This window comes from Pipistrellus hanaki (genome assembly GCF_964339955.1).
Source record: "Pipistrellus hanaki genome assembly, chromosome: 3".
In the NCBI taxonomy this organism is placed as follows: domain Eukaryota; kingdom Metazoa; phylum Chordata; class Mammalia; order Chiroptera; family Vespertilionidae; genus Pipistrellus; species Pipistrellus hanaki.
The window spans coordinates 179824803-179968981 of record NC_140505.1 but is presented as its reverse complement, the minus strand read 5'-3'; the positions used below and the strand labels follow the sequence as shown (position 1 = coordinate 179968981).

General features: G+C 41.4%; 3 protein-coding genes across 9 annotated transcripts; 2 read left to right on the top strand and 1 right to left on the bottom strand.

Moving 5' to 3' along the window:
• The first annotated feature begins 47991 nt into the window (after positions 1-47991).
• On the top strand, positions 47992-92737 carry CRY1 (cryptochrome circadian regulator 1). 3 transcript variants are annotated; one of them, XM_084880123.1, is made up of 13 exons: positions 47992-49069; positions 77677-77785; positions 80286-80428; positions 81163-81347; positions 81978-82066; positions 86881-87021; positions 87121-87432; positions 88851-89002; positions 89231-89433; positions 89525-89620; positions 90585-90656; positions 90970-91073; positions 92108-92737. In XM_084880123.1, exons 1-12 carry the CDS (start codon positions 48912-48914, stop codon positions 91071-91073), a joined length of 1764 nt encoding a protein of 587 aa, XP_084736249.1. In that variant the 5' UTR covers positions 47992-48911; the 3' UTR covers positions 92108-92737. The 3 variants fall into 3 exon arrangements, with proteins under 3 accessions (XP_084736249.1, XP_084736250.1, XP_084736251.1); XM_084880124.1 differs by lacking the exon at positions 90585-90656; XM_084880125.1 differs by lacking the exons at positions 47992-49069; positions 77677-77785 and having other exon boundaries at positions 80324-80428; positions 81141-81347.
• A 5288-nt stretch (positions 92738-98025) lies between these two features.
• MTERF2 (mitochondrial transcription termination factor 2) lies at positions 98026-143845 on the top strand. Of its 5 annotated transcripts, none has more exons than XR_014794718.1 (4): positions 125283-125610; positions 131107-131222; positions 135581-135676; positions 142067-143845. XR_014794718.1 is itself a non-coding variant. In XM_084880140.1 (2 exons), the coding sequence occupies exon 2, from the start codon at positions 104677-104679 to the stop codon at positions 105832-105834; it is 1158 nt and encodes a 385-aa protein (XP_084736266.1). In that variant the 5' UTR covers positions 98026-98211; positions 104620-104676; the 3' UTR covers positions 105835-111003. The 5 variants fall into 5 exon arrangements, 1 of the variants encoding a protein (XP_084736266.1); XR_014794719.1 differs by having other exon boundaries at positions 125283-126810; XR_014794720.1 differs by having other exon boundaries at positions 125283-126810; positions 134921-135676.
• On the bottom strand, positions 109708-125218 carry TMEM263 (transmembrane protein 263). Its single transcript, XM_084880158.1, has 3 exons — positions 124971-125218; positions 115433-115499; positions 109708-112872 (listed from the first exon to the last, which is right to left on the bottom strand). The coding sequence occupies exons 2-3, from the start codon at positions 115494-115496 to the stop codon at positions 112586-112588; spliced, it is 351 nt and encodes a 116-aa protein (XP_084736284.1). The 5' UTR covers positions 115497-115499; positions 124971-125218; the 3' UTR covers positions 109708-112585.
• Positions 143846-144179: the final 334 nt, after the last annotated feature.

The window sequence follows — 144179 nt, the reverse complement described above, 5'->3', positions numbered from 1 at the left end:
TTTCATATTTGAGGAGGCAATTATGAAAATGAACCAATGAGCCTAACACTATTCCTAACACATTGTAGGAAGGCACCAAATGTTTGCTAAATGAATGAATGAACCTCATAAGTTCGGACATGACAAGTTCACCACCCTATAAAGTCTGGGTCTTGGAATACAGACAGAAATTATCCTTGACCTTGGCCCCTCACCAACTTGCATTTCTTCCCCAGAACTTTCATGGCTAAAAGATTACCTTGGAGAGCATAGAGTGTAGAAATTAATTCTAGAACATAAAACCAAGGGTTTGGTCTTGGCTTTGACATTTTCTAGGTATGTGGTGTTTAGTAAAGCTCTTTACCTCACTGGACCTCAAATTCCTCATCTACAAATGGTGGTGGGAGGAGAAATATGGAGGCGATTGGGTGCCTATTCAGCAGTCCTTTCACCTTCCTCTTGGTTAACAGAACCACAATTGTTTGACGTTGTCAATGTGCCCACCCTCAGGAGATTAATTATGATTGGGTAATTGTGATTGATTCAAGCCAACAATGGTAATTCTCTTTTTGTTTTTCAACATTAACTAAAAATAAGTTGGTGGACAGGTTGTGGCCCATGAGATTAGGGGGAATGTGCTGGAGGCCTTTGGAAAACGTTTGTCTTCTTTGATACGAGAGAAAGTGGTGGAAGGAGGACCTTTTAGCCCTGTCCATTTCCTTCTTCTTGGGATGCTGAAATATGAGACTGGGATACTCGAAGCTGCTGCCACTTGCCTAGACCTTGAGAGAAGACATTGCAAACAAACTGAAGATCCAGCACAGAAATATTGGAAGACCTAGGGTCTCCAATGATATTGTTTACCCTTTGAAACATCCCGGGGGCATCCTATTTCCAGTCTTAGTATTGTATGAAAAATGTGCACCCATATGGTTTGAACCACTTTGTTGCACATGCTGTTACCCTAACTGACAAAGTAGATAATTTTTAGAGGTCTTTCCCAGTCCCAAATTGTCTCAATGTTAAAAAGAATCTCAAAAGGAAAAAAAAAAGAAGAAGAAGAAGACAACTATGCTGGAATAAATGAAGGAATAAGAAAAGTTTAAAACAGAGAAGAAACCTTTGAAGATGGCTAACCTTAGATATATCAGGCAGCTGACAAACTTGGGGTGAAGAGCTAAAATGTGAACTGAAATGCCCATAAAACAGGAAATTGGGCCAGGTCCCTATGGTACAAATCTATAGGAACAGAATTAGAGAGTAAATATAACCCAAATAAATGCCTAGCTTTATTAAGAATCAAATGACCTTTAAAATGCCTTTTGAAATTATATTAATTCAAAGTAAGTGTTGTCTTTTTGATAAGTAAAAGAGTATTTAAAACAAATGACTCCAAAATGATCCCTTCCCATCTCAACTTTATGTGTCTATGGTTGCTTTTTATAGTTGCTATCTTTCCATAAAAGAATGCCTATGGTCAGATGATTAAAACAGGTGAAAGTCAACCAAATAAAGAATTAAAGAGTTGAACATGTCTACAGATCCTATACAAAACAGTTATTCATTGCCTATGTCTAATTCTACAGCAACATTAACTTTTTTTGGTAGAAAATCTAGGAGCACAATATACAATTTTAATGTGGTGACTCTGTCAATATTGGCTGAATCTGATTTTGTACAACATGACTCTTCTCTACTTTCAGCAATAACCAGAACTAATTGATGGGCATCCATTGGCAATGTTGACAATGAACAAATAGGAATATTTGTGGGGTCTCCTGGAAGGGACATAAAGACCTTGGGTCTCACTTTGAACAAGAGGTCAAATTTCCACCTCTGTATTTGGGTGATGTACAGAGGTTTATAATAAAAATGACCAATGTTTATTGAGTGCTCACTGCATGCCCCACACATTGTACATTCATTTTCTCTTTTAATACTCGTAATAGTTCCTTAAACCAGGAACCTTTACTTTTTTCCATTTTCAAATGAAGAAACTGAAAATTAGGTTGAGTAACTTGAAATTCACTCAGTCTACAAAGCAACAGAAACAGGACTCAAGCTCAGCTCTGATTATAATAAAGATGGAATATGCTAATTGACCATCACTCCTTCACAAAGATGGCTGCATCCACAGCTGAGGCCTAGTTCCTTTAAGGAGCTTTAACAAGGGACCTAAGGCTACGCCCTCCCCTGCCCCTGTGGGGCTTGACAGGGGCCCCCCACACCAGCACCAGGCCCAATTTCCCCACCACCAGACTGTGCCCCCCTGCATGGCTGGGCTTGACAGGGAACCTCAGGCCGTGCCTCCCACCCAGAGGGGCTTGATGGGGGACCTCAAAGTGCTGGATTGGGAGAACTCAGGCCATGTCCCCGTCCAGTGAGTCTTGACGGGGGAACTTAGGCTGTGTCCTCCACCTGGCTGGGCTTGACAGAGGACCTCAAGGCACAACCTCCCCACCCTCCCCACACCCTCCATCTGGTCTGGGGACCTCAGGCCACACACCCCCATCCTGGCACCAGGCCAGGGGAACTGAGGCTACACCCCCTGCCCAGCTTTGACAAAGGTGTGACTGGTTGGGTCTGGATCTAGCCCAATGGGGTGGAAGGGGGAGGGGAGGGGTGGGGAGCGGGCCAGGTCTGGGTCTCATGCAATTTTGAAGTGCATGTGGGTGGGTGGGGACTTGACTCTGGGTCCCATGGTGAACCCCAGACTCTGACAGGAGGAAGCTTTTCATATACATTTTACTAATTTTCATCTCTGACACTTCTATTATAGAGAAAGGGCAAATAGCAATATTAAATTATTTTCTCTAATTAATCCCCTTTAATATGCATGAAATTCGTGTGCGGGGTCACTATTCTGATTATAAAATCTTATTGTTTACCACTATTCTACACTGATTTCTTTGTTAGGAAAACAAAAAGAAGAGGAAAATGAAAAGCAAGAGTGGATTCTATAATAGTTAAAAGCCTAGGAGAAAGTTCCTTTTCAGACAGGCAGGATCAAAAATGTGTAGGCTAAGAGCAGGAACAGAAAAATCAAACAAAATCTTCCTGAGAGGTTTGAGAGAATTGGGAGAGGGAGATGACTCAGCGTGGAGCTGGGATAGAAGCAGGTAAAACTAAAAAGAATAAAGTAAAATACAGACTTTTAAAACAACCAGAAAGGAAGAGAACTGGACAAAGAATGCTAGGATTCGGATATCCAGTACATCTGGAATTCTCTGGTAACGCAGGAAATCCCAAAATATTATGAGATCTGATGGAACTTTCAATCTGCAAAATAAAAACATTTGATGAATCTTCCACTTGCCTTGTTAGCAATTTCTTCTTTTGGAAGATTCAGGAAACAGTGATGAGGGACATGTGATTGGGTGGAGAGTATGCTGATGAGCTCAGATTTTTCAAGGATGTGTACAAGAGGAGAGATGCAGAGGCACATCATCAAGACTGAATGCACTAAGACTAGCAAAGCCACGTGAGGATAATGTCGGGGGGGGGTGGGGGGAGGGGGGGGGACCAAAGCCCCAAATCTTGAAGGCTTATTTAAAAATGGTAAGAACAATAAAAAATGGATTCTTGTAGTTTGTACAAAGAATAGGCCTACTGCTTAGGGCTGAAAACACATGTTTGTATTTAAAACAAAGAAATAGCAACAGATGGAAACAAATGACAAAATCAAATTAGGATAATTTGTTTACAAAGGAACTAAATGTGAATGTGAGTGGACACTAGGGAGACCTCGAGAGGTGGTCCTGGGCTAGTAACAGAGGAGCTGTTACCACCCCTGGGATTGAAGCAATTTGAGAAAAGCAGGATTACCAGAGCCTGGAAGGAGAGAGTGTCGTGTCCAGCAGGAAGCCTGAGAGGAGCAGTGGCCTTCAATAGAGGAACATAGCACACCCAAAGCTACCTATTAGGAATAAAGCTGGGAACAGCCCTAACTGGTTTGGCTCAGGGATAGAGCTTTGGCCTACGGACTGAAGGGTCCCAGCTCGATTCTGGCCAAGGGCATGTACCTTGGTTGCAGGCACATCCCCAGTGAGGGTGTGTGTGTGTGTGTGTGTGTGTGCAGGAGGCAACTGATTGATGTTTATAACTCTCTATCCATCTTCCTTCCTCTCAGTAAAAAATCAATTTTATATATATATATATATATATATATATATATATATATATATAGAGAGAGAGAGAGAGAGAGAGAGAGAGAGAGAGAGAGAGCGAGAGCGCAAGCTGGGAACCAACATCATTGCGCTTCTGTCCACCCCGTCTTTGGTCTCCTGCAGCAACTCCCATTGGCTAACCCCAGGTAGCACCCAGAGGGCAAAGGCGGTCTTTAGTATAGGACAGACCAGGATGCTCTAAGGCAGAGAGTGGAGCAGAAAAGGATAAGAGTGAATCCAGGGGATCCCCAGAAGTTAGCTGGCCCCTGCCTCAGGGACTCTGTGCTTCTAAAGCTACCACATCGAGTAGGCCTCAAATAACAACCTGCAAAACACCTCGAAGGCACAGAATCTTCCCCATACTTCCCTGGATCTCTCTATGTCTGTTTCCTTTGCCGAATGTTCATATCTGAGCAGAAGCTGACAGTGCCACCCTCCTCCAATTCTACAAATGTTCTTGGGAACAAATGCTTTCGTTCCAGACTGCTGCAAAGGAGCAATGCTTTTAGCTCTCTTGAGGTTTTAGTAGGGTGAGAAGAACTGATCACTTTGAAGATCACTTTGAAGCCTATAGCAGAGACAGCTGATGCCAAAGACCCAGGGTTCTCTTTCATTACGTGGTCTTGGTACTGGGAAGCAGCCACCCAGCCTCATGATGGTCAGGTGACTAGTTCTGGCCAATGGGATGAAAGCAAAGGAGATGTGTGTCTGTAGACACAAGGGTTTTATGTGGTGTGAGCTCATGCTAACTTCCCTCCCATAGTGACCTTGGAGGTCATTTGTGAAGATTGTGGCATCCCAACATGGAAAGACCCTAATCCCTTAGATCCCCCTTACATGGAAACCACTCAGAAGAGTCACCTGACCAGGAATATCCACATTTTGAAAGTGACAAGTAAATTTTTATTTTAAGAGTGGTTTGGTTCAGCCCTAGCTGGTTTGGCTCAGTGGGTAGTGTCTGCCTTCAGACCAAAAGCTCCCGGGTTCGATTCAGATCAAGGGCATGTACCTTGGTTGTAGGCTCTTCCCTGGGCCTGGACCCTCGTTAAGACTCCTGCAGGAGGCAAACATTCGATGTGTTTCTCTTATATCGATGTTTCTCTCTGTCTTTCCCTCTCTCTTCTACTCTCCCTAAAAATCAGTGGGAAAATAGCCTTGGGTGAGGATTAATAACAAAAAAATAAATAAAATAAAAATAACCTCAAATGCACACACACCTTTGAATAAACAGAATTTTTAAAAAATAGTGGTTGGTTCTTTGTTACAGCAGTTTGCTTGTCCTAACTAACAGTAGGCCCTTTACTCTGGGATTACTGCTTACACTCCCACTGTCAAGTTTCCCACCCATGGCTTCAAATGATGGTGGACGGAATAAAAGACTGAAATAGAAAATTGTCCACTAGCTGCCTCTACAAGATTTTGCTGTTTGACCATTTTTGTATAGGAAACACCTGCCCTCATGTATTTTGTTGTTAAAGGATATCTAAGTTATTTGTTTGTTTGTTTGTTTGTTTGTTAAGTTGCAGTTTGATACAATTCTGGAAACATATAAAGAATGGCATTTGAGCCGAAACAGGTTTGGCTCAATGGATAGAGCGTCCGCCTGCGGACTGAAAGGTCCCGGGTTCGATTCCGGTCAAGGGCATGTACCTAGGGGGGGTGCAAGAGGCAGCTTATCGATGATTCTCTCTCATCGATGTTTCTAACTCTCTATCCCTCTCCCTTCCTCTCTATAAAAAAAAAATCAATGAAATATATTTAAACAAACGAAAAGAAAAAAAAAAAAAGAATGGCATTTGGAGTGTCTGAGCCCAAGTTCTACTATTACTTATGCAGCCTGACCTTAGGCAGATCCCATCAGCTCTCTGCTCTTTCAAACGAGGATATTAATAATGCCTCTCAGTCAGGTTGTTGTGAAGATCAAATAAGATAAGGGGTATGTGAACATTTTGTTCACAATAAAGCGTTAAACAAAATTAGTTCTTATCTCCAGGAACAGAGAGTCAAGTTTCAGCTGCCTTTTAAGTTCCTTCTCTCTGGTCATGGTGTTGTCAAGTTAATTTCCCCTTCCTTTGCTCTCAGATGGCCAGGTTCCCATCCTCCTACTCTTTCTCACCTCTATTAAGACAAGTTGTTCTTTTTCTAGTTTAAAATTTTTGCAATTTGAGTTTTGCCCAAGGAAGAATGATTTAAAAAAAAAAAAAAAAATTGGGTCCAAAAACAAATTAATAGAAATAACTTCCAAACATTTTAAGGCCATAGGTTTACAATAAAGCTTATTCTTTGCCATGGGCTGTAGTTTCAAAATGACATTGAATTTCCCATTATATATATATATTTACACACACACACACACACACAAATGACGTTTATTATTCCAAAAAGAATGTGGCTTTTTAAAATCTCTCTCTCTCTCTCTCACACACACACACACACACATATTTTTTATTATTTTTTTTCTTCTTTTTACTGATTTAGGGAGAGGGACAGAGAGACAGAAACATTGATGAATCAATGACAGAGAAACCCAGGCATGTGCCCTGACTGGACATGGAACCATGGCCTCCTGGTTCATCTGCCAATGCTCAACCACTGAGCCACACTGGCCTGGCAAATGTAGATTTTGGTTGTTTTAAATTTCCTCTGTATATAAGTAATATTTTAAAAATCACTGTGTGTGCTTTTAACTCAAGGCAAGTAGTGGATCTAGTTCAATCCTCTTGTTTTATAAATGATGAAACAGAAGCCTAGAGATATTTCATGACCCAGTTTAAGTATCTCCTCCTCCAATAAGCTTTCCTAGTTTTCTCTTCTCCCTCGAAGGCTCACCAAGGTACCCTCCTCTGTCATAGAACTTATTGATAACAAAATCGGATTCTGAAATCCTTATAAGAAAGAACCAAGTCTTCTCTGCATCCCAGGAACCTCTGACCACCCATATAGCATCTTCCACTTCTATTTCATTGGCCAAAACTGTGTCACATGATTTCCTCTAGCTGCAAAGGAAGCTGGGAAAGAGAGTTCTTCATAAGCATGCTACCTACCCCACAGAAAAAAATCAGAGTTCTGTGAATACAGAAGAAAAGAAGATGGATATTGAGTGGGCTACTCATAACGTCTACTGCAGCCTGTGACACAGTCAGAGCTCAGTAAATATTTGCAGATTGAATGTCAGCACTAGGCATGCAAGATTAAATGAGTAAACTGTCCAAGTTCATCCTAGAAATAGAACAGGGGCTTAGGACATAGTTATGCTAAGTTCCAGCCCAAAACCCTTTCTACTACCTAGTACCTCCTCAGTATCTTAAATCCAGAAATTTGAGTATTTGGTTTTGCATTCTTTTCAAGAGTCATTGTTTTCTCTACAGCATCTGATTCCTCTAAAAGATATGTAACCAATCTTATTACTGGGGGGTTTGCTCTCCAAATCCTCTGTAGTATTTTCCCAAAAACCTTAATAATAGGAATGTGACATTGATGAGAATCTAATAAATGTAAGATCTTGGTGGGTTTTGTGGGGTTTTCCCAGTTTTTGACTTGACTTACTCCCAGCCTCAAATTTATTATGACAGGGAACTCTCTCTCACTCAACACTACAGAGTTATTAATAACTTGCCCTGCTGAATAAATCAGAGACCCTGAAAAAATGTGGAGTAAGCACTTGTTATGCACATATGGGATTTACCAAGTTTCCGCATTTGAAGGTCTAATATTAGGATTCACACGTTATGCAAGGGTTTGCAGAGGAAAAGGCATTTCAAATCTTTTCGACTTTGAAAATAGGGTATACTTTGCATGCAAACAAGTCTGTGTGGGTATAGCAATTGTGAATAAATCACCCAGAAACAAGGATTCAGTAAACTATAAGAAACACATTTCAGGATCATTTTTTAAAAGCAGAAAATAAAACTAGATGGAAGGAAAAGGAGTTCGATGGAAGGACTGACACGGACCATGGATCAGGAGTCTGTTGGCTGCACTTTAGGTTGAGCTCTGCTTGTAATTAGTGGTGTGACCTTATGGAATCCTTTCTCATTTAGGGGCTTCTGTTCTGTCATCTGGAAGCGGAGAGGGTTGTACCAGGTGAACTTCAAGGCCCTGTGTATGTCTAAGTTCTGTGATCCCGTTTCTTATACACCAAGATCAAGAGAGCTATCTTGTGAAGTTACATGATGGCCAACTCTGAAAAGGGCATGCTAACCTTTTGCTGGTGTTAACTTCGAATTTCAGGCTGATCAGTTTTTACATTTTATTTATCATGGAATTATTATTTTGGCATATTACCATTTGTTGGCAATTTACAGACTTGTAATCATTAGAAACACACTGTCTTGAATTCTACTGTTTTCACTTAACATTTTATCATAAATATTGGTCTATATTTCAACAGTCTTCATAAAGATGGTGCCATATTGTTCAATTTGGCTGATATGCCAGAAATTTGGAGTCATCCCTCCCTTCTACCCATATCCCATATCAGTTCCTCAGCAATCCTGGCAGCTCTGTCCTGATATTATGCCCAGACTCTGACCACTTCTCAGCATCTCCATTGCAACCATCCTGTCCAAGCTACCATTATGTACCCACTGAGTTTAGCCTATGTGCACCTACTCAGCCCTGAAAAACAAAACTAAATAATATAAACTAAATAATATAAACACTAGTTATTTTAAAGAAGAGTAACTCAGCAGGGTGAAGCCTCCCTTTGACCCTGCCCTTCCTCTTCTTACTTTCTGGAAAGATATGATGGCTGGACCTCCAGTCCTCATATTGAGCCCATGGAGCCACTTGAGGATGAAAGTAACATGCTGAGCATGGCAGAACAAAAAATACACTCAAGTCCCTAATGCTATCAGAGAAACCCTATCTTCCCTCAAGTGTTTGCTAGCTGGCTTCTTGGTTGTGAGAGAATAACTCCTACTTGGTTTTAGTCGGATCTCTGCTACTAGCAGCTGGACACAATTCCCAAATGATATGCCACCTTATGAACATGACTTGGAATTACTATTCTGTTCAGGTCTGGCCTTCTCCAAGAGCTGCCACAAAACTACTGCAATATTAAGAGCACTGAAAGAATCAGCTGCTTGAGAAATATACTCACCTGGTTGCTGGTGCCTAAAAGTCCTAGGATAGTGGCCAGAGCCTGTTTTTCCACTTACAATAAGGCTTATGTGGCAAATACAATAAAATTTATTTTCTGAGCTTGTCCTGAGTTTTTATCAGAGTGGGGAAGGAACAACCCATGGATGAATACCTGTGGGAGAAGGGTACCAAAAGGAGAGGAACTGATGGCAGAGCCAGGTAGGCAAGCACAAGTCCCAGATGATGTATTTTACCAGCTCCATAAATTTACCTTAGGGTGAGCTTACGTGAGAGACCAATAATAAAATAACTAGTGTTTATATTAGTTACTTATGCTATTTCATTTCATCCTTACAACATTCCTGTAGATTAGATTGTATTGTTATTATACCCATTTCGCAGATGAAAAAAACTGAGGCACAGAGCTAAAATAAACAGGAGACTTGACATTTGAACCAAAGTCTCTCTTCATGCCAGAGCCTTAGCTCTAAATATAATTTTTAAAATAGTAAAAATAAGAACCTATTTCAAGCATTTATTATGTGCCAAGCATCCTATATCTCAACTTTAACAACCTCAAGAAGCAAAACTCACATCCCATGTTGCAGACAAAAAACCTGAGGCAAAGAGAGGTTAAGGAATTTTCCCACGGTCAATGTTGCTAGAAAGTGAATGAACCCAAGTTTGTTTCACTCCTGAACTAATAAATATTGAGACACATTTGTTTCTTCTAAACCTTTTTGAGGGCCCTCAATTTTCAACACCCTAAAAAGCTAGGAAATAAACACATTGTGCAGTACAACTTCGTTTTCCAAAGCTCTATTCACCGTGAGAAGCAAACACTATAGAAATCCACTCAGGCCAGCATTAAAGACACCCAAGAGACAGCGTGATACCCATCATGTCCCTTATGTTACAAATTTGGAAGCGCAGAGGTCACACAACTTACCAAATACAATAGGGGAACCCAAATACATTCTGGTGGGGTGCCATGGGACCCCAGTCCTGGCAATTTAGTGGAGAGATAAAGGATGCTATTCTGCATATCCAGGGCCCAGAGACCTCAGGATTGAAGAAGCAATGTTAAAGATGAAACTAATTTCCCCTGCTCTTCTCCCTCTTTTGGAATGAAGGTTCATTTTTTGCTCCTGAGGGTTTCAGTCACTGCAGCCAATAGTCTGGGAACAATGTTCCACCCACTGGGAGCTCAGGGGCTGTGGGGAGAGGTGCTTGGAAATGAAAGAGGCGCCATGGATCATGCTGACATCCAAACAAGCGCCTCAGAAAAGGAAGAAGGGGCGGGGCTGGGACAAGGAGCTGGCTGCTACCTTCCTGCTGCTTTCTGTGGCCTCGGGCATATTCTCTTGCAGCCGACAGGAAAAGTCGTGGAGGTGACTGGAGGAAACAGGAGAAATCCTAAACTGGGGCTAGAACTCATTTTCTGGGATGGGACAGACTCCAGTGTCTCCTTGGCCTCTCCTCTTTGCCGAGACCTTGATGTGGATGGATTGAGTCTCCCAAGAATTCAAGCTGGAAGGTTCTGAAAGGCAGACATGTCTCTGAGGCTGTGTTTAGAAACACCTCCTCGCAGGGCTGCTGTGAGGGTCAGCACCTTGCAGTTTCACCTGCCATGATGAAAGGGACCATTAAGGAACATATTGGTTAATGCTTACCAGTATTTTTGCTTGGATTCAAGCTCCCTGATCAATTTTTTTTTAACAAAATCAAAATAATAAGGAGAAACTATTTTCCACTTGAAAATTTTTTAATAGCAGTCAATGCTAAGATGGGAAAGGGGTGTGTAATGATTTCTAAAACTCAGCAGGGATAAATGAAGACTGGCAAACAGCTTGGCAAATAGCTTGGCAACAGCCTTGCAAAGGTTCATATCCTTTGGTCCATTCATTTCACTAGGGATTTTAACCTAAGGAAATACTTAGAAATCCAAACAATTATTGGTATATCAATAGAAGGATCTTACCCAATAATAGACAAACATGTAAAATTGACTGTACCTCTGCTACACAACCAGCCAATCAGGAGTGATATGCAAATTAACACCCCCAAAAATGGTGGTTAATTTGCATACTTAGGCACTGAGTGATGGGGGCAGGTGGGATGCAGGCATTCTGCCCTACCCCTGGTCTCTCAGGGCCTCTGAGCAGCATGGGAAGGCGGGGCTGGAAGGGAAAGAGGCAGCTCCATGGCCTGAGTGGAAAAGGGCCTGGGCCAGAGTGAAAAGATGGTGCTGGCAGCCAGGGAAAGGAAAGCCCATTCTAGCACAAATCGTGCATCAGGCTTCTAGTATTGTTATAAACATCTTTTTTGTTGTTATTATTAATGTTCACTTGAGGATAATTTTTCCATTGATTTTTAGAGAGAGTAGAAGGGAGAGACACATCAAGCGGTTGCCTCCTGCATTCACACCAACCATGGCTTTACATTTTATCTACATCCTAATGACTTATAAGTTCTAGCTCCAATTTGGGTTTCTCTCCTGAACTCCAGACTCCTATCTCAAACTGCTTACTTCACTTCTGCACTTGGAGATCTATTAGGCATTTAAAACTTGTCCAAAATAGAATTCTTAATTTCCCCTGCACTCTGATATCCATCTCTGAAATTTGTTCTTCCCCCAACCTTCCAATCTCGGTAAATGAGCACTGCCATCTACCTTGCTGCCCTGGCCCATTTATTAATAGGAGCCCCCTGTATAGTAGACTTATAGGTTATTTTTCTGCTTTTCTTTGCACTGTTGAATGAACATCCTGATCAGAGTAAGAATCAATCATATTAGAGAAGGAAACAGATTTAGGAATAAAATGTAGATATGGACTCTATGAATTTAAGGTAATAGGTACAAGACACAAAGACTTGGTAAATAAATAGATGAAATATGGATATGGAAATTGGAAACTGAGAAATGTTTACGTCTTTGTGACCAAGGGGGCAAAGTGGCCAAGAGCAGCCAGTGTATGAGACCGACATGTGTGGCACTTGGCATGACCCCATGTGCTGGGCCAGACCATGACATTGGGTTTGGGTTCTAGACGAGGGAAGAATGACCCCTGAGATTCAGTTCAAAAGTCCTTCTCCTTGGGTTTACTCCTGAAATAGCAAAAGACTATGAACAGAACAAGGGTGAAAATGAATGGACTTGGCCCTCATTCTCTCTATCCCAGAGAGATGCACCCAGACTTAGCTGAGTGAAGTATTTTCCAGGTCAGAGGAGCACAGAATCACAGATTTGATGCTTTCTATACCCTCAGCCATGACCAACAACTTGCTTAAGACCAGCATCTCAATGAGATGAGCCTAGGCTCTAGCACACCCGTTTTCCAATGTCTCCTCCCCTGCATCAGGGGAGAACAAGCCAGCTGTATTATGAGGAAGAAGCAGGAGCCCCTTCTGCAGGCAGAGGCACGTGACTCCTTCCACATACTCCACATTACTCTGGGAATTAATAGCTCAATTTGGTATTACACAAAATGGCTCATGTGGCTGGTGTGGCCCAAGGATCTGCAAAGTAGAGACCTGAGCATCTCTGGCTGATAATCTGGAGCAGTCCCTGAAGGGGTAAGACAAACGCATTAAGCTTTTCTGCAAAGCCAATTTTGGGCAATGGTCTGATTGCTGGATAAATCACACCAGGAAATTGAAATGAGTGGAGAGGATGGCACAAGCAGGGTACATTATAGAGTAGCAAACAGTTCTCTATACCTTAGAGAAATCACTCTACCAGAAGTGGAAAGGAAACGTGCAGGATGTCCAGGGAAATAAGGAGAGACAAAGAAGAAGAAAATAGCACATATGAGATACATAAATCAGAAGGATAAATTGATGTCCAAGAGAGCCTGGAATTAAAATGTAGTTAGAAAATGATAGCTGAAGACAGGGCTGAAAAGGGACAGAAAAATTGCAAAGGAAACAAAAACCCCAAAAGTACACTTCCCTCTCAACAGTTCATGGACTTGATGATTTATTCACAGTATATTTTTGAATGTCAGGTTAGACTGACATGACCGTGGAGTAGAGACCTCCTGTTCTCCCCCTTTGCTCACCTACACATGGAGAATGCAAATTAGTGTGATGCCAAATGAAGCATGAACAGGAGATAGAATTTATTGCAGCCTTAAATCATTTATTAACTTATTCAGCTACTTAAACATATTTATTGAGCATCTGATATATACCAGGCACTGTACTAAGGTTTCTGCCCTCATTGAGCTAACACTGAAAAAGGAGGATATACTACAAAGGTACATGAATGTGACTTGGGGTTTTGCTACCCTACAGTCTGCATATCAGGTCTGCTACACATGACAGAAAACCTGAATAATGTCTTAAACAAATAGAGGTTTATTCTTCACATGTAATAAGAAATATAAGCAAATAAAAATTTATTTTCCACTAGAGGCCCAGTGCATGAAAATTCATGTACTGGAAGGGGTCCCTCAGCCCAGCCTGCCCCCTCTCACAGTCCAGAAGCCCTCAGGGGCGAGAGGTGACCCATCCATCAGGGGAAGGCAATGCCCATCACACCTCTGCTGCTGCCACTGCCAGCAGCGCAAGGCTCAGGCGGCCCTGGGCAGCTGGGCAGCCACCATTTGAGGCTTGCCTGCGCCTCAGGCCAACCCTGAGTGACTGGGGAGATAAAAGGACTAGGGGACTCTGGTGGCAGGCCACTCGTCAAGGCTGGATCTGCCTTTAGTCTTGCCTCACCTGCTGCCCTGGAGGGGCTAAGGGGACTGGGTGCCGCCATCTTATGGCTTTGCGACAGCATGATGTCAATTAGCATATCCCTTCTTTATTAAATAGGATACCCAGAAATAAAAATATAGGTAGTGCAGAAAGGCACAACTCCTCAAAAATGACACAGGGACCCAGAGTGGGTCTATTTATCTAAACAAGTAGTTTTGCATAGTGGTGAAGGGTAGGGATATTGGCATCAGGCTGCTTCTTGTTGGCTCTTATTAACTCCTATTATTAAATCTTGACTCTGCTACTTAATAGCTGTATGACAATGAAAATGTTACTTAACCTTTCACCAGTTGTTCAGTGTTTTTGTCTATAAGGCAGGATGAAAATAATAGTTCCTCCTCCTTCTCCTCCCCGCCCCCGACACACACACATAGAGTCAACTGATCTCTGACAAATGAGCAAAGGCAACACAATGGAGCAAAACTGACACTTTCAACAAATGGTGCCAGACAATTGACATCACAGACAAACATGAATCTAGATGCAGACATTACCACCTTCACAAAAGCTAACTCGGAAGGAGTCACAGACTTAAATGTAAAATGTAAAACTAAAATACTCCTAGATGATAACATGAGAAAAAACCTAGATGACTTTGGGTATGGTGCTGATGCCTTTTCAGATACAACACCAAAGGTATGATCCCAGAGAGAAATAACTGGTAGCCTGGGCTTCATTAAAATAAAAAACTCTGCATTGAAAAAAACAAAAACAGGGGCAATATCAGGAGAATATGCAGGTTGAGGGAGAACTTTCCATTCCAACTGGCGCGGTTTTTCAGCAGTGATTCTTGCAGTATGCGGTCGTGCGTTATTGTGGTGAAGAATTACGCCCTTCCGATTAATCAGCGCGGGTTCTTTTTCTCTTAAAGCTTGGGCTAACCTTTCCAATTGGGCACTATACACTGCACTTGTAATGGTTTGGTTAGATGGTAAAAGTTCATAATGAAGAATTCCTTTAAAATTCCACCAAACACACAACATCACTTTTTTCGCATGCAAGTCAGGTTTTGGCATGGGCTGTGGAGCCTCATTTTTGTCCAACCATTGAGGCCGCCTTTTCAAATTAACATACAGCACCCATTCTTCATCTCTGGTAACAATTTGCTCTAAAAATGGCAAATGGTTTTGACGAGAGAGGAGCGAACTGCAAATTGTGACTCTTTGATTACGGTTGCTGTCGGTCAACTCATGAGGAACCCATTTTCCAAACTTTTGGACTTTGCCAAGTGCATGCAATTGATTGGAAATTGTTTTTTGTGAACAATTTAAAGTTGTCGCAAGCTCTTGTTGGGTAATTTGAGGATTTTGCACCAAAAGAGCTTGAAGAGCTTCTTGATCAAAATTGGACACACAGCCTCGACCACTCTTGTCATCTAACGAAAAATTTCCCTTGCGAAATTTCTCAAACCAACGCTGGCATTTTCTGGCGCTAACTGCATCTTGACCAAGAGCACTACAGATGTTTTTTGCAGCCTCACTTGCTTTTCTTCCTAATTGGAACTCGTAAAACATGCAGTGCCGAATATGCTCTTCATCCGCCATCTTCTTAGCCGTAGTTTTGCAACAAAAACCAAACCAAACACAAACTTTTTCAAGCAAAACTTGTTAATTGCACTTCACACGTTCTGTAGATACCACGTGTTTGAAGGTTATGTCAATACAAGTCAACGCCAAGCAAGATTTTAAACGAATGTTTAAAAACGACATTAATTATTACTAGACCCAATATGTGAGCTAACAAACAAACTTCCATAATAAATTGTATAGAATAAATACTAATGCAATCTTGGAAGTAATTTCTGGACCAATATTTTAGTCTAGTAAATAATTAACTTAGAAAAAGGACAGAAAAAGGGACTGAGAGAACTTTTAGTAGTCTCCCCATCCCATTCTCTCCCGGGTACACTGCTTAAAGACACACTTAAATTGTTTGTTTTTTTGTTAATAAGATTAATAAAGGACAGATTAATAAAGATTAAAAAAAAAAAAAAAAAAAGTCCAGGGAATGAGAAGACAAGCGGTGGACTCGGAGACATTTTTGTAAAAGACACGTCTGATAAAGAACCATTATCCAAAATATACCAAGAACTCATAAAACTCAAGAATTAGAGCACATACAACTCACTTTAAAAATGGCCCAAAGACTTCAACAGATACCTATCAAAGAAGACATGCAGGTGGTAAATACGCATAGAAAGAGATGGTCCACATTATATGTCATCAGGAAAACCCAAACAAAAAGGTATTAAATCTACCCAAGACATCACCAACGGGGCTCTACCTGGGCTGAAAGGAGGAATGGCACAGTTGTGAGCAATGACTGCAAAAATAAAACTGCTTCGTGATTATTACACCCACATGGTTGGGACCTTTTGCAGAACTGATTGCACGTACATGAATATCAGTTTGGGCCTTTAAAATTAGTCTGTGAGATGAGTTATTATTAACCCATTTTCCAGATGAGAAAAGTGAGACCCAAGAACCCCGTTAGATGACTTGTCCCTGGTCACAAAGCTAATATATAGCAGAGCTAGAAGTCCAAAGGTCTTTCCAGTAACAACAAAATCACTATTACCTTTTATTAACTGGTGACAATGGAGTCAGACCCTAACAAAGGACTGTAGTTACAGTATCTCACGTCATCCTTACAACTCTCCCAGGAGGCAGATTTTCCGATGGCCATTTGGCAGATGAGGAAACTGTCTGTCTCACTGCGGCCCCCTGCACCGCCTCCCTGTGCCCGCGGTGGTGGGAGGACTCTGGCTGTCCCGAGTCCCAGGACATCTGCAGAGCACTGTGTGTGGTGGGTAAGAAAGGCACAGCTCCTGCTTTCTGTGGCACACAACAGTGTTGTGGCAGCACACAGCCAAGTCAAAGATAAGGAACAAATCAAAGTACAACATGATTAAAAAGCAAATGAGTCTGGCTGGCATGGCTCAGTGGTTGAGTATTGACCATAAACCAGGAGATCACAGTTCAATTCCCAGTCAGGGCACATGCCCATGTTGTGGGTTCGATCTCCAGTGTGGGGCATGCAGGAGGCAGCTGATCAGTGATTCTCTCTCAACATTGACATTTCTATCTCTCTCTCCCTCTCCCTTCCTCTCTGAAATCAATAAAAATATATCTTTTTTTTTACAAAAAGGCAAATGAAATACATCCTATATAATAAAAAGGCTAATATGCAAATCTACCAAATGGTGGAATGACCACCAGGGGGCAGACAATCAATGCAGGAGCTGTCCCCTTGTGGTCAGTGCGCTCTCACAGGGGGAGCGCCACTCAGCCAGAAGCCAGGCTCACAGCTGGCGAGTGCAGCAGCAGTGGCCGTAGTCTCTCCTGCCTCTGGAGCAGCGCTAAGGATGTCTGACTGCCATAGGGAGAGGGCCTAAGCTGTCAGTCAGACATCCCCCAAAGGCTCCCGGACTGTAAGAGGGTCCAGAGTGGGATGAGGAGACCCCCCTCCTCCCACGACCACCCTCCTCCTCTGTCCCTAAGTGCATGAATTTCATGCACTGGGCCTCTAGTAGTCAATAATGTTATAAGACTTAAAGTCAGGAATGATCACATGAAAATGGGTTTACTGCCCGAGACTTCAAGAAAGAAATGGCATTTTTCCTGGGCCTTAAAAGATTGTCCAGGTTTGGAAGGCTGAGCCTGAAAGTGTGGGATGGGACCCCAACAGGTAGAGTAGGGAAATAATCAGCAAGGCCACAAAAGCGAAGTGAACAAAGACAGAACATCCTCTAGTTTGGCTCAAGAGGAGTCTTTGGGAAGAGTAGACTTTGACTGCATGTGGAAACTTCCTCCTTATCCCTTCTTTCTCTGCCCTGCTCAACTCCTTGCCCCTGGCTTACTCCTGCTCATCTGTGCCATTTCAACTTGGACATCACTTCGGCCAGAATGCCTTTCCTGCGTGCTGTCATGGAATCCCATGGGGCTTTGTACTGTCTCTCCATTTTAGTGCCCACCCCCTTGTCACCCATTGCTTTTTACTTGCCAGAGCCCCCCACCAGTTGATAAGCCACCTGAGTGAGACTGTCAATCTTGTTCACCACTCAGTGTTTAGCAGTGTCTGGGATGCTGTAGGTGATGCAAAAAAGTATTTGTTGAATCAATGTGTGACTTCTATAGGTCTTTTTACCTTTGAGGGTAAGGGTTTTGGACTTAATCCTAATAGCACTAGGTCGTGATTCAAATTCTAGAACAGAGAACCAACATATCAAAAATAGAATTATTTTGGAATAAATTTACATTTACAGGAGAGTTGCAAAGCTGGTACATAGAGTCCTCATATACCCCTCACAGGGTGTTTTCTGTTGCTGACATCCTGCATTTATCACAACCAAGAAGCAACACTGCTACATTACCGTTAACTAAATGCCAGGTATGATTTGGATTTCAATAGCTCTTTCATTAATGTCCGATATCTTTTCCAGGAACTAATTCATGGGGCCACATTGCATTTAGTTGTCACGTCTCAAACACAGCACTTAGTTAAAGATCTGGCAGCCTGGGGAAGAGATTCAGGGTGAAGAGACTAGTTAGATGAGAATTGTAAGAATCCAGGTTTAGGGAGCTGGTTAGTCTTTAAAAATGAAAACAGAAATGAATGAGGCAGTAGAAAAACACTAATGAAGAAAAATGCCTGCACTTGGTAAGAATTTAGAAATAATGTATTGGCCTTTTAGAGGTTCCTAAGACTCCAAGCCTACTCCTGCTGTTCCCTTTGCCTCGAATGTTCTTCCTCTCCATAGCTTTGCAACTAGCTCCTTTCCTTTCTTCAGTCTTAGGTTAAAAGTGACTTTCTCTCTGAGGCTTTCCCTGACCCAATTTCCAGTCCCTCCCTAACACTTGATAATCTCTCTTTTAGGCTTTTTTTTCTTTTTCTTCTTCCTTCCTGTTTCCCTCACGAGCAGGAGTTTTGTCTGTTTTGTTCACCTCTCTATCCTGGATCCCAGAACATTTCCAAGTTGAATCCATGCTAGAGGGACTAGCCAATAAGAACTCTACGGATTTGCCCTGGCCAGTGTGGCTCAGTTGGTTGGAGTGTCATGCCATACACAAAAAAGTTACAGGTTCAATTCTGGTCAGGGCAGATACCTAGATTGCAGTTTCCATAGGGTACAACCACTCAATGTATTTCTCTCTCTCACTTCAATGTTTCTCTCTTTGTCTCCCTTCCTCGCTCTCTAAAATAAAAAATAAAATAAACCTCTAGCATGTTGAATCTGGGTGATGGTGAAATGGTGGTTAGGTTGGTATAAATTAGACACCTGAGGAAATTAGCTTGGACAGAAAGACTCAGCACTTGACATTTGTAATCAGTCCTGCTGGAGTGGCAGTCATGAGCATACGGAGTCAAAAAGGAAATTTCTAGATGTTTAACGACCCCACCCATGGTCAGTGAGCTCTGCCTGCACGGTGTCTGCCACCAGCCAGGCCACTGCCTCCGTACACTCAGCTGGTATTTCTTCACTCTCCACCATGCCCCCATAATGATCACAAATAGGCTGGGAAGCACTGGTCACGGAGCAGTCCTACTGGGGCTCTTGTCTTAGCGGAGCTAAGAACTAGCTGGGTGACCTTGGGGACCAGTTCTTCGTTTCAGATCTCAACTTTATTTCAGTCCTTCATTTCAGATCCTCAGAGCTTTAGAGATCCTGTGATTGCAGGAGCCAGAGGCTGCGAGCTAAGCCATTACATAAGAGGTCCTTTCTAGCCTTCACAGTGGTGATTCTAAGGGTAGGAAGTGAGCTCAAACGGCAGAGCGGAGCTGGGCGGCTAGGGAAGACCAGCCCTGTAAGGGGGCGGGGTGAAGCTGTTTGCTTAGGAAGATGCCCAAGGAAGGGTGGGGATGTTGCTTTCTGGCTGGAATTCCTTGTCACCACAAGGCGGTAATCCCATTCTTAGAGCGCCACCTACTGATAAAGGGCTTTTCCACAGCAGATAAATGTGCTCTCAAAAGGGTTGATGATCTCTTCTTAATCTGGGGTTTTAATAGGTAAGTTTCAGGAAAGAATGTCAGAAAATATGTTTTTTAAATTCTCCCATAAAGGGGATCCTATAACAGTTTTAACATTTATGAAGGAAAAGGAAATAGAGTTTTGCAGGCCTTCTTCAGTATTGATAAGAGAGGGCCAAACTTTTTAAAAATATATATTTTACTGATTTTTTAGAGAGGAAGGGTGAGGGATAGAGAGTTAGAAGCATCGATCAGCTGCCTCCTGCACACCTCCTACTGGGGATGTGCCTGCAACCCAGGTACATGCCCTTGACTGGAATCGAACCTGGGACCTGATTTCAGTCTGCCGGCTGATGCTCTACCCACTGAGCCAAACCGGTTAGGGCAGAAAAAGCCAAACTTTTAATTTGCTCTTCTCCTGTGCAAGGGATCCATTGCTTAATTAGAAAGAGGAGGAGGAGGAGGAGGAGGAGGAGGAGGAGGAGGAGGAGGAGGAGGAGGAGGAGGAGAAAAAGGAGGAGGAGGAGGAGGAGGAGGAGGAGGAGGAGGAGAAGAAAGAGGAGGAAGAGAAGGAGGAGGAGGAGGAGGAGGAGGAGGAGGAGGAGGAGGAGGAGAAAGAGGAGGAAGAGGAGGAGGAGGAGGAAAAGAGGAGGAGGAGGGGGAGGAGGAGGAGGAGGAGGAGGAGGAGGAGGATGGGAAGGAGGAGGAGGAGGAGTTGGAGGAGGATGAGGAGGAGGAAGAGGAAGGCGGCATTTTCCTGGAAAGTCATGAGTGTTAAACAAATGTGAGTAGAGAAATTTACATTTTAATTGCAGTTAGTGGGTGGGGGTGGGGGGAATCCCTGCTTTAAAATGCCCCCAGGATCACCCTGTTCTCAAACAAAATAATCACTCCACAGTGTTTGCTCTGGGGATAGGCCTCTCCTTTACACTGTTTTCAATCTCGGCCCACCTGCTCTTGTGACTGGGTTCTGGGCAATTTTAAATGACAGCCTTTAGCTCACACTCTCTTTAAAAACAAACTAAATACACTCCAAACCCACTCTGAGCCGGCAGTGAGGCATGTGTAAGAGGGGATTTACGACGTGCTATGCCGCCTGGATCCCGAGGGCGGGTCCGTGTATGTTCCACATTCTTGTCTTTCCCAGACACGAGGCCTTAGCCGGCACCCCGGGCTTGTTAAACGTTGTCTTTAACAACTATCACTCCAGACTTAGAAAAAAAGCCTCCTTTATGTCTTTGGCCAAGAAAAAAAGAAGGTTCTGAGAAGTCCAACCACCAAACTAAATAGTTAAACGCTTGGGTTCTGAGGTCAGAAAGAACTTGAGTTAGATCCCAGTTCTGCCTTGTACTCACTGTCATTTAAAATGCTAGGTCAGTTACTTATTCACTGTAGGACTCAATTTTATCAGCTATAAAATGGGATAATAAAGAACTTAATTCACCAGGTTGTTGTCAAGATTGAGTGTGATACACAGCATCAGGCACTGGATAGAGAGCCAAATTTTTTAAACTTAAACTTCTTCTAATGCCACTTCTTCAAAATAGACTCACCCAGGCCGTGGTATTTTGTGGAAGAGCCACACTCAAGGGGCCAAAGAGCCACATGTGGCTCATGAACCACAGTTTGCCGACCACAGAACTATACTAATAAAAGGGTAATATGCTAATTAGACTGGATAGACCAGACATCTTCCAGATGTCATTCCGGACATCCTTCCTGACAAAGCCAGGGGCATGGCCGGCCTGCAATCTGCCTACAGTCCCTCACCAAGCTAACCCCATCCCCCAATGGTCCCCCCCCCCCCATCATGGGCATAGCTGGCCTGCAAACCCCTGGCAACCCTCGCCCAGGCTGGTCCCACCACCCAGCAGGCACCCCTACCCGGATTGGAGGTGGGGCCAGCCTGCAAACTCCACAGTCCCTAGCCCCGACCAGCCCTGCCCCCCAACAGGGACCCCCCTTCCCAATCCAGGGCCCCCTTCAGGGAAGGCCAGCCAGCCCCCACCTATAACACCAGGCCTCTATCCTATATAATAAAAGGGTAATAAAATTGACCCTAACGGCAGAAAGACCAGAACGACTGCTGGACCAGTCACTATGAGGCGCACTGACCACCTCTTGGTCTCTTTCCCAGGCCGGCAGGTTCCGATCTCCTGATGGCCACTCCTGGTGGGGGTGGGGCCAGCAAGTGGGTGGGAACAGCCAACCTCTTGGTCCCTTCCCCCAGCCATAGGCACCAATCACCGCCTGGCGAATGGAGAAGGGGGTGGGGACGGGGACCAGCTGTGGACAGCTGGGGAAGATGGCCCTGATCACAGGCCAGACCTAGAAACCCTACCCACACAGGAATTTCTGCACGGGTTCTCTAGTTATTAATAACAGGGAATGCAAAAGTCCCTCAGCCAGCATTGATAAGGGGATTAAAATGACAGAATGAGGCAGTGAAAAGGCTTGGCTAACAGAAGACCTAAGGTTTTTATCCCAGTTCTGTTAGGAGTTACCCATGTGAACTGGGGCTAATCCAATTGATTTTCTTTGGGCCTCCATCTCTTCTTTATTTTCTAGATAAAATCCCTAGTGTACCTGGTCCTTTTTCAACTCTGGAATTAAACTCAATGAGATCTGTTGCTTTTAAAAGTGGTTTTACAGTTCTGAGTAATGGAAATAATGCTATTATTATGAAAATGACTATTGAAAACATATTTCAATCATTTCTTTAGGTTGAGTGTTCCCCCCACCCCCCAACATGAGAGCTCATTTTAGAGCACAAAGACTTCCTTGTAGATTGTTATTAAAGGTTTGAGTGGCAATGAGGTCGTGAGGAGCTGAGCCCCAGGACCAATAGCAGGGCTCCAAGCAGGCTGTCAGGCTCCAGACAACAGGGTGGGACAGCTCTGACGGTTAGGACGTTGGGTTCCCACTGGATTGAATTATGTCAAATTGAGGAGCTGCTTGTAAAATGAGCAAATTTACCCCAAGGATCAGATTTTAACCAACACACTGTATCTTTCAAACTGCTGAGTACAACATATGGAGAAAGGACCTTGTAATCAAACCAGACCGCCAATGTGAGGTCAGCCCAGAATGGAAGTGATTTTGGAAATAGAAGTCAAATTTATGACTTGTCTTATTCCACTATCTTTTATTGACTCTTTGGCTGGGTTGGGGATAGGTAGTTAATGTAGCCAGTCTGAAGCTAGCCTGCTGAGAAGTGGAACTCTCTTTTACCAGAGAAAGTTCAACTGGGTCTCACTAATGAATCCACCCAGGAGTAAGATCTTTAAGAAGCAAATAAAGGCAAGTAGTAGATATGATAAGTTCACCCTTGTCAAGCAAAGCATATTGGAACTGCGGAATTTTCCAATAAAAACTAGTATTTCTTTTACCAACTAACCTTTTGATTGGCTTTGTTTTGAATTATATTCAAACTAGCCGAAACTTGTTTGGCTCAGTGGATAGAGTGTCAGCCTGTGGACTGAAAGGTCCTGCGTTCGATTCCGGTCAAGAGCATGTACCTTGGTTGCGGGTACATCCCCAGTAGGGGGTGTGCAAGAGGCAGCTGAGCGATGATTCTCTCTCATTGGTGTTTCTAACTCTCTATCCCTCTCTCTTCCTCTCTGTAAAAAATCAATAAAATATATTTTTTAAAAATAAAAAATAAAAAATGAATTATATTCAAACTAGAGTCCCGATTCATGTAATCTGTGCAAGAGCAGGCCTTCCTTCCCCCAGTGGCGACCATCAGCTTCCCTCTAGCACTCAGAACCTGGGCTTCCCTTCAGCCCCGACTTCCTCAAGAAGGATGTCCAGTCTAATTATAGCAAATTACCTTTTTATTATTATAGATGAGATTGCTTAGGACTAAGAACTATTTTATCAATCCACTTAGAAAACCAACACCACAGATTTTTATTACAAACCTAAAATTGTACCTGGGAAAACTATAACAACAAAAACAAAGGCTTCACTTAATCTCAGAACCCCACGAGAACCATGAGTAATGTGGTAGAGTATTTTTTCTATATGTATGTATATAGATGTAAATAAAACTGGTATCAAACCTATGATATGTGTGTGTGTGTGTGTGTGTGTGTGTGTGTGTGTGTGTTCAATAGCTATAAAGAAAATAAAGAAAATTCTGGAATACTTTGAAAATCAAAAAGATTGACAAAGAGATAATGGGCAGTTAGAAAACTAAAACTATTTGGCTGACATTCTGGAGTATAGTACAATTTACAAAAGCAAAAATAACTTAAAAGGTGTGTTCTTTTCAGAGTTTTCTGTCAGGTCTATTTGTACATTATGCAGTTTTTTGCTTCTACTTTCTACAGCAACTTGAGACCATTTAATTATGTCCTCTACATCTTTTTCAGCTTCTTTTATGGAAAGAAAAAAAACAAAAACAAAACTTCAAAGCCCTCCCCAAAATCTAATCACAAAGATCCTCATTAAACAGTGAAGGAAAGTTCTATGACTTAAGATGCTGCACGGCCCTGAGACTGAAGGGATTATGTTGTCAAGTGAGAGGGAAAAGGTGCAATTAAAATGAATTAAATATAAGACACTACAAAGATCTGTGTGTCAGCCTTGAAGTGAGTCTGTGATTCGCTTCCTTAAGATTCAAGGTATCTATCTATTCCTATCAATGTGGTCATGTTATCTATGGGGTCTCTTATGGGATTAAGGAAAAAAAACATTATGATAGTCCCCCATGTCCCCAGGAGGATATATTCCAAGACCCCAAGTGGATGCCTGAAACCGTGGATAGCACCAAACCCTATATACACTAAGTTTTTCTCTATACATACATACCTATAACACAGTTCAATTTATAAATTAGGCATAGTGAAGAAATTAACAACAATAACAGTAAAATAGAACAATTATAACAGTAAAATAAGGGTTACTTGAACATAAGCACTGAGATACCACAACAATCAAACCAAGGTGGCTACTAAGGGACTAAGGTGAGGGACCCTATCCAGTGTGGAGACACTGGACGAAGGAATGATTCCATCCCAGGTGGGAAGGAGCTGAGTGGCACGGCATTTTTCATGCTACTCAAAGCAGCATACAATTTAAAACTTATGAATTGTTGACTTCTGGAACTTTCCATTTAATATTTTCGAACCACGGTTGCCTGAGGGTAACTGAAACCACAGAAAGCAAAACCACAGATTAGGGGGACTGCTGCACATTATACAACTCAAACTGTGTTACGTGGCTTAGAGCAGTACATCTCCCATTGTCATGTGAAACTTGGCCAAATTCTCATGTGCCATCTGCACAGGACCAGGCACAACAATCAAAGTCAAAGGTGGCCATGCTTCAGCAAAAAGCTTAGCAGCTTAAAGCCCATGGAGTTGACATGGTGTTAATTCACAGAGAATATTTGAATCTGAAAATTAACTGAGGTGAAATGGATATTGCTGAATATTCCAGTTAATAACAATAAGGGCTAACTTTATACCAGATACTTACACAAATTAATTCATTTAATCCTGACAATAACCCATAAAGTAAGTATGTACTGTTACTTTTCTGATTCTACAGATGAGAAAACTAGACCATAGCTAATAAATGGCAGTGAGAATGCTACCCCAGGAAGCATAGCTCATAGTCATGTGTTTAACAAGAGAGTTTCTGGCCTCTCTCTTGATTAAAAGAACCAAGATTCACTTAAGGTGAATTACAGACTCTCTCTGTGGTTCTTGGTCTACTTAACACAATCATGTTTCAAAACCAGTAGAAACCTTGCCTCCTTAGGCTACATTTGGTCCATTTTCTTTCACTGGCCCTCCTAGTACCACGAACTTGGACCAGCATAACCTAAATCCTAAAGTGAGGAGGCTATTCACTGAATTAACAGTCCCCCCCCACAACAGAATTCTCCCAGAGGGCAGGGACTGTGTTTGTTTTGCTCACCACTGGTGTCTCAGTATGAGGCACAGAGTAAGCACATGACAAACCTTTATTGGAGGAATAACTAACTAAGCACATCATAGCTGTCCTGGATCATGGGAGATTACAGAGAAAATGAGCCCTGCAGGGTACAAGGCCTGGCATGTGGGAAAACCATTGTGTAATGAAAGCAGCTAACAGAAAGTGGAGAGCAGGCTCATCACAGAGACCAGGCAGGACATCTGCTGGTGGTTCTGGGTATACAGGGAGGCTGGTTGCCAACAGAAGACTCCAGCCATGATGCACTCTCTTGCAGCCAGCACCATTCATTCATCCAATTCTCTACCTTTAGGAGGCTCTCACATGATGCTGCTCTGGGGGGGGGGGGGCAGGGGGGATGCTGACATACAATAGAAACCATCATTACCAGCCTGAAGGGCACTAGCTGTGGACCCTTGAACAAAAAAGGGAAAAAAAAAAAAATTCACTCCCACCAACTTGAAAGCTAGCTTCCATTTATTTATCCAGGTTCCTTGTTGTACATTAGACTTTACACAAAACAGGTAGACAGTCCCCAAAGACTTTGTTGGTTTAGTATAAATAGTATCTCCATTTTGTCACCAGCTTCTAAAGGCCATAGCTTATCTTTTACTAACTTGATCTTATTCATCCTATTAGGAACCCTAGCCTTGTATTCTCATTTCAGTTTAGTTGGTTTATTCATTTCACACATTTTTTAAATATATTTTATTGATTTTTCACAGAGAGGAAGAGAGAGGGATAGAGAGTTAGAAACATCGATGAGAGAGAATCATCGATCAGCTGCCTCTTGCACACCCCCTACTGGGGATATGTCCGCAACCAAGGTACATATTATGCCCTTGACCGGAATCGAACCTGGAACCTTTCAGTCCGCAGGCCGACGCTCTATCCACTGAGCCAAACCGGTCCCGGCCATTTCACACATTTTTTTATCAAAGGATTATTGTGCTAGTGACTGGGACACAATAGCGAACAAAATAGATGCAACCCAGCCGGACCTAAGAGTGCAGACTAGTGTAGACAGATGTGTTAATAGGCAACTGCAAAATTAGCAGGGACCTCTGGTTCATGCATGATATTTGGAGAGTAGTTTTGTTTTTTTTTTAATCCCTTCAACAGTAAGCAAAACAAGATATGTATTTATGTGTCTTTTTCATTGTCTTCCACAGACCCTTAATCATCTTCAGTCTAACAGCTGAGATAAGACAAAACTACATGCAAAATGTACAAGAACATATATAACCAAAGCATGAACTTTGCCCAGCTCAGCTATTTTGAACTGGATGAATCAAATAATTGGGACCAGGCAGGGGCAGCTCTGAATTAGTTACCAAAAGATCTTGTTTAAAAATTCTATGTCAAGATATTCAAAGAGAACAAAAAGGCAGATGTTGTAGATTATGTTATTGTTCCCTAGCATTCTGTGCTCCCTCTCCTGTGATGTGATTATACTCCCCACCCCACTGACCTCAGGCTTGGTCAAACGGTTTGCTTTGCCCAACACAGGTGCGTGGAAGAATTGTGTGTCTTATCCAAGCAGAAGCTCTGAATGCTTTCAGGTAGTTAGGCAAGCACGGCTCTTTTGCCTCTGACACTAAACAGCCCGTCCCAGGTATGGGCTCCTCCTCCACCTAGGTCCCAAAATGAAGATGTAGAGCAGAGCCAACCACTAAATAACATGTAAGATGAAGAAGTAAACCTTTGTGGTTGTAAGCCATGGAGTAATGGGGTCTTTTGTTATTTCACATAACCTAGCAAGAGTAGACTAGATCACCAAGTTTCAGAGTCACCCAATGGGATGCAAACAGAGGCTTAAAAGGAGGTAAGATACAAAATAATAATAATAATAATAATAAAAAGTCTTACAGAACACATGAAATGCTATATAATAAAAGCCTAATAAGCAAATTGACTGAACAGCAGAATGACTGGTGGAAAGACTGGTCGCTAGGACACACACTAACCACCAGGGGAGAGACACTCAATACAGGAGTTGCCCAAAGCCTGCAGGGCCCAGACCAGCAAAGGCGGGAGCAAGTGGAGGCCCCCGCCCCCCCAGGTTGCCCCGCAGAGGGAGGCAACCAGCGGCAGTGGAAGGGAGGTCAGGGGGCGGACCAGGCAGTGAGCAGGGACACCGCTCCCCTGATTGCCCCACCAGTCTTCTCCTGCAGAGAGAGGCAACTGGCAGCAGCCAGCAAGTGGACAGAGCCAGGTCAGCCAAGGCAGGTGCCAGTGGTAGCCCCCCAATTGCTCTGCTGGTCACCCCACAGATCAGCCCTGATTGCTGGCCAGGTGTAGGGACCCTACCAGGGCACAAATTTTGTGCACCAGACTTCTAGTCTTATATAATAAACGGCTAATATGCAAATAGACTGAATGGTGGAATGACCAGTTGCTATGACGTGCACTGACCACCAGGGGCCAGGAGCTCAATGCAGGAGATGCCCCAGTGGTCAGTGTGCTCCCATAGGGGGAGCACCACTCAGCTAGAAGCCAGGCTCATGGCTGGCGAGAGCAGTGGCAGTGGCAGGAGCCTCCCTTGCCTCCGTGGCAATGCTAAGGTTGTCCAACTGACAGCTAAGGCCTGCTCCCCGGGGAAGCGAGCCTAAGCTGTCAGTCGGACATCCCCTGAGGGCTCCTGGACTGTGAGAGGGTGCAGGCCGAGCTGAGGGACTGCCCCCCACCCGGAGCCCAAATTTTATGCACCAGGCCTCTAGTATAACAATAAAGGCCCAATAGCAGAAATAATAAAACTAGTATTTTAAAACAAAGAGATTTGATCCCATTTTTTTTTGTTTGTTTCCCACAAACACCAAACAAAAGCGTAATTTGGTTCATTATTTCAACCTTTTAGTTTTCACCTCTATTTTCCTCCCTACCTTCATCAGGAACCCGAAGGCAATGAGAAACAAGTTGTGTGGAAGTACAAGGGAAATATTATAAATGAGGCTGTTAAGCAGGGGACTGAGCTGATGTATATTTCAAGAGAAGGGACATCTCTGGCAGCAGGGAGGAGATTGACTGGATAGGCAAGAAGACCACTCTAGGCAAATAATAATGAGGTAGGTAGGAGTGAAATAGAGAAAAGCCTTCCACACAACTGGAAGAAGCTTCTGGAACCAAAGGTACATTGGAGAGGGGAAAACAAATTGACCTTCTCCTAGAAAAGCGATTTGCAACCTCTGTCATCTCATGGCACACATAAACTAATTACTAAATTCTGTGGCACACCAAAGAGTATATTTATTTTTGCTGATCTGATTTAAAAAATAAACTTTTGATTCCTTCACATCAGATGGCTCTTGTGTTGGCATCTGTCATGTTTTTATTTGACAATCTAAGGGAAAAGAGGTTAGTGCCCTGACTCAATAGTCACATATTGCATGCTTTAAAAATTCTTGTAGAACACTGGTTGGAAATTGCTATCCCAGAATATCAAACGTTGATCAGACCCACCAAGAATTGACTCACATCCTGTCAGAGTATGACATGCATTCCACCTCCCACCACCGCCTCTCCCCAAGATCTCAGCTTACTTTTATCCTAGTCCTATAAAGATCATAGGATACTTACAAAGCCCTCATCCATTAAGTGGGCATAGTAGGCTCCATGTCTAATCACTACTTCCTAATCCCCAAAACACCCTCTCTGGCTCTGAAAGGCTGTATTTGGTGAGAGACAGGAGTCCCATATTCCCATTACTTTTAAAAATGTGCTCCCTTTTCTCTATTTCACTCCTACCTACCTCATTATTATTTGCCTAGAGTGGTCTTCTTGCCTATCCAGTCAATCTCCTCCCTGCTGCCAGAGATGTCCCTTCTCTTGAAATATACATCAGCTCAGTCCCCTGCTTAACAGCCTCATTTATTTCCCTTGTACTCCAGGAAGTGTTCATAGTCCTGACTTTAACATACAGAATGCTTTCCAAACTGCCCTTAACTAACCTCCCCCCTCTTTCTCTCATACTCTGTCTTCCAAGCTCAGTGCGGTTGCCTCTGCCTGGACTGTTCTCCCCACATCCATGCTGGATTGTGGGCCTTCTCCAAGCCGCTGCATAGACAGTGTCCCCAAGCATACATCAATTGACAGAAGGAAGATGTGAATGACATATTTGGGTGCCTTCTGGAAATGACTAAGGTCACCGAGAGGGGTAGGGGCAGGCTGGGCCTATAAAGCTAGCAGATAACTGGGCTGCACATGGAAAATGTTTAGCAGTGGTGTGATATTTAGCAGGCTTTTCATAAAGGAACAGTCTAATTTAAGATTACCTTTCATTGACAGCAATGACCTATAGCCAAATGCTATTCCTGGCCTACCTCTACATTCCGAGTTAATTTGGACAATAAGTTGTTTCTGCCTATTTTAGCTGCCATTTCCAATGGTAACTACCCTTTGCTTCTTGCATTTGTGCCTGTACTTCATTTCAATCACTGTTTCCTATGAAGGAGGGATGTAGCAAATCTTGGCTTTAGCCACAGTATTGGGCCCAAATCTATTTTTGGCATTTGGGCCCAATCATGAGTACTAGAATGCCAACTTTAATGTTATTTCTGGCCTCCCTGAACTTGCATGATAAATATGCAAGTAACTGCACAGTTACCATTAAATCTAATCAGCGTAACAATGTCAATAATAAAATAAGACATATCACTCAGAGTCGTTATTAATATCTGAGTAGGTGCTTTCAAATTAGGTGAGCATTTAAATGTAACACAGCAAAACAAACAAACAAACAAACAAAATACCCACAATGTATTTGTGTGCTTTGGATTTTGAATTCCTACCACTCAGTTGAAGTTTGTGTATTTTTAGTTTCAAGAGTAAAATGTTAGAATAATTAATGAGAGAGGGTAAAGAGGGTCAAGTATATGGTGATGGGAGGAGGCTAAACTTTGGCTGTGAGCATATAATGACAGATAATGTGTTATAATACCATACATTTGAAACTTTTGTAATCTTGTTAACCAATGTCACTCCAATAAATTTAATACAACAGAATGAATGAGGATTGTGAAAGCTGTTCTTGTTATGAAAAATACATTAAGAAATTTCTAATTACAAATAGAGTCATCATTGACCAGGAAACTTTAGGAAGAACATATCTTTTTTGAATCCACAAAGCTTTATAAAAAATTAAATAGCACCAGTCAGAGGAGTAGAGATAAGATTATCTCATAACTCTAATCTTCGTCAAACTATTTGGTGTTATAGGATTCATAACATTAAACAAAATAACCCGCAAACTGAATTTGGCTTTTAGTTATTCATTCCCTTTGGACTATGAGTTTTCAGTTGTGTTTTCTGAAAGTAATTATGCAGCCTAATGAAGCAGAATTCCCCACTTTAAACAGAAAGATAGCAGGCTACTTTCACATTTCTCTTTAAGCAGAGGCAAACCACAAGGCAGACAAAGGACTTTGGATTGCGTTGCCATGTACTTATACAAGATGTTCAAATAAGATGAAATAGCAGCGATTACCGTCCTAAAAGGCAGCTTGAACAAGAGAAAGCCTTTCATGCAGCACTTTGCAGATTGAAATACCAATATAGCAGGGCATACTAGCCGCCAAAGGTCGCCTGCAGAGAAAGTGGCTCATATGCCAGAACTTGCTGAAGAAGTACCAAAAGCAATGTCCCCAAAGAGACCAAGCATTTATCTGTAAAGATGCTCTTATCATTCTCAGCCACGGAAGATGCTAGAATTGGCGTGTGTGCCACAAACCCGAGTTGCAGATAAAAATGCTAGGAATTGTGTTATCTTGGAAGCCAATTAAATTGGTCCATGGCTGCATTTCTGGACAAGATTTGAGAAAAGATTTTTTTCTGAAGTGAAGGTGTGAGGCAGCAAGTATATGTAGAAATATTAGGAATTTTAAGAAAATGAGAGTGATGACAATAATTTTGGCTGCTTGTGAAAATAGCCTCTTCTTTAGATAGTGCATAGAGCTCTTATTTGTATGGAATTGCCTAAAAAAAATTGTGTCCTCACTATTAAATAAGCAAGAATACGGGGAGGAGTATAATTAAGGCTGTTGCCCCAATGATCTGCCACATTTTTGTCTAAAAAATTCATTTGGAAATGTTCAGCTTTCAACCTGATTATAACACTCAGCCCTTGGGTATTTGGTGATCACAACCAATAGGAACAAGTGTTTGTATCTACCAGGTAAACTAGAAAGCTGTTGCTTATTGGCCTATGTATTAGATATGTTTCTTTTTAAAAATATTTTTTTTATTGATTTCAGAGAGGAATCGAGAGGAATCGAGAGGGAAAGAGAGAAACCTCAATGATAAGAGAGAATCATTGATCAGGTGCCTCCTACACGGCCGCCACAGGGGATCAAGCCCGCAATCCAGGCACGTGCCCTGACCAGGAATCAAACCGTGACCTCCTGGTTCATAGGTCAATGCTCAACCACCGAGCTATGCTGGCCAGGCCAGTATAAATTTCTTAAGTCACAAAACTCAGATGTTTAAAAAACAAACAGATATCAAATATATTTCTGAATAGCCCAACTTTGTTTAGCTGGGCTCTTAATCTGCCTGAGGGCAGAAACCTTAGTCTGGAAGTTTTCAGTTTTTCTTGGGCACTTGAGGTTTAAACTCCCATTGATTTTTTATTTCCCCCCTCTTCTTTTTTTAGTCCCCTTTCCCCAGGACTGATCTAAATTCCAGGCAGCTTGGAAGCAAGGCAGGGAACTGTCTGATTTGCAACAGTCCTTGGCCCTGCACTGACATTGGTTAGAAAGGTAAATCTCAGCTGAACTTTGGGCACGGGCATTCTTCCAGGCTGGCTTCTGTTGAGGCAGCCACGTTCCAAGTGGCCTTACCTAGGCTGCTTTCTGTAGGCACCTCTCACCGGAACTAAGAATTTTTCTTCTCTCTCTCTCTCTCTCTCTCTCTCTCTCTCTCTCTCTCTCTCTCTCTCTCTCTCCCCCCCCCCCCCTTCATGGAGACTTTGAATATTCAATTGTTTAAAATGATAAAAACGTTAAGCCTACTTTCCCTTAAGCCTTTAAGTTAATATGCAAATTGTATTATCCTATTAATATGTCTAGTACGTTTTAAAAAGGGGGGCTTTGATTAATATTCTCAAACTGAACAAACTAAACTCCCTTCAACGAGTTGTGTCTATAAGCTTAGTTTAATTACATTTCCCTTCAATGTTTTAAACTGCATTAATAAATTTAACCTATTCAATTTTCTTTTTTAAGGCACATTCATCACCTACCCTGACAAGCAAAACATTCTCAAGTACTTACAGACTAAATTAAATTTATAAATATAATGAATCTCTTACATAGTCCAATAGTACACTGCTCACAACCCATAAAATCCTCTTACACCTTTCAGCAACAAATTATAAATCTAAGCTCAATTACTCCATTACACATTTCAAGTTGAAGTCAGAAGGCTAATCTCTCAGGTAGTCTCATACACCTAATTATGTTAAACATTATAAATACGGTGAATACCAAATATACAGAGATTGTTGTTCTTTAACACCAAAGTGTTAATACTGTGGATGTGGTCTCTAGATTTGTCTATATTTAATTGTAAATCTTCCCAGGGCTAAACTATAGGCACACAGAGAACAGAGTGACTGGGAGAACAGTTATAGCATCCCAAAATGAGTTGATGTTCCCATCCCAAGCAAGTTGCATTGATTTCTTGCCAGAGATTTTTGGCCCAAAGCAGAATCTGAATTCCAGGGTTACTTTTCCAGCACCAAAAATAGACACATGTGCCATTTTAAAAATTAGTCACTTATCCCAACTGGGTGCTCTGGGTCCAAACCTTCTCCAATGGAAAGGGTTAGTTGCGCTGAACCCCACCTTCTGGGTTTAAATTGCAGACTATCAAATTCTTTGCTCCTATGTAAGTCAATCCACCCTACCTCCCCCCCCCCCATGTTGTTTCATCACTCTAATTGGATTCAACTAGTTTCTCTGTTGCTTGGTTGCATTTGGGCATTATTTTCACATTCTTGTCTTTGTCTGCTGTCTGTACAATCTTCAAGTCTGGAGATGTCATGTGTTTGCTCCAAGAAAGAAATGAGTCCCAGGAATGCTGTGAGGTGGTATTCTATTTTAAGAAGGGGTGGAGGAGGAGAGAGCCAGGCTGGGACAGGAAGACGGTGACCCTCCTCAAAAGTGCTTAGTACCTACCCTCCTCAAATGATCCCAAAAACTCCAAGAGGAAGAAACACTCCAAGCTCTTTTTACAAGGCCATTATTATCCTAATTCCAAAACAAAATAAAGACACTACAAAGAAAGAGAATTACAGGCCAATATCCCTAATGAACATAGATGCTAAAATCCTCAACAAAATATTAGCAAATTGGATCCAATAATATATTAAAAAGATCATATACCATGACCAAGTAGGATTTATTCCAGGGATGCAAAGCTGGTACAATACTCACAAATCAATAAATGTGATACATTACATAATCAAACTGAAAGACAAAAATCACATGATCATATCAAAATATGCAGAAAAAGCACCCATATATCCAGCCCCAGATCTAATAACAGAATATTTCCAGCCACCTGAAGCCCCATTTGAATCCCCTAACAGTGACTTCCATCATATTTAAACTTTTAATCCAAAAAATAATTTCTGACTGCTCGCCACGACTCATGGACATCAACAGCACTATCTTGGGCAGCTTCATCTCTGAGCCTTAGTTGCCTCATCTGGAATATGGAGCTCACAGTAGCTTCTGAATAGGTTCACTCAATCAAGGTCTGGCAAGGAAATAGGAGCCACTTTAAGTCTTTCAAACTTAAATAACTTTCAAAGAGAAATAGCCAAGGGAATTAATATTGGAAAAGCTAAGAAGCCAAGCAGTCTGGTGAGACAACCCAGAGGTCAGTAACAGAGATAAATGGTGCCATCCCCTGCAGGAGCAAATGGAGAAAAACACCTTGTCAGAGCCAGGGCAGGCTGTCAGGAGGAGCAAGGACCACTGTGGGGGTTACCAGGCATAAAGTGGCATCCCTGAGAGAGGGGCTGTCCAGCCGAAAGTAGGACAATGAGGAATCATTGCCACAATCAGAAATGAAGGCACAATAAAGAGTGGTGTCTGGGAGGGATGGCCAAACCTATCTGGTAGCCAGAGGCCAAGGAGCCTGAGAAAGGCAGTTCACTGAATTCAGGGCAGAGCAGATACAAACTCATGGGGATCTGAAAGGAAATAGGCAGTTGGTAGTACAGGCATTGTTGCTGCTGCTGTTATCATTATGATTTTCTAACTTCAAAGCATATACCTTTCCTTATCCTTGATAAAAGTGTCCCACCAACATCAACCTTCCTTTTATTAATAAACTAGAGGCCCGATGCATGAAGATTCATCCTTCCTTCCCCTGGCTGCCAGCACCACCTTCACTGGAGCCTGGAGCTACCTTCCACCTCTTGCCTTGTCATGTCAATTTGCATATTCCCTCCTTATTGGCTGTGGGCACCACCAACTTTGTCACAGAATTATGGTCAATTTGCACATTCTGTCTTTATTAGATAGGATGCTAGAATTTCTTGGGGGCTCACAAGTGGTCTTTCAGTTGCCATTGCTGCTTAACAAATCACTACAAAACTTAGTCACTTAAGATAGTAATAATCATTACTCACAAGTAGACAAATTGAGCAGCGTTTGAAAGGGGCAGTGGTCTCTGTACCCATGGCAACTGGAGTGACCAAACAAATCCCAACCTGAAACCAGCCTCATGTCTAGATGTTCAGTTATTGAAAGCAAAACTGTATACATGTTTAAGTCAGCTGGAGCTATGTTTTCTGTTGCTTACAACTAAAATATTCGTATCTGATAAGATGAAGGTTAGGAGGTGAGGGTAAAATAAAGAATCTTAGGTAAGCAAGAGGGATTCAGAGTAACAAGGACGAAGAAGAGATGTTCCCTAATTGTGGGGGAGGATCAGGGGACCCGAGGAGCACCCCAAGGAGGCTACAAGGCCCCAGAAGAGTGGAGTGGTGACCTAGGAAGGTGGCTGCTTGGCTGGGGTTGGAGGAGATCCCATCATTCTGTATGTGAGGCACAAAAATGAGCAGATAGCCGAAACTGGTTTGGCTCAGTGGATAGAGCGTCGGCCTGTGGACTGGAAGGTCCCGGGTTCGATTCCAGTCAAGGGCATGTACCTTGGTTGTGGGCACATCCCCAATAGGGGGTGTGCAAGAGGCAGCTGATCGATGATTCTCTCATCGATGTTTCTAACTCTCTATCCCTCTCTCTTGAAAAATCAATAAAATATATATTTTTAAAAAATGAGCAGATAATAGCCAGCTCTGAAAGGACCATGTGAGACAGACAATAGCCACCTCTGTAGAGACCACCATGGACAGATGACTGAGGGCCCCCCAAAAGAAGGCACTGCATGAGGCCACATAACCTTGCAGGGAGAACAAGGCTTCAAGAATGACTGAGATGGATTTCCTGTCAATTGGGAGCATGACATGAGAAAGTAAGTTGATTTGTAGAATATCATTTTTCTCTATTATCTGGCTTGGTGAATTGAGATTCATATCGGCTAAATAAGAGTGATAAAAAGCTTGCCTTGGGTGGGGGGGGATGTGAGCAGGGGAATGGGGTGGGGAGGATAGGGATTGGATGCAGAATGTTTAGTAGGTCAAGATCCCTTTGAGTGTTAGGGAATGGGAAGTGACTTACAAGCTGGTCTATGACAACAGGTGCTTCTGATATTCAAATTATCTTATGTGATTGATTAATAAAGAAATGATGTCAGTAAAAGGCAAAGGTTGTTCAGTTATATGCAATTTTACCAATAGGTCAACGACTTGTTCCATAAATGTGTTCCACTTTGGTCCATTAAGTAATGACAGCTGAATACAGCAAGCCACATAGGAATACAGTCCAGTATTGAAAACCCATGAGTCATCCCGTTATTCTCTTGTCTAGATCTAGCCATGTCCTCTTTTTAGAGATGGAATTCTACCTGACCTTTAGTTATTGAATTCTGTCTCCATGAATTGGTAGCCTCAATCTGTCTTATACCCATTTACATCAAGCTAGCTTCACTTTTTAAAGATAAATCCCTATATTTCATTACTTATTTATCAGGTATTAAATTTTTTAACTGTACTGTTATTTTACTAGGTTCGTTTTTTGCTGGTGGCATAGTTATTAAGTTGCATACATTTTAAGTGGTCTGTCTCAACCAAATATTTTCTAAAGCCTTATTGTTTTAACTAGTGGCTTGGTGCATGGATTTGTGCACATTAAAAGGAAATTAATTAGAATAAATATTGCTATTCACCCTTTCTCTATAATGGAAGTGTCAGAGAAGAAAGAAAATTAGTAAAACGTATATGAAAATAACATATAAATTGATTAATGAATAAATAAAAAATATGATATAAAAACAACATTGATTAAAAACAATGACTGATAAATTGATTAAACTTATTCTAATATTTCCTTGTATGCCACATGAAGAGTAAAAACATTTTCAGAGTGCTTGACTAATTTTACTTGTGATGAAGTATTTACAACTTTAACATTAACGTCACACACTCTTTGAACACAGTTCCCCAGCGACAACATAAGCCACAGCCAAAGGTGGAATCTTAAGGCCCACAAGGCACTGGGCTCCCTCCTCTCTGGTTCAGGCGTGCGTCACCTGAGAACCGCCACTGCCAAGTCACTGCATCTCAGAGCTCCTGTGTTGAGTGTCTGCCCCTGGTGGTCACTGCATATCATCTGTACTAGCTGGTTGGACAATTGGGTGGTCACTTAGCCATATATATATATATATATATATATATATATATATATACACACACACACACACACACACACACACACACACACACACACACTAGAGGCTCAGCGCATGAAATTGCACAGTCCCGCCCACCCATGTGTGCCCCACCCTTCTGCCTGTCACCCCACCTTGACACCCTAACCTCTCCATCCAGAGCCCTAGCACACCTAGCCCCGCCCCCAACACCTCCAGCCTTCTCTGGCCGCTTCAAGCCCCGCCCTGGTTTCTGTGAGTAGTCTTGGGCTGGTCCCACCTTCTCTGGGCAACCCCCCCACCCCCCCACTTCCACCCAGTCTCCAGAGCAATGCAGTGGCTCCACCCCATCATGGTGCGGGAGGAGAGCTTGGAAGCCTCAGGTCTGCTGCAGTTTCCAGTGCCACTTCCTGGCGGTGCGTGCACTGCGCTCCTTCCCCTGGCAGGTGGGTGGTGGGCCTCTTTGAGTGCAAGCAGTGGGTGAATGACGAAGGACTGGTGAGGGGGGGTGCTACAGGCTCTCAACCCCGCCCTCCCTGCCAAGAGATGCTCCTGCCTCCTCCAGGTGCCTCTGGGCTTCTGCCCTGGCAGCTCCGTCCCTGGCAGCTCCACCCCACTGCACATGCAGGTCGTTACGGCGTGAGGGCATCACGACCATTACCATATTAGCTCATTGCCATATTAACTATATATTAGCTCTTTATTATATAGTATAGATTATGCCTCTTTGCAGAATGGAGATTTTTCTGAACATATGTATGAATTTTTGTGGAACTGCTTGCACTTTTTGAACTAGCCACCAGGTGGCATCACCAGTCCCAGCCAATGTCTATTTTCCAAGGATTCTGAGAGGTGAGGGCCAGGAAAGCAGTTGGATGAGTAGTGCCTGTTTTCATTACACAGGAGCATATACAGGGTGGGGCAAAATTAGGTTATAGTTGTTTCTATGGAAAATAGAAACACAATAGTTAATAAAGAGTAATACAAGAATAAACTGTTTCACGTACTCACAACTGAAAACCTATGTATGCCCCACCCTACATGTATTGTATAGTCTGCCTCTTCGAACTTGTCTTAGTCTTCAGTGCTAAATATTGTTACTTAAAAATCTAGCTTTGCCGAAACCGGTTTGGCTCAGTGGATAGAGCTTTGGCCTGCGGACTGAAAGGTCCCAGGTTCGATTCTGGTCAAGGGCATGTACCTTGGTTGTGGGCACATCCCCAGGAGGGGGTGTGCAAGAGGCAGCTGATTGATGACTCTCTCTCATCAATGTTTCTAACTCTCTATCCCTCTCTCTTCCTCTCTGTAAAAAAATCAATAAAAATATATTTTAAAAAATAAAATAAATAAATAAAAATCTAGCTTTAAATACAGAAGCATTTTTCTTCCTTCTGCATTGAATTCATAATACTTGTCATTTGTGAGTTTTGTTTTGTTTTGTTTTTTCTTTTTAGAGAGCTCCTAGCAGTCCTTTTTGGCCTTGTTATTTTTTTTTAAATATATTTTATTGATTTTGTACCGAGAGGAAGGGAGAGAGATAGAGAGCTAGAAACGTCGATGAGAGAAAAACATCGACCAGCTGCCTCTTGCACATGCCCTACCGGGGATGTGCCCGCAACCAATGTACATGCCCTTGCCCGGAATCGAACCTGGGATCTTTCAGTCCACAGACCGATGCTCTACCACTGAGCCAAACCAGCTTCGGCTGGCCTTGTTATCTTATAAAGTAACTCCTAAGTCCACTTCTCTACCTGGGTCCTTCTCCAAGTGCTACTGTCTCAATACAACAACCCAGGAGGGGGTGGTTTACTCGTCACCGAATGGTCAAGAACCATTGGAGATGGGCCCTTTGGAAACACAGCAATAGCTCCCAGTAACATTCGGCACAATTTACCACCATCCTTCTGCCCTGCTTCCCATTCCTGCCCTCTTTCAGACTAACAGGCTGTGTTGATGTTGCAGTTACAACAAATACCCCTCCAGATTCCTCTCACTCTTCACTCGGTTTTCAATGTATACTTGTCAACTTTTTTTCTAATGTATGCTTAACTTTATTTCATCAATACTTTAAATAAATATATTGCTTTGTATTGCACAATCATCTACTCCTTTGGAATCCTTCACTTTCTTACTTTAAAGTAAAAAGAAAAAAAAAATTTGTTTTCCCAGCACAAGTGTTACTTTCCACACAGAGCCTCCCCAGATCCATCTGACCCAGAACTTAGCCTCCCCCAAGCTCCGACAGTCCTTATTTTGCTCTTGTGTGAAAGCACCCACGTGTCAGTGCAGTGAAGGCGACCCACAGCATTTGGAGTGAGGAGAGCCTGGGTTTGTTTCCTGCCTTTTCCACTTTGGAGGGCAAATCATTAGGACTTCACTATTCTGGGCCCCGGTTTTTGTTTTTGTTTTTGTTTTGTTTTTTAATATATTTTATTGATTTTTTTACAGAGAGGAAGAGAGAGGGATAGAGAGTTAGAAACATCAATGAGAGAGAAACATCGACCAGCTGGGGATGTGCCTGCAACCAAGGTACATGCCCTTGACCGGAATCGAACCCGGGACCTTTCAGTCCGCAGGCCAACGCTCCATCCAATGAGCCAAACCGGTTTCGGCAGGGCCTCGGTTTTCTTATCTATAAAACAGGAATAGTAATATCTATCTCGTATGGCTGTTGTGAAAATTAAATGAAATCATGTAGCAAGAGTACATAGCCTAGTGTCTAATATAGTAGTTCGTGTCTGGCACATATGAAGGACCAATGGATATGGGTATTATTAATAGTATTTTGGGTACAATCTCACCTGCCCTTATTTAGGATTAGCTCCAGATTGCTACACAAGCTTGGGGTGATCTGAGAGTAGAAGAGATGAGTCAGTTTCCCATCTGAAATCTGGAGGCTGACTCATGGAAGTCCCCATACCACTTTCCCGTGGCCCTGCCTGTGAGGGATGCCATCAGACACAGGGGGCCTTGGGTTTCCAGCCTCTAGAACAGTGGTTCTCAACCTTTCTAATGCTGCGACCCTTTAATACAGTTCCTCGTGTTGTGGTGACCCCCAGTCATAAAATTATTTTCGTTGCTACTTCATAACTGTAATTTTGCTACTGTTAATGAATCGTAATGTCAATATCTGTGTTTTCTGATGGTTTTAGGCTCTACAGCAGCGGTTCTCAACCTGGTTGAGAACAACTGCTCTATAATTATGAGGGATACATTTTTATTGTTTATAAGCCAACCCAATCTGTGGTATTTTGTTATAGTTCTCTTGCCCGAGAGTGCTGGCAGCCTGGGACACCCTGGCCTCCAAGTGTGAGCAGACTAAGACACCCCCACACTATATATTAGGTGAATGAATGAGGTATTCTTTTCTTTAGAAAAGACTAATGCTTACTTATCTTATTTTCCTTGCACTTATAGTCCACTCCAGCTTAGAGAATGTTTGTACAATGTTGGGGGGTAGGGTGGGGAGCAGCAAATCTCTCCTGATTTACAACTGGATCAAGACTCTTGAATTTAGAATAAAAAATGTTGGACTACCTTTGTCCTCTAGTTCTGTCCCTCTGAAGCAATAAGAGACTCCCATCCAATGACCTGAATAGGGATGGTCACAGGACAAAAAGAAAGAAAAAAATCTGTGGGGGAGAACATCTGCTAATATTTCACAATGTCACATTGCCACATTTGTAACTATTTGCACTTTCTACATGCACATGGTCAAGAAAAGCGGTAAGAACAAGCAAGACAAGTGTTCACAAGCACATTGTTGTTAATGGATTGTACCAGTGTCCAATTAGGAGATAGAAACCACACAGAAAATCCAACAGGGAATGTTCACAAAAAGAATTATTAATTATAAAGGAGGAAAGAGAACTATGGAGGCAGTACCAGAGGAAGGACAAACGTGGAAGGAGAGAGACAGGGGTCATCTCCAGGAGTGGGATCTGATGGCCAGTGGATGGTAAAGAAGTTGACCTGGGCCAGTCTTGAAGCCAAGGCCAGTGGGAAGAAAACCGTGGTTGGGAATGGCCAGAATGGAGGTGGGCTGAGGCAGGGTAGCTGCCTGCTGGAATGCCTGCAAGACTTACCAGGAATCCACCAGCAGGAATGCCACTGGCCCTTGATAGAAGGGAGCACCAGTGTGTCCTTACCCAAGGCCTCTGGCAGCAGTGGAGTTGGAGTAAGAAAAGAAAACAAAGCATAACAGCACTAAGAAGAGAGGCCCCTTTCTCCTGAATTGTCCCTCCAGTGTTCTCTACTGATAGCATTTAACATGGCGCCTGTGTTAAATCCTTACAGGGTCTAAATCTATTATAGAGAAGGCATGAAAGGTAGATTTGGAGCTGAGAAACAGTAAACTGGTAACTGACATGCAGTGCTGTGTCTATGTGGATCAGTTGGGTGTACCCATGGGCTCTGGAAGAACACTGATTGAGCATCTGCTTAGTACCAGGCACAGTGGCACCATGCTAATGATGAAATGAACATGATAGACCCAAATCTCTGCCCTCCTAGAGTTTGCATTTAGGGTGGAGGCAGGCATAGATTTACTCATAATCATATATAATAAAGAGGTAATATGCAAATTGACTGTCACATCTTCACATAAGATGGCCAGCAGGGAAGGGCAGTTGTGGAAGATCAGGCCAGCAGGGGAGGGCAGTTAGGAATAATCAGGCTGGCAGGGGAGGGCAGTTGGGGGGGACCAGCCTGAAGGGGAGAGTAGTTAGTGGTGACCAAGCCAGCAGGGAAGGGCAGTTGGCAGGGGACCAGGCCAGCAGGGGAGGGCAGTTGGGAGCAATCGGGCCAGCAGGGGAGCAGTTAGGCGTCAATCAGACTGGTAGGGGAGTGATTAGGGGGTGATTAGGCAGGCAGGCAGAAGCGCTTAGGGGCAATCAGGTAGGTAGGCAGGCAAATGGTTGGGAGTAAGCAGTCCCAGATTGTGAGAGGGATGTCCGACTGCCAGTTTGCCGGCTTTTGGACATCTCCCTCCCCTGCCGGTCCAGTCGCCCCCAAGTGCCCCCCCCCCTGCCGGCCTGGTCGCCCCCAACTGCCCTCCCCTGCTGGCTTGGTCACCCCTAACTACCCTCCCCACCCTAATCTTCTTTTATTCCATTGTATCATCTTACTGATTCCCTTATTAGTTAACAAGTGAAACAAGTGAAGCAAAATATTTGACATGTGTTCATTTCATATTGATAGAAGACTCCTAACTTACCTTTTAAAAAAATAGTGATCCTGCCCTTGCCAGGATGCTCAGTTTGTTAAGCGTAGTTCCATACACCAGAAGGCCGCCAGTTCCATTCCAGGTCAGGGCTCATGCCTGAATTTCAGGGCCAATCACTGTTTTTTTCTCTCTCTCTGGTCGCTTAGGCTTTTATATATAGATATACTTACTCTGAAAAAGAAGGGGAGTGATGGAGTCAGTCAGTGAGGGATAGTATATGATGAGGAAAGAGCTTAGATTCAGAAATTGTCTTGTTTTTCCTATTAGTTTTACTACTTATTTATATTTCTGAGGTTTAGTGTCTTCAATAAAGTGAGCATAAATTATTAAATAAAAATAAGCTGCCTCAAAAGATTATTATGAGGTTAATAACATATAAAGAACCTGGCACACAGTAGGTCCTCAATAAGTCATATCCTATATAATAAAAGCCTAATATGCAAATCAACCAAACAGCAGAATAACTGGTGGAATCACCAGTTGCTATGATGCACACTAACCACTAGGTAACAGACACTCAATGGAGGGGCTGCCTTCAGCCCGCATGTCCCTGGTCAGCCAAAGCAAGTGCGGGTAGGGGTGAAGGGGAGGGGGCGACAGCCCAGCTGGTTGCCTCCCACAGCAGCAGTGGGAGGCGGGGCCGGACAGTAGACAGGGCCAGGCCACCAGCCAAGGCAGGTGCCAGTAGGGCCCCCCAATCACCCCACCTACTGGTTGCCCCACAGATCGGCCCTAATCACTGACCAGGCCTAGGTACCCTACCCTATATATTGGGAACAGTCTCTTAGATTTAAAAATGAAAACCTGGCAAGACTACGCTAATACTAAAAAAAACAGGATGATGGAAGTGATGACATGCATGGACACTGGCTTGCACAGTGGTCAGCCCTGATTCTGACACTTATAACTGTGTGATAAAGCCAATTACTTAATTTATCTCTGCTTCAAGTTTTTCCACCCATAAGATGGGGGAAATTGTACTACTGCATCAGAAGGATCATGTTATATACTATTTTTTATAATCAGGGCAAAAAAATGTAGCTGCCCATACAACAGCAAGATGCCTTTCACCTGTATGAAAAGTATGGTCATTGGTGCATGTGGCATCCCGGATTACAAGAGGGATGTCTGACTGCCAGGCTGAGGGAAAACCCCACCCCTCCAGTGCATGAATTTTGTGCACCAGGCCTCAAGTATATAATAAAGATATGTTAAAGTAACTGTTTATATGCCATAAAAACCCTTCAGTCTTTAAGAAGTGCAGTTAACAATACTGACACTTTTATAATTAGTACTTAGATGTGTAAATGAAAGTTACACACCCACAAACATACAGCTGTCTATTAAAAACAAATCCATCTTCACTGAATGAACATCATAAGTCAACTCTACACAAATCAATATTCTCTTCCTCTACTCCCACGGTCTCCTTTGGATGCTTGAAAACAATTCTTAATGCCTTTAGACACAATCTGCTTACTTTTAAACTGCCTAAAATGAACGGAGAAACACTGTTTTTAAAAGTATGAAAGGCCCTGGAGTAGGAGGCAATCCAAGCGAGGGCACGGCTCTGTACGCAACATCCTCTGCGTAGGTCATGGACCCGTCAGAACAGTAATTACCCAAAGCTAAAAATAACTTTCTAGTGAACAAAGAGTTTTCAAATATAATTTTAAATGCTCTTAAGAAACCAAGGGAAGAATGCTATGTCCTCTGTGTGGCAACAAAAGCAGGGGTAGGGGATACTTTCCAGACACTCTGGCTCACTAGATGACTGAATTTATGTTACTGTTATTAATTTGCTAGTAACGAAGTAGCTTAGAACAACAGGCATTTATGGCCTCACGGGGAGTACATAGTTCCTTGCCTTGTTGCAGTTGTGGGGGAGGAAAATACTTTCCTCTACTCAGTGGTCGGCAAACCGTGGTTGGCAAGCCACATGCGGCTCTTTGGCCCCTTGAGTGTGGCTCTTCCACAAAATACCACGTGCGGGAGCGCATGTACAATGCGCTTGAAACTTCGTGGCCCATGCGCAGAAGTCGGTTTTCAGCCTGGGTGAGTCTATTTTGAAGAAGTGGCATTTAGAACACTCAAGAGGCCAAAGATCTGCATATGGCTCTCAAGCCAAGGTTTGCCGACCACGGCTCTACCCTCAAATAGACCTAAGACAGAATTGCAAGAGAAAGTAACTAAATTTCATACATACATATGTAGGGGAACCCCATATACATGGGACAGAGATCCCACATACACAGGAAGGAGGTTCAGAGACAGAAAGGGAACATGGATATGTAAGACATTCTGAACTGGGGTGAGGCAATGCACTTTGGGGCTTCAGGAGATCACTGCAGGGAGGAAAGCACATGTTCAGTGATTTACTAGTTTGCCCTACCATATAGATACTTAAAAACTTATTTCTGTCAGACAGTTGGACCTCAGAGGGAGGGTGGGATAAAAGAGAGAGATCAACCAAAGGACTTGTGTGCATATATATGAGCCTAACCAGTGGTCAAGGACAATAGGGGGTTGGGGGCATGAGTGGCCAAGGACAATAGGAGGGGTGGGGGACTGGAATGGGGTGTTGAGGAAAATATGTGATACCTTAATCAATAAAGAAATTTAAATGAATAAATAAGATTTTTTTTTTTTTTTTTAAAACCCACTTATTTCTGGTGATAATTCTTTTCATAGGTCAGGTTCCCGATTTAAATTCTTCTAGGTAGTGGAGGTGGGAGGCAGAAGTTTCTCTAGAGCCTGCACCACTGAGGCACATCTTGGGGTGACTAGCTCTGAACCTCCATTCTCCCCCAGCATAACTCTAATCTTCACACGGCATTTACCTTGTATGTGTGTCTGTGTGCAAATTTACCCATTTTTTTAAGGACCTCAGACAAATTGGATTAGGGCCTATCCTAATGACATCTTAGCTTGATCTTATCCTATATAATAAAGAGTTAATATGCAAATGGTCATCACGCCCTCATGCAGTAATGGATCAGACACTCAACACTGGGGAGAGATGAATGAGGACCAGCCATGCACAAATGAGCTTGAGAGAGGAATGGGGACCAGCCAGGCTGTGGCCCAGGAGAGGGACAAGCCACCCACCCCATGGTCCCGGGTGCCTGTGGCTGCAGCCCAAGCAAAACCACCCACCCACGGTCCTCTGAGGCTGCCCGGGTCCTGGCTGTCTGCAAGCAGCCAGAAGGAGGAAATCCTGGGTCCAGGGTGTGGGGCGAGGCAGAGGCGATTAGGGGCGATCAGGCAGGCAGGCAGGCAGAGGGGTTAGGAGCTAGTGATCCCAGATTGGGATAGGCAGTTGGACATCCCCTGAGGGGTCCCGGATTGGAGAGGGTGCAGGCTGGGCTGAGGGGACCCTCCCTCATGCATGAATTCCATGCTCTGGGCCTCTAGTTTTCAAATAAGGTCACACTCACAGGTTTCTATTAATTGAAAGCACACAGTTCAGGCAGTAACAATTGCCATATCCTTCTTCCTTCTAACCTTGCCAGACTCTGGTGGCAAACAGCATTCATTAACTCAGTCATTCAATCAACATTTGATGCTTATGTATCAGATTCTGTACTGGGTGGGTATTGATGCAAAAAAAGAACAAAGAACTGGGTGGGGCCATGATCCTCAACAAGTCACACTTTAGAGGGAGTCAGAGACACATTACTAGAGTAGTAAGTCCAATTATTGAGCACCTACTTGCACTAGTGTTGAAGTAGGCACTTTTCATTGTCTTCTCAATATAATCCAGAGTGTGGTAAGTGATTATCAAAAAATTTGGGGGGGGGGGGGGAGGGAGCAGGAGTATTTTTACAAATTAGATTGCACTGCATCTGAGTATAAGGGAATGTGTAGAAATATACTAGGTGATAGATCCTCCCTTCCCTCAACTGATGGTTGGAGTATGACATAACCTGTACCTGCAGCATAGACATTCCTGAGCACCTAACAAGCACCTTATATGGACTGTACATTGAACCACGAATCAGCACCGGCCAAATACCCTAAGCCCCCGATTCCTAAATCCCTAATCATGTGACTTACATGAAACCACCAATCAGTGTGTGCTAAGTGCCCTAAGCCCTGTTCCTTCCTTTTCCTCCGCTCAAAAGGCGTTCACCCACAGCACGTGCGCTCTTTCCCCTCTGGAAGGCAGCCGGGCAGGGGTCTTCTCCTCCAATAAAGTCTGTGTCCTGGCATCCTGGTCTCCGGCCCTCTGTTTCATCTTTCACTAGGCAGGGCAAAAATGGTTGTTAGTGAGCAGCAGATGCGAACGAAGATTTTATAGAGGGAGGGGAAAAAATTAGCAAAGAGTAAAGGTTTAAGAGATCCAGATTGTAAACTGGGGTGTTAGCCCATTTTCTTCTCTCCTGGATCTCCAGCACTTGGAGCAGTGCCTGGTTCATTCAGTAATTACTGAATGACTATAAGTACATCACATGAATAAGGAATGGCATGGATCACAGTTCAATGCCCTCGGCAAGGTGGGCAACGGCCGCCCTAAATGTAAGAGACGGAGGGCTCACATACTGCTGATATTCGCTAGTATTAGGGAATTACAAGAAGTCCAGGAATGCTTGGCACCCGCCCGGCGACCAATTACTCCACATCCCCGGAGCAAGTTCAAGGGTCACAGCACCTTTGGAATGGCGCTGCACACTCTAAAGTAAGGTTCTCTGCACAAAGCTGGGTTGATGCGCACAGTTTGGCATCAAAGTCGACGTGGAGCCTCCTCCGTCCTACTCTCCTCCATTCACCCTATCTTCCCCCCCATTACCCGCCGGGGCCCCTCACAAGACTCTCAGAGGGAACAAAGCCGCCTCCGGGCCTTCTAGGGTTTCTCTCCCCCGCCTCAACCCGCGGGAGCGCCCTTGAGCGTCCGCCGGGGGCCCCGCCCTAGTCTCCCCAGGAACGCGGCGAGAGGCGAGAGCGCACGCGCACCTTCTTTCCCAGGCAGAGCGCGCGCGCCCGCGAGCTGCCCGCATCCCCGTGCTCATCCGGGTCTCAGCGAGCCTCAGCCAATGGGGGAGGCTCACGGCCACCGGGGGGCGGAGCTAAGCCTTCTCTCACGTGGGGCCTGTGAGCCCCCGCGGCCCTCCAAGGCCCCCGCGACCGGTCCGCCTGGAAAAGGGACGGAGGCCGAGAGCCCGGCTTCTAGGCGAGGGCCACAGTGTTGAGATCGAATGGCTGCCGCCCCCTAGAAGCGACCGAAGCGCGAGCACACGCCGCAGCCCGCGCGCCGCGGTAGTAAACACACTTCAGAAACGTGAGGTGCCGGTGGTCACGTGGGCGGCGCGCCTTCCAATCAGGAGCCGGGGGCGGGGCCGGGGCCGCTGACGCGGCGGCGCAGGCGGCGGAGTCACCCGGGCCGGCTCGACACCGGTCACCGGCGGCAGCGGCAATCCTCCCGCGGCCTGGACCGACCCGTCGCGCCTCTGTGTTCCGTCCTCGCTCCCGGACTGAGAGAGAGGCAGCGTGGCCGGCAGGGGCTGAGTCCTCGCCCCTCCTCCTCCTCCTCGTCGGTGGCTCGCCTCGGGCGGGCCCGCTTTTCCTCAGGGGACCCGCCTCGGTGGGGCGAGGTTTCCGTGACGAGCCTCCTGGGGCTCCGGGGACCGGCTCGGGCTGTCGTGGCGGCTCGAGCTCCCCCCGGAACCCGCTCACCCTCCGGGGGTCGGCGGCCCTCGGAGTTATGCGTGTCCTCCCGGCGGTGGCGGCGGCGGCGGCGGGTGCCGGTTCCTAAAGGGCGTCACACGGGGACTCCGCTGCCGCCCGGGCAGCCGCCCTCCGGCGCCCAGCCGCGCCTCCAGCGCCCTCTCCCTCTCGGGTCCGCTCCTCAGACTCGTCTTTCCCTGACCCCCCTCCGCCGCCGCCCTGTCCTCCTTCCCGGGGTGCGGCGATTCTCCTGGAAGCGGCGGTGTCGGGGATGAGCCGGACCCTCGTGCCTTCTTGAATTTCCCGGCGGAGGAGCTCGGCGGTGGTGACCCGCCGCCCGCCGCGCGCCCGGCATGGGGGTGAACGCGGTGCACTGGTTCCGAAAGGGGCTCCGGCTGCACGACAACCCGGCCCTGAAGGAGTGCATTCGGGGCGCCGACACCATCCGCTGCGTCTACATCCTCGACCCCTGGTTCGCGGGCTCCTCCAACGTGGGCATCAACAGGTGGCGGTGAGTCCGAATCTCGGGGGGTGTGTGTGTTGGGGGGGGGGGCGGTGAGGGGAAAGACACATTGTTTTCGGAGTTTTCATGAATCCGGACTTGACAGATCGGAGCCCAGTCGGAGCCCTTCCACCCGGGACCGACCGCCTTGCTTTAAACGCCGGTTGAAGAATGGTAGCTGCTTCGAATCTGGACCAGAACGGACCGAATAGTTCTCCGGTCCGAGGGTGCCGGCCGGCCTCCCGGGGCACCCTGCCCTCCCGGAGTGTGAATTACGTGTCTCTGGGCGCTCATGGGAACTCTTCCCCCAGATTTATGGGGACTTCTGAGTGTTGGGGTTGAGGAAACAGCCGCCCATTTCTCAGCGGCCCGCGGGTTGGTTTCCTTGGCCTCTTGGTGGCATGCGAAAGGATGGCGGTTTTTAACGCTGACGGCTAATTCACAGCGCGGAGAAAATTATTCATTCAGTCCAAGTCGCCTTCCAAACCCAGTGTTCTTCCACCTTGAGGCGGATGGAGGAAAAGCAAGGGAAATCACATCTGGTTTCTCTTTGCTCAGCTCTGCCTCTCGAGCTCCCCCTGGTGGTGGGCCGGACAACACGGTTTTTCTTTCTAGGCAAAGTGTGATCCTTCTAGGGATCAGAGAGGGCTGGAGGAAATCTTAGAGACGCTTGATGATCTTCCCTGAAATACCAGGCGAGGTGCTTGTTCGGCCCTAGCCGGTTTGGCTCAGTGGATAGAGCATCAGCCTGAGGACTGAAGGGTCCCCGGTTCGATTATCGCCAAGGGCACATGCCTGTATTGAGGCCTGATCCCCAGTAGGAGGTGTGCAGGAGGCATCAGATCAGTGATCCTCTCTCATCATTGATGTTTCTATCTCTCTCCTTCTCCCTCTCTGAAATCAATAAAGAAATATATATATATATATATATATATATATATATATATATATATTTGTTTGTTTGTTTGTTTGTTTGTTTGTTTTGTTTTTTAAAGAAAGTGTTCAATGAACAGTGATCACCACTGCTTTAAACACCAGGGATATAGCAGTGAATAAAACAGAGAAAAAATTCTTGTCGTTTTTGAGCATATGCTTCAGAAAGTAAGACAGTATTTGGTGGTGGAGAAATGCTGTGGAGAAATATAGAGCAGAGAAGGGGATAAAGAATATAAGAAGTTGGGATTGGAGTTGCAATTTTAAATGTGATGATTGGGGAAAAACTCAGAGAAGGTGGCAAGTGAACAGGTAATGAAGTAAATATGGACTGCAGCTGTCTAGGGAAGATGCATTCCAGGAGCAAGGTCCCTGAGATGCAAATGTCCTTAACCTTCGGAACAAACAGCAGAAGAAGCCAATGTGACTGAAGCAGAAGAGGTGAGAGGAAAAGTAGTAGATGAGGTCAGAGATGTAACAGGGCCATATTGAGTAGAGCTTTATAGGTAGTTGTCAAGATTTGGACTTGTACTCAAAGAGGAAAATGGGAATAATGGCAGAATTATGAGCAGAGAAGTAACATGATCTGACTTAAGTTTGAAAAATGTCTCTGGCTGTGGTTCTGAGAAAAGACTGAATTGGAAGGGGGTGGGGTGTGCAGGTGGAAAAGAAGCAGGAAGAGCCCTAACCAGTTTGGCTCAGTGGATAGAGAGCCTCAGCCTGCGTACCCCCACCAAACTCTTCCAGTACCCCTGGGGGCACGCATACCACACTTTGGGAAACACTTTTATCCCATTGCCATACCACCATTCACTTTGCCTAGATTACTTGAGTAGTTTACAGATCATTGTCCCCTGCCTTGCCCTTCTCTAATTCATTTTCTACAAAACTGGAGTGATCTTTTAAAATTATAAATATGATCATGTGCTTTATTCTTTAAAATCCCTCAATGACATTTCCTTACCTCTTATGTTAAAATTCAAAAAGCCATAGACCATGGTTTAAAATCCCAGTGTAATCTAGTCCTCTGCTTCTCTTTCAACCATGGAGGATTGCTTCACTGAGGCATTTGAGCTGAACCTTGAAGTATGCGATGGATCTTAACTATTGGTTATTTTAAAAAGGCAAGCCTTAAAAATAACAAATTTAAAATATATGTTAATTTGACAGCCTTGGTGTAGGGCAAAATTTCAGACCTGAATTCTCTTGCTTGATTTTTTTATCCTTTTATTCCTTAGGTGATCTCATCTAAACACATACTTGAATTCTTCATGATTTCGATTGTGCATCTCCTGTCCTGACCTCTGTCTTGAGTTCCAGATCTCATGTTCAATATTTTTACTCTGATTTTAATTAAACATCTTAAGCTAGGTCTTGCCCCCAGTCTCCCATCTCCCAAGGTTTCTTTAAATCATAAAAAATAGCAACATTTACCTCATTGCTCTGCCATCTTTCCTTCATTTCCTTTTCCTTATAATCTCATGTCTAGTCCTTCAGCAATTATTATGTCTTTCCTTCATAATAACTTGCATATCCATTAAAATCTCACCCTTCCACTACTATGACACTATCCAAGTCACCAGCATTCATTGTAAGATTAGTGCAATAGCCTATTTCCATTTTTATGTCTTACCAGTCTGTTCCTTGTGGAAGTCATGTAATATTTTAAAAGCTTTAATCATATCATTCCTATGCCTCAGATCTTAGGAAGGATCATTCCTGCAATACCCCTCCTCAGAGAAGCCTTTTTTGACCATCCCTTGTAAAGTAATTGCCCTACTGCTTCCCCACACCTCCCACTTTTCACTTTTACCACCTTGTCCTGTTTTGTTTGGGTTTCTTTTCTTTTTTTATGGCATTTATGACTATCTGAATTTATATATTTATTCATTTACTTCTTTATTGTTGTACTTCTTCATTAAATTACACAAGAGTGGGATTGATTCATTATTGATTCCTAAGCTCTATAACTGGTTATCATAGTTGGTCCAGGGACACTTAGGGTTTCCTGAGACTCCAGGTTTCTGTGAAGTCAGAACTATTTTAATAATAACAGTAATAAGACATTTAACTTTGTTACTGTCATTCTCTTATGTGTACAGTCTTGTTTTCCTGTAGCTGTGTGATAAGTGAACGCATTAGTGCTATGATGGCTAATGGAATGTGTGCTGGTGTATTTTTATGCTGTAAACTTTTTCAGCTTTAATTTTTCACATACATGTTGATAAATATTACCTGTAAGACAAAGCTCATTGGGGTTACTCAATAATCTATATATAAAAAAGCCTAAGCTAACATCACCCAGTTGCTATGACATGCACTGACCACAAGGGGGCATTCACTCAATGTAAGAGCTGCCCCCTGGTGGTCAGTGCCTCCTATAGCGAACCTCCCACCACTGGCCAACCTCCCGTGGTCTCTCCCCCTGGCTGGCCGGCCCCTTTTGGCCCTGATCATTGGCCAGACTGAGGGATCCTACCCATGCATGAATTCATGTACCGGGCCTCTAGTTTTTAATATAAAGGGGTCTTCAAACTACGGCCCGCGGGCCACATGCGGCCCGCAGAGGAGTCTGATCCAGCCCGCCAGGTTTTTTGGGCAGTGAGCGCAGCCGAGGTGTTACAGTAGGAATTAGTAGTTCATATAGTCCGGCCCTCCAGCTCTCTGAGGGACCATGATCTGGCCCCCACTTTAAAAAGTTTGAGGACCCCTGATATAAAGGGTCCTAAGGCCAAAAAGCTTGAGAACTGCTGCCCTAAGAACAACAACTGGCACATGACAGGTAGATGTTCAATATGTACTTATGGATTGAATGTATAAATGAATATTCTGATTTTGTTCCTGGAGTTTCATGTTAACTTCCATGCATAAATTACCATAGCCTGATGTTGCCTGTCATTTTCTTTAAAACACTTTTGTGAAGTAAACTTGAGTTCAGAATTTCTTTAGTATGTTTTTTTCTTCTGATCTACCTTATTCATGGTTAATTAGAAACTTTTTTGGTATTTCCCTTTTATCAAGCCTTTTGAAGCATTCAGTTTAGTTTTCAATAAAACAGCTTTCTTTTTACACTCAATCAGTGTATATAAAATCTAATTAAATGATGTGATTACAAAAAAAAGTTCAGCTGGCATAAACAGGTTTGAGTAATACAATTGACTCATGACATACCTAGTACTTTCTTTTTTTTTTTTTTAATATATTTTATTGATTTTGTACAGAGAGGAAGGGAGCGAGATAGAAAGCCAGAAGCATCAATGAGAGAGAGTCATCGATCAGCTGCCTCTTGCACACCCCCTACTGGGGATATGCCCGCAACCAAGGTACATGCCCTTGACCGGAATCGAACCCGGGTCCCTTCAGTCCCCAAGCCGACGCTCTATCCATTGAGCCAAACCGGTCGCGGCCATACCTAGTACTTTCACTAATTGGAACAGGAATCAGATGCACTAGAAAACAACAGTCTGGTGTTCTCAACCTAGAAGTAACCATGGCCATCAGGCAATATGGCCAGTGTATGTTTTACAGAGGATATGGAGGGAAGGTATAATTTCTGTGATGGTAATAAAAGTAACTATCCTATCTAATAAAATAATAACATGCAAATTAACCACCACTAAACCACACCCACAAGCCACATTCACTAGCCAATCAGGAGTGAGTATGCAAATTAACCCAACAAAAATGGCTGTGGCCACGGAGGGAGCAGGAGGCTTGGGTGACCCTGGCAATGGAGGAAGCCAAGCTTTCCACACACCTTGGCCGGCCCAGGCCTCCACTTAAGGCTACAAAGTTTCAATTATAGAGTGTCCATTGCTTATGCTCATATGCATGCATAAAAGTCTTTTGTTTGATCTCTTATCCCCTCACCCACAGCCTTCCCTCATAGTTTGGACAGTTTATTCAATGCTTCTGTGACTCTGGTTCTGTTTTTGTTCATCAGTTTATGTTCATTATATTCCACAAATGAGTGAGATTATGTGATATTTATCTTTCTTTGGCTTATTTCACTTAGTGTAATGCTCTTCAGTTCCATCCATGCTATTGCAAATAATATAATATATCCTTTTTATGCTCACTAGTGGTTCAAATAACAGGAATTCTGTGTTCCATAAAGTTTTGCTAGAATTCTTTTGGGGACTTTGGGGAAGAGGCAGATTCTTTTTGTAGATATCTCAGTGTACCTGCACAGTCCACACCTTAAACTACCCACATCAAAACCCTTACTGAAAGGATGAATTTAGCTTCCACTTGAGTAGCTCTGTGATCTACTTTTCCTCTTTCTCCTGTGGATAGTTTATTGGATCTAAAGTCAATGGCTGACCAACAATGAACCAAATTGGAACATGAAGGTTTGGAAAAGGGATACTGAAACTCTTGTTGGTCAGTATTGGACCAATTGAGCAGTCATAAAATGACTGAGCAGACATAAAATGCTAAGTCTCTTAGCATAGAAAGATGATTATAGAAAGAAAAAAAATGAGCACATGTGTAGAAAGGAACAAATAAGACCTGAGCACAGGTTCCATGAGATACTCCAATATTCTTCCAATACTTTTTCTTTCTTTGTTTTGGCTTAATCTGAGTATATTTCTGTTTAGAAACAATTACTGATGTAGGCCATTTTTTGTCATACTTTTCAATTCCATTGGTGTTTATTAACTTTCTTAGATTTTCTTTTCAGTCAATTAGTTAGTTGAATTTGATAATAATTCATAGTCTGACATTTCTAACATTACTAATACGTTTTTTTTGTTTGTTTGTTTGTTTCTTGGTTAGAATTGCCAGATGCTTTTCCACTTTATTGATATTTTGAAAGCAAAGCTCTTACAGAAGGAATAAAGAATATTGTTAATGAATTATGTCCATAAAAAGCATCAGGTTCAGTTGTTTTATAGTTTGGTTCTACCAAACTTTTAAGAACATGTAACTTTAGTGCTATAAAAAACATTGTTCTAGAGCAAAAAGGAAAAGAAACTACAGTCCTATATGATTTAGGAATAAAACATAAAATTTTCAAATAGAATACAAAATTATACTTTAAAAGTATATTCTACATGTACATTGAAAATGCAAGATTAATTCTATATTGGAAATATGTATACTAATGTAAAATATTAATAGGCCAAAGAAAAATTGTAAGATCATCTTCATAGATGCTGAAAGACTTTTGCTAAAATTCAACATCAATTCTTTTTGTTGTTGTTGTTAATCCTCACCTGAGGATATATATATGTATATTTTTTTCATTGCTTTTTCAGTGAGTGTGTGGAAGGGAGAGAGAGGGAGAGGGAGAGAGGAGAGAGAAATAGACATGTGAGATTGGTTGCCTCCTGCAACTGGGGTGGGGAAGAGGTGGGGAGCGAATCTGTAATCCTTTGGTGCACAGGCCCATTCTCTGACCAATGAGCCACACCAGCCAGGGCTCTTCCCTAAACTTTTCTTGTACCTTCCTTCCCTAGTTAGTATGCACTCTATTATCCTGCTGTATAGTCTCCTCCTTTTCTCCTAAAAAGGCCTCAGTAAAACCACAATAAATTCCCAGTTCATAGATCAACACTCAACCACTGAGCCATGTTGGCTGGGCAGTATTCTGTTATTCTTGCCAAGATTTATCTCTTGGCCCTAACCGGTTTGGCTCTGTGGATAAAGCATCCGCCTGCGGACTGAAGGTCCCAGGTTCAATTCCGGTCAAGGGCATGTACCTTGGTTGCGGGCACATCCCCAATAGGGGGTGTGCAGGAGGCAGCTGGTCAGTGTTTCTCTCTCATCGATGTTTCTAGCTCTCTATCCTTCTGCCTTTCTCTCTGTAAAAAATCAATAAAAAATATTTATCTCTTGGACTTCTGTTCTCATTTTAGTGTGTAAATTCCTATTTAAAGTTTGTTGTTGGGATGTATGTGTATGTGTGTTCACCAAGTATAATATTAGTGAAATAGGATATTATTCATTCTGTGTGTCATCTATTAATATTATAGTATTATCCTGAATATGGACTTAGATTCTCTGTTAAATTTTTTTGTCATGAGCATGATTTTTTTTAAAGGAGTTGTGTTTTCATCTGTAACTTTAAAAAAAAAACCTGTAGCTTCAACATTTCAGAGTTTTCTTGTTAATCAGCTTAACAATAACCCACAACCTTCGGACCAACTCAGAGTTTTCTTAATGATTGTGTTCTCATTCTTAAAATTCAGGCTTATGAGAAAACAGAGAGAGATTCTTTTATAAACTAACCTCCAATCTTAGTTTTATTTCTCATTGGACTCATTCATAATAGGGTAGGAAGGACTTTATCTCTTTCAAATCCTGTGCTTTGCTGCTTTTTTTGCCAACCCATCAGGTGCCAATTATTTATGCCTACTCTATAACAGGTATATTGTAATACTTCCTACTTAGCATTAGCCAGTTATGATTTACACTGTTTAAACAAAATACCTGTGTGACAGGAACTTTGTAATTCTTTCTACTTTACATTTTTTATCTTTATATAATTTTCAGTGTTGTCTAGTCCATATTTTTTATTCTTGAGTGAAAAACATTACTAAGTATTATACAATAATTTTTACAATATATTATGGTGCTTTTACAACTGTTTCCCCCTGCTATATTGTAAACACTTGGAGGGCACCTAATCCAGTGATTCTAAATATAGATTTGAATTGGATCAGGAAACTCATAGATCAGTGGTTCGCTCATTTTTTTAAAGAGTTGGAACTAGAATCCAAGTGTTCTGATTATGAAACATTCTTCCTCCCAAAATAGGAGTACCTTGGTATCCATGTGGAAAAAAACACACAAATCTGGATACCTATCTTGCACAATAATACAAAAATTAAATGTAGAAAGATAAGTCAATAATGCTCTTATAGAATAAAATGAAGGAAAGAATCTCCATGAGTTTAAAAGAGGAAAAGACTTCATGAACAGGACACATGTTATTGCATGTACCTGGGTGTGCACACAGCATCAACTATAAGGAAAGAATTTACCAATTATTAATTTAATTTCATTAAAATTAAGAATTCTGTTTATTGCCGAAACCGGTTTGGCTCAATGCATAGAGCGTCGGCTTGGGGACTAAAAGGTCCCAGGTTCGATTCTGGTCAAGGGCATGTACCTTGGTTGCGGGCACATCCCCAGTGGGGGGTGTGCAGGAGGCAGCTGGTCAATGAATCTCTCTCATCGATGTTTCTAGCTCTCTATCCCTCTCTCTTCCTCTCTAAAAAATCAATAAAATATATTTTTTTAAAAAGAATTCTGTTTATTAAAAATGGTAATAATAAATAAATAATACAAGAATAAACTGTGATTTGTGTAGTCACAACTGTAAACCTACTTTTGCCCTATGTTGTATGTAGCTCTTTAACAATATTTGCCTTTTATAAACAGATTTTATTTAACAGATTTTATTCTATTCCATGTAAGTACCATAAAGTCCCCAAATAGATGTGCTTCTTGATTTTGTCTGTCCTTTTGAGGTCACAATGCAGTGCTGTCTAAAAATAGACAAAGATTAGTCAGAAGCCTAGATTGCAAATAAATCTATGTGATTTTTGTGAAATGAGGGTGGCATAAGTTACATATACTTACATTAGTGTAATTCAGTTCCAGAAGATTACCTGATATTTCTGTTGAAGATCATCTTACACTGTTATCAAAAAGTGAAATGCTGTGACAGTAAAAGACCCATATCAAACATTATCTTCGTGAAATCTTACGGCCCGCCTTGACAGATTTGATTCTTCTGTGTTTCTTTACGGCTATGCACTTTTAATAATACAGTTTAGTAAGTAATACAATAGTTCTTATACCTTATTTTAATTAAATTTGAGAGGCATTAGGATGGGAATTCTATATTTATTTTTGTATCTCAATAAAATGCCCAAGTGTTAATGAATGAATGAATAAATAAAAGTGCTTCAGATATGTTTTTCTTCAAAAGTAGGAATGCTCAGGAGTTCAGTCTTATATGTATTTGCTTTGAGGTGACTATTTGATAGACAAATGGACTTGTTAATTATCAAATGATGTATGTAACTCTGAAATTCAGGATAGACATATTGATAGTTAAGTATAAACTTGGGATTCATTGCATAAGTGGTGTTAATAGCTGTAAGACAAATAGAAGAAAGAATAGATGGATGGGAGAAAATGGAAAAAGTTGTAGCCAGGAAGCACTCAGGGAAGTGATAGATAAGAAAAAGTGATCGTCTCTAGATTGGGAGAGGGAGACACACTGGTGTCCATAGCACTTTTATTATTTTTTTATAGTTAATTACTAGTAAAGATAACACAATAAAAGAGAATTACTGGCCAATATCCCTCATGAACATAGATGCCAAAATCCTCTACAAAATTCTAGCAAATCGGATTCAGCAGTACATCAGAAAGATCATACACCATGACCAAGTAGGATTTATTCCGGGGATACAAGGATGGTACAATATTCACAAATCAATAAACGTGATACGTCACTTAAACAAATTGAGAAATAAAAATCACATAGTCATATCAACTGATACAGAAAAAGCATTTGACAAAATCCAATACCCTTTTTTGATAAAAACTCTCAGTTAAGTGTGAATAGAAGGATCTATCTCAACATAATAAAAGCCATATATGACAAACACACAGCCAACATCATACTCAATGCGCGAAAACTAAAACCATTTCCCCTAAGAACAGGAACAAGAGAGGATGCCCACTCTCATCACTCCTGTTTGACATAGTACTGGAAATACTAGCCATTGTGATCAGACAAGAAGAAGAAATAAAAGGCATCCAAATTGGAAAAGAAGTAAAGCTGTCCTTATTTGCAGATGACATGATACTATACATAGAAAACACTAAAGATTCCATCAAAAAATTATTAGACTTAATAAATGAATTCGGCTATGTAGCAGGATAGAAAATTAACACCAAGAAATCTATGGCATTTCTATACACCCATAATGAATTTACAGAAGGAGAGACTAAAAAACCAATCCCACTTACCATTGCACCAAATAAATTAAGATACCTAGGAATAAACTTAACTAAGGAAATAAAAGACCTAAACATGGAAAACTACAGGCCACTGAAAAAAGAGATAGAGGAAGATATAAACAGATGGAAGAATATACCATGTTCATGGATTGGTAGAATCAACATCATCAAAATGTCCATACTACCCAAAGCAATTTATAAATTCAATGAACTTCCCATTAAAATACAAATGGCATATTTTATAGATCTAGAACGGACTTTCCAAAAATTCATCTGGAATAAAAATTAAAAAAAAAAAGACCCTGAATAGCTGCAGCAATCCTGAGAAAGAAGAACAAAGTAGGTGGGATCTCAATACCAGATATCCAGCTGTATTTCAAAACTGCCTGGTACTGGCATAAGAACAGACATAAAGATCAATGAAATAGAATAGAGAATCCAGAAATCGACCAAAACTACTATGCTCAATTAATATTTGACAAAGGAGGCATGAACATACAATGGAGTCAAGATAGTCTCTTCAATAAATGGTGTTGAGAAAATTAGACAGATACATGCAAAAAAATGAAACTAGATCACCAACTTACACCATACACAAAAATAAACTCAAAATGGATAAAGGACTTAAACATAAGATGGGAAACCATAAAAATACTACAGGAATTCACAGGCAGTGAAGTCTCAGACATATGCCGAAGCAATTTCTTCACTGATACTGCTCCTAGGGTAATAGAAACTAAAGAGAAAATAAACAAATGGGACTGCATCAAAATAAAAAGCTTTTGCACAGCAAAGGAAACCATCAACAAAACAACAAGAAAGTCCACTTCATGGGAGAACATATTTGCCAATGATATCATCAATAAGGGTTTAATCTCCAACATTTACAGGGAACTCACACAACTTAATAAAAGGAAGTTAACCTAATCAAAAAATGGGCAACTAACCTAAATAGATACTTTTTGAAAGAAGACAGAAGGAAGGCCAAGAGACATATGAAAACCTGCTCAAAGTCACTAGTCATGTGAGAAATGCAAATCAAAACAACAATGCGGTACCATCTCATACCTGTCAGAATGGTTATCATCAACAAATGACAAATGCTGGTGAGGATATGGAGAAAAAGGAACTCTTGTGCACTGCTGGTGGAAATGCAGACTGGTAAAGCTACTGTGGAAAACAGTATGGAGTTTCCTCAAAAACTAAAACTGGAACTCCCATTTGACATAGTGATCCTACTTACAGAAATATATCCCAAGAAACTAGAAACACTAATCAGAAAGGATATAGACACCCCTATGTTCATAGCAGCACAATATAGTTAAGATTTGGAAACAGCCTAAGTACCCATCAGCATATGAGTGGATTAAAAAACTGTGGTACATCTACACAATGGGATACGTAGTTAAAAAAGGAGTTCTTACCATTTGCAACAAGACGGATGGAGCTAGAGAACATTATGCTAAGTAAAATAAGCCAGGCAGAGAAAGATAAATATCACATGATCTCACTCATTTATGGAATATAATGAACAACATAAACTGCTGAGCAAAAACAGATCCAGAGGCAAAGAAACAACTATCAAAACCTCAAACCTCAGGGAAGGTAGGGAAGGGTGGGGGTATATTATTATAGTATCACATTCAGTGGTTTCTAAAAATACACATGGAATAGAAGTCCTAGATTCAAGTATCTTTATGTGACTTGGGGATTAAAGAGGTATAAATTACATAGCCTTATCTAGTGTAAGTCAAGCTCAGAAATTATATGTCTGTTCTTATGCTAGTACCAGGCAGTTTGAGAACAGTGGCTTTGAAATACAGCTGGATATCTGGTATTGAGATCCCACCTACATTGATTAGGCATGCATATAAGCCTAATCAATGGACACAGATAACAGGGGGATAAGGGCATGAATTGAGGCGGGGGGGGGGGGGGGAGTTAGGGGGTAATGGAGGAATAAGAACATATGTAATACCACAATCAATAAAGAAATTAAAAAAAGAAAAACATCAATGATGAGAGAGAATCAATCAGCTGCCTCCTCCACACCCCCTACTGGAGATTGAGCCTGCAACTCAGGCATGTGCCCTTGACCAGAATCAAACCTGGGACCCTTCAGTCCTCAGGCTGATGCTCTATCCACTGAGCCGAACCAACTAGGGTCATTCCCTAAAAGAGTTTTCTTTTCCCACCATTTATTTTATTGTTCAATCTATATATATAAAGGCCTAAGTAACCATTATGACCAAACAACCAGAATGACTGAAATGACCTGTTGATATGATGCACACTGACCACCAGGGGGCAGATGCTCAATGCAGGAGCTGCCCCCTGGTGGTCAGTGTGCTCAGCCAGAAGCCAGGCTCTTGGCTGGTGAGCACAGCTGAAGTGGCAGCAGTGGCAGGAGCAGCAGGACCAGAATGAGTGGCAGTGGAGCTGCGCCCAACCCCAGCTGCCTGCCACTTTGGCACTGCTACATCCCTTGAGGGGTCCCAGATTGTGAGAAGATGCAGGCCAGATTGAGGGACCTCACCCATGCACAAATCCATGCACTGGGCCTCCAGTATAAAAATACTAGGGCCCAGTACACAAATTCTTGCACCTTGAAAGGAACTAGGGCCCAGTACACATCCTTTACACCTCCACCTGCCCCCTCCCACCACAGGCCCTGGTTCCCTGTCTGCTGGCAGCCCCACTCATGCCACCACTGCTCCCACAAGCTGATGGCGCCAGCCCCGGTCACACCCATGGGTGTGGGGAGCAGTTGGGGCCATTGCCAGCAGCAGGTGTGAGAGGCTGCTGCTGCCCAATCACTCCTCAGGAGCAGGGGGAGGCAGAGAAGCCCTCAGGGCAATCGGGGCCAGCAGCCACTGCTCACACCCACTGATAGCACTGAGTGATCGGGACTAGCGCTGGGTGCAGACAACGAGTGGGAACTGCAGCTCTGGCATCAGCTGCAGTTGCTAGTGAGGCTGTTGCTGGCAACAGATGTTAGAGGCAGTTGCTGGCCCCAATTGCCCTTCAGGAGCAGGGGGAGGTGGAGAAGCTCTGAGGGGCAATTGGGCCTGGTACCGGGTGCTGGCAGCAGGTGCGAGCGGCAGCTCCAGTTCTGGCAGTGGGTGTAGGCTGGTCCTGTGCTGGCAGCAGGTGCGAGTGCTGGGCAGAACCATGGCATGCAGGAGCAAAGAATTTTCAGAGGTTTGCCCCAATGACAGTGACTGGTGCCCCGCCTTGGTCTGGCACCCTGCTCACCTGCTCCACCATCTTGCTGCAGTCGACAGCCGCCATGTTCCGTGCTTACCCCCTGATGGTCAACACACGTCATAGCAACCAGTTGTTTGGGTGTTCTGCCATTTGGTCTATTTGCATATTAGCCTTTTATTATATAGGATGGGCTCATGAATATTTGTTTTATTCTTTGGGTTATAATCTTACTATTACTGTTTATTTTGTTTAAATTGTTCCAGTTTTGGCGTCTATCTGCATTTCGACACACATCCATCTTATTTCTCTGGAGCTCTTCCATACTTTGTGGCATTTTTGAGATGCTGCAGTTCATTGTATACTTTCCTTGCCCAGTCCTGAGTCAGCCATTGCTCTGTAGAACCCTTATTGGAGAAGGATGTTTAGAACCCAATATCTGGATGCTTGTTTCATCTCTCATAGTCTTTTCCCCCTGGCACTCCTGTGCTTTTGTTTTATATTGTATTATTTCTCAGTCCTGCCACTGAAAACCTCTGAAAAATATGAATTAAATAGAGAGTAAAATTAGCATTATTAGGAAAAGAGAGTTTTCTGGTAGGAATATCAGAAAACCATTATGTGTAGCTCTGTTATTTGCTTTTGTATATGTGTTGAACAGATTTTTAGTTAGTTCTATTTTAAATATATTTTATTGATTTTTTTATAGAGAGGAGGAGAGAGAGATAGAGAGCTAGAAACGTCGATGAGAGAGGAACATCGACCAGTTGCCTCTTGCACACCCCCTACTGGGGATGTGCCCGCAACCACAGTTACATGCCCTTGACTGGAATCGAACCTGGGACCTTTCAGTCCGCAGACCGACGCTCTACCACTGAGCCAAACCGGTTTCGGCTAGTTAGTTCTATTTTAATACTTTAAAGTCTAGAAGTAGATTTGAAATATTATTTTTGGCCTATTATAATAGTATCACATCAGTGGTTTCTAAAAATACACATGGAATAGAAGTCCTAGATTCAAGTAACTTTATGTAATTTGGGGATTAAGGAGGTATAAATTACATAGCCTTATCTCATGTAAGTCGATCTCAGAAGTTAAAGATAATTCAAGTAAATTCTAATTTAAACTGCTGTCACTAAGTGCTATCATAAATACTTAAAAATTCATATTAGTCATATCTTTGTAAAACTTTAGAGATCTTCTTCAGCATAAATTGCCTTGCTTTTATGTATCCTTTAACAATAGGGATTTAAATAGTACAATTACTATGTAGATGCCCAAATGACTATAAAAATGAAAGAATATAACTCAGAACATGTGATTCTGTATTTTATTAAATTACAAATAATTAACTCTCAAATATTTCTGAGGAGATTAAAAGGTAATGTGATTCTAAATGAATCGCTTTACCAAATGAGAAATGGTGGGATAATACTTGGGTTCATTTTGTTTCACTTATTATATTTCTCTCTCTAAGCATAGACAAGTTCTTTTATATATCATCCACAAAGACATTTCTTATTTTCAACTGTGAAGTCAAGTGTATACGGAATGTGTTTTAGGCTCATGACTGGTTCATAATTTGCTTATTAGTAATTAAATCAAATTGATCCTTTTTTGATATTGAAAACTCCATCAGACTTAGGATTCTTAAGTTTCCGTTTGATTGTTCCTTCATACCTCCTTTCCTCCCTTTTTTGACTCTCTTGCCATCCTACCCTCCATTCCATCTTTGTCCATTCTTGCTTCTCTGTCTCATCAGTCTTTGTTTTTGTTTCATATACTCTTGCTTCTCTTTTTGAGTAGAGGTTGAAACATGATGTGTTAACTTTGAAAATAATCACTTGGACTGGGTAGGAAATGGATATCAGGCAAAGAGCAGAAATAAGACCACTTAGGAGTCTAGTATACTTATCTTGAAGAGATGGTAGTGGCATGGATAAGAGTGGGAATGGTGAAAATGATAAGAACACTTGCAATCTGGATAGAAATTTAAGAGGTAATGCAGCATAGGAAGTGGGATTACGGAATCTGGAGACCAAAGTGGAAGTGTAGGCTGAAAATATAAAATTGTGAGTCATCAGAACATAGGTGGTATTTCTAAAACTAAATAAAGGGGAAGAACTGATGGGAGGAATGACCTTCACTTTGAATGAACAGGAGGAATGCTAGAGAGAAGGCTATAAAGAAGGCTGGAGACAGAGAAGGGGGAAGGATAAAATAAAGTTTGGATATAAGGAAAGATGAATGGAATGACTGATGGAGGAAAGGGAGGACAGAAAATGGGATAAAGAGCAATGACCTGGGAGAGAGAAGAATAATCAGTTATGGCCAATTAATTGTGTAATAAATAAGTGCTTGGCTGAGTCAATGTAAGGCCTGCTTTATGCTTCTCTAGTGTTCCCCTTGTTGTGAAGGAGTCTTTTTGTTCAAATTATGGAGCCACAAGGTCAAAGCAGCTAGAATGATAAAGTCACCACTTGGAGAATAACTACTTAGAACTGCAGTGAACTCAGCATAAGCAACATAAAAAACTTTTGCTGCCAAAACTGGTTTGGCTCAGTGGATAGAGCGTAAGCCTGCAGACTGAAAGGTCCCAGGTTCGATTCCGGTCAAGGGCATGTACCTTGGTTGCGGGCACATCCCCAGTAGGGGGTGTGCAAGAGGCAGCTGATTGATGATTCTCTCTCATCGATGTTTCTAACTCTCTATCCCTCTCTCTTCCTCTCTATAAAAAATCAATAAAATATATTAAAAAAAACAAAACAAAAAACTTTTGCTTTGTCACCCACTTATTTGGGGCTTGTTTGTTAACCAACATAAGTATATCCTATTCTGACCAATCAGGTGACACTTTGGCCCAAGTAACTTTAATTATGGAATCATTATTAACTAAGATTGGGAGACATGGAAAGAGAAGGTTTGAGGGGACTTTTAAAAGGAGATGTTGAATTGGCAGTAGGGCATCAAAAACAAAAACAAAAAAAACCTCCTTCTATGACCACTCCATAAAGTTACCCTCTCCTCCTTTTACCCTATTTTAGTTTTCTCTATAGAAATGATCATAACTGAAATACTGTGTAGTGGTTTAAGAGCTTAATATCTGGAGCCAGATTGAATCAGTTTAAAATTTTGGCTTTTCTACTTTTCTTTTAGTGAATCCTTGGGAAATTTACTTAACCTTTCTGTGCCTCAATTTCCTCATTTGTAAATGAAAGAAATGCCTATATCAAAGGGACATTGCGTTTATGCATGTAAAATGCTTAGAGCAGTGGATAATACACACTTTTAAACATTTGCAGCTATTGCTGTAGTGGTTGTCATAGTCGCTGTGGTTGTCATCATTGTCACATAATCAAATATGCAAACTTCATGACTCCAGGTTCTTAATTTTGTTCTCACCTTTACCCTAGGGACCACAACAATATCAATAGGATTTCAATAAATCTTTGATGGATAGATGGATGAATAGATAGCATTATATGACTCACTTTTTGCAGCAATGCCAGTATGGGAAAGATTTTGACTTTTGGCCATACTTCAGACGGACCTTAGTGACATGTGCTAGATCATAGGTGTTTTGTTTTTTTTTAAGAAAAAGAAAAGAAATTTTCAACATTACTGAGATGTTTTTACAGATGAAAATTAAAAATTTATTAAGTTACGATTTTAGCTTTTTTGGGATACTAGAGGCCCGATGCATGAAGATTCGTGCAAGAATGGGCCTTCCTTCCCCTGGCTGCTGGCACCGCCTTCACTCTAGCCGGAGCCCTCTTTCTGCCTTCGTTCCAGTCCCAGAGCTGCCTTTTCGCCTTCTCACGCTGCCTAGGGGCACCTGCATCGTCACTATGGTTATGGCACAAGTGTCCCACCTCTGGCCACTTTGCACCTGTGTATGCAAATTAACCCTCCATCTTTGTTGGGTTAATTTTCATGCTTACTCCTGATTGGCTAGTGGGTGTCACAAAGATATGGTCAATTTGCATTCTTTCTCTTTTATTAGTGTAGATAATTGACATTTAACTACTCTTTCTGAAGGAGAAAATTTTCAAATAGAACGATTAGACTGCAGAATAGTATTTTACATCGATCTGGGACAGCATATTTTGACCACATGTTGGACAGATTTTATTTAGTTGTATGTAAATCCTTTAAAGCCTGGAAATAGATCTTATACTTGATTTTGGCCTACCCTGGCAGAGCCACAATGCAGTGGTTTCTAAAATTAGACAAGTATGGTTATGCTGAAAGGAAGTAGGCTGAGTCAATGATTTGACTCATGCACATTAGACAAGGGGGGGGATGAGAGGGCAGGGCGGGGCTAGGATGGGCTCCTGACCCCACTGTGGGGCAGGGCGGAGTTATCCTCCATTCTGTGGCTGGACTCTAGCCCTCACCCAACCAATCAGGGTTAGCCGAGGCAGTGACATCACCACCGACCTGAGTAAAACCCCTAGACTGGGCGAAATTCGCTCTCTCTTCCACCATGCTGCCAGCGTGAGTGGGACAGAGCCCATGCTAGCATGGAAAAATGCTCTTTTGTTTATTGCATCGGACTCGGCTCCCTGGTGGTCCTTGGGGATCACGAAGTCTGGGCATAACAGTTCCTAACTCTGTATCTCTCTCCCTTCCTCTCTGTACAAAATCAATTTAAAAAAAATATATATATATATATGTATATATATGTATATATATGTATATATATGTATATATGTATATATATATTTATATTTATATATAAAATAAAATTAGACAATAATAAGAGGTCTAGATTATAAATAGCTTTGTGTGATTTAGATAAGAGAGGCATAAGTTACATAAATTATATTAGTGTAAACTGATTCCAGAAATTAAGTGATTTTAACCCTTTTAAATCCCATTATTAATTTTAATAACTTCTGTAATTATTTTTTTAATATATTGATAGTATCAGTACTGTTATCTGTAAATAATTATCTTTTTGTTTTTATCCTTACCCATTGTTATACCTTTTATTTCTTGTTCTTCTATTACTACATTTTTTAGGCATTCTTGTATTGGTTGAATAGAATGCAGTGGTTTCTAAAATTAGACATTAATAATAGCAGGCATCCTTGTCTTTGTCCCAGTCGTAAAAGAAATGCTTTTAACATTTTACCATTAAATGTGATGTTTTCTATAAGTATTTTTGTGGGTGCTCTTGTTCACATTAAGAAAGTTACTTAAATAAATTGAATTTTAGTGGCTGCTTGTTCTATATTTGTTAAATTGGTAATGATTTTTTTTCTCTTTATTCTATGAATGAAATGAATTGCATTAAACCAACTTTCTGAGGTTAAGCCCATCTTGATCATGATGTATATTATTTTTTTATATATTGATGAGTTTGGTTTGCTAAAATTATACTATTGATATTAGCTTGCAATTTTCCTTTTGTGCTGTCCTTAGCAATTTTTGGTGTCAAATCTCACCATATAAAATGAGTTGAGGAGTGTTCCTTTTTTGCCTATCCTCTGTATATACTCCATAAAATTAGATTTGTTTATTACTTAAATGTTTGACAGAATTCATCTGTAAGGCTGAGTGCCTTTTATGTTTTCTTTGTAATATTTTTAACCATTGATTCAGTTTCTTTAATGACTTAGGAAGGATTGTTTATGTCCTCTTTTGCTCTTGAGTCAGCTTTGGTAAGTTTTAAATTTCTTCTTGAGTTAGTTTTAGCAAGGAACTTACACATTTCATTTAAATTTTCAAATTTATTTGCATAAAATTGTTTATACTATCTTATTTTCTGTTTAATCCCTGCAGTATCTGAAATTATATTCCCTTTCTGTTCTTAATATCCCTTATTTTTTTTCTTCTCCCATTTACCCCTTAATTTATCTTGCCAGATGTTTATATTATTGTCTCTTCAAATAATAAATTCTGGCTTTTTTTCTATTATGTATTTGTGTTTTATTTTCACTAATTCCTACTCTATCATTTCCTTCTTTTTATTTTTCTAAAAATTTTGCTGTTTTCCTAACTCAATTTCACTTCTTTTCTAATATAACCATTTAAGCCTATACATTTTCTTCTTCTTCTCCTTCTTCTCCTTCTTCTTCTCCTTCTTCTCCTTCTTCTTCTCCCCCTCCTCCTCCTCCTCCTCCTCCTCCTCCTCTTCCTCCTCCTTCTTCAATATATTTTATTGATTTTTTACAGAGAGGAAGAGAAGAATAGAGAGTTAGAAACATCGATCAGCTGCCTCTTGCACACCCCCTGGGGATGTGCCTGCAACCAAGGTACATGCCCTTGACCGGAATCGAACCTGGGACCTTTTAGTCCGCAGGCTGACGCTCTATCCACTGAGCCAAACTGGTATCGGCTTCATTTTCTTCTGATACCACTTTTTTTTGTTTGTTTGTTTTGCATTTTGCTCATTTTAGATATATTTTCTTCATTATCATTCAATTCCAGATATTTTCTAAAATCCATTATGTTTTGTCCCATAAATTGTTTAGAAACGTGTTTTTTAAATTCAAAATATATTATAATACCATTTCCTTTACATTTTTTCAATACAGTGTTTGTTATGACCTAATAGAGAGTAAATTTTCATAAATATCCCACGTATACTTGAATAAATAGTCTCCATATATTATAATACCCATTTAATATAATATTCTCGGGCTACTTTATATATTTTATTTTTGGTTTTGAGTAATTTCAATATGATGTGTCTATATGTGGATCCTTTCTCTATCTTTGCCCTCTTCTCTATCTCTCTTCTCATTTCTATCTGTTCTCCATTTCTATCTTTAATTCCCCTCTTCCCCCACTGCCCATTCATCCTATCCCCTGTCTCCTACCTTGTGTTCTCTTTCTTATTCATGAGTTTTTTGTCCCCCCCCCCCCGCCATGAGCTTCTTGAATTGGCATCTTTTAGCAGTTCATTTTCTGGCCTCTCATTCTGCAACTCGGATTTAAGTTGTCTCTTTGTGTATTGTGTGATTGAATGGTTGGTTGGTTGATTTTGAATAGGACTTTTTTGTGGAAATTGAGGCATAAGTTGAAGTCGAGAATCCAGAGAATACTTAACTGTCATTTTAGATCACAACCAACCGGGGATAACTTAAAATGCAATGATATGCTTGAGACCACTTACATTCCATGAACTTGCATTGAGATTGTGCACTTGGAGACATAATTTTAAAATAAATAAATGAATAATTATAGATTTATACAAAATGTGCAAAGATAGTACTAAGAGTTCCTATGTCCTCTGTACCTAGTTTCCCCTAATATTAACTCTTACATTACCAATGTACTTTAGTCAAAACTAAGAAACAATAGCACTAACTAAACTCCAGACTTCATTCAGATTTCCACTCATGTTCTTTTCTGTTCTAGGATCCTGTCCATGATACCATGTTACATTTGGTCATATGTCTCCTCTGTCTTTGACAGTTTCTCAGGCTTTCCTTGTTTTAATGACAGTTATGATTTTGAATACTGGTCATGTATTCTGTAGACTGGCCCTCAAGTTAGGTTTGTTTGATGTTTTTCTCATCGTTAAATTTGGGTAATGGATTTTGTGGAAAATACCACAGAGGTAAAATGTTCTTATCACATTATATCAGAATGCACATGATACCAACATGATTGACTTACATAGGTGGCATTTACTCTGATCATGTAGTTAAGGGAGTGTTTGCCAGGTTTCTTCATTATAAAGTTACTATTTTTTCCCTTTCCTTTGAGGCAGGGGTCTTCAAACTACGGCCCGCGGGCCACATGCGGCCCGCAGAGGAGTCTGATCCGGCCCACCAGGTTTTTTGGGCAGTGAGCGCAGCCGAGGTGTTACAGTAGGAATTAGTAGTTCATATAGTTCGGCCCTCCAGCTCTCTGAGGGACCATGATCTGGCCCCCACTTTAAAAAGTTTGAGGACCCCTGCTGAGGAATGGGAGATTTATCTTCTTTCATCTCAAACAGAGCAGTAACAGGCAAGTTTCCTTGCTGTCCTATGCTGGGACTTAAGACACATCTAAATTACACTTGAATTGTGGGCAGTGCTTTTTGAAACCCAGGTTTTATATTGAGGGTCTATTATTAGCTTCCTCACCTTGGACGGCCTTTGGGTTTTATTTTCTGTCCTCCTCAACCTGGATTAAGTTCAAGGTTTCCAGGGCTCTGTAAAAATCCTCAAGATTAGAGCTGACTTTAGTACCCTGGTTAACCTCTTATTACTCCTTATTTTGGGGGTAGTCGAGTAAATATGTTTAAAAGTTTCCTTTTGTTATTTGTTATTGGTTCTTTCTACTAGGGTATTTTAATCCTATGTAGTATCAGCAACTGAAGTTGGTAGGTATTTTTTGACATTGATTTTGACTATTTTGAAATGTTAACACTTGGGTTGGAGAAAATTTATATCTTAGTATTAGTATGAAACTGGTAGTCATTTGCTCAGTCCTCCCTCCCCCCACTCGTGTATTGTGTTATTATGAATTCCTTGACTTAAGAACACTGTTTTCTCTGCTTTGACTGCCCTTTTCTCCTTTATCCTCTTGATCAACACTTACTGATTCAAAATTGTGCTTAAATGTTGTTTTCCTCATACTTACCCCTGTTCCCTTTCTTCTGCCTCCACGCACAGAGTTAGGTTTTTGTCTGTGCTGCCATAATACACCCTTCATTAAGAAATTCACCATTATATTTCCTTTGTATTATTAATATTTCTTATTGTTATATAGCATATATATCAATATTGGTTTAGATATTATGGTAGATATTTTAAGACAGTGAGCTTTGGGGATTGTTACCTCAGTGCAATCTAACATTCTGTCTTAATTAACATAAATGCTTGTCCTCCATCTGGAAGGTAAAAACTGATATAATCACTTTGATGTCCTTAAAGCTATCAGACTAATTTTTCTAAGACATTTTAATTATTATATATCCTATACTATAGCAGTGTAGCATCATATAGTGCAAAGAGCATGGGTTTGGAGTCAGACACTTCCAAATTAAAATTTTTACTTTATTGCTTAGCTGAGTTACTTTGGAAAATGCCCTTGATTAGTGTAAGATTCATCATTTAAAAAATGAGAGTCTTATAAAGTTGTTGTATACATAAGATACCCAGTACAATAGACATTCAGAGAATTTTCTTTTTCTTACACTACATTGCCTGTTGAATCAAGTCTCTAAAGTCCCTTTCATATGCTTTTACTTAGTTATTTGGTTCTCTAAAGTCCCTTTCATATGCTTTTACTTAGTTATTTGGTTTAGTTGTTAAACTAATTTTTTACCTTCCATGTATCAAGCATTGTTCATGCACTGGAAAGTGGCAAATAAGGCCTAGTCCCAGTCTTTAAGGAAGTTATAGTTCATGGCCAGTAATTCTCCCTCCCTATCTCCAGATATTAAAATCATGTTGATATTGCAAGGCCTCACCACATCCTTGAAATTTTTGCCGAAATTTTTCCCCATTTCAAAAAATATATTCAGAAGTGCATTCTCCCTCCTGATTTTTCAAAGCACATTAATGGTATCCATATGTATCTCTTACAATATACAGTATATTGCATTCTGCTATAATAGGTTTTGTTATATTCATATACAACATGTATATTTTCAAGTTTCTTTTCTAGATTTTAAGGTCTTTGAGTATTGGAATCTCATTTATCTTGTATTTCTCAAATAAATGAAATGATGTGAGTAATGAACAGTATCACTTCTTAGAAGGTCTTTTAAGAATTTGTGGGTACATTTTTGTTCGTCACAGGGATTGGAGGTAGCTAGTGGTATTAGTGAAAAGAGGCCAAGAATGGAAAACTTGCAATGCTCAGGATAGTTTCTCAAATAAATAGTTGTCCTGAGTCCCACATATCTTTCAAATGTTCTAGCAGATATTTCATGTAAGTGAAAAACTTACTCTTTGTTTTCTGACCTAGAGCTTAAATCTATTGTTATATGTAAAAACTAGGATTTTTTTACACAATTTTAATATATACCATGTTTTCCTGAAATATATTTATTGCCTATGTAAATCAAGGGAAGATGCTTTGTTTTATCTAGAACTTTACTAAGCCTTGCCTAATATTCAGAAAATTACTTCACCAGAGGCAATACCACTCAAGTTTCTAAATAATGTGCAACTGTATGAGTCTGGTTTTTTTAGCTGTTGGATTTAAAAGTAATTTCGTATGTACTTGTAGGTTTCCAACTAATTCATTGTCTTTTTGTGTCATGCCCAGGTATTTTCATATAGAAGTACATGTTACTTTTTTTTTATCCTGATCTGAGGTTATGTTTTTATTGATTTTGGAGAGAGGAAAGGAGAGAGAGAGAGTGAGAGAAGAGGGGAAGGGAAGGGAGGGAAGGAGAAAGACATTCATGTGAGAGAAAAACATCTTTTGGTTGTCTCCTGAGCATCAAACCTGTAACCTTTTGGTGTACTCAATGATGCTCCAACCAACTCAGCCACACAGCCAGGGCATGTGTTACTTTCTTTTTAAGTATAAATGACCCTCCTTTAACTAACCTTTCCCATGTATTATAGTAGAGCAATATGTAATGTTTTAAAATTGTGTATATAGAGATACTATACTATCTATGAATCTTATTTCATAATTTAAAAGAAGGCATTGTAAAACATTTATTAAATAGACACTATGACATGGTATAGATCCACTGATTTATTACCATTAGAGCTTTCCAAAATACAAAATTTGCTTTTAAAATGTGTATGTAATCTTTACTTAACATTAAACTCTTCTCCATAGAAAATGTATATTTAAGATATTCTGACAGTTTGAAAGATGATTTAGCTAAAAGCACTAAGAATTTGTTGCAAGCCAGAAAAAAAGCATATATAAACTTTATGCAATAAAATTTATAATTTTAAATTTCTAATAAAATACCATAGATTTTGGTTAATGACTGAAACTCTCTATTTTTTCTTCATTATAGTTAATATGTCCAGAACTTTAATTTTTAAAATTTAATTTTATTGTTTCATGCAGAGGAAAAAAGAGGATATTATGCATGGGGTTTTAATGATTTTAATTTATATTCTTTAAATCAGTTCTCTAGAGTCAGCAGTGAATTGTTTTAGCTTAGATAGTCAAAGTGTAGTTTTTAATGTTGAACATATATTTTATAAACTAAAGTTGCAGAACCAGATGGTTTTATCCTGGTATGATACATATTAATTCATAATGCCTTATTTTCAGCACCAGAGGGGTTGTGTCATATTCTACCATTGTCTTTTATAGACTATTTTATAGACAGAACTAGAAATTCTAGTTATATAAAGCTGTTCTAGCACAGGCTGGAAAGTAGGTCATTGTGACGGGGAGTGTACCAAACCACCCACTGGTTGCTATGGCAGTGACCTACTTTAAGAAACAACGTCTGTTGATTCATGCTGAAATCATCTTTGGAAGTGGTATAAGGAAACTCACTGCATGTGTTTTTTCTAACAGTAGTAAGCTAGTGATCTGTGGAGGTTAAAAACAATCTTTAAAATGTTTAAAGGGAAGAAATATATTTTCTCACTTAGCACATCTGTAGTTTATTTTGAACTAGTACAGTTAGTGTTACAATTAAATAACATGAGAACTGTGCTTCTGTGTAGGCAGTACAATTATGCAAAGGGATATAGTGAGTTTTACTGCCCTTAGGCCTATTTAAAAACTAATCTGTTGCATGTAGTTAATAGCATTATTAATTTAACCTTCAAAGGATTATAATTTCAAGGGAACAATAAGTATGCCAACTTGGAGGTCTGAAAATATATTCCTGTTAAAAGTGTGCCCTTTGTATTTTCAATATACAGTATTTAAAATCATTCCATTCAATATTGGATACCTGTTCTAAGGCACATGTATTTGTAATAAATGAAGGTTGAAATTGGAGTATTCTCTGGAACACACTGAATCTCAACTCAGAGAGAGCTCACTTGCTTCCCAGCTGAGGATAAAGGATGAAAGGTTAGACTTCATGTAGCACCCTTTCAAGTAACATTATTTGTTCAGCACTAAAAAGATATCCTATCTGTCAATAAGTTGATACTTTGAACCTGAGATATTGGAGGTTTTATTTTATGGTATTATCAAGGAAGAATTATATGCTTAGAGATTAGTTGATTCAGGATCTTAATTGTACTCTATCATGCCATATATATTCATATTCACATTTACCTTGTCACTGGAAAAATTTTCATGGAACCTTTATCCAAAGTCACATTTAGGGGAAGTGATAAATTCAAGATGATTCTGTATATAGGTGTATATAGACTAATTCATTGTCTGCTGTTGGCATGCCCAGGTATTTGCATATAAAAATACACGTTACTTTTTTTCCAAAATATAAATTATGGCCCTGGCCAGTGTGACCCAGTTGGTTGGAGCATCGTCTACCCCATGCACCAAAAGGTGGCATGTTCCATTCCCGGTCAGGGCACATACCCAGGTTTCAGGTTCAATCTCCAGTGGGACTTGTATGCATGAATGTAGTGGCATGTACTAGAGGCAGCTGTATGTTTCTCACATCAGTGTTTCTCTCTCTCTCCCACCTCCCTCCTTCCCTTCCTTCCTTTGTCTAAAATCAATATATACACCCACATATATAAATTATTACCAAGGGAGAATAATTATAACTTCTGTTTAATGATATCTGCCGAGTACTAATGATTCTACTAGGTAATTTTATGCTATTTATAATTCTTTCAAGACTGTACAAGACAACTCTGTAGGTCATTTTATCCTATTTCTAATCTTTTCAACAAATTGTATACGGCACATGATGAGATTTGTTTGCAAAATGTAAAAACCAAAACACAGGTTAGGAAACTGTGTAGTTAGAAATGAAACACAGATACTTTATTTGAAATTCATCAGGAGGAGAAAGTGGTGTGTGTGTGTGTGTGTGTGTGTGTGTGTGTGTGCGCGCGCGCGCGCGCGCGCGCGCATGCTTGCATTAGCTATAAGGTGCCATCTGAAAGTTTCTTTAGGATGAGGTACATTATGTTCTTTGACAGTTCAGAGAATAAAGAAGTTACAGCTGGAAGACTGAAGATGAGTAGGATATGAACTTGAAGAGATGGGAATTGGGAAAGATTTTCCAGACCAAGGGAAAACATGGAGCAAATTCCAGGAGATTGGATGTCTAGGGAAAAGAGATGTAGTTTATTTTGGTAGAAGGGAAAGGAGAATGGTAGGAAATCACCTGGGAACCCTAAATTAGTGGCCAAAGAAAAGAATTTGTTCTTTATTATATAGGAGATCGTTGTACATGAAAATGTGCCTCAGGAATATTTGCTATTGTATATAATGGTAATGGATTACGAGTTGAAAGAGATTGTTTGGCAGATCTATTTTAGGTATTTAGTGCCCATCAGCAGATGAGTGGATTAAAAAACTGTGGTACATCTATACAATGGAATACTACGCTGCAGTAAAAAAGAACGAGTTCTTACCATTTGCAACAGCATGGATGGAACTGGAGAGCATTATGCTAAGTGAAATAAGCCAGTCAGAGAAAGAAAAATACCACATTATTTCACTCATTTCTGGAATATAACGAACAACATAAATGAATAGGGACAGATCCAGAAGCAGAGAAGCATCTATCAGACTACCAGACTTCAGAGGAAAGGGGGGAAGAGAGGGGCAAAAGAAGGAGAGATCAACCAAAGGACTTGTATGCATGAATGTAAGCTTAACCAATGGACATGAACACCAGGGGGTGAGGGCATGAGGGGGGTGGGTGGGTTCAGGGTTTAATGGAGGGATAAGGACACATATGCAATACCTAATCAATAAAGAAATTTCTTTAAAAATAAAAAAAAGAAATAACAAGGTCTAGATCATTATGGTATACCCCAGTAACATTCTCAAATGTTTAAATTATTCATTTGCTCAGAGTGATTAAATAGGTTGTTTCTATATTTTTTTCCAATAGAAAATGCTCTATATTTTTTCAGATTCGTTTGTCTATATGAACTTGAATTCAACTGATCATGTTTAAACAATGAGATAAATTAATTTAATTATTTTTCTTCCTTTTTTTAAATATATATTTCTTTATTGATTTCAGAGAGGAAGGAAGAAGGAGAGATAGAAACATCAATGATAAGAGAGAATCATTGACTGGCTGCCTCCTGCACGGCCCCTACTGGGAATCAAGCCTGCAATCCAGGCATGTGCCCTTGGCCGGAATCAAGCCTGGGACCCTTCAGTCCTCAGGCTGATGCTCTATCCACTGAGCCAAACCGGCTAGGGCTAATTATTTTATTAATTAAAATAATTTCTATATTTACAAATTAAACTTTTGTTAAGTCACTATTACTTAATGGAAATTAGAGATTTAATTTAGGAACTTCATTAAGAATACTAAGAAATTTTTGCTGTAGTTAGAAAACATAGATTCTGGAAATAGTAATTTATATATCAACTAGAGGCCCAGTGCATGAAATTCTTGCACTTGGTGGTGGTGGTGATGGTGTGTGTGTGTGTGTGGGGTGGGGGGGGGTGTTCCTTAGCCTGGCCTGAGCCTTCTCATAGTCTGGGGAGCCCTCAGAGGATGTCTGACAGCTGGCTTCGGCCGGCTCCCTGCACCAGTCCTTAGTGCTGCCACAGAGGCAGGAGAGGCTCCCACTACCACTCCTGTACACACCATTCATGAGCCTGACTTCTAGCTGAGCAGCACTCCCCCTGTGGGAGTGCACTGGCCACCAGGGGGAAGCTCCTTCTTTGAGCATCTGTCCCCTAGTGCTCAGTGGGCGTCACATTGACCAGTCGTTCTGCCATTAGGTCAATTTGCATATCAGCCTTTTATTTTATACTAGAGGCCTAGTGCACAAAATTCGTGCACAGCGAGGGGGGTTGTCCCTCAGCCCAGCCTGCATCCTCTCCAATCTGGGACCCTTTGAGGGATGTCCGACTGCCCTCTCACAATCCAGGACTGCTGGCTCCCAACTGCTCACCTGCCTGCCTGCCTTCCTGATTGCCCCTAATTGCTTCTGCCTGCCAGCCTGATCACCCCCTAACCACTCCTCTGGCAGTCTGATTGATGCCTAACTGCTCCCCTGCCAGCCTGTTTGCCCCTAACTGTCCTCTCTCAGGCCTGGTCACTGCTAACTGTCCTTCCCTGCAGGCCTGGTCCCCCCCCAACTGCTCTCCCCTACAGACCTGGGTCCCCCTCAATTACCCTTCCCTGCAGGCCTGGTCACCCCCAACTGTCCTCTTTTGCAGGCCTGGTCCCTTCCAACTGCCCTCTCCTGCTGGCCATCTTGTGGTGGCCATCTTGTGTCCACATAGGGACGGGATCTTTGACCACATAGGGGCAGCCATCTTGTGTGTTGGAGTGATGGTCAATCTGCATATTACTCTTTTATTAAATAGGGGGATTAGAGGTGATAAGAGATAAGATGATGGAGTTGGCATTTCAACTTTTAGAATAACATGATTTTGCAATATTTCATATCTTCTAAATATATATTTTAATAACTTTATTAATATCCTCTCCCTAGATTTTTGCTTCAGTGTCTTGAAGACCTTGATTCTAATCTGAGAAAATTAAACTCTCGTCTGTTTGTGATTCGTGGACAACCAGCAGATGTGTTTCCTAGGCTTTTCAAGGTAATCATGCATAAAATAGTAATCTCTTGTCAGAGAAGACACATATTAGGTAAATAAGGTGTTTTGGGTAATTTAAGGTGTGGGAAATACAAGTTTTTAAATAAAAATATTGTGGGTTTTTCTTTTATTTAGTAAAAAAAGTTACACATTATAAAATTAGACAATAAAAGAAGTGGCTTATAATGAAATTTTTTTTTCTGCCTTAAACAGCTAGTTTCTTTCCCAGAAGCACTGTAAAAACTATCAGTTTCTTGTATATTCATTAGAAATATTTTTGAATAAATAATGTATATTTGTGTATTTTTGTGTGTATGTTATTATTCCCCCTTTTTTTAAAAACACAGCATTCCTTGCAGTGCTTTACTTATATAACCATTATTTTGAAGATTGTTCCATATTATTTCCCCATTGTTTTAAATGACTTCATAGTATTTCATTGTGTAAATATGATATAATTTCTTTAGCCTTCTACTGAACATTGAATTATTTTTCCACAGGCTTTTTGCTAATACAAATAATGCTGTCATTGAACATTCTTGTCCAGATATACATATCTTTGATCACATGTACCACTACATTTGTGAGATAATTCTTTGAAGAAGACTTTCTGAGTCAAAGGCCTGTAACGATTGACATGCTACCAATAATACAAAACTGTGGTGTGTTTGTTTTTTTTAACTTGGTAGAATCATAAAAATCTTCTCATCTTATTTCTTTCTTCTTATTTCCAAATGAAAAAATTAGTCCTAGAGAGAGTGAATGAGTTGACCAAAGTCATACAACTAGCTCATGGAAGTGCTCAGACCAAAAGCTGAGTTTCCTAGCTTTTTTTATTCATCCCTTCCTATTTACTACCATTAGAATTTCAAATGTATATTTTCTTTTTGTCTTGCAGCTGTTTAATTCATAAGTTTTTATAATAGCAATGTTTCTATTTTTAATTCAAAAGAGAACATTCCTTTCCCTGAATGAGAATGTTCCCAGTGCTGGGATTCAAGTTACACTTCCTAGCTTTTTTCAGCTAGTGTGAAAGAAACCTGTAATGTTTAGGGTTTGGCTAATGCAAGAGTTTTGACTAGTGAAAATTTATTACATTAAAATTTGTTCACTACTGTAGCTGCCTAGCGTCAGAATTTAACTTAGGTATATGGAAGAGATTTCAGTAGAAAGCATATCAGAAACAACAGTAATAGTTTATCAACAACTCATGAGTAAGAAAGTTATATGTGGGTAATTGCTTCAATTTTATCTCTAAATTCATATGGTATAAGTAAAATGAATCCTAAAAGAATTGTAGTTGCTTTGAAAATAACAAAACTTTTATTTTCTTGTTTTTTTTAAAAAAAACCCTTATTTTAACTCAGCAAGTCTTTTGTGTTCTTTGTTTTGATAATTTTTTTGTACAAAATAGCATATTAGATCAAATAGTCTTTTGCATTTAGATGATCTGTCTAGTCAATTTGCAGAGAGGCACATACACATAAAGTGCTTATTATTTTATTCTGATTTTTCCTTGGGCTACATACAATAGTCTCTATAAAATGGCATTTATGAAAACTTTCTTTCATATTTATTTACTCTGTCTAGGACAGTGGTCAGCAAACTGCGGCTCTGTTGACTAATGAGTTACCGACCACTGGTCTAAGACATAGAGGGAATTAAATTTTTTTTTTTTACTGTATTGATGTGTGTTTTCTAAAGTGTCGTTTAGAGGTTACTACATGCATGTGTTTGGAAAAACGAAAGGCTAAACGGTTATAAAATAAAAAGTAGATTTCCTTCCCTACCCTAATCACACTCTTAGTTTCTCTGAGGGAAAAAATACTGTGTCTATGACTAGCAGACTCATTTACATTATTGCTTCTGGGTTTAAAAAAAAATTTTTTTTTAATTTTATTATTTTTTAGAGAAAGAAGAAAGGGTGAGGGGGTGGAGAGAGAGAGAAAAAAACATTGATTGGTTGTCTCCCACATGCTTCCCGACTGAGGATCAAACCCACAAACTAGGTATGTGATCTGACTGGGAATTGAACTCACAACCTTTTGGTGTAGCAGATGCTTCAACCAACTGAGCCACCTGGCCAGGGTGCCTCTGGTTTTATTATTTTAACACAGAAAATAGTGAGATTTTTTAATAGGTAAGTAATCCTATTTCCCATATTAGAGGTAAAAATAGTTGAGACCTGATAACAATACCTTTAATTTATTGGGTGGTGACAATAGTTTCAGTATTGCTGTCTTTTTTAGCATGCATTTTCTCCTCTCTATAGCATTTGTTCATTCCATTTCTGTTGAGTAGACTTGGGAATGGGGTCAGAGCATTTTTATATACACATATTTACATACATATATGTCGGATAACTTTTTTCTCTGATGTGTTTTGAGCCCTAGCCAATTAAAGATTGATGTATGTATAATCATTTGATATACAAATTATGAATTTAATTTTCAGTCTTCATTCTTAAAATTTGTGTACATTTTGTCCCTTCATCTTATTTTAGGAATGGAACATTACTAAACTTTCAATTGAGTATGATTCTGAGCCCTTTGGAAAGGAACGAGATGCAGCTATTAAGAAACTGGCTACTGAAGCTGGAGTAGAAGTGATTGTACAAATTTCACATACATTATATGACCTAGACAAGTAAGTATGCTGATATTTTTTTTAAAATATATATATTTTATTGATTTTTCAGAGAGGAAGGGAGAGGAATAGAGAGTTAGAAACATCAATGAGAGAGAATCATCGAACAGCTGCCTCTTGCACACCCCCTACTGGGGATGTGTACATGCCCTTGACCGGAATCGAACCCGAGACCTTTCAGTCCACAGGCCGACGCTCTATCCACTGAGCCAAACCGGTTTGGCAGTATGCTGATATTTTTAACAAAAGCATGAGCAAATAGAAAATAGAAAGTAATTATCACTATAGTAATATAGAATCCTAATTAATGATACTTTGTTTGCTCCTTGATATAATATTGGCCTGGTTTAGTTTTTATTGATTGATTAATAGATTCTTTGAGTTGAGTTAATGTTTTTACAGTTCTTCTTTGAGCTAAGTTATATGTTTTTACATTTTTATGTTTTTGCTTTTAATATGTTATTGTTATTTGGCCACTTGTTTTTTCACTCATAGGTGCTTAATATCCTTTGTCTTAAAGGTTTTGGTATTTTCATGCTATATATTTTTGACATCTAGTAGATGTCTAGAAAATGAAGGAAATTGTTTTTTTATTCTTTACCATTTTTAACAAGTTTCCTGGTCATTCTATAAGTTAAGTAATTTTATTTATTTTCTGGTTTTAAGCCTTTTCAGAGCTTAAATATATTGTCTTTTTTTTTATACTAACTAGGTTTTACTAACTTTTGTAATAGGATCATAGAACTTAATGGTGGACAACCGCCTCTTACTTATAAAAGATTCCAAACTCTCATCAGCAAAATGGAACCACTAGAAATACCAGTAGAGACAATTACTTTGGAAGTGATAGAAAAGTGCACAACTCCTTTGTCTGATGACCATGATGAGAAATATGGAGTCCCTTCACTGGAAGAACTAGGTGGGTATAAATGGTAAAAATTGAAACTTAAGAGCTAATAAATCACACAGAAAACTCATTCTGATTTGACATGTATTTTGCATTAAAAGAGATAGGAGAAAAAGTAAAAGAAACCAAACCTTAGATATGATAAATCTGTGTATTATTTGTGTTCTAAAATATGTGATCACTCTGGCTGGTCTGACTCAGTTGGTTGAGTGTTGCCCCATGCACAGAAAGGTTGATGGTTTGATTCCCAGTCAGGGCACATGTCTGGGTTATGGACTGGTCCCCTACCAGAGACATGTGGGAGGCAGCTAATTAATGTTCCACTCTCACATCAATGTTTCTCTTTCTCCCTCTCCTTTACTCTCTCTCTATAATTAATAAATATATTTTTAAAAATAAAAATAAAGTATGTGATCTGTTATCAACTTAAAATACACATTTTAAAGAATAGAAAACATTATTGTTATATGTGAGAATCTATCCAGGGTCATCAATTCATTTTTATTCTATTGTCATAATTTTTCTTCAATTATTTTTCCTTGCAATTAAAGGGAAAATTAAAAGTATTTATGGGATGAAATAAAAAGTATTTATGTTCTGGAATTATTATTATTATTTATCTTTTTATCTTTATTTTTTTAGGTTTTGATACAGATGGCTTACCCTCTGCAGTTTGGCCAGGTGGAGAAACTGAAGCACTTACACGTTTGGAAAGACATTTGGAAAGAAAAGTATAATAATATATAGATCATGCACATATTTCCAAACTAGCATTGTAAAAATAATTTTGCTTTTTAAAAAAAACCACAAAAAATAGACTGGTTAAAAAAGGATAGAGAGAAATACTTAGAATAGCATAAACTGGCTGGCCGGTGTAGCTCAGTGGTTGAGCATCCACTTATGAAACACGAGGACACGGTTCAATTCCCAGTCAGGGCACCTGCCCGGGTTGCAGGCTCAGTACCATGTGTTGTGTGCAGGAGGCAACTGCTCAATTATTCTCTCTGATCATTGATGTTTCTATGTCTCTCCTTCTCCCTTCTCTCAAATGAATAAAAATATTTTTTTTTAAAACGGCAGCCATCTCTTTCACCCAGTTTTCCTTGGAAAAAAAAATAGCATAAACTTAATTGTTTGAAAATGACCTACTATCTCTTTATTTAAATTCTTTTTCCTCCTCTTCTGATTATTTCCTCTTCAGCTTTTAACAACACTACCTCTTCTATTCTTTTTTGTGTAAGTTGGTATCTAATGACCATAACTTTGAAGCTAGGGTAGAGTTCTTTTATTTCACCTTTACTGCAGTGTCAAAGAGACAGGTGAAAGGAGCTCTCAATGTTGTGTTAGGAATTTGGAGGTAATTTATATCACAGTAGAGGCCCAGTGCACGAAATTCATGCAGGGTGGGGGGTGTCCGTCAGCCCAACCTGCACCCTCTCCAATCTGGGACCCCTCAGGGGATTTCTGACTGCTGGTTTAAGCCTGATCCCTGCATGGGATTGGGCCTAAAACGGCAGTTGGACATACCTCTCACAACCCGGGACTGCTGACTCCTAACCACTCGCCTGCCTGATTACACCTAACCGCTTCTGCCTGCCAGCCTGATAGCCCCCAACCCCTCCTTGCCTGCCTGGTTGACACCTAACTGCTCCCCTGCTGGCCCAGTTACCACTAACTGCCCTCCCCTGCAGGCCTGCCCCCCCCCCCCCATTGCCCTCCCTTACCGACCATCTTGTAACAATGTGGGGGCAGCCATCTTGTGATAATGTGGGGGCACTCATCTTGTGGCGGCCATCTTGTGATGACACAGGGGCACTCATTTGTGACAACATAGGGGTGGCCATCTTGTGATGCGAGGGCACAAGGTTCAATTTGCATATTACCTCTTTATTATATAGGATGAGTATGTGCTACATGGGGATGGTTGAAAAAAAATGCTCACTTTTTAAAAAAAATAGATTATTACAGTTATTCATCTTCCCCCCCCCATAACTCCCACCCATTTCCCAACACCCCCCCCCCCCCCGCCCTTAACTCCCCCACTGTCTTCGTCCATAGGTCTAAGATTTTTGTCCAATCTCTTCTTGCACCCTCCACACCCCCTTCCTACCGAGAATTCTCAGTCTACTTTCTATGCCCCTAATTCTATTATTCACCAGTTTATTGTGTTCATCAGATTTTTTTATTCACTTGATTTTTAGATTTACTTGTTGATAGATATGTATTTATTGTCACTTTGTTGTTCATAATTTTATCTTTTCCTTTTTCTTCTCATCATCCATCTAATAAAAGAGTAATATGCAAATTAATCATCGCTCCACTAAACCCACAAGCCACGTCCACAAGCCAATCGGGAGCAAGTATGCAAATTAACCCAACCAAGATGGCTACAGCCACAGAGAGAGCAGGAGGGAGGCTTGGGTTTCCCTGGCAATGAAGGAAGTCAAGTTTTCCGTACACCCTGGCTGGCCCAGGCCTCCACTTAAGGCTACAAATTTCAATTATAGAAGATAAATAAATCCCAACAGAAATGGCTGCTGCCACAGAGTGAGCAGAAGGCTTGGATCCATTCCAGGCTACAAAGTTTCAATTGTAGAAGATAGATAAATCTCTGATACCAAGGCCTCTACTTGGGTCACCGAGGGGTGTGGCCAGCCTGCAAATCACCACAGGCCCCTCACCCAGGCTGCCCCATGCCCCAAGAGAAGCCCCACCCTGTTCCAGGATGCCCTTCAGAGCAAACCAGCTGCCCCCCACCCATGTATCAGGCCTCTATCCTATCTAATAAAAGAGTACATGCAGTTGACCATCACTCCAACACACAAGATGGCTGCCCCCATGTGGACACAAGATGGCCAGCAAGGAAGGGCAGTTGGGAGGAAACAAACCTGTAAGGGAGGGCAGTTGGGGGTGATCAAGTCTGTAAGAGAGGGCAGTTAGGGGTAACCAGGCTGGCAGAGGAAGGAAGTTGGGGGCAAACAGGCTGGCAGGAGATTTAGATATCAATCAGGTTGACAGGGGAATGGTTAGGGGGTGGTCAGGCTGACAGAAGCATTTAGGGGAAATCAGGAAGGCAGGCAGGCAAACAGTTGGGAGGCAGCAGTCCTGGATTGTGAGAGGGATCCCAGATTGGAGAGGGTGCAGACTGGGCTAAGTGACCCCCCACCATCCACAAATTTCTTGCACTGGGCCTCTAGTTTAATATAATACTGATTTGGCGGTGACGAACTTCTTTAGCTTTTTCTTATCTGTGAAGCTCTTTATCTGACCTTGAATTCTAAATGATAACTTTGATGGGTAGAGTAATCTTGGTTGTAGGTTCTTGCTATTCATCACTTTGAATATTTCTTGCCATTCCCTTCTGGCCTGCATAGTTTCTGTTGAGAAATCAGCTGACAGTTGTATGGATACTCCCTTGTAGGTAACTAACCGGTTTTCTCTTGCTGCTTTTAATATTCTCTCTTTCTCTTTTGCCCTTGGCATTTTAATTATGATGTGTCTTGGTCTGGTCCTCTTTGGATTCCTCTTGTTTGGGATTCTCTGCGCTTCCTTGACTTGTAAGTCTATTTCTTTCACCAGGTACGGGAAGTTTTTTGACATTATTTCTTCAAATATGTTTTCAATATCTTACTCTCTCTCTTCTGGCACCCCCTTAATTCGGATGTTAATACGCTTGAAGTTATCCCAGAGGCTCCTTACACTATCTTCATATTTTTGGATTCTTTTTTCTTTTTCTCTTACGGTTGGGTGTTTTTTCTTCTTTGTATTTCAAATATTTGACTTGATTCTTGGGATCCTCTAGTCTGCTGTGGGTCTCTATATATTATTTATTTCAGTCAGTATATACTTAATTTCTAATTGATCCTTTTTCATATCCTTGAATGTCTCACTAAATTTCTCGGTGGTTTCTAAAAGATTCTTGAGTAATCTTATAACCGTGGTTTTGAACTCTATATCCAGGAGTTTGCTTTCCTCCATTTCTTTCATTTATGACATGTTTGTTTTTTTTCCTCTGGATTTTGGCTGCTTCCCTGTGTTGATAGAGTGGCCTTGAGTATACTAGGTATCCTATAGGGCCCAGTGGCTCAGCCTCCCCAATCACCTGAGGTGAACACTATGGGTGCATCCCTCTGTGGGCTATGTGTACAGTCTTGTTATAGTTAAGCCTTGATTGCTGTTGATATCAGTGGAAGGAATTGACCTCCAGGTCAACTGGCTGTGAGAACTAGCTGTGTCTACAATGGAAGGACTGCTGTGCTGGAGACACCCTTACTGGGCAATACTTGCTTCAGTGGGGCTTTGGTGCTCACGGAGTCTGCCCCTTGAGTGTGTCACTTATGTGAAGAGTTGTAATCTAGTATGGTCTCACACTGACCACTGGGTACACTGGCTCTTGGATCTCCAAGGAGGTGCAAAGTCAGCCGCTGCCTGAAGCCACCCAGCAGAAGCTACAGAGAAATGTGCAGATTCCTCCTCTTTGTTTGGGGTTTGGAAGTGCCCAGATGAGGCCCAGCTATGAAGCAAGGCTGGCTGCTGCTACCAGGCCTTGGGCCTTCTTCTGGAAGCTTTGGAGCTCTCTGACCCAAGTGCAGTTTGTTAGGTTCTAGGCTGCAAAAGGCTGGGTCATTCATACACAAAAGCCGCTGCGCATAGCTTGGATGGGGTTGTAAATTGGGTGGAGTGGTGTCTCAGGAAATCACCAGGGCAGAGCAAACAGCAATGGCTGCTCATCGGCCCTACCTCAAAGAGGCCCCCGGTCTCTGGTCCCACGGCACCATGCAGGAACAATGATCGCTGCAAGCACCTCTGTGCTTGCATTCCAGCTCAATGCCAGTCCATTTTCTCCCTGTATGAGTCTGTGTCCCCAGGTTCTTGTCTGGAACTGAAGTTCAGAGCAATCGGGGTTTGTATTTCCCTCCTGATTAAAAAAAAAACCAGCGCACCCAATTGTCAGGCCATTTCGTGTGCACCTCCGTGTCTGTGCACTTTTTTATTTTCTTCTGGTTGTAGAACTTGCACTCAGCCAGTTTTCCCATGGTTCTGGATATCCATTTTGTCTTTTACTTATAGTTACGATGTGGTTGTGCGAGGCAGCAAGTACAGGTGTTTACCTATGCTGCCATCTTGGTTCCTCCCCAGAATTCTCACTTTTATCCTTTCTTGTTTTCTATTAAAACATGTCATTGTGGGCCGAAACTGGTTTGGCTCAGTGGATAGAGCGTCAGTCTGCGGACTAAAAGGTCCCAGGTTCGATTCTGGTCAAGGGCATGTACCTTGGTTGCGGGCACATCCCCAGTAGAGGGTGTGCAAGAGGCAACTGGTCGATGTCTCTCTCTCATCGACGTTTCTAGCTCTCTATCCCTCTCCCTTCCTCTCTGTGAAAAATCAATAAAAAATATTTAAAAAACAAAAAACAAAAACATGTCATTGTGGCTGGAATAATAAGACTTTATCCCCTAAGAACTATGTAACAGTTTTTAAAAATCTAAATCTTAAACATTCCTTTAAAGTGAAAAAGTTAAGGTAATTCTCTATGTGTTTTCAGGCATGGGTAGCTAACTTTGAAAGACCTCGAATGAATGCCAATTCCCTGCTTGCTAGCCCTACTGGACTCAGTCCTTACCTCCGATTTGGTTGTTTATCATGTCGACTATTTTACTTCAAACTAACAGATCTCTACAAAAAGGTATTAATTAAAATTGCATTATTTTATTTTATTTTACTTTATTTTTGAAGATGCTTCTTTAAAAATTGCTTTTAATACTTTTTTGCTTTTTAATCTTAGGTAAAGAAGAACAGTTCCCCTCCCCTTTCCCTTTATGGGCAATTGTTATGGCGTGAATTTTTCTATACAGCAGCCACAAATAATCCACGCTTTGATAAAATGGAAGGAAACCCCATCTGTGTTCAGATTCCTTGGGATAAGAATCCTGAGGCTTTAGCAAAATGGGCAGAAGGCCGGACAGGTTTTCCATGGATTGATGCCATCATGACACAGCTTCGTCAGGAGGGTTGGATTCACCATTTGGCCAGACACGCAGTTGCTTGCTTCGTTACACGAGGTGACCTATGGATTAGTTGGGAAGAAGGAATGAAGGTAAGTGTTCGAACCAATGTAGCGTGTCTTATTTTGAAGGACTGTATACTTTACTAAGACATTTCCTAGAAGTTGTCCATTGTGTTTATTCATTTATAGTTTAGTTTTTCACTGGTCAAAGAATTTAATTCCTGCAATACAATCACACTTTTGGGGACCAGTATGATAAAATCAGACAGGAGATATGGCAAAAACTGGTTCAGTTCATTTCAAGTCACTTCTGTGGACAAACCAGCCTAGCCATCAAGGATATATAAGATTTAATGCTCTGGACTTAATTGCATTGACATACTTATAGGTAATCATTTCTGTCACAGAAAAGATTCACCCAAGAGTTTTTATAAACAGTGAATTCATAGCATACATTTAAAAATATATATCCTTTCACTTCACTTCAGCTTCACAACTTTTTGGTAGTACTTTCATTATGTAAAGTGAAGTATAGTTTATTTTATAGCATCATATTGGTTATACATAACAGTACTTATATTTTTACTTTCCTACTTATATCATAAATTTCCCCTCTCCAAGACCAGTTCTGATCCTGTTGTTTGTTTGTTTGTTTGTTTTTTAAATATATTTTATTGATGTTTTACAGAGAGGAAGAGAGAGGGATAGAGAGTTAGAAACATCGATGAGAATCATCGATCAGTTGCCTCCTGCATACCCTCTACTGGGTATGCGCCCGCAACCAAGGTGCATGCGCTTCATTGGAATCGAACCTGGGACCTTTCAGTCTGCAGGCCAACGCTCTATCCACTGAGCCAAACCTGTTTCGGCCCTGTTGTTTGTTTTTACATCTGTTATATTTCCTAGTACAGAGTTTACATGAGGAAGATGTGTAACACCTACTTCATGAATTTATTAAAAATCGTTTATTTTAATTCTGTTTTCCTCTTGGATCAAGAAATTCCAAACTTATTTTAACAAAGATTTTAAAAATAAATAAGTAAATAAATAACTGATATTCCAAACGTAAACTTTGCATTTTCCAAAGTCATTTAATTTGGATGCTCTCTTTAGGTTTAGCAAGCTTCTACGTTTCTGTTGGTGATTTATTTGTTAGCATTTTTGCTTTTTTGAAAGTGTTTCTTGCTTTTATGTTTTTCATTTTTTAATCTCATATTCCTTTTAAATCAGTGACTTGAATAATTTTTACCCTCCCACATAATACTGCCTTTTGAGAGAAGGGAGAAAGGTAAATTCTATTTAGAAATCCACTTATGTTACTGATATATTTATTTTCCTGAAATAATTCATAGAATAAAACAGAAATGAGGAAGCTAACTTTGGAATGTTTAATTTTATAGTTCTGTGCTAGATTTTCTTTGCCTTGACTTTTGATCTGCAGAGACCTGGAAAATGTTTGTTTTGAGAATATGTGTGTGCAAACTAATTGGTCACTATTACTTCTGAAGGTATTTGAAGAATTACTGCTTGATGCAGATTGGAGCATAAATGCTGGAAGTTGGATGTGGCTGTCTTGTAGTTCCTTTTTTCAACAGTTTTTTCACTGCTATTGCCCTGTTGGTTTTGGTAGAAGAACAGATCCCAATGGAGACTATATCAGGTAAATTCAGGGTGATTGTTATTAGTTTGGAGTAACTAATCCAGAAAGAGCTTTTAATGTTTAACCCTTATGTATACTCCTCATGATAGTCAGCAGAGATGAGGAGAAGGGTTAACAAATCATTTAAATGATACTGATTTGATCTTGGTCATTCATAGCTAATTAATAGTTTGTTATAATTTGCTTATAGTTCATTTTATTAATAATTTCTCTCCCTTTTCCTAAAAGGCGATATTTGCCTGTCTTAAGAGGCTTCCCTGCAAAATATATCTATGATCCCTGGAATGCACCAGAAGGTATCCAAAAGGTAGCCAAATGTTTGATAGGAGTTAATTATCCTAAACCAATGGTGAACCATGCTGAGGCAAGCCGTTTGAATATTGAGAGGATGAAACAGATCTATCAGCAGCTTTCACGATATAGAGGACTAGGTATGTCAGTAACTGCCTTTGATTTGCTTCTTTGGCAGCTACCCTTGCTTTTATCTTGATCATAATTTAATAGGATATTTTTTCCCTTTAGGTCTTCTTGCATCAGTGCCTTCTAATCCTAATGGGAATGGAGGCCTCATGGGGTATTCTGCTGGAGAAAATATCCCAGGTTGTAGCAGCAGTGGAAGTAAGTGAAAGGAAATTTCTATATTTAATACCAAGAGATTAATAATCAAATATATTGTTTATTAAACCTCACTGTTTTTAAAAATCTCTCTTTAAAATGTATGTAATAATTCTTTGTACATGTGCATACATGTGTACACATATACATACAACCCACGCTAACTGCGTTTTAGTGACATTTTAGATAGAAAGCATCATTGTATGTAGTGGAATTTAAGTCAAGGTAAAGATCTTCTTGCAAACTGAACAAGGAGAGTGATTTTAAGGATAAAATAAAACTCAAATATCATATTTTCAGAATACTCATTACTTTTTACTCTCTCTAGGTATATATCAGCTATAAGGTAATAAGTATTAGGTCAGTGGCCCTGTGAACATGGCCAAAAAATTTATCATAGACCTCTAGTCCTTTGCACATGAGTTTTTCCTTACAAAGTCTGATTTTAATGGTTTTCTGTATGATATATGTTTAGTTGCCACACATACATATTTTTTAATCCTTACCTGAGATCATGTTTGTTTATTTTAGAGAAAGAGGAAAGGTGGGGAGTGAGAGAGGGAGAGGAAGAAATAGAAGGGAAGAAAGAGAGAGAGACAGAGAGAGAAAGGGAGGGAGAGAGAGAGAAACATCAATGCGTGCGGGAAATATTGACTGGTCGCCTCCCATACACACCCTGACTGGGCATCAAACCTAAAATCTGGTATTTGCCCTCACCAGAAATTGAACCTGCAACCTTTTGGTGTTTGGGATGACGCTCCAACCCATTTAACCACTCAGCAGGGTGCCACATATGTTCTTAATTTGTGTAATAATAATGTTAAGAAGTCAGTATATATTTGCAATTTGAATAATTATGTGTTTTCAGATGTTCTAACAAAAAAATAGCATGAAGCTAATTAATTTGTAGTCTTAATATATACTACTTAGAATTTATGTAATTTTACTGTGTTTTAAATACTAACAGGTTATACTCAAGGGAGTGGTATTTTACATTATGCTCTTGGAGACAGTCAGCAAACTCACATATTCAAGCAAGGTAAGAATAAAGTGTTTGAGCCCAGCCAGTTGGCTTAGCTGGTTGAGCGTCAACCAAAAAGGTTTCAGGTTTGATTCCTCATCAAGGCACACAACGAGGTTGTGGGTTTGATCCCTCGTGGCACATATGGGAGGTATGCGAGAAAGCAGATCAATGATTCTCTCTCTCCCTTTCTCTCTAAAATCAATGGAGATTGTACTTAGATGAGGATTTAAAAAAAAAAAAAAGAAAAAGAAGAAGAAGAAAGCATATGAGCATACTGTTGTGTCTCTTCACCTTTCCTATCTTAAGTATACATTTTTAAAATGTGTAGGAAGAAGCTCCATGGGCACTAGTCTCAGCAGTGGGAAACGTCCTAGTCAGGAGGAAGACACACAGAGTATTGGTCATAAAATCCAGCGACAGAGCACTAATTAGGTAAATATTTTATAGCCTTATTTCTTGCTTTAGTGGACTGTGAATCAATATATATTAATATAATTTCCAAAATGGAGCTAACCTCTCTATTTTCAGACTAGAGAGGCATAAATTTTTCAGTGATTGTTACAAAATCAATTAGTTCTTAGACAAGAGAAATGTATCTGTACTGAACAAAGTGCTGTACTCAGTTTTCTGGTCATCTCAGTCAATTATATTTTAATGTGAAAAGCTTATAAATTTGTGCTCAAGTTTGTTTGTTTTTTCTCAAAGTCATCTTACTCATTTCCTTCCTGTGTGACAAATCTAAAACAGTTAAAGTGACTTTTTAATTTTAGTGGTATTAATATAAACCCTTTATGAATTTTTCTCCAAACCTTTGCCTCTCAAGTTTTTATAAATTTATTTTACCTGTTGTGATACTTTTAAAATCTAAATTCTTTCCAGTTTGGAAATAGTTTAAAGTTTTTTGTGTTTTGTTTTTTTTAATGATGGCCCTTTTTGGAAGTATCAAAATGCCATGCCTGTATTCAGTATATCTATGGTATACTATTTTGTGATTTAAATTTATATGAAAAGTATCTTTTAAATATATATTTTTTAATTTCAGAGAGGAAAAGAGATGAAGAGAGAGAGAGAAACATCAATGATAAGAGAAAATCATTGAGCAGCTGCCTCCTGGATGCCCCCACTAGGGATTGAGCCCACAACCCGGGCATGTGCCCTGACCAGGAATCGAACTGTAACCTCCTGGTTCATAAGTTGTCACTCAGCCACTGACTAACAGCAGCCAAGCTGAAAGTATTTGTAGTGTGTTTGACAGTTTTTGAAGACATTTGTTTCTTCAGTTATCTTAAACTATTTATATTTTTTAAATTATCACTGTTTTTTATTGCCAACTTAATTAGACTGTAAATTTCTTAAAAATAAGATCAGTAAATACTCATAAAATTTTTGTCATTTAATTCCTTGCAATTAAGCGATACCCAGTTTTCATTTTCTTTTTTTTTTTTTTCTCCCCCCTTAAATCACAGAAAACATTCAGGATGAATACTGTTCCAGCTGAAATTGGTGGGGAGTTCAATACTTTTTCAGTTGAATTATATTAAAATGTTCTTTGTTGATGGAAAGCAGTTATTTCTAATTATATTTCTGTGGTTTTTAACTTTTTAATGAATTTCACATAGGACACATGGTAATTTGTATATAAAGAACTTGATAAAAGACTTTGCTTAATATAAATATAAATATCACAATTAGTATAGACCCATCAATATATTTTTGATAATTTTTCATGTATGGTAAAAGTTAAAGTGGCAAACTGATATTCTGATAATAAAAAAAAATCAAAGTTTTGATTGTCAATGTGGGAAGATAGGAGGTTTTTAGACTTTCTTAAAAGACTTTGTTAAAATTTTTTTGACATTGTTTGCTCTAACTTTGCACTCTTTGATAATAATGTTTTAGGAAACGTATGTAATCAAAATTGGTAGTTTATAGCTTCTGTTAACAGACAGTATATGTTTTCTGTATGTTAAAGCTTCATGTATGCCTGTTTGACCAAACTCATGCAATAATCATGTGTTAAGTTCTCTTTGTCTCCCTTTGTTTGTTCATTTACAGTTACAGTGACCTTTGTTATTAAAGTATATGCATATATGGAATCTTGTGTATTTGGTTGTTTTTCTTTTTTTACTTTTTGTTTGTTTTGAGAAAGGGGAGAACATTGGTTTGTGAGATGTGATTACAAATTATAGATACTCTGTAAACTACATGTCACCATTCTGAATGAAGGAATAGCCAACATATACAGTGGGCAAAAATAGATTTATAGTTGTGAATACATGAAATACAGAGTTTATTCTCGTATTATTATTAACTAGAGGCCAGTGCATGGATTCATGCACAGGCAGGGCCCCTTGGCCTGGCCTGTGCTCTCTCGCAATCCAGGACCCCTTGGGGATGTCGGATAGCTGGTTTCTGCCCAATCCCTGCAGGCCTGATCCCTGCAAGCCTGATCCCCACAGACCTGATCCCCGCAGGCCCAATCCAGACAGGAGGGAGCCCATCGTGTGCGTTGAACATCTGTCCCCTGGTAGTCAGTGTGCATCATAGCAACCAGTCAACAGGTCATTCAATCACTTAGTCTTTTATGTATATAGATTGTTTCTTTTCCATATGAACTGTAAATCTACTTTTGCCCACCCATGTATTTAGTAAAATAGGATTTTTCAAAATCATTCCAAATAAGAATATTATCTTCCAAATACTTTAACACTTAAAAAAAATATAGTTACCTGCAAGAAAGATGTAAAACCAAAGAGATTTTTTTTTTCAAGTAATGGAGATTGTAACTGTGAATAAGTATGGGATAACCTATTAAGAATATAAGCTCTGACATAAGCATAACCAATGAATGCAAAACACTAGAGGTTGGGAGGTGGGGGGTGATGACATGTGCCGGGGGGTAGGGGAAGCCAGGGGAAGGTCACTGGGGGGGAAAAAGGAGACATATATACTACTATTTGTAATACTTTAAAATAAAAGAGTGTAGGCTCTGGATTCAAATGCCTGGCTCTGACACTCATTAGCTTTGAGATCTTGGGCAAATTATTAATTTTCTGTGCCTTTTTTTGTCTATAAAATGGGAATGAGAGTATCTGCTTCATACTGAGTATGAAATGCTCATGACAGTACCTGGCATATGGTAAGATCTACACTAATAAAAGAATAAGATGCAAATTGACTATACCTTCACTATGCCCACCAGCCAATCAGGAGTGAGTATGCAAATTAACCCAACAAAGATTGTGGGTTGATTTGCATATGTAGATGCCAAACGGCCGGGGCTGAGGTGTTCCACACCACCCCAGCCATTCCAGGCCTCTGGGCAGCATGGGAAGGCGGAAATACAGCTCTGGGCCAGAGCGAAAAGGCAGCTCCCGCTGGAGCCAAGGTGGTACCGGCAGCCAAGGGAAGGAAGGCCCATTCTTGCATGAATCTTCATTCACTGGATCTCTAGTAACTAGATAAATGTTAGCTTCTGGGCTGCTATGCTGCATAGCTCACTGGACTACACAATGCATGGTCTGTGTCAGTATATGCTGCAGCTCTGGTCAGCTGCCACTATCATTATTATTACTACTACTATTATTATTATTATTATTATTATTAGAGGCCTGGATGAATGAAGAATTGGGCAAAAATGGGCCTTCCTTCCCCTGGCTGCCAGCATTGCCTTTGCTCCTGCTGAGTCGTCTTTCTGCTTTCTCATGCTGCGCAGAGGCCTGGAGCAGCTGGGATGGTGCAGAATGCCCCTGGCCCCTCAGTACCTGTGTATGCAAATTAATCTGTCATCTTTGGTGGGTTAATTTGCATATCCACTCCTGATTGGCTGGTGGGCATTGTGAAGGTATAGTCAATTTACATCTTTCTTTTTTATTAGTGTAGATTATTATTTTTAAAAATATATGTTTTATTGATTTTTTTTTAACAGAAAGGGAGAAGGATAGAGAGTTTGAAGCATTGATGGGAGAGAAACATCAATCAGCTGCCTCTTGCACACCCCCTACTGGGGATGTGCCTGCAACCAAGGTACATGCCCTTGACTGGAATTGAACCTGGGACCTTTCAGTCCACAGGCTGATGCCTTATCCATTGAGCCAAACCAGTTAGGGCTAGATTATTATTATTATTATTATTATTATCCTTTTCCTGTTTCTGGTAGGCTAATTCTTACCAAGTAGCTTTTTGTTTTCTTATCTTTAGTAATGATAGATATTTAGTGTGATAATTATATTTAAAGGTAACTGAGGATAAATTTGAGTCAAAAGTCCAGAAACAACATTACATTTTAGAAGATATTCATTTTTTTTAACAGTATCCTAACTAATGAACTAATACTGATCAATAAATTTTGTTACTGAAAAGAGGGGAAAAAAATATGTCTTCTGTCATCATTGTTAAGAAGGAGTAATATTTTAATTGATTCTCATAATACTCATACTTCACATCATCCTCTTTGGACCTGATTGCATTGTATAGAACTGAAAAAATTAATAGGCCTGGGATTTGCAATCACCATCCAGGGGAATAAAAGATTCAGTTTTAAGGTGAATAAGTATTTCAATAAAAGAACACTATTTCAACAAAGCCACTAATGTTGGGGATTTTATTTTTTTTATTTTTTAGGGTTTGGTGGTTTTTTTTAAGGCTTTTTTAGTTTGGTCTAAATTGTGACCAACAAGAATGACTGAAAGGGAAAGAGAGGTATCAGTCCACGTGCTCCAACTGAGTAGGCGCACTATGTTTGAATACAGTGTTCTCCCCTCACTAAAAGGGTTAGTGTTCTAAAAACCCTACCCAGGGTGCTTGAGGGATTCAAGACCTTTTACTCATTCAGCAAATACTTCTTGAATTCTTACTACCAAAAAACTGTGCTGGCAACCTGGAAAAACTGAGTTGAGAGAACCAAGCTTTTGAATGAACCAATGCAAGTTCCTTATATTTTTCACATTCACTTAATAAATTTAGGATATAAAAGACTGGTGACAGTATCATTTTTTAATGCATCTCTTACATCCTAGAAACTTCAGGATTTTTCCACAATTTCAAACATGTTTGTGATTTTCTTATGGATAACTAGAGGCCTGGTGCATGAAAAGTTGTGCATGGGTGGTGGGGGGTGGGGGAGGTAGGAGGTATCCCTCAGCCTGGCCTGCGCCCTCTTACAGTCTGGGAGCCCTCTAGGATGTCCACCTGCCAGTGTAGACCCGCTCCCCAGGGGATCGGACCTAAGCTGGCAGTCAGATATCCTCCTGGCAACCTTGGAATCCTTGGGGGATGTCTGACTGACAGCTTAGACTAGCTCCCCGGGAGACCAGACCTAATCCTTCAGCTGGACATCCTTAGTGCTGTGGATAAGGTGAGAGAGGCTCCCGCCACTGCTGTTTCATTTACAGCCATCAGCCCAGTTTGTGGCTGAGTGGAGTTTCTCCGGCATTGAGCGTCTACCCCCTGGTGCTCAGTGCATGTCATAGCAACCAGTTGTTCCTGGTGGTTCCGCCTTAGGGTCAATTTGCATATTATCCTTTTATTATATAGGATATGCATAATACTAGGGGCTTTCTCCCATTTCTCCATCCAAAGTTTGTTGGTTTTTGTTTTCTTTTTTTTCTGATATTATGGTCCTAGAAATGCACAATTTAAATATTTAGGATGGAAAAGCTTTAGGTAACATTAATACAGTTGGCATAGTTGAATTGGTCAGTTTCAAGTTTTGATTACAATTTACAGGTTATGCGTATTATTATTCCTCACACGGTTATTGGAGCCCTGGCACAAGCTGTGAGCACCATAGTGGATATCTCTGCTCTCTCCCTCCTGACCATACAGTTCTAAGGCCTGAGTATACATTCCTTAACTTCTTTGTCATTTCTGCATCCTACTCTGATTCCCTTTTCCTAAATACATGTGAGATACTTTGATTAGTCTGAATACCAAGTCCCTGTATATCAGGAAAAAGAGTTCAATAAAACCACAAATAATAAGGTGTTGTTTTTTTTTATATATAAGGGTTACAGGACAAGCACTACCTACCCTATGGTATACAAAAAAACAGTTCATTCTAGAATATCCTGGAGATCAAAGTTAATCTCAAGACAAGGAGTCAAGATTCTTGCATTAAAGTCAAATATCAATTCCTCTCGGCAAAGCCTGTTGAGCACAAATCGGGTACTAAGGCTAATCTCAAAGATATAGTTCAAATTTCCCGAGTCCCTACCATGTGCCAAGCATTATTCATAGGAAAGTAAATTCATCAGTACACACAGGGAGTTGACTCCACAAGGTGAGAGAGCAGCATAGAAGAATCGCAGTGCTGTATGTTAAAGCTGTCAGAACTGTGCACAGTGCACTATGGAAACACTAGGAAAATCTGACAGCATTCCTGACTACCAACTCCCACACACCAGCAGAGGACAACTAGGCAAGGTCAGGGCATCCTGTCCTTGGAAACATTTAACTGGAGTTGCCATTTATCATGCTGTTGGTTGTTAATGTCTTTGTCTTCCACTAGAATGTAAACTCCTAGAACAGGAAATGTACTTTATTTCCCTTTGTCCTGTCCACTGGCATCTTCTCCTTGCCTTCCCCATGATTGAAACTTAATTAGGCACGCCATAAATATTTGTTGATTGGATGGATAAACATGAGAGTAAATGAGACAGACATTAAGTCTGGTTTTAAGGAGAAATTAACTTTTTGGCATCACAAGTAGTCATTGGAATGTAAACTATTTGGCAGTTAACAGAAAAGGCAAGTATTATACTTAGGTGACAATGGCAGAAGAGAGGTTTTTTTGTTCGGAGGGAGGGTGGGAGAGAGGTTTTAAAAGATGAATGGGGGGGGGGGGCAATGGTAAGATATGTACACATATAATACCTTAATAAAAAAATGGGGAAAAAAATAAAGATGAATCAGACACCTCTGACTGCTGGGTGGGGGGCTGGAACTATGGGTCGTCGAAAAGCTCCATATGTCCCAAAGAGATTTGGGGCTTTTGTAAATTAATTCTTTGCCTATTGAATTATTTTGGGAATTCTGAATGACTCCAGCTTAAATACACAAGTGGTTTCTGCGTTAATTCTACGTTTTTCCTTACGGGTTAGTGACATTCCTCAAGGGACCAAATAACTGAAACTCCCAACTTTTATAAATCGCTGGAAAGAAAAGGGTGTGAAAATGCCAGAGGCAGTAATTTGCCCGTACCCAGCTCAGTTCCCTGGAAAAGTGATTCCCACGCCACCCCGCCCCCTGCCGCCCGCCCCTGTCCCGCCCTTGCGGAGTCAATGGGCATCCGGAGGGTCACGTGGCCTGCGCTGCGCTCGGATTGGCTGCGCTGGGGGGCGTGACTCCGCGGGCTCACGGGTCTCCCGTGTCCTGATTGGCTGCCGGTGAAGACAGGTGACCTACTTGGCGCTGCTGAGGGAAATTCACAAACAGCTCCAGGCCCGGGGCCTGGCTCCTAACCCGCGGAGAGACTGCGGGCCGCCGCCGTAACCCTCGCCCGGAGAGGGAGGGAGGGAGGGCAGAGCCGGGCCGTGACCCACTGCGCCTTGCAGGGAGCGGACGCCTTCAGGTGAGTCTCGCCCTTTCTCCGCCCTCCCCCGGGGCCAGGGAGGCAGTCGCCCGGGCCTGGCCGTGGCTGTGAGGCGGGGGTTCCGGGGCCGCCTGCCGCTCCGGGCCTGGGCGGACGCCTGGGCGCCACGGGTCGGAAGTTTCTCGGGAAAAGCGCAGGCCGCACTCGCTCCCCAAGATTCTCTTCCTTGGGCCTTCGGTTTTCCTTGCTTTTATACCCGGGGGGAGGGGAGGAGGGCTTATTTGAAACTCAGAAGTTCGTACCCGTTATAAAAGTAGAATTTAGTTGAGATTCCCGATTATAGAGGGGCTCCTATATAAAAAGGATGGAGTGGACTTCACTCCTCAATGTCTAGGGAACGTGAAGTTTCAGAGAATTAGCTCGCGCTGCGTTCAAACAAAGATTTGCCAAGAGCGTTAGGATGTGTAGGGCACTGGGCTAAGGGCTGGACTCCGTTGGCTCTGAATGCAAGGTCTGCCCTTGATTCGCTGAGCAACTTTGGACAGCTTGCTTTTCCTGGTACTTCGTCTGTTGTCTCATCTTTAAACTGGGTTGTTCAGTGAGTTTTCTGAATGCTCTGTGGTTTTTGTTATTAACTCCTTTCATCTTCACAATCGCTCAGGAGATAGTGGCCCCGTTTTCCTTATGATCAGACTGAGGTAGAGAGGTGAAATGACTTCCTCATGTCACAATACAACACGATCAGGAGGTAAGCCCAGGCAGCCCACAGTTTTAGCCTCTCGATTGGTTAGGTCGCTTCATGGGCTTGGTTGGTTCATTCAGTTCCAGTTGACAAACACTGATTTTATTCCTCTGTGGATTTTATTCCAAGTTCTTTGCTTGGTACAAAGCTAAAGTAGAAGAGCATCAGACCCTGTGCTTTGTTCATAGTTGGGCTGCAGGGTCTGGATCCTGCTTAAATTAATCCTGCTAAAATCTTTTGCAAAACATGTATTGGTTTTTATTTTGTTTTGTTGTTTTGTGTGTTTGTGTATTGTTTGTTTTTGGTTTTGTGTTTTGTTTTGTTTTTAAAAAAGAGTCTTTGGCTCTCATCATCAGGTTCTCTGGTGGGTCTGATCCAGAGGTATGAAGAAACATTTTAGCAGAAGAGCTAATCTTAGCATAATGCCTGACACATTGTGTGAACTTAAAGCCAAAATACTTCTGATTGAATGAATAACGAGCTTACAGCCATGTTGTGATTGCTACAATAGGATCAGGAGTTGGTTGCTATGGAGGAGCACACATAAAGGTCACCTGACTAGGAATGCCTTCTATTCTCACCTGTGTCAGCCCCACCTGGTGGAGCGTAGGGAAGCAATTCATTGGAATATGGTGGCCAATCTCTGCCTCATGGAGGGCGAAACAGAAGTAACACATGAACAACTGCAGCGACGACAAGTGGCACAGAGGAACCATCCATAGTTTCAGGAGAGCCTACAGTTTAATGGAGACAGGAGGCTTCTTCTGTTTATGATGACTCCTGCTGTCCTGTGTATGGACTGGGAAGATATGCTAAGCGAAATAAGCCAGACACAACAAGACAAATGTATGATTCCACTTATATGAAGTACCAAGAACAGGCACAGTCATAGAAACAGAGAGCAGGATAGAAATTACCAGGGGCTGAATGGAGAAAGGAATGTGGGAATATTGTTTAATGGGTACAGAGTTTGTGCTGGGGTGATGAGAAAGTTCTGGAAGTAGTGGCAGTGGTTGTGCAACATTGTGAATTTACTCAATGCCTCTGATAAAAAAGGCAAACGGCAGGGATAGTTTAAAGGCAACACAGATGGTCAACATGATTTAAGAAAAGTTCAGCCTCTCTAATAATAAAATGAAGTTAAATTAGTGTTGAATTCATTATCACATATTAAATGTATAACTGATGAGAGAATCACTCATACTGCTTGTGAGAATATAGGTTGGGATAGTTTTTCTGGGTAGTTCATTAACAACAGAACTTCACACATCTCCTCTTCAGTAATTCTCTTCCTAGAAGTTCATCCTAGAGGGAAAAGGATGAAATGTGCAGCAGATATATAGCAAATAGCAAAAGATTACAAATAGCCCAACTGCTCAATACTAGGAAGTGAATTACAAAATTAGTGTATATTCATCCCATATATCATGCAGTCATTTTATATATTTAGAGCACTTTTGATGCCAAGGTAGGCAAAAGTAGGTTTACAGTTGTATACACAAAACACAAGAGTTTATTCTTGTATTTTTATTTATTACTAGAGGCCGATGCACAAATTTGTGCACTGGTGGGAGTCCTCGGGGTGGCCTGTGGAGATTGGGCCCCAGCTCGCACCCCCAGCCTCGCAGCCTCACAGCCCTCCCCTCACCCCACAATCCACCTTGGTCTGGCACTGCCCCCTCCCCTGCTCCACCATCCCACCAAGATCCTGCTCTCATTGGGGGCCCATCAGGTGCTGACAGCACCTCCACTGCTGCCCGCTGCCAGTGCAGTGTTGCTGATGCCCATCATGTTCCGTGCCATCCCCTGGTGGTCAGCACACGTTACAGCAAGCGCTCGAACTCCTGGTCAAGGGAAAACAATTTGCATATGAAGCTTTTATTATAAAATATTTTGTTAGTACTAACTACTGTAAACCTACTTTTGCCCACCCATGTCCAATGCGTATTGATTGTAGAGGAGCCACAGCATTTGTGCTTTCCACTTTGATAGTCAACTCTGTTCATCAGAGAAAGAGCTCGAGCAAGATAGACAGCTTTATTTGCTCAGACAGCTCACCTGAGCGAGCACGTGATGGTTCCCTCTGGAGGGAGCAGGCGGTGGGAGGCAGCCCCTTCTCCCTTAGCCTCACTGGGCAAGAACGGCATGCTGGGGTCACTGTGGTTCTGATATTTAATGATCTGTCACTTTTTTTAATGTAACTCCGGAGTGAGCCAACTGCTTCGTCTGGTGCTTAGCCAAACACTGGGATCTGTTCCGGGCCTGGAGGAGCCCAGGGCGGGGACTTACAGAAGAAGGTAGCATGGTGGTATTCAGTGCGGTGCCTGGTTAGGAGATTTTCAAGGAAATTTTTGAGTTTCTGCAATTTTCACTTGATAGACTGAGCTTAGAACCTAATTGTGATGTATAAGGCAGATTTATGTATTTGGAAAATATAATAAAGGGGGCAAGAAGCATAGAATAAAACTGTACTTACATGTTAAAATATGAATAGTTTTCTATAGGTGTTGGGATTGTGAAAGATTTTTTCCGTTTCTTTATACTTTTTAAAAAAATATATTTTATTGATTTTTTACAGAGAGGAGGAGAGAGGGATAGAGAGTTAGAAACATCGATGAGAATCATCAATTAGCTGCCTCTTGCACACCCCCTACTGGGGATGTGCCTGCAACCACAGTTACATGCCCTTGACTGGAATCGAACCTGGGACCTTTCAGTCCGCAGACTGACACTCTGTCCACTGAGCCAAACCGGTTTCAGCCGTTTCCTTATACTTTTCAGAATTTGGCAGATTCTCTATAGTGAGAGTGTATTACTTTCATAAGCAGTTATTTGCTTATAAGAGCATTTATAATACAGTTTTCACAGTTTTCAGTTATTCTTTGTATAATGTACTTCTGTCTAAAATACAATTTAAAGTCACATTACTATAAAAATTTTAGCTCCATGTTTCCTAGTAATGGCTACCATTTATTGAGCACTTATAACATACCAGGCTGTGGACAAAGTATTGTACTTGGTGTGCATTTTAACCCTCGCAATATTCCTATAAGGTTTGCCTGCTGTTGTACTACATAGATGATGCTATTGTTGTTTTAATCTTATTGGACATTTACTGTGAGGCTGTATTCTAGTTACTGCCTGTTTAATCTGAAGTTAAGTAACTTTCCCAAGATGATCCCATAAATTAGAGCCAGGGCAGTTGGTGAGTTTGGCTGCTGAGCCATACTCCTTCCAGCTGGTGGTTCAGGTGTGAGGCTCGAAGCTATGGGATTCCATGAGAGTGGGGTGTAGGACTCCAGCCTAGATGTACCTCCTTGCTGTTAAAATCCTTGATCTTCTCAGAAATTTAAAAAATATTATTTATATCTTGGCTATTAGAGAGTTATATAAGGAAACTGGTATTGGTAATTGTCTGAAGAAAACTCTGGTTGAGGGGGGGAATGGTAAGATATGTACACAGATAATAATTTAATTAAAATAAAATAAAAAAAGAAAACTCTGGTTGAACTACTAGAAGTAAAACAGAAACTATGCTTACAATTACTTCCGACATCATAGGCACTAACTGAGCTATTTCACCAAAAGTAAACCAAAATGAGAGCATTGTTCTCTGTTATTTTTCCTAAGAGAATAGAATAATCATTTATTTGGTGTAGTTAGGACTTGAAAATGAGGAGTCCTTGCCCTAACCAGGTTTTGACTCAGTAGATAGAGTGTCGGCCTGCGGACTGAAGGGTCCCAGGTTCGGTTCTGGTCAAGGGCACATGCCTTGGTTGCGGGCAAATCCCCAGTGGAGTGTATGCAAGAGGCAGCTGATGGATGTTTCTCTCTCACTGATGTTTCTAACTCTCTCTAACCTCTCCCTTACCTTCTGTAAAAAAATCTATTAAAAAAAATTTTTTTTAAAAAGTGAGGTGTCCTTGGCATATATGGCAAAGGCATTGTTAAAGGCGGGGATTGGAAATGGCTCTTCCAGGCCGCCCCCCCCCCCCCCCCCCCGTTTTCCTTCAAACCTACAAATACTAAGGAAATACTGTTAATTATTCAAATAGCAGCACTATACTTTGTGGTAGAGCCAAGACACTTCAATCTCAGGCACCAAAAATTAAAACAACAAATGAGGCTTTTTTTCATTACCAGAAATATGAGAAAATAGTGCAAAGGCTACAATGCATCAGGCAGGCACAGTATAGCATCTGTAGGTAGCTGAAGCTGTCAAGTGGGGACAGCTGGTTAGACTGTTACAACGTACTGGTGACCCAGTGCATGAAATTTGTTCACATGAAAAAGGAATTAGCTGAAACCGGTTTGGCTCAGTGGACTGAGCGTCGGCCTGCGGACTGAAAGGTCCCGGGTTTAATTCCGGTCAAGGGCATGTACATTGGTTGTGGGCACATCCCCAGTTCAGGGTGTGCAAGAGACAGCAAGAGATGATTCTCTCTCATCAGTGTTTCTAACTCTCTGTCCCTCTCTCTTTCTCTCCGTAAAAAATAAATAAAATATATATTTTTAAAAAAAGGGAATTAGAGGAAATGTTTTAATATTGCTATTTGGCCTTTTTTTTTTATAATAGAAGAGTCAGAGATGAAAGAAAATTAGTAAAATGTATATGAAATTCTTCCTCCTGTCAGTCTGGGGCGCACCACAGGAGCCAGAGTCAAGTCCCTGCCCACCCACGTGTGCCTCGAAATTGCGCAAGACCCAGACCCTGCTGGCCCCACCCCCATTGGGCTAGATACAGACCCACCGGCCCCACCTTCGTCAAGCCCCACTGGGTGGGGGTCACAGCCTCAGGGCCCCCGGCCCGGGGCAGAGTGTGCAGCCTGAGGTCAGCCCGGCCTGGGTCAGGCAGGGGGCACACTTTGAGGTCCCTGTCAAGCCTTAGGTTCCTGCTGATCGTTTGTTAAGGCTCGTTATGGGAACTTGGCCTCTGCTGTGGGCGCAGCCATCTTGCGTTACGGCATGATGGTCAGATTGCATATTCCTTATTATATAGCATGGTCCCCATTCCACAGCTGACATGCCACTCCCATGGCTCCGCTGGGGCAGTCACACACCTCTCTCACTGTACCTGGCTAAAACTTATTTTAATTCTGGACTTATAAAAAATGTTTTCACATAATTCTCATAGAACAAGCATATATTTATTGACTCACTTTAAATAAAACAAATTAACTGACTTATTTGGGTAGTTAGTTATTCAGCAAAAATATTTTCTCTGAAATATAAAATTAGAAATCTGACGCCCCTCCCCCCCTTTTTAATAAGTATTTGCTTCTGCTAAATATCCCCTTGAAAATGCAAAATGTTAAGAACAAGGAACCTCTGTGTGTATGTAAGTAATATATGTCTCCTAAAGAGAAACCTATCAGAGTTGTAGGAGGGAGAAATTGTGTCAAAATAACATCTACGGTCTGTGATTCTTTTGTGGTCTTGCTACTGCTCCGTGAAAGAGAAATAACCATTTCACGAGGTTGCTGCAAAGCTCAAATGACAATGTACTTAAAAAATATAAGATGTCTAAATTGTTAGGAAGTAGTTACTTTACAGATCACGTAAGAGGACATATTTAATATTCCACCCACGTCGTTTTCCTGTCTAATTGAAATCGATGTTACTTCAACGCTTACTGCTTGCAGCTCAGGTTTGTGTTCCACAAGGCAACAGCCCATGTGTTCAATCCTGTATTTTCTCTCTCACAGGCCCCCTGAGTACCTCCTGCGTCCCTGGACGGCGGGGATTAGCTGTGGATTTCAGGCATGCTGTGGAAGTTGCTGCTGCGATCCCAGCCTTGCAGGCTGTGTTCTTCCAGAAAGATGCTACCAGCTCCCAAACACAGACCTTTTTTAGCTGCCTTCACCTATACAACTGACCATCGGCCTAACAAGGAAAATCAAAGAACCGTGGAAAAGCTCCATCAGTTTTCAGTTGACATCAGGAAAATACGCAGATTAAAAGGATGGATCCTTTTGGAGGATGAGACCTACGTTGAAGAAATTGCAAATATTTTACAACAACTAGGTGCCAGTGAGACTGCAGTAGCCAGCGTTTTGGAACGCTGCCCCGAAGCCATTGTCTGCAGTCCAACCGCTGTTACCTCCCAGAGGGAACTCTGGCAGTCCGTCTGCAAAAGCGAGGAAGAGTTGGTCAAGTTAATAGAACAGTTTCCAGAATCTTTCTTTACCGTTAAAGACCCGGAGAACCGGAAACTGAATGTTCAGTTCTTTCAAGAGCTGGGACTCAAAAATGTGGTCATTAGCAGATTTTTGACAACTGCACCTAGTATTTTTAATAATCCTGTTGAGAAGAATAAGCAGGTGATAAGGATTCTCCAAGAGAGTTATCTAAATTTAGGTAGCTCTGAGACCAACATGAAAGTTTGGTTACTCAAGTTATTAAGCCAAAACCCATTCATTTTGTTAAATTCTCCAGCAGCTATAAAGGAAACGCTGGAATTTCTCCAGGAGCAAGGTTTCACAGACTCTGAAATTCTCCAGCTTCTGTCTAAACTGAAAGGGTTTCTCTTTCAACTTGGTCCAAAAAGTATACAGAACAGTATTTCCTTCTCTAAAAATGCTTTTAAATGCACAGATCACAACCTGAAGCAGTTAGTTTTGAAATGTCCTGCCCTTTTGTATTATTCCGTTCCCATTTTGGAAGAGAGAATTCAGGGATTATTGAAAGAAGGAATTTCCATAGCTCAAATAAGAGAAACGCCCATGGTTCTGGAATTAACACCGCAGATAGTGCAGTATAGGATAAGGAAACTGAATTCCTTGGGCTACAGAGTAAAGGATGGACACCTAGCCAGTCTAAATGGGACGAAAAAAGAGTTTGAGGCTAACTTTGGTAAAATCCAGGCCAAAAAAGGAAGGCCATTATTTAATCCTGTGGCACCGTTACATGTTGATGAGTAACTGGCTGATACTGCTTCCCTCTGGCGGTGCAGAGTGCAACTGCGTAGCAAAGACACAGGAGTCAGGCTGTTTGTAGGCACCAGTCATTTTACCTCGAAGTAAATATCCCCCAACTCACATGCAATATTAAAAAATATAAATTACATTTGTTTTAAATAAAAGTTGCTAATTTTGATCTTAGACTATTTTTTTAAAAAATCTTGTATTATTCAATGGCACATTAGTGTGATATAAATGAATCATTTCTAAGAAACTGACAAGTGTCAATTTTTAAAAAAAACAAACTTATTTTTATTGATTTCAGAGAGAGGGAGAGGAAGAGAGAAACATCAATGATGAGACAGCCCCTACTAGGAATCGAGCCTGCAACCTGGGCATATGCCCGGTTTGGGAGTCAAACCATGACATCCTGATTCATTGGTTGACACTCAACCACCAAACTAGGGAAACAAGTGTCTTTTTTAAATTTATCTAGCACATTTCATCTGGGATGTAGACCCAGCTTTCTTCCTCGCCACCAGCTCTGAAACATGGTGAGAGTTCTGTAGTGTTAAAGTGAAACATCAGCAGATTTCTAATACATTTTTTTTTAGAGAAAGCTGATTTTATCTCCCAGTTGGAATGAGTGTCTTTCAGAACCAAGAATTACTCATCCAGAAAGAACAACGAGAGCTTATTTGCATGGTCAGCTTGTTTAAAATTGACCATTTTTCTCTCTCATGAAGTGCTTTTAAGTGCATTCATTACTCTCCCCATTTACAGATGAGGAAACTGAAGCTTACAGAGGCCGCTCAGCTGCCAACTGACAGCCCAGATTTACTGTGATCCGGCTTCTTTTCAAACCTTGTGAGTAGAAAAAGGATTGCTTATGAGTTGGCATGAAAAAAGTCAACCCTCCCTGACCTGCCAAAAGAGTGAGTACCAACAAATTGAGGGATTTTCATGAAAACTTCTCTGTAAAATGCCTTCAATTTGAAATGATCTAATTCATATACATTGGAAGTACATGGAGCATTTTTAAGAACTTTCTGAAAATCCAGGTCTGCATAGAAAAGGCAAAGTGTGTGATGGTTGGTACTTGCGTAGCATTTCACATTTCTATTTCTAAATCTTGCCAAGATAAACATTACCCAGATAAAGACTGGCCCACTTTCAGCTGTGGAGTTTGAACTTTTAACCACCAAACAATTGACTCTGATAGTCAAGCCTCTGTGCACTATGTGTGCATGGCCTTTTCTTAAGGAAAATATTATGAAAAATGCAGGCCATGTCTTTAGCAAATGCAAGTAGCCCTCACTATCCAGTTCTGTTAAGTTCCTTAGGAAAGAAATCCACGCACCACTGAGAGCTAAGTACACTGTGCTCTGCAACACTGGGAGTTCGGTACCATTGTTTACTGGTCTACAGATGAGGAGATTTAGGCACACAGAGGGTTAGTTACTCACCCAAAATCTCATGGGGATGTTTGTTCAAGAAAAGGAATAGTAGTACAGTGGGAGCAGGTTGAGGGGCAAGGAGAGTGGTGCAGGATAAGATGAGTATTACACATCCATCTAAAGAGCAGAATCTCATTCTGAGTGCGATGGGAAACCCTTGGAGAAACTAGATGCTTTCAGTGGGGCTTTCTCAATGGTCTCAGTTTGAAATACATTGTATATTATGTGGTCACCTTTTAGATGTTAATTTTTTAGATATCTACTAGATATCTGAGCAGTGAGGTCAGAGGCAAATGCTAAAGTCCAGGATTGTGAGAAGTTAGGAATGGAGATAGACATCCAGGGGTCACCGGCATATCTATGAAATGTAAAGCTATGGCTCTCAATGAGCTTATCCAGAAACAAAGTGCAGGTTTGTAGCAGTGGCTGGCCATTCCTGGAAAGGGTTCACCAGTGGAAGTCTGCCAAGAAAAGAGGGCATGGTCAATAAGATTGAATGCCATGGAGATGCCAACTGAGATACAAACAGGTGACTAATGGACTTGGCAAGCAGGAAATCATTAGTTGGCCCTATATCAGGAGTCACTCTGGTGGACTGAGAAAGGTAGGAAAGCAACTGGAGTAGGTTGAAAGGCTAGATGAAGAGGAAGAAACTGCAGTTTTTTTCAAGAAAATTTTCTTTAAAGACTAGACTTTACTAGTACATACTGATGGGTATGACCCAAGAGAGATGGAGATGGAAAACTAGGTTTCATATCCTCCAGGAAGTGAAGGTCGGCACACTGGATAAGCGCACAGATACTAGTCCTGGTCTGAGTGTGGCATCAGGTGTAGGCAGGTTGATGGAGTGGGTGGTAGGTAGGAGAGTTATAAGAAAGTTTGTCAGAACTGAGTGACCCTGTGTGCTTTGTGGCCATTAATTTAGTCATTACAGCAGTGAAATTTAGGGGCACAGGCCTGCAAATATGACCGCCCCACGTTTGGTTTGCCAGTTGCAAGTGTTCAGGGTTCCTGTTCAGGGTTCTGGCTCTGGAGGAAGTTGCACACGAATGAGACTTGTACGTATTAATTTGGAAATATTGGGGTCAAGCGGGAGCCCAACTCAAGGGGAAGGACTCCACCCTGCTCTGGCCTTGCTCTCCCTTTTATTGAGACTATGGGATACACCCATATCCCTTTGGCAAGCAATTCCAATAATAGCCAATCAGCAAGGATTTACATAAAGCTAAAAGGTGGAAGTTGCTTAGCTCCCTTTCTCTCAACTAGACTGTGGGTGGTTGACTCTGACCTTTCAGAGCTTCAAGGTTGACCAGCCTTCCGGGTTCCTTGTCCACACCTCTCTTTTAGTGAAGCCAGTGGGCAGCTTCCAACATAGGCCCATATACAGAACTTGAGACACATACAGTTTTAAAAATACATTTGTAACTTACTCTAACTTGAAAAGACTAAGTTAAAATCCACATCAGCCTGTCGGGTTCGATTCTGGTCAAGGGCACATGCTTGGGTTGCGGGCTCTATCCCCAGTAGGGGCCGTGCAGGAGTCAGCAGGTGTTTCTCATCATTGATGTTTCTCTCTCCCCCCCTCTCCCTTCCTCTCTGAAATCAATAAAAATAGATTTTTTTAAAAAATCAATATATTGACTTTAAATTCCCTTAGACTAAATGTTACAACATTTTCCTTTGTAAACCTTTGAATCTGCCTTTTTCCATTATTGCATTTTTATTCAGATCTATGAATAAAATTTAAAATAATTCATAATCAACAACAGAGCAGGAAGAAATACTCTTACATAAAACCCTAGAGTCAAATTTTTATTTCCTGTGTGAAAAAAGACCCTAGTAACAAAATTATTTCCTTTAAGTCATTTAGTGGAATATAATTACACTAAACTCATTTCTGTGGCAAAATGTAATTAGCTGCCACAGTAAACATGGTCACAAGGAAGTTCAAGCTAGACAGCCTGGTAAATCTAGCACAGGCATCGTGAATGCCAACAGCAGAATGAAGGACTTGCTCCTGATGGCCCCATTTCTGTTTCTGGATCTAAGCTGGAGAAGTGACTTCCACTAATTCAGAAATTATATAGGAAATTCAACTAACATTGAAAGACTGTCCCATATTTGTACGAAGAGAATAAAGATATATCCTCAAAGTGATTAAATCAGATAATGTGTGGACAGCAACTGGTGGGTAAGTAGATGCCCAATATATATCCATTTTATACCTTACTCCAACTGGGTCCCATCCCTTTGAGTCACTTCTGCAGCGAGATGTCTGAGTTGGTTCCACAGCTACAGAGCGAAGTGCTCACTCCTTTGTAACTTCATCAGTTCCCAAATGTCAGCGTGCACAGGAATCACCAGCAGAGGTTAAATGCAGTCAGTCCTGCAGGCCCCACCCCAGAGATTCAGCAAGTTGGGGTAAAACCCAGAAAGCTACATTTTTAATCTTTATTAGAGTTGTTTAAAATATATTTGCATTTCATTTACTGTGTTGGCATCAAAATATATATATATATTCAGAGATGTTTTATCTTGTTTCTTCATTAACGTCAAAAATTTTTACTTTCTAAACTGCTATGTAACTAAAAATTTTAAGACTACCCTGTTTTAAAATTTCCTTTATTGCCTTAGACCTTGATGAAACATTTCATATTTTGTAGATCATAGTGTTTTATTAACAGATTCATGTATTCTTTTCTCATTCCTTTAATACAAAAAAAATCAGTCATCATTTATTTTTCATCTAAGTGCAGGACTCATAATATCAACATTATTAGATCAGTCATTCAGTGGGTCACACACAGTTACCCTCATTGTAAAAGCTGAATAACAGATACCTCCAGGTATGTACAGCTACCTTAGTTTCTTAAAGTGAACTAGTACTGTTTACAAGTCAAATGCTAATCTACAAAAAATAAACTGAGAAAGACTCAAGTGTACTGCTATACATATCAGATGGCAAGTTCATTTCAATGAGAACCTCCGTGACTAACTTCATTTGTACAATTCTCTGCTATCATTGCAAAAGCCTCTCCTGAACAAAGTTACAGTTTAGAATTTAAAAAAAACTCGGTAAGATAAAATGTACCAGGTGGCTTTTCTGTAGCAGAAATTAATCACAACCATTTTATTTTCCTCAAGCAATTTTAAAGATAAGCAAAGTTAAAAATAAATATGCAAGCATACAGTGAACTAAAGAATATTTAGAAATGCAAGTATAAAGCACAGCAGAACCTATGACTAGAGAAGATAAATTAGAAATATGACCTATTAATGAAATAATTTCTTTCAAACAGCAGGAAACAAGTACTCCACTACCATTATTTTAGGTCATTATTTGTGTTCATCTATTAATTTGGGGTTAAAAACAAAAACCGTTGCTAATTATGACATCTGACCAGATATACCAACAAGTAAGTATACCTGAAATAACGCGGCATAAAATAAAAGACCATTTAATTTCTGATGAATTGAACTCATTAACAACTTTTCCATTTTATATACTGTAGAAAAGTCCAAGAACCTTTGTATATTTGCTTAAAATCCCTGGTGGTATTTAAGAAAGTTTTGAAAAGTAATGTTCTTACCCAGTTCGTAATCCACATTATTAATGTAAAAATTGTTTGTTGTTTATAAACAGTTCAGCTGTGGGTGCGAAAGTGATCTGTTTTAAGTTCTCAGGGAGGCTATTTCACTTACATATTTACTCCAGAGCATCAGACCTTTCCTTCCCTCCCTTGCAAGGGGAAAAAAAAAAAAAAAAAAAAAAATCTTCAGAATGGAGGCAAATATCTGGACTTAAGTATGAACTAAGATTTCTTTTTCAGGATTGGATTATAAACCTTAGTTAGAGGAATGCCAAATGTGTGTGTGTGTGTGTGTGTGTGTGTGTGTGTTTGCATACACACACACACACTCACACACACACATACATATATATATACACACACACACATATATATATATATGCCACTTTTAAATTTCTTATGAAACAACAAAAAGATGAATTTCAGCTAAGTCATATTCTTTGAGAATGAATGAGACATGATGAGATATGTTAAGACATGACACACTTATCCGCAATCAAAAACTTCAGTTCCCTGCCTGAATTTGACTTTGAAAATGGTACAAAGTCTACAGCTGCTTTAAAGGATGGTGAGATAATATTTTAAAAGCCTATTTAAAAACCATTGAAAGCACTTACATATTTTACATTCAAAACTAATCCATGGAGCCCATTTCATTCCATTTAAAAGGCAGCTCCCACATATTTGTGGCTCTTTTACCATGTTTTTAAAAGACCCGCTTATAATTTAAGCCATCCAAATGTAAAATAAATGTGAAGTATTCTTTTTATATCTGGGATGTTCTGTTCTAGGTAATTATTTGAAAACTGAAAATTATTTGTCCATCCTTAATCTGAAACTTCCAACAAAGCTTCTGACTAGCAAAGACATGTTGCTTAGGCACTGTGAGGTGTACTGATGATGGAGCATGAACCCAGGTTGAAGCATATTGTCTGGTCATAACTACAGACAGATAACAAAAAGTTAACCACTATCTAATCTAAGAGCAAGGAATTCCTTTACCCCACAACTCCTGAGATTCTTAAAGAGGGAAAACTGATCTCATACAAACAACTTTTAAGAGAATCCATATATAATTCGAAGAACTGCACAATTAGGGTGCTAGAAAAGATGTTTTCTTTTGTAAGGCATCGATGATGAAATAAATATAATGTATATCTAACAAAAGATGGTTAACACTCGGGATCATAAAACCCTTTATCTTTTCTTTTAAATTTCTCTAAATCTTGCTACTTTTACCAGCTTAAATAAAAAAAGAATGCCTCTTGGCCTAATCAACTATCATTATAAAAAAACTAAGACATCTGAAACTAGTAGGCACATCAAAATTACAGTTTATGTAGTTCAAGGTTCCCTTTTGAAGGGACAGATGTGTTACCTGGCACATTATACATATGGAATTGTAAAGATCATCCACTAAATTCAACTTTCACATTTTTAGTTAAACTAAAAGACTTATAGTAAATACTCAAATATATCTTCAGTTACAGCTGATAGGTGTAACATTTTACCAGATAAAAAGCTGGAAGTTAAGTATGAGAAACCTTCATACACTGTGCTAGTATTGGTCTCTTCTTTTTAGACGAAAGCCAGTCATCAATACTTTCAACACAGCAGTTTAAGAAGATAAACGTCCAAAACAGTTGACTTAGTTGTAGTCCATAATTTAGCAATTCAATGCCACTGGCATCATAATGCTGTAGAGAGCAAGCGTATCTCCATGTTTTAGTCAGATTTGTCTTTCTTCTTTCCTGTTAAGGGCACTTTGTTTACAACCGCAGACCCAACAGCAGTAACACCTCCAGCCACAGCAGACACGCCCCCTTTCACCAGCCCTATTCCCATGGAAGGCACAGTTGTAACAGCTGTTTTGGTCACCTCCAGACTCTTTCCACCAATCCAAGCCACGCCACCAATGGTGGCACCAACAGCTCCTTTTGTAACACTGAAAATACCGCCAGTCACACGAGACAACATGCCTGGTTGCTGCTGTGGGTGATCTTTCATTGATCCTAATGAGAAAATAGAATGATATTGTTAGATATGTCTACAAAAAACATTACAAATCAAGTAACCTAAGACTTCCTAACAATCAGAAGGTTGTTTTGAAAGTTCGACCACATTACAAATGTTCATGTTCAGCAATGTCTAAATTTTTAAAATCCAAATTTTTTACTTAAACTATTTGAGTAATAAACATAGTTAATATAAATTTTTAAATAGCTGAATTAAAAGGCTTAAGATATAGATAAGCATTTGAATATACCATAGTCATGCCTTACCTATGGTTTCCCTTGGTTTGAAAATATTAAATGGCAAATTACAGAAATAAACAATTCATAAGCTTTAAATTGTGTACCATTTTGAATAACATGATGAAATTTTTACCCATCCCCCCCATCCTGCCTAAGAGGTGAAAAATAACCAATGTCCATCACAATAAGATAATTTGAGAGAGGGAGACCACATTCATGTAATTCTTTTACAGTATATCGTAATTGTTCTTATTATTATTGTTCATTTTTTGCCATGTCTGATTTATAAAGTGAGTTTTATCATAGGCATATATGTATAGGAAAAAAACATAGTATTCATAGGGTTTGGTACCATCCAACGTTTCAGGAATCCACTGGGGGGGGGGGGGTAATCCCCTGTGCATAAGGGAGAACTACTGCATTAAGTATAAAATTATGATGGAAAGGATTACATAATTTGTCATTCTTTTGTAATCACGGTCAAGGTCAGTTATACTAGAGAAGGAGGAAAATCCTGATCTCAGGATAAAACATAACTGCTTCACATGGAGTACTTCATATAGGATCAGACTGCTAGGCTAAATTTGGTGCACAAGCATTTAATGAAGATAGTTTTTCTCAGTCAAATCCAATAAATATTAATGCTATTGATCTAATTACAGTGTACTCTTAATCAACACCCTATAAATTATCTACTTTGCAGACTACTGTTGTTTAGCAGGTTGCTATGCACAGCCATTCCCTGGAGGTCATGCTCCTGGAGAGAGTTTATCTCTTTCCTAGTGACTTTCTCACAAAGTCCTTATTAACTTTTTCACTGAGCCCTAACTTCTTTTCAGGGCTCCAGCCCTAAAAAATAAAACAAGGGAAACAGGTGAGGTGATAATTTTCTAGATTATTTCTCCAGCAAACTAAAGCTTAGTTACCTCTATCCTCTTTTAGGCTTAAGTATGAACTTTTCATTGTGTTTATTTTCCTAGTGATTTCATTTTTGTCTGCTAACATAAATATAGGAAGAAAGTTTTGGACAATGGGTAACAGATCTGGGAATAAAATACAATACCTAGGGCTAGAAGTTCAGCCTTAGCCTCTTCCCAGAGACATCCCCTAATCTATCTTTTCTGTAAGTCACTTAGCAGTCCTATTCTCCAATTTGATTCTCTTACCTAATATGACTGCCCTGTACAAACATGCAGTTGTCAAAAGAGATCACTTCGAATTAAAGTGTAATAATATTCTACACCAAAACCACAAATAGAAAATGCCCATCAAGACATTTAGCTCTACAGTTAGTATTTCCAAGGATTGCTGAAGTAAAGGTAAGAATAAAATGATTCATGATATAACAATTTCCAAACTAAAGAGAATTTAAATTAAGCAGACCCTAAGACCATGTATAATATAGGAAAAGAGAGCTATCCATTATTAATAACTAGAGGCCCAGTGCACGAAATTCATGCATGGGGTAGAGGGGACGTCCCTCAGCCCAGCCTGCACCCTCTCCAATTTGGGACCCCTCAAGGGATGTCCGACTGCCCAGTGGGATTGGGCCTAAACGGGCAGTCAGACATCCCTCTCACAATCCAGGACTGCTGGCTCCCAACTGCTCACCTGCCTGACTTTCTGCTTGCCCCTAACCACTTCTGCCTGCCAGCCTGATCACCCCCTAACCACTCCCATGCCAGCCTGATTGATGTCTAACTGCTCCCCTGCCAGCCTATTTGCCCCCAACTTACCTCCTCTGCTGACCTGGTCACCCCTAACTGCCTTCCCCTGCAGGGTTGATCACCTCCAACTGCCCTTCCTTATAGGTCTGGTGCCTTCCAACTGCCCTCCCCTGCTGGCCATTTTGTGGTGGCCATCTTGTGTCCACATAGGGGCAGGATCTTTGACCACATGGGGGCAGCTATTGTGTGTTGGAGTGATGGTCAATCTGCATATTACTCTTTTATTAGATAGGATGAGATGAAATGACAGGAATTTAACAACAAATCACAAGTACCTCTTTTTTTGTTAGTTTGTACAGTATCAACACTAAACAGTCCAACTTTCCTCAGCATCCCACCCATTCTTATTTACAAATTAAATAATATTCTTGTGAAATGGTCTTAAAATAAGAGTAACAGAAAAATAAATTTTACATGTACTCATTCACCAAAATCTGTTTTCTTTTAGAGGCTAAAAAGGTTTATTATAGATTATTTTTGGAATGTATTTACTGACAAGGTAGTTATTTTTTAAATCTAATAAAAAACAATCTGAACTTGGATTCAATAGGATATTTGTTCTATTTTTAGTGTTACAAATGCATACTTACCTTCTGGTGGTTCATCACTAAGGTATGATGGGATTTCTTGTTGATTTTTATCTGCCTGATTCATGATCTGAAAAAACACACACACATTTCATTTTAACCTCAACATGGGAGACTGCCACTGATCACATGCTCAATTAAGACTTAATCAGCTTTATTCAGATAACATTTTAAAATGCCCATCACAAGAATACTTGTTTCTCTCTTGTGGTATTTAAGACATACTTTTAAACTAGTAGACAATATAAATCTTATCTCAAACTAGAGGCCCGGTGCATGAAATTTGTGCAGTGGTTGGGGAGTGTCCCTCAGTTCAGCCAGCTCCCTCTCCAATCTGGGATCCCTCTCACAATCCAGAACTGCTGGCTCCCAACCACTTGCTTGCTTGCCTGTCTGTCTGCCAGCTTGATTGACACCTAATTGCTTCCCTGCCGGCCTGATCAACGCCAACTGCCCTCCCCTGCAGATCCAGTCGCTTTCAACTGCCTTCCCCTGCTGGCCTGGACACCCCTAACTACCTCCCTTGCCAGCCTTGTCACCCCTAACTGTCCTCCCCTGCAGGCCTCGGGTCCCCCCCAACTTTCCTCCCCTACAAGCCTGGTCCCCCTAACTGCCCTCCCTGTAAGCCTGGGTGCCCCTGCAACTGTCCTCTCCTGCAGGCCTGGGCACCCTCAATTGCCCTCCCCTACTGGCCCAGTCACCCCTAACTGCTCTACCTTGCAGGCCTGGTCCCTCTCCTGCTGGCCTGATCGCCCACAACTGCCCTCCCTTGCTGGCCATCTTGTGTCCACATGGGGGCGGCCATCTCTGACCACATGGGGTGGTCATCTTGTATGTTGGAATGATGGTCAATTTGCTATTACCTCTTTATTATATACCTGTTTCCACGAAAATAAGACAGTGTCTTATATTAATTTTTTCTCCCAAAGTTGCGCTAGGTCTTATTTTCAGGGGATGTCTTATCTTTTCACGTGCTAGGTCTTATTTTCGGAGGATGTCTTATTTTCGGGGAAACACGGTAGAATACCAACCAAAGAATGGCAGGCATTGTATAGTACACGTTTTCCTGTTTTATTGCTGCTTCAACTTAAAGTGAAGATGACTAAAGAAAGTTGGAAGGTGGGGGTTTGCAGACAAAAATTTTAAGTGCTTCCTCTTACAGAATATTGGCTAACTCAACTGTAATTTATTTCCAAACAGAGTTAGAGAAACGCGTATGACTAAAATTTTTTCTATCTGAAAATTTTCTTTAAAAATATGCCATCCTTCTATAGAGATGATACCATCAGTCTGAATCACTAAGAAGAATTTTGATTACTTTTTTATGTTGTTTTTAAAGCTCTAATAAGTAAGTAGCAAAAGAGTCCAAAATCTATGGGGAAAAATGTACTATGATTACCTCTAAGTAGTAAAAGAACTATGCTAGGGTGAAGAAAACATAAACTCCTTTCCCTATTTCCTTTATGAATTTTTAAAAGTCTTTGTCAAAGTATTACATATATATGTCCCCCCTTCTTCCCTATTGACACCTTCTAGCCCGCCTCCCACCCCAGGCCTTCACCATCCTATTGTGTGTGACCATGGGTTATGCATATATGCAATCAAATTCTTTGGTTGATCTCCTTTACTATTTTAAAATATTTGCTTTTATAGTCACTTGACTAAGTAAAAATTAAAACAAGTCAAGACTGGTCTAAAATTTTCTTGCTTGGCCAGAAAGTGGGGTTGTGGTCCCAGCAGTCCACTAAGTATTCTGGACTATCGAGGCGCTAATAAGGCCAGGTGGTGGTTAGCTTTTAACTTTTGAGTGAGTTGGGGAGCCAATAAAAGGTACTGAACAGAGAGGAGTGATATTTCTGATTTATACTTTTAAAAACAACAATTCTGGCTATTGTGGGAGAACATGCAATAGGAGAGCAAGAATAAGCAGACCTCTTAGGAGACTTAGAATAATGCATTCAAGGTTCATACATATTGCAGAACAGAGTGGTTTAAGTGGTCAAAGGAAAGTTGGGGAAGTTTCCCTTTCCTTAATGATTCCTAATGATTTTGAAGTACTGAATGATCAGATAAAAACTCAACCATATTTCCTTCTGTAGCTCAATAATTACGGCAAAGTTAGTAAATGAGGGTAAGAGAATAGTGTTTGTGAGAAGTGGGATTTTTCAAAGGTAATTTTAACTATGTAATTCAACTTGCAGTGCCTTTAAAACCTAAATCCTGTGTAAGTTGGGACTTCACTGTATCCCAGAGTCCTGCAGCACCTGCCAGTGTGCTTACATATCTTTCAGTTACTGTAGTGACTCGGGCCACTTACCAAGAACACCTATCTTATGCTGGTTTTTGAATTTAGCAGATCATCCCATACACACTTGAGATTTAACCTGTTAACCGGGGAGTTCCCTTTTTAATTACACAACTTGTAAGGGGCTCGTACTCTTTCACTAGGACGTGTCAGTACGTCACGCCCGGAGGACGTAATTTCATATTATTATTTTTTATTTATACTTAATTAAAATAAGTGAAATATATGTTTTTTCGTTTATTTATACATAAAGCACAAAGGAAAATACAAAATTACAAATAGAAAAGAATACCAACAAAAAAAATGGAAACATCGAATTAAAGAATTATAAATTTTACAAACAATTATAAAGATTACAAAAAATATATACCGTCCCTCTCAGGGCACAACATATATTTCAAGGACATATTCATACGTCCTACCCGTACCCGATATTGTTTACGTTTGACGTATTTATAGGTCCCACTCGGTTAAAGTGATAGTAAAGGGGAGAACCAAGATGGCGGCATAGGCAAAAAGCTATACTTACTGCCTCTCACAACCACATCAAAATTACAACTAAAAGGCAGAACATCTACCACCCAGAACTGCAGCAAAGCTGGCTGAGTGGAAGTTCCACAACTAGAGAAGTGAAGAAAGCGCATTGAGACTGATTGGCAAAGTTCATTCTGTATTGGAGAGAGTATGGGGCAATGGGGCACTGGTCCACTGCTGGTGGGAGAATCTGCCTGAAGAAGCACTCAAAAGAATACCTTGCCTCCAGCCATGCAGCATGCCAGCAACAGCCAGAAGAGCATTCATGGTCCTCTGACACCAAATCAGAGCTGCTGCTAGGATGAGTAAGGTCTGCAAAGATAACTCTCTACCGAGCAAGGCCAAGGGCATAGCCTCCAGGGAGGCTGGCATGGAGCCATCAATGAGAGGGAGCTCAAAAACGGCTCTTAGGAATATTTTAAAGATATATGAAATAAAAACTAAAAAAGTAGGCCTGAGATCTTCACAGTATTATTTTTAAAAAGCAAAACAATAAAATACTATTTAAAAGTAATAATAATAAAGAAAGTAAAGTGATAGTAAAGACATGTAATCTCTGACAAAGAACAAAAACAAAATATCAGGTGAAGCATTCCTGGGAGGAGTTCTTGACTGATGCTCTACCCACTAAGCCAAACAGGTTAGGGCAAAAGAACTTGTTTTTGAACAGCTGTATTTGAAGATGCCTTCAGGGCATCCACAGAGGTTTAGCAGGCAATAGGATTTAAGGGGCTTGAAACTCAGCATGAGTCTGACTTGAGATCCTGAGAGTGGTTTGAAGTGATAGCTGAAGCTGTGGGAGGAGGGTGATATGATCAAGGAAAAGAGAAGTAAACTGATAACTGGACTGCTCATATTTAAGAGGTGAAAAAAAAAAAGCCAACAAAAGAAAAAAATATACCAGGAGATGAATAGTCAAATGAGTACACCCTCATGGAAGGCAAGAGATGAATTTATATGCTTTCTAAAAACACACACGGCAGACATTAAAATAATTTATGAAGATCAAATACTATGGGGAAAAGATAATGTTGCATTTAGAAAATATATCATTGATGCAGCTTTTTAAAAAATAAAGAGGAATATATCATTGATCCAGCTTTTTAAAAAATAAAGACTGGAAGAAAGTATACTAGAGGTTGCCAGTATGGAGATGGGGGGCGCGGAGAGATTATACACACATACACTCACAAAGTATTTCTACATAGATGAATATATTTTAATTTTCTACAGATATTGCTTTTGAAATGAGAGAAAAATACATATTTTTAAATATATATTTTATTGATTTTATACAGAAAGGAAGGGAGAGAGATAGAAAGCTAGAAACATCGATGAGAGAGAGTCATCGATCAGCTGCCTCTTGCACACCCCCCACTGTGGATATGCCCACAACCAAGGTACATGCCCTTGACCGGAATCGAACCCGGGTCCCTTCAGTCCCCAAGCCGATGCTCTATCCATTGAGCCAAACCGGTCTCGGCGAAAAATACATATTTTTAAATCTTAGAAATCAGTGATATACATAAAGGACATTTTTCAAGATTATATATACAGTTCATCTGCCTAGTTATTCTAGGTTTTCATCCTTAAATCAAGTTGGTCATCTGAAAACAATGTACTTGAATCATAAAAGCTGACTGGAGGAAAATGACATCACGGAGTTTTATTACTGGTTATGTCCCTGGGAAGGAAATCGTGACAAACAACCTTATGCAGGCTATTACTACACTAACTGTACCACACTGTTAAGGAATTACCCACATTTCTTTAGAGCTATTCAGAAACCATTAGAGGTATTCAGAAAACTTTCCCCCCCCCAAAAAAAATACTTAGCATGTTTTCTTCTTTTTTGAGACCTGGCTTCCAGGACTCTTAGTTAAAATTTCTGCTCAACTAGCTAAGTTCCTGTGGCCTGGATAGTGTGTCCCATTTTCCTCATCCCCAACTCCACACCACCTTGAGACTTCACTGTAATTGCTATTTTCTCTGGTCTGCAATTTAAATATCTTACTTATATTGTTACCATTTTGTTGGTACATGTTTTTGCTGTAAACAGACACAAAGTATTTATGGATTTAGTGGGATAAAAATATAATTTGAATCCACATTAATTTTAAGCATCACAAAAATGCATAACAATATATGGTCCAACTTTTTGGTTAAAAACAAACAAAAATTTTAAGCTAGAATCGTGCTTTTCAGATGTACATCTTTAAGATTAGGCAATATATGCCAGGGGCTTCAAGAACCACACGAGAGACAGGCTACTTGCGTTTTAATTTAAAATACTATTTAATTTTTTTTTTTAAAGGATTTGGTGTGTGTGTTTTTTTAAATATATTTTATTGATATTTCACAAAGAGGAGGAAGGGAGAGAGATAGAGAGCTAGAAATGTCGATGAGAGAGAAACATCGACCAGCTGCCTCTTGCACACCCCCTACCGGGGATGTGCCCGCAACCAATGTACGTACATACCCTTGACCAGAATCGAACCTGGGACCTTTCAGTCCGCAGACCGACGCTCTACCAAAACCGGCTTCGGCTATTTAATTTTTAAATATACACTAATTAAAAAGAGAAAAGCACTTGAAAATTTTTAAAGATTACTAGACTTCCAAGAAATTTCATTCTAGCCTGGAACTGATTCAGGGTATACTCAGATTTACCAGCTCTCTTCCCAGCCCAACCACATCCCCATCTCCCCCATGACTTTGCCCTTACCTTTGGAGTAATAGGGTAGAAAAGCTTGACATACAGGAATCTAGATACTATTCTACAAAAACACCCACAGTTACACTGAACATTGTTAGCTAAAGTTACCAACAGGATTATCAATAAACAATAAAATTAGAAAAGATGGAGTTCTGCCAGGCCAGAAGCCTGACGAGGATCTTATTAGGGGGCTCTGAAAGTCGTAGGAGGCTGTAGACGTGTGTGTGGGGTGTGTGTGTGTGTGTGTGTTTGAGTTTCTTGTACATCATTGGTAGTAACAGCAAGTATGCAGTATTAAAATTCCTCTAGAACAATTAGGGTAATAAAAATTGTGTAAATGCCATATGTAGAATATTTTTCTAAATTCTCAATTTGGTCACAAGATACCAAATTACCTTAAAAGGGTATTTTTTGGCTAAAATCCTTAACTATCTATGCCATCTGCACTTTTTACTCACATATACCATTACAAACTTCTCCACACGTTTGTCAAACTTTTGGGGATATCACCTCTTTATGGATATTATCACTTTCTCACTAAGGATAAATACTTTTTACATTATCATCCTGTTCATTATCATTATTACAAGGGGGCTATTTCTCTTAAATTGGGGATTATGAAGACAAACATACCCTTATTTAACTCTTAAAATTATGAGGAGTAAATAATCTGCTAGTAAAATTTATAAGTATATAACACATGGAGGCAAAAGTAACAATGTTACCCTTATACAGAATTATTAAACTCTATGTAAACTATCTGCCCTAAATTCACTGAGTCATTACCTTACCCACCACACATTTGAGTCCCTACTATGTGCCAGGCATCTATCAGGCACTGAAGATTTCAGTGTGATTAAGGACACAGGACTACTCTCAACCAGAGTTTACAATCCAGTTTGGATACACTTTCCCTGCACTTATCAATTTAGTTTCATTCAAAACCAAACAAAAAAAAAATATGCTCTCTAGGAATTCATAATGCAAACAAGTTTCTTTTGCAAACAATACACTTTTCTAAGGAAGGCAAAAACAGAAAACAGCCTTTAGGGTAGAACAAATTTATGAACATTTTACTATTTGGTCCTGATGTGAGAACAAACTACCAACTTAAAACTGGTTATAAGTTTGTGCTTTTTTTTTTAAACAAACTGAAATGTGCAGGACTTGTCCAGTACAATAATATCACTGTTATTGCAGCTGGCAAATATATTGAGCAAGGATTAATAACACTTTTTCCTAGAGGATTTTTTTTAAAAATATTTTTTATTGATTTTTCACAGAGAGGAAGGGAGAGGGATAGAGAGCTAGAAACGTCGATGAGAGAGAAACATCGACCAGCTGCCTCTTGCACACCCCCTACTGGGGATGTGCCCGCAACCAAGGTAGATGCCCTTGACCGGAATCGCTCTATCCACTGAGCCAAACCGGTTCCGGCAAGAGGATTATTTCTTCCAATAATATAAATAAGTAAACAAATGTCTCTTAGGAAGCTTTCTTTTTAAAAGGAAAACAGATGAATCAATGTTGTTTGTATCTATAACACTTTACATATATGTAAAGTCTGCATTAATAATGAAAATAAAGTTTGAAAGGAGTGCATAAATTTGCCTGTGGTTAAACCCCTCTATATGTACCAAAGAAATCTAAACAGCACTTAACAAGCTGTATAAAGCTTTCCACAAAATCCAGCGTAGAGCAGTTTACTTTAAATGCCACTTCAAAAACCTGTTATTAAACAGTAAGTGCTAATTTCCCTATAAAAAGACTATAACTGAATTAGTTTAATTCTTCTTCATATTCTATTATATAGAAACTTTGCCACATCCTCATTCCCATGTGAGGGTGAGTTCTTTGCCAAATAACTACAAGGAGTTTCAAATATATATTTATGCAGGACTTTAACACACATACACCAACAAGCAGTGTATAGAAAACACCAGCTTACTATTTTTAGGCTTCTCTAGTTAACCAAGTATCCTGAACAGGCTGCTTTTAAGATGGGCCTTGCCTATTCAATCAACAGCAAATTGACTATAAGAAATGCACTGAATCTGGCAGGAAAGAAAAAAATAATCTGCCAGTAAAACTTGTGATTGCCTAGTGATTGACAGTATCAAAATGGCAATTTTTAAAAAATACATTTTTATTGATTTTGTGCAGAGAGGAAGGGAGAAAGATAGGGAGTTAGAAACATCGATGAGAGAGTCATCGATCAGCTGCCTGTTGCACAATCCCTACTGGGGATATGCCCACAACCAAGGTACATGCCCTTGACCAGAATCAAACCCGGGACCCTTCAGTCCCCAAGCCGACACTCTATCCATTGAGCCAAACCTGTCTCGGCCAAAATGGCAATTTTTAAGTGTTGCCCTTAAATGAAAACATTAAGCAGCAATACAGTACACTAACAAACCAGATAACCAGTACATCAACCATCTTCATAAGTTATTACCTCATTAGCTCAACAGGTATTTGTGTGCCTACTATGAGTCAGACACTGTATTAAGTACGGGGGTTCAGCCTGAACAAGCATATAAAGGCCCTCCTCTGAAGGTGTTTATATATATAATCCAGTGAGTTATCTTCAGGAAGTAGCAAAACAGCAAATATTGACTGAAACAAAGAAAGGTAAAGATTTCCCTGTATTTAAAAAAAAAAAATCTAACACACACACACACACACACACACAAAGAACTATTGTACTTCAAGCTTTTCTAACGATGTGCCTACATGTGGACAATTTTTCACTGACCGTGGTTTCTGGTACATTTATTGTAATAATGACTAAAGAAATAAAAGTAAAAAAAAATCCAAACAGGATGCATATGGATTTATTAAAGGTTACTCCTCTCTTAAAAAACAACAACAGGTATGGACATACAGTCATGTACAGGTTGATGCGTTCATATTCCTGAGCACCCACACCAGAGGAAGTTTTAAAGGCTAAACAACAGCAGATAGCAAATAATCACAGGTAGTAAACATTTTCATTTGGAATCGGCACGGTGTTCACAAGGGCGTAACAGATCAAATAATTTTCCTTTTCCTAGGTGTTTGTGAGCCTTTCCCAGCGGCCCCGTCTCCCCACACTGGTCCCTTTAGGTACTAGCAAGTCTTTTTTTTTTTTTTTCTTCTCTCCCTTTAGCAGAGGGAGTGACGTGGCAGGAGAGGCAGAAAATAACCCTCGAGGAGCCGTGGCTAGAGCTGGGCGCAGCACCTCCCTCGGCTCCACGTTGTACACCCCGCACACCCCCGCTCCCACAGGGTCCCAGGATCCCTGTCTCCGCACACAGAAGAGGCGATCTGTTTGGGAGACGGGATCTGATGGGAAGCGGGAGCTTGGGAACCGGTCTAGCGTGTGCTTAGCAGGCTCGGTGCTAATTGAGCCTCGGGAGACGAATGCGCCAGCGGTCCCCTGGCACCCCCCGGCGCCGCCAGCGCCTCTCCGGCCCCGCACTTGGAGGTTTAGGTTAGGCGCGGGGGTGAGAGCTTTTCTCCCTGGGCAGCGCCCGGGGAATGTCCACCGGGGACCAAGGTTCGTGCGCCCGAACCCCAGGGAGCGGCTTATCAACAGGTCAGGAGGCAGCGGGGCGGGGAGCCCGGCACAGCCGCTCGGCGGCATCCCTCTCCTCTCCTCTCCTCTCCTCTCCCCTCCCAGGCGGATGACTCCCCCATTCTCCCAGCATGACACCCAACGAGCTAGGAAGCCAGGCGGAGACCTGCCAGGCGAGACCCCAATCTCACACCGCGGCGGGGGAGCCGGGGACAGGTGAAGAGGGATGACTCCGCCAGCGAACCTCCGTCGACCCCCCAACATCGCCCAGCCCCTCCCCCTTTCCAGCTCGGTGCTCCCCAAGGCCCCACTGGCGGCAGCCAGGCCCGGACAGCGGGGCGGTGAGGTGCAGAGCTAACGGAAGGAGGCGACCGACCGAGAGGGGGGCCACAAGCCGGGACGGTGCCCCCCGCCCAGCCAGCCGACTTACCGCCGAGGTCGGGGCCGCCGCCTGGGCCGGGGCCGGCGGAGGGAGCGGGCAGAACCGAGAAGAGCCGAGGCGGCTGGCACGGCGGGCACAGCCTCGGGCGGTTGCGGGCTCCGGAGGCGCCTCCTCAAGCCGTGAAGCCAAAGACTCCGTGGACGGCGGCGCTGGCCTCTGGCTGCGGACGTGGCGCCCGCCGCGACCCGCCCCCTCTGCCGCCTCGACAGCTCCCGCCTCCTCCCGCGACTCGGACGCCAACGCGCACGCGCACGCGCACCCCGGGCCTCCCGGGCGCCCACCCGTTTCTCCGGCTGCCCCGCCCTCCTAGCAGCCCCCAGCCGCCGCCTCCAGCCTTGCGCACGCGCGACGCCCTCACCCGCCCCCCTCCCCAGCCCAGGTCCCGCCCCTTCGCCCCCTCGGAGCCTCCGCGGGAAACCCTGGCCAGTCTGCGCGCGCGCCACCTCCAGGGGTCTCCCCGCCCTTTTCCTCCTCCAGCCAATCAGAAGGGGCGAGGGGCGCCGAGTCCTGCGAACACGGCGGCGGCGGCTGCCTGAAGGGTCCCGAACCCCAGCCCCGGCGGCTACCTGGAGCCGTCGTTCCGTTACCATAACGGTCGCCCGGAATTCAGAACCTTCGCCCCGGGAAGGTGGGACGCTCGCCAAATTTCCTCGGCTCTTTGCCCTGGGGTCTCAGCCTCCTTCCTACCTGCTCCCCTGCGGGGCAGTGACCGGCCGGGTCTTCTCGCAGCCCTGGACTTGGGGGCTCTCACGCCTTTGCTGTGGAGGTGACAGGGGTGACGGGAGAGCGCGCTCATCACTTGTTACCGTACATCTTCCGTGCCCTTAAATTGAGCTTCCTGGGAGCATCACCCCCTAGGTCATCCCCGGCGCCCAGCACGGGAATGCCTGCAGTGCCCGGGGTCCGCCATGCACCCCAAATGGGAAAACAGAAGTGAACTGGCCATTCGGAAACCTGGCCTCAGGCCGCTCCCTCGCTCCCCACAGCCTAGCGGGTGCCTCCCAGGCCTCCCGCCCCGACTGAGGCCCGCTCGCCGCCCTGGGAGGTGCTGAGAGGAGCTGGGTGAGGGCTCTGCTGGGCCGCAGCTCCCGGGTGCGAAGCCTCGCTCAGCTCCCACGTGGTCTTTTAACCACAGGTCCCTGCGAGGCCTTCATAGATACGCTGTGCAGAGGCTGCTGCGCTAGATAAACGGTATCTTCTTTCCACACTTAAAAAATGAAGATGACCATAAGTCAATTATAGGGTTTTTGTTTTGTTTTTTTTTCTAAGAGAAGCAAGAGGTGGTGGGTTTATAAGGGCTTTATAAACGGAATTCCTAGACTGGTTTAAGATCTTCCTTCACAATCTAATTAGCAAGACAAAATATACACGTGGAAGCAACCAATCAATGACTCAACAGAATGTTTTTCCAAATGCAAAGTCAGCAGGGTGGTGCAACTGAGCAACTGTTGACAAGGTTCAGAAAAGGACAACCAAGGGAAGTATCTGGAAGAAGCTGACTTTGATCCACGTCTTCAGTGGAGTGGACTAACCGTTGTTTTATGGTTTCAGCCTAATCATTGGTTTATCAAAGCAGCCTATCAAATCTGCTTAGACCATTGTGCCGAGACTATCAAAATATTTTCGTTTTCTAGAATTTAAAGAGGACATTAAATAATCTTGTCGCTTTGAAATATGATTTGGGGCCCTGACCCAGTAGCTAGAGTATCACCCGTGGCAGGGCATGTACAGGACTCCAATGGATGCATAAATAAGTGGAACAACAAATCAATGTCTCTCTCAAAAGTGAACTGGACAATGAATAGGTTTATATAGATTACAACCCAAAGTAAGTTATTCTGCTTTTGCTTTTAATATATATTATTGATTTTGTAGAGAGAGGAAGGGAGAGAGATAGAGATGAGAGAGAGTCATCGATCAGCTGCCTCTTCCACACCCCCTACTGGGGATATGCCCGCAACCAAGGTACATGCCCTTGACCGGAATCGAACCAGGGACCTTTCAGTCCCCAAGCCGACGCTCTATCCATTGAGCCAAACCGGTTTTGGCTGCTTTTGCTTTTAAAATATATATATATATATATATATATATATATATATATATATATATATATATATATATATTATTGATTTTTTACAGAGAGGAAGGGAGAGATAGTTAGAAACATCGGTGAGAGAGAAAAATCGATCAGCTGCCTCCTGCACACCCCCTACTGGGGATGTCCCTAAAACCAAGGTACATGACCTTGACTAGAATCAAACCTGGGACGCTTGAGTCCGCAGGCCAACGCTCTGTCCACTGAGCCAAACCTATTAGTGTTTAGTGTCCTTTTCTAGTCTCACATTTTTACTACTCTGACTTACCTGGCACAATTATCTGGACTAGAATTGGTTTGTTTGTTTTTTTCTCTTTGCCCCAATGTATTTTCTGTGATATAATAATAATAATATTTACTTGGTACAAGTTTTTAGTAGGTATCATCTCATTTCTCCCAACAATCCAATGAGGCAAGTACCATTATTATCCATACTCATATGAGGAAGCTGAGGCATAGAGAAGTTAGGTAATTTACCCATGGGCCCATAGGTACCGTGTTTCCCCGAAAATAAGACCTAGTGCATGGAAAGATAAGACATCCCCTGAAAATAAGACCTAGCCCAACTTTGGGAGAAAAATTTAATATAAGACACTGTCTTATTTTCGGGAAAACAGGGTAGTGAAGAGCGGACCTAGGAATCAAACATTGTTTTTTACTCCAGGGCCTCAGTTCCTGTGTGTTGCGCGCGAGTGTGTAAGTCAACCTGTTGTGTAGCCTAATGGGTTGTGCTTTCCTTCTCAGAACCTTCATAACTAGGGCCTCAGTTCTTAGCCACTATATTCTGAAAAAGAGAAAAGATGTCCCCCATACCAGGTAGCTGGTCTGGCGCTGTCAGTTGGGTCTTGGTGTTGCTGGGAACTGACCCGGCACAGCTAGGCCTTGGTGCCTCCTATTGAACAGAGAGTTTCTGAAGCATCAACATCAGGAAAGGTCGCTCCATGACCATGATGGATCAGGACAGAAATAAAAAACTACTCCATCATCATGTCTGAACACTGACAAAAACGTGGACCTTACTCAAGCCTGCAGGTGGAATACACAAACTGAAAATATCAAACTAATATGAGTGGCTGTTCCTTCTTTACCAATTACAGCTTTAAACTCATTCCCTTTTTCTACATAAGGTTTATTAAGCTACAGTCACAGAATTACCACTGCTTCTTGACAGCATCCAATTTTAGAGCAAAGTCCCCCAAATCACCTACCACAAACTCAAATCTTTGTAGCACCCTCTTACTAAGATGCCTCCCAGTTCCCCATACTGTGTTCTTCCTAGCTGCACCAAGTAACGAGTTCAACTTGTTCAGCCACAGGTGTGTTCCTGGTGACCTTTGCCTAGAGGGCATTAACAATTTGGACTATCCTATAGTGTGCATGTCGATGAAGTGAAAGCATACTATGTAGGCACTTCTTGCCAGTCAGAGAAATGGAACTGCTCTCCTGTATCCAGCCATATGCTTGTCACCCAAAAGCTGACGGGGTTCCATATTTTTTGTAGATTCTATATAGCGTGTTTGCTACATGCAACCTTATAAAAAGAATAGTGAAAAGAAACAGGATGCTGGAGTAATTGGACATCATTTTGCAAGGAAAAAAAAAGAACTTTGGTCTGTCAATCCATTCCTTGCACCACCTGTAAAATAATTCAAAATGGTTCATAGACATAATGTAAAATTAGAAAGCTTTAGAAGAAAACAAAGAAGAAAATCTTTGTAATGTTGGGTGAGGCAAAAAATGTCTTGGGTAATATCTAAAGCACAATCCATAAAAGAAAAAAATGTGTTAAAAACTTATGCTCTTTGGGTGACACTTAAGAAAACGAAAGAATAAGCAACAGGCTGGAAGAAAATATTTGCAAAATACATATCTGATAAATACATATTCTGTGTTCAGAATATATGAACTACATAAAACAAACCAATTTTTAAAAATATAATTGAACAATATCCATACAAGATAATGGATGGCATAAAAATGATGCTTAAGATCATTAGTCATTAGGGAAATGCTAATTAAAACCACAACTTGGTTAAAATAAAAATAATTGCAAATGCTATTGAGGATGTGGGTCAATAAGAACTTCTAAACATTGTTGATGGAAATACAGAATGGTAGAAACACTTGGGAAAACAATTATGCAGTTTCTTATAAAATTAAACATACACTTACTATAGGACTCCTAGATATTTACCCAAGAGAAATGAAAACATGTTCACACAAAAACTTGGATACACATTTTATAATAGCCAAAAACTGGGGCCAATCTAAGTGCCATTTAATTGGCGAATGGATAAACAAATGGTGGTGCATATATACAATGAAATCTACTCAAATAAAGGGACCAAACAATACAAATGAATCTCAAATGTATCATTCTAAGTGAAAGATGCAAACTCAAAAGTAGTTGAGAGCTGGGAGAGGTTAACTAATAAGGGAATTGAGGGAATTTTGGAGGGTGATGGAACTATTCTATATCTAAAGTGTGACGTGAGATACATAATGCACACATCTTTCAAAACTCAGAACTGTACATTAAAAAGACTAATTTTATTGTATTAAGTTACTTCTCAATAAGTTTGACCAAAAAGAAAGATGTTAAAATGGAAAAAAGTTGGGATGAAGTAGGGCCATATGAAAACTCTGAAGTAGCACACCTGATATTAAATTCTAAATCTAAAGAAAGAAGATGGAAAATGTACATTATGAAAGACTTGCCCTTTTTTTCTTATAGAGTAACAATTGATAATACATTTAGATGATTTTTTTAACGAAGAGGAATTGGTTTATGGTAGAGTAACTTAAAACTGAAGTTGACCATCACTGCCAACTGATCAATCACAGATGAAGATTAAGCATTTCTGAAGCTATTTGAACTATGGGAAAATAGAATTAGTTTAAAAAAAACACACCCTGATTTACAGTTTGTCAGGAACATGTTCATTGCACAAATGTGCTTCCTGATGCTGTATTGTAGAGGTAAGGAGTATTTGAAAGCAGAAAGTAGCCAACAGTGCTCAAGTGTGGTGAGCAATTAGGCAAAAACATAAAAGCAAATTGAGCATCTTCAAACTCTAGTTATATTACTGAAATTACCATGAAGTGCTGACCTTTAGGAGCATAAGGGGCTGCTCTTTTAGACTTAGGGACGGGAATGAACTAGAATGATTTAAAATGTGCAAATACATTTTGTAACCTCGTGGTTTAGAGATCTAATATCTGGGTGAATTAATTTGAGATTTAACTTTACAGATCATGCTAACAGTTCTGCTATCAGAAGTCACCAATAATCTCTGCCACAGTGGACAAAGTTCTCCCACCCACCAGTGCTCAGAAGGCCTGCTTTTTGTGGACTTCCTAATTTCCCTTTTCTCCAGAGGCAGTGGGGGCCAGAGTCTTCATTCTGCTTAAGCGCTCCAGGCTCCTTTTAAGAAGCCCTTAGAGAAGACTGCATAGTACCTAGGAACCTTCCAGTTTCACAGAATTCACTCTTACTGTTTCCTGTTTGAGTATAAAACTTCATTAGATGGCCACCGAGCTGTTCTCTGCTTAAAAGGTCTCAATGAGCTCACTTGGTTTATCCACCAACTCTTCCAGCATTAGTAGTCACTGTTGTCTTTGTTTTCCTGGAGTTTCTTGACTTTGAGACTCTGCCAAAGTAACTTTTCCTGAAGAAGTAAAACTGGGTCAGGCGTGTTGTATCTGGCATGTCTTTGGGGTCAACCAGTTGCACTTCCAGGTCTTTCATAGAATCATCTTTAATGTGTATATACTTAGCCAGGGGCTGCATTTCACCAGTCTCCTCTAGCATCTCTTCCTCCTGCTCAACCACAGTCAATTGTAAAGAAGAAACCCCATCTGGCTTACCTCCCATTTTTTAGCTCAATTTCCTTTTTGCATTATTTCCTGCTTCCAGCTCTGAATTCTCTCTAAGTCTCCTAACCTGGACCTGGGACAGAGCATCGGTAATTTTGAAGATTCTCACTTATTGTTTCTGTCAGTTGCTAAATTTGTTCTCCTCTTTTTTAGCCATTGGTTTGTTTGATTCACCTCTCCCTGTGACTTGGAATTTTCTCGTGTGCACACTGGAAGTGATGTTCTCTCTTCCCAATAGTTCCGAAAAGGAGGGCCTTCAATTTTGAAAGGTAAGCCATTAACCAATTTTAATAAAATTTAATAAAATAGTAAATAGTGCTTTAATAGATCACTATCTTATGGTCTTAGTGAGGAACCATTTTAGAGTAGGAAATTGATTTACTAAAAAGGATTTTTTATTTTTTTTTTGTAAGAAAGAGAAACCCACTTGAGCTGAAGTCAAAAAGGAGGTGGAGTTGAGGAGATGTTTGTGCAAATATCTCATGGGAGGCAAGGGCACTGTGTGCAGCCAGACCTCATGAGGAGCTACAGCCACAAACTGGTAGACTCTATGACCAAGGGAGCTACCCTCTGCTTTTCTCACTCCCACCTCTAGCTTCTCTTTCCTTATTCCCACTTCCATTATCTTTCCATGTCCCTAACCAGATCAGTTTCAAACAGCTTTCTTACTAGAATCATTGATACCCAAGTCTATATGTCTGGGGGAAAATAATCTCAGTACCCCAGTTTGAATCTGCCTCCTACCCCTGGTTCTACCCTACAGAGTGGTAAAACACTAAATATCCTGTAGTCTGATTCTGCTACAGGCCCTGCTCTTCCTATGGCTATTTGGCTTTGCCTGGTTCCTCTATTACTTATGGTTACTATAGCCTTTGTTTCTTAGAGTCAGGAGAATCTAACCAAAACATTGGGCATTTGTTATACACCAGCCATATGTTTAACACTAGAAGATAACAAAAATCTTATCATTGGGGAGTTTACTATCTATTAATAGATAAAGGCAAAACAGATGAACATGCAGTGTCTTTAAATCATTAAATGATATCACAAGTAAATGCCAAAATAAGTGGTCAGAAAAAGAGGACTGAATGAATGCAAGATAGATATGGATGTGGGTTGCAGAAAGCTCCTGGGACAGAGAGAGGGAGAGAGTTATCTTTTAATAAGTGCCAAATGCCTGCTTTTATAAGGACTTGAGCTGGATACTTCAAAATAGGCAGAGTGTAATGACTACTATTTCCGACCACATCCAGTATAGATGTTAGATTCATGCAGAGGACTAGTATAAACCTAAACTGCTTTACCTCGTGGCAAAGCACCCAAATGGTAGCAGAAACCTTTTCAATGGTAAAGAGTTAAATGGGATTGGACAAGGTGGAGCTTTAAAAAAAATTACAGAGTAGAGCAGCCCAAAGTTGAACCTATAAGGTCCTTCATTGTCATCTACAGTAGTTGATTATGTTTACCACTAGAGGCCCAGTGCACAAAATTTGTGCATGAGGGAGTGTGTCCCTCAGCCCAGCCTGCACTCTTTCAAATCTGGGACCCCTCTCACAATCCAGAACTGCTGGCTCCCAACTGCTTGCCTTCCTGCCTTCCTGATTGCCCCTAACTGCTTCTGCCTGCCAGCCTGATCACCCCCTAACCACTCCCCTGCCAGCCTGATTGATGCCTAACTGCTCCCCTGCCAACCTGTTTGCCTCTAACTGCCCTCCCCTGCAAGCCTGGTCATCCCTAACTGCCCTGCCCTGCAGGCCCAGTTCCCCCCAACTTCTCTCCCCTGCAGGCCTGGGTCCCCACCCTAAATGCCCTTCTCTGAAGCCCCAGTTGCCCCCAACTTCCCTCCTCTGCCAGCCTGGTAACCTCTAACTGCCCTCCCCTGCTGGCCATCTTGTGGTGGCCATCTTGTGTCCACATGGGGCAGTCATCTTGTGTGTTGGAGTGTTGGTCAATTTGCATATTATTCTTTTATTAGATATGATTAGATAGGATAGAGGCCTGGTGCATTGGTGGGGGTCGGCGGGTTTGCCCTGAAGGGTGTCCCAAATCAGTTTGGGGGTTCCCTTGGGGCATGGGGTGGCTTGGGTGAGGGGTCTATGGTGGCTTTCAGGCTGGCCATGCCCCCCAGCGACCCAAGCGGGGGCCCTGGTATTTGGGATTTATTTATCTTCTATAATTGAAACTTTGTAGCCTTAAGCAGAGGCCAAGGCAGGCCAGGGCTGCAAAAACTTGGCTTCCTCCATTGCTGAGGGCAACTCAAGCTTCTTGCTCTCTCCAGCTCCATGGCTGCCACCATTTTTGATGGGATTTATTTATCTTCTATAATTGAAACTTTGTAACCTTAAGCAGAGGCAGGCCAGGACAGGCAGAAAGCTTAGCTTCCTGCTCTCTCTGTGGCTGCAGCCATCTTGGTTGGGTTAATTTGCATACTTGTTCCTGATTGGCTGGTGGGTGTGGCTGTTGAGTATAGCGGAAGTACGGCAATTTGCATACTACTCTTTTTATTAGCTAGGATTATAGCACAAACAAGCTGGAAAAGGAGTTCTTATAATTTAGTACCCGCTATAATATTTATGAATTAGGTAATACAAATAATATCTGTTATTTGTCTAAAAGTAATCTGTGGGTAGTGGGACTGGATGTGGGTATTGATGATGCAAGACTCCCCATTGGTTGATAAATTGTTAAAGCTGAGGATTTGTTTTCTATCTTCTCCAATTTTATGTATGTTTGAAATTTTTTATAATCAATTTTTTAAATTTAAGATGAACTTGAAGCCAAATTAAAGTGATTCTCACTGGCAAAGATAGGACAAATTGAACATCAAAATGATTGCAACTGTCCATATATTTATTTAACTTGATTCCAATAAAAATATCAACTTAAAAAAAATCTAGGCAAGTTGAATATGATGTTAAGATGAAAATGTAAACAAGCAAAAGTTGCCAAGAAAACAATGAGAGGAAACTAGTCCTATCAAATATAAAACATGCTATGAAGTATCCTATCTAATAAAGAGGGGATATGCAAATTGACTGTCACACCATAACAAGATGGCTGCACCCACAGCAGAGGTGGAGTTCCCATAACAAGCCTTAATGAGTAATCAGCAGGGACCTGAAGCCGCATAGCGCTGGGCAGGGGCAGGGGCTTTAGGCTGTACTCCCTTGCCTGGTGGGGCTTGACAGGGGTCTCAGGCTGTACCCCTTGGCTTGGGCCAGGGTACCTCAAGGTGTGCCTTCCCTCCTGGCGCCAGGCCAGGTGACCTGAGGCTGCATTCCTCACCTGGCAGGGCTTGATGGGGTTGGGGCCAGCTGGGTCTGGATCTAGCCCAATGGGGAAGGGCTGGCCGGGTCTCATGCGATTTTGAGGCACATGTGGGTGGGTGGGGACTTGACTCTTGTTCCTGTGGCGCACCCCAGACTCTGACAGAATGCAGATTTTCATATACATTTTACTAATTTTCTTTCATCTCTGACATTTTTATTGCAGAGAAAGGGCAAATAGCAATATTAAAATATTTCCTTTAATTAATTCCCTGTTAATGTGTACAAATTTTGTGCACTGGGTTACCAGTAAATAATTAAAACAATGAGCATGAATAGATCACAGATCAATGGAACATTATGGTAAATTCAGAGGAAGAACCAAATATGTATGAGAATTTTCTGTATGATGAAGGTGCCATATCCATTTGGTGGAGTAAAAATGCTTTTTGAAAGTTTTTACTTGGGGTAAAAAAAAAAAAGATATCCATTACAATGGTACTTAATTAAAACATGTTTAATTTTTTTTTATAGCCTTGGATTTGGGAATGTCTTTCTAACTGTGATTCAAAATTCAAATGCCTTTAAAAAAAAGAGTAATAAATTGGCTATATAGAAATCTAAAACCTCTTCAAGTAAAAGATACCATAATGAAGGACAAATAGTAAACTGGGGAAAATATTTGCATTTAATCCCTGTAGTAGACAACTCACTATGGAAAGCTGCTAGAACTTAAGATGAAATGAAACAACAACACAGTGGGAAAATGGGCGAAGTACAAGAACCGAGCTCCCACAGAAAGAGAAAAAGGAAGATGACAAATGCCTCTTCAATGTGAGAAGATGCTGATCCTCACTCCGCATCCATTCTGAGAGCGCTGCCAATGTAAACTACCCTGAGATACTTTCTCCTATCAGATTGGCGGAGGCCCCCTTGTTTAGCAACACCTTCTCTTGGAGAGGCTTGTGGAAATATACACTGCCTTGCCTTGTACTGATGGAATGCCAAATGAGTGACTCTTCCAAAATGGCAACTTGGCAATTAACACAATTGCAAGCACTTTTACCCTTGACTCAGCAATCCCACTTTTGGGAATTTATCCTAATGATCTATCTGCAAATGGGTGAGATGATGAATGCATGATTTTCATTACAGCATCGAAATGATTTAAACTGTGGTCCACCCACACAATGGAATACTATGCACTTGTTTAAACAAACAAACAAAAGTGAGAAAATTCTATAAACTCATTTGGAAAAATCTCTAAGATATATTGTTGGGATTTTTTTGTTTTATTAGACGTAATGTTGACTTTAGAGTAACAGAGTTTGTCAGTTATATATGATTTAAACTTTCTTTAGGGTTCTTGACTGTTCGAGTGCAGTGCATCAATTCTGCTGTTGCAAGGTGAATCGCACAAGAAAAGAAGAAAAAATTCGAAAAACACTGAATTACAGGTAAGGTGAAAAAAAACAAACAAACAAAAACAAAACAAGAAAAGCAACTAGCCAGAAATGATGAAGCTCTCACAAGCTGAAGTCAGGTGATAGCACCGCCTGTTCACTGAAGGAGTTTTTATATCATCCATATAGTTGGGTTTCTTTCTATTTTCTTGTTAACAGCACATTCTGTTATTCACAGAAGCATAAACTTAGTAAGATTTTTCTGCATTATTTCTAAGAGGCAAAACTGGATGTTGCCAGTCATCGATTCAGAATTAAATCTTCCTTGCTCATTCAACATAAGTCCATAGATATGTTTTTCCTTTCTCAAACATGATTCAGATTCTTTGCTTCTTAGCTAATGGCTGGTGTGGTTCAGCGGTTAGAGCATTGGTCCACACACCAGAGGGTCAAGAGTTCGATTCCTTGTCAATGGCACATACCTGGGTTTAATTCCTAGTTCCCAGTCTGGCTAGTGCAGGAGGCTACCAATCGATGTGTGTTTCTCACATTGATGTTTATCTCTCTCCCACTCCCTTCCTCCTTTTCACTCTCTCTGAAAAGCAATGGAAAAATATCATCGGGTGAGGATTAACAAGAAAAACAAAAAATTGGACATATGCACAAAATTTTAACATTTATTTCACCCTAGTCAGAGGATTTCAAGTTCTTTTTGTTTTCTTTGTAATTTATAAAATTTCTACAAAGATGTTAGAACTTTTCTAACCAAACGCAAGGAAATCAACAATGTAGAACTCACCTGTTGGGAACATGGGTTAATATTCTGTCCCTGAGCTCAGAAAGGACTGGGCTTGAGTTTTGCCTCTTCTACTGTCCACCTGTGCGCCTTGGGGCACGTTATTACCTCGCTGCCTATCCGTTTCCTCACCTGTAAGAGGGGTGGTAGACAAGGAACCTAAGGCTAAGGCGATGGTGAGGATTGAAGTGGGAGCGTATAGGTAGCATCCAGCGCCGAATGCTTTGGCTATTATTATTTTTAGGGAAAATACCACTTTCTCTTGGCACTATAGTGAGCTTCTACTGGAAATATGTGTATTAAAATCAGATTGTAGTTAATATTTAAATACTAAAATTGAGCTTTGCTTAAAAATTAAAATAATATAGTGAATCACCAACAGGTGGCAGCATATCACAGTTTCTTCACAACATTGGACTGGCCATAGCGCCCTTGCTGGACAAATTGTTAGAATCTGTTTCCAAAGGAAGGAAGGAACTTTAGAGTTTATCTAATTTGCCTCCTTCCATTTACATATATGGAAACCTGAAGATGAAGTAAAAACAAAGAGCACAATCTCTTCATTTGCCAGGAAAAGGCGGGGGCAGAAGGGTGGGCTGGAGAGAGCCATCTCTGTGTGCATGGCACACTGAATTTGGGTTGTTTCCACAGGACACCTGTTAGCCTGTCAAGTAAACTTAGACTACGTGGCAGAAAACATTTTCTAGTTTCAAATAGAAATCTCAGTTTTGGGAATAAAAAATGTATTTCTTATTCATGCAAAATAAGTGGTTGATGAACCTCAAAAGGTGGAGACTCCCCTTCCTCACCTTTTTTTGCTATTTTCCCATTGGCAGAGGCATTGCCCTTCGTTATATCACAGTCAGGGCAATGCTATTGTTCCTGCTTTACAGATTAGGAACGGAGGCTCCGGGGAGAAAATGCCCTCATGCGCAGGGGACTGTGACTTCAAATCCAGGTCACTTGTCCATTGTTTTGTTCATTTACTGAAAACAAGTGTTTGTTAAATGTGCCAGTGTGTGTTAGCTGCTGGGAACGCACAGGACAATGGGGACTATACCTCTCTAAAGTGTTGCTTGATGTCTGTCCTTATAGGATACAGTGTCTGAACTGCACAATGCCAGATTCCTGCCTCTTTTCACCACGCAGGCATTTGCACAGTGCTCTGCACACACAGTGGGTCCCCAGCAAATATCGATTACACTGAGCGGCCTGAGCATATCCCAAAGGCCCTTGAAGCCACTGGATTGCAGTCATTGACAGCAGGCTCAGGACTATTTTATTTTTATCACAGGATATGTTGACATACGCATACTCTCTACTGCTCCAGAAAGCACGTAGGGGCTGCAGGATGTTCACATAGCCAATGAAGTCTTTGTGTTTTGGTCTATAGCCCCCAGACCTCTTTCAGAATGCCCCCGGAAAGCGGACCCCGCAGGCCCTGGGTGCACCGCTAGATGGCAGTAGCAGCCCGCGCTGTTCTTGGGCTGGGGTCAGCCTCACACTTAGAGGGTAAGGAGCCTTTAGAAGTAGCTGGTCTATCCCTTCCCGTTACAGGCAGGAAAGCTGAGGCCCTTAAAGGGAAAGACACCTACCAAGGCCAGGTAGCTTAGTTGGCCAAACAATCTAAATGGACAGACGTAGGGGTTGCTGGCTCTGGTGACTTAATAGTTGCAGCAAATTTTCCTTATGGATTAATTGAAAAACTATTTTAAATGCTTGGTGTAAAGGTTTTTTCCATAAAAAAAACACAAACACACAAAAACACCCTAAAACAGCGGTACAAAAGAAGGGTAATTAAATTAAAAGTAAATCTGCCTCCTACCCTGACCTTTTATGCCCTTCCCTAGGTGTCCTCCCAGCTGCCCCACTGCTACTAAGTTCTTCACTAACTTCCCAGAGATATATGTAATTAAACACACACACAGGGTTTGGGTGTTGTGAATGCACCTCAGTCTGTGTGTGATCAGATGGATATAATGTACGCATGCAGTATAAAGTAATATGAACAAAAGTGGGAAAGCCGTGGACCTCAGGAAAATGTCTCCTTCACCCTCCCAACCTCCTCGCCCCCCCACCCCCCCAAAAAAAAGCCCATGAAGTGGTTTCCAAACTTTGGAGTGGCTTTATTTTTACCACTTCTCTATTGATTTAACAGATTAAAACTCTGCCAGCGGCACCTAGAGTGTGGATCCGGGTAAATCCTGCCTTCTGAAGCTCTCGCTCCCCGTTGTAATTAAATTACTGTAAATACAATTAGAAGGCCCCTCTAGGTGGTCTGTGTGACACCAGCCCCCAAGAAATTGCCTTAAGATACTTGAACCAAAAGTAAAGAGCAAAGTGGCGGAATCCCCTTAATCTTCGGGGCCGATCCTTTGAGGATCTCTGGCCATGAAATAACAGGCCTTCGGTGTTAGCACAGGCGGCACTTTCAGGAGATCTTTTTCTCTCAACTGTCACTGGCCTTCAAGGTGAGGGCGGGGGCTCTGGCCTCTGCTGCCTGCCCCGGCCCCAGCCTCCACAGTCATTTGTGAGTCCTGCTCCCCACCTGGGGGAGGAGGGGGAGCTGGGAAGCTGGTACTTTGCATCCAGCACCTTTTTGCATCGTGTTGGGAGCTGTTGCTATGTGGTCCACGTGTGTTGCTCAACAAGCTTAAACTTTGCACAGCCCGTGCTAAACTAATTTGCGTCAATTTGTCTACATCATGCCAACAATCGTTGTGAGAGTCTTGAATAGAACATACAAGGCTGCTGATAAAGGCCCTCGGAGCAGATGCCGCCAGCCATTATGCGGGGCCTTGCCATCCTAGTTCTTCACCATGGTTTCTTCATATCCTAGTGACAGTGTTAGTTTTTCCACCCTGGGGTTGAAACTTTTTTTCTCTTAAACAATGGGCAGCCCTATACAACTGGCACTCCAACCTCCAGCAGACTTTTTTTCTCTCTTTTTTTTTTTTTTTTTTTTTTAAGACACGGCTGTGGCTAAATTCTAGTCCCAGGGTTTCCTAACCACTTTTTTTTTTTTGCATGTTCCAGAGAAACCAAGTAGAATTAAGATTTTTAGGGAGAGTTTGTGCAACTGTGACCAGTGCTATTCTACTTCTCTGTCATTGTGTTGAACTAAAATTTTAAGTGTAAAAAATGATCCATTTTTATGGGAAGTATTTTTGGCAGATAAGAAAAACATTTAGGACTAAAGACAGTAGAATCAACACAAGACAACCATTGTGCTATATGAAATGTGGGAAATAATCTCACATTTAGAAGAAGCTTCCTTTTTTTTTTTTTTTTTCCAAAGCCAGATCTGGAAATGCATAGACCGGTCAGTTTGAGGAATGCCCCAGAGACCCCAGGGGAGCTCGTTCAGTCTCCCACTTAGTCCACGATTTAGTTCTGTCCCTTTGCAATGCTTCTTCCCACACTAACCCACGAACGATCTAAAAACCACCCTGAGGAAATGGATAAATATCCAAATGTTTGCAGTTAAGCGACACTGTCTGGGGAGGAAGAACTGACGATGGTTTATTCAGCAGCTGATCACTGAGTGCTTACTACGTGCCAGGCCCCCTTCCGGGTGTGAGGGCACAGTTCTCGCTAACGGGGCACCTCAGAAACAGACACTAAGGGACAGGCCAGCAGATGCCGTGACAGGCAGCAGGAATGGGAATGCCGGGCGATGGGAGGCTAAGAAGGAAGACGAAGAGGAGAAAATAGTCAAAGAGCTACTTTAGATACAAAGCGGAGAGAAGATGTCACCGAGGAAATGACATTTGAACAGAAGAAACTCAGAGGAGGGAGGGAAGCAGCCTTGAAAACGTTAGTGGTCCAGGCAGAAGGGACAGTGGGAGCCAAAGTCTCTGAGAGAGGAATGGCTTTGGATGTCCATCAGTGCGGCCAGAGAACGGGTCTCTAGGGGGGCGAGGAGGGAGGAGATGGGGTCCCCAAGCCATGAGAATACACAGGAAGGGCAAATGCTGCGTTATCACAGGTATCTCCACTATTTGGCGTCCCAGCGAGGAGAGGGGGGCTGGCTGATGGGTCAGCATGAGGCTCTGGAGCTGACTGAAGCCAACAGACATGTGATGAGCTGCTCAAAATCACCAGTAATCGTTATGAATTGCATGGGGCGTCCCACACATTGAAATTCTAGCCCCCTAACGTGATATTAGGAGGTGGGTCCTGTGGGAGGTAATCAGGTGAGGAGGGTAGAGCCCTCTTGAAAGGGCTTAGCACCCTTATAAAAGGGACCTCAGGGAACTTGCTTGTGCCTCTGTCATTCGAGGACACAAGGAGAAAACAGCCATCTGCAACCCAGAAGGAGACCCTCCCCAGAACCACGTCATGCTGGCACCCTGAGCTCAGACTTCCAGCCTCCAGAACACACAGTGAGGTGTTTCTGTTGCTGCTGAAAATGGTAGGCATCTCGACTTCCTAAAAAGCAAAAACGAGGTCAGGCAACCTGCAGCATAGTGGGGTTCATCGGTTACCAAGAGCTAAGAGGTGGAGAACAAGCCTGTAATGGGCTGAGACATTTGCCCAAGCCGGGAGGTCAGAGGCTGCTGGAGCTTGAAAAATGAACAGCAGATAAGAGAAGTGCATTCCCGGCGGGGGGAATGGTGCCACCTACCGTGTTTCCCTGAAAATAAGACATCCTCCGAAAATAAGACCTAGCGCATGGAAAGATAAGACATCCCCTGAAAATAAGACCTAGCGCAACTTTGGGAGAAAAAATTAATCTGACACTGTCTTATTTTTGGGGAGACAGGGTAGTAGTCTATAGTATTTCCTTACAGCACCCTAAACAGACTAAGACAGAAATGTTTAAAATTTGCAAATTAGAATATAACTTCTACCAGTGATCTGGCAAGAGTTAGAAAGCTGAACAATGTCAAGTGTTGGCAGAGAAACAGGCAGTGGAGCCCTCATGCCCAGCAGGTGTGACGATGGATGGGTGCAGCTCTTCTCAAAAACACACCTGAAATTACGTAGGCAAATCAGATATCTGAGATATCTGATGACCTAGCAGTGCTGTTCTTAGGACTCATATAGTCCATGGAAATCCTATTTTGAAAAAAAGACCTCGGAATTTAAAAATAGGACTTCGTAAGAACTGCTCACCAACTAGGGCCTGGGGGACACCACGTCCTGGGTCCATGTCACAGCAGCACTGTGTGTGCTCTTTCCCCCAGGAGCACAGCCTGCAGCCCCTCCGGGAGCCGCCAGTGCCGAGCTCACACACACTGGGCGGCTGGGCCTCTCACCCGCCCACAGCTGCTGCCACCCCTCCTTCCCTGCGTCCCTCAGAAGTCAGCTCACCTCCCCAGCACGTCCAGGGCCCGGGCAAGGGGGTACCAGTGGAGGCCTAATACCACATCTAAATATTTAAAACTCATACATCAAACAGTTAAATATGCTCTATCTTTCCATCTTGACAAGCATACCTTCTTGACAACCTGGAAGGCAGCTCAGAGCCTAGCATTCCTGGATTCCCTGGAGCTTACAGGAGCCAGCTCCCAGCTGGAGCCTGTCCGCTGCCCTTCCCACCAGCCCGCACTGGGAGGAGACCTGCGTGCACGTGTGAGGGCACCCAACCTGCGTGCCAAGCTCCAAACATACTCTCAACCCTCATTTTTTTTGTTTTGTTTTAGAAAGACCTAAAGAAGAGACCTGCACAGACTCTCTAGGTGAACATGACACATTCCAAGCTCCAGAGTACCCAGGTGAGCATGTCTCCTTGACCCTGTGACTCTGTCCCAGGAGGTGTGACAGCCACGTGGGGCCCTCTCAGGCGAGGGGACAGGGCATAGGCGCCCTGCCTGCGCAGAGAGGTGGTACTTTGGGAAGCTGGGTGAAGCCAGGCTGCGGTGGGGCCCTGGAGGCCATATTATGGAAAGGAGGCAGACTTGATTCCCTGAGCAGTAGGAACCTTGACGGCTTTAAAGCAGAGCTTTATGGTAATAAAACTAGACATGATGCAAGTAGGACCATTTTGAGACCAAGGTCAAACTGCCCCAAATACTTAGAGATGTTACTTACTAGCTATGGAGCCTTGGGTGATCCCACTTAATCTCTCCGGGCCTCAGTTTCCCATCTGTGAACCGGTGGGTGAACAAGATTGACAATCTCAATAGCCCCTTCTGTCACACATCAGTTTTCCTTGTCTGTAAAGTAAGTGGGTCGGAACAGACCAGGGATTTTCACGGGCTTCAATGGGGAGTCTTGCCTTCCATCCCCCGCACCAGACCAGTGAAATCAGTGTCTCCTGTTTTAAATTTCCTCCAGCTGATCCTAACTGCAGTCAGGGTGGAGACTCCCTGATGATGCCCTGTAGGCTTCCTCTCTCATGGCCACCTGAATTATATAGTCAGTCTCCCGGCTTCTCTTTTTTTCTGGGGCTGCAGACCCTCCTGAGACAAGCAGGGCTTTGTCAGAGGAGGACAGGGCTCCGAGGGTCATGGGTCACCTGCCTCTGTGCGGTGCGGCCGGCGGGAGCTGGGGTTTGAAGCCTGGGCAGACAGGTGCTGCTCCCGAGAACCAGGCCCCCCGAGGGGCGGCCAAGGTTGGGAGTTGGCACAGAGAGGCCACTTCTCAAGCGGCGTGAATGTGCTGACGTTTCCGGCATCTCCTCGCCCCGCGGGGCACCTGTGGCCCTGGGCTTCTTGGCAGGTGAGGAGGAGTGAGGAGAATGGTGCTTTTCTCAGGCTGTTCCCCAGAACAACACCTCTTGACATCTCAGCCTGTGAAAGCCTTGCTGGGGAGGCAGGAAGGGGAGTTTGTGTTCGAGTGCCACTTTCCAGCCCTGCGTCCGGAGCTTAGCATGTTCTGGGCACCGTGAATGAGGCCGGCTGACGCTTTGTATCAAATGTAAAGTGGCCTCTTTTCACACGGCTGGCACGGGAAGCTGATGACCACTCGGGCAGGATCCAGAGCTCTCCGGGAGCTTGGCAGGGCTGAGCACAGGCCCTGAATCGCAGCTCTGTGGGCAGCAGGGACAATGCCGCCTGCACGGAGTTGTCGCCACGGAGCGGGATTCTCAAGGCTGGAGGGGATGAAGATCCGTTAGGGGCCAGCGAGCTGCCTCTGCCACCTGCCACTCGGTCCTGGAGCCAGCTCTCAAGTGCAAAGACAACGGCTTCCTCATTCCTCCGGGACATGGAGATTGGGTACCGAAGTATCAGCACGTCTGGGACAAGCTCGCGGTTTACAGGAACAACAGGAGAGAACACCGAGACAAGGGCTGTCCTTGAAAATCTGACATTCAAACCAAAGGAATAGGGGTCACTTTTTTAGATGTATGAAGCAGAAATTTTATTTCCAAGCCTTCAAAGATTATTACACATTAAAAGTGTCCCACATTAAATCATAGGCTTGTCATTAAGATGCTTGCAGCAGAAATAATTCTTTTAGTTTGTATTATTTTCACATTTTTTAAAAACCATTTGCAATGTTCTATAGGTCACATTTTAAACAATTTAAGAGGTATAAAGTATGCCGGAAACCGGTTTGGCTCAGTGGACAGAGCGTAGGCCTGTGGATTGAAAGGCCCCGGGTTCGATTCCGGTCAAGGGCATGTACCTTGGTTGCGGGCACATCCCCTGTGGGGGGTGTGCAAGAGGCAGCTGATCGATGACTTTCTCTCATTGATGTTTCTAACTCTCTATCCCTCTCTCTTCCTCTCTGTAAAAAATAAATAAATAAAATATATATTAAAAAAAAGAGAAAAAAGAGGTATAAAGTAATGTAGTATTTTGAAAAAGTACA

Coding starts and splice junctions, on each gene's coding strand:
- MTERF2 (XM_084880140.1), top strand. CDS start 104,677: ATGCTGTGGAAGTTGCTGCTGCGATCCCAGCCTTGCAGGCTGTGTTCT.
- TMEM263 (XM_084880158.1), bottom strand. CDS start 115,496: ATGAATCAGGCAGATAAAAATCAACAAGAAATCCCATCATACCTTAGT. Junction 112,873..115,432: donor TAGTGATGAACCACCAGAAG/GTAAGTATGCAT, acceptor TTTTCTCATTAG/GATCAATGAAAGATCACCCA.
- CRY1 (XM_084880123.1), top strand. CDS start 48,912: ATGGGGGTGAACGCGGTGCACTGGTTCCGAAAGGGGCTCCGGCTGCAC. Junction 80,429..81,162: donor ACATTATATGACCTAGACAA/GTAAGTATGCTG, acceptor CTTTTGTAATAG/GATCATAGAACTTAATGGTG. Junction 90,657..90,969: donor AACTCACATATTCAAGCAAG/GTAAGAATAAAG, acceptor TAAAATGTGTAG/GAAGAAGCTCCATGGGCACT.